Genomic DNA, 144179 nt, shown 5'->3' on the forward strand with positions numbered 1-144179 from the left:
AAAAAACTGAAATAAGGGGGCAGTCTGCAAAGGCTTAGATACAAGGTAATCACAGAGGTAAAAAATGTATTTCTATAACCATGTTTGTTATGCAAAACAGGGGAATGGTTAATAAAGGGATTATCTATCTTTTTAAACAATAACAATTCTGGAGTAGACTGTCTCTTTAATGTTACAGCACTGCATAATATGTTGACCCTTCGTAAAAAATAAAAATAATAATAAATATGAAGTAAAACAATAGTGATAATCTGGGGTTAATTTGTAGCATATCTATTTACAATTAAAAAAAAAAACTTGAAAGGGGTATTTCAAAAAAATATCTTTAAATACCTTAACCTTTTCCGGTCATATGTCGGAATGTATCCGACAAAGGGTTTTACCGCTTGCACATGGGCACAGAAAAATGCGGAGCCTACAATGATCACAGAGATCACATAAGAGCGCCCCCACTCACGCCACGCAGTCTGCCACACTGGTCCACCGTAACCCCACTGGCGCTAACTCCTCCCACACAAAAGCACACACACCGATCTCCAGGCCGCACAACAAAGATGCGATCTCCCCACAAACACCACACTCACTCCCAAGTGATCCCACACACACAGCACCTCACAGTGATGCAAACTCCCCCCACACCCACAGCATCCATAGCGATGCTATATATGTAAAGGGTGCTGTGTGTGCAGTGGGGGATCACATCTATAAAGGGTGATGTGTGTGCAGAAGGGAATCACATTTCTATATGATGCTGAGTACAAGGGGAGCTGCGTTAAATAATTAAATAAGACCTGCTGGCGCATTATGTCAAAATTAATAGGACCGGATAGGATTAAGGGGACATGAAATCCAAAATGTTTCTGTGATGATTCAGATAGAGTGTAAAATTTTAAAGACGCTTTCCAATGTATTTCTATTATCAAATTTACTTTGTTTTCTTGGTATCCTTTTTTAAAAAACAGGCAAATAGGCTTCGAACGTGCATGTGTCTGGAGCATAATATGGCAGCGGTTTTGCAAGATTGCTGCTATATAGTGCTTCAGACATGTGCACACTAACTACCTAGATATGATCTTCAACAAAGAATATAATAAGAACAATCTAATTTGATAATATAAGAAAAGTTCACAATTAAAAAGTATGGCCTATCTAAATAATGACAGCAAAAAAATTGGGGTTCATGCTTCTTAAAGACTTGAAATTCCTAATTATTTTGCAATTGTTAAACATCATGCACCTTCTGATCTTTTTAAAAATATATCAATTAATATCATAATATTTAGTAAAGATTCTACAAATTAAAAAAAAATCCACTCCTATTCCTTTTTTATTTCTCATGCACATTTGTATACAGTTTCAAAGTTTCATAATCAAAGAATGTTTTCTTTATTTGCTGTTAAAAATATTGGATGAAACTCTATTGTTGGTTTAAAACCTATTAAAATGTTTTTGGGGAATTTTTTTAAAAGAATTTTTAAAATTTTCAAAAAGTTTATATTTTTCATGTAAAATCCAGCCCATGCCAGTTAAAGTGGAGATGTCCTGATTTTGTATATTAAAATGGTTCTAACAAAAAAAAAGGCATTTTGATGTTACTTTACTTTTTTTTTAAATAAGAATCACAGTGTGGGGTTGACATTTACCAAGTACTCTCCCCCAGCTAAGTCTAACATTTTAAAATAAATTTTATTTTCTATAAATTGTCCTTCTTTCAGCTCTGAAGTTTATCCAAAAAAAAAAAAAAATTGTTTAGTTAGATATTGTATGTTGTTTCCTAAAATGTCAAATTAAAGAGGTAACATCTAAAAATATATACATATTTTAGGAGGAATATTAACTTTGAATTATTCATATACAACAATCTCAATTTAATCAGCAGCACTTTAAAAAAATTCTGATATTACACAAGAAGAGTTAATTTCCCTGAAGAGCTGTTGATATCAATTCTATCTGAAAATGACATACCCCAATTTTGTAATTAAGTCAATTAGATAAATAGCTGCCCCATATATATTCCTGTTAGCAGCACCTGTTCTGTTTATTAGCAAAATGTCTACTTGTTAAAGTAATGTTTAGGTTGTTCTAGTTTTAAGTTCCCTTGAAGGTTCTGGTTTTGCTAAATAGGATCAATCTGTTAGCCAGCACTGATTATGGATAGTAAACTTTTGTTTGGGTAAGATCTGAGATTTACAAAATATATGAACCATTTTATTAATAAAGCTAAATATTTGTCAAGTATAATATTAAAATAAATCTGATCCTGTATTTTGTATCTCAGGATTGTGTGGTTTGTAGGAGTTTGGGCATCTAATGTGCAGGCACAAATAAGCTCATCAACAGGTAATTGTTTTAAGGAAGAGGTGGAGGAAAAGTCACTGAAAAATATTGCACTTACATTTGTTTTGTTTTTTCTTTAAGATTTCCTAGAGGTCAGCTGTGAGAGGTCATTGTTAAACATCTATGTGTCTTCAGAGCATGTTGTTGATAAACATGTGACCTTTTCAGCTATTGGTGAGTATCTGCATTAGAGAATATTCACTGCAGGAGCTTGGAATTAAATTATCTTATAAAATAAGCAATTTTTAGTTCCCAAAGGGAGAAATTAAAGGGGCATGAAAGATGGATGTTTGTGTTTTGAGATTTTTTAATTTGTTTTCCTGAGGAAAAAGCTTATATTGGCTTAAATAGTGCTTTCAAATGATTTTAAGTATTCAGTCTTCTAAATACAGAACACAACTAATATAATAGTACTGGTGCCATGCTGTACTACAAAGTACAGTGCATATGAAGAGACCCATGTATAAGAATTTTAAGCTTTGATGTATTTAGGACATTTTTAATGGGATGTTGTACTGTAAAACTGGTTTCTGCTTATTATGTTTCCAATGACTTGTTATACCAGTTGGAGTGTATAGGGAATTGTTACTTGGGGGGTTGTATTTAAAATAGCTATTTTTGCTCTTTAAAACCATAACCCATTCAAATGAGCTAAACTTGCAGGTAGTATTTTAGGAGTTTGCAATGTGGGACATTTTATTTTGTTTGTTGCTATCCTTGCTGGGAGAACAGATCACTTTATATAAATAAACATAGAGGCTACCTTATCTCTGTCTTCGTTGACCATTGAAAAAAAAATACATATTTTAATAATACCTAACACTCCCTAAAACCCAATGGAAGGGTTTGCTTCATCATCTTAATAACTTTTCTGTACCCGCTACTGCAGTATTAAAAGTATAGGTGGCAGTTTCAACAGGCAAAAACAGCTATTTCAAATGCGACATAAAGGTAATTGATCAACGTAAACTGTAGTTATGTGAAAGGGTGATAGAGATTATATATTTCATGGTGGCCCTATATCTGCCATGATTAATGTGCCAGGTAAACTGTTCTGCACCCAAGTGTTCCGCCATAAACCTGCATATGTGATAGATGCAGAAATGTGGAAACATGATTATTACATTCTTCATATTATGTATGTTTTTTTTTTTTTGAAGATTTAGAACTATATGTTGCTTGCTTTTTCTGTAAGTTTTGTTCGTAGTGTGTATGTGTGTGGTTTTTTTGTTTTTGTTTTTTGTTTTCTCTCTAATATTTATAAAGATTTGCTGTGTTTGCATTCAGTAGAATTAGTTTGTCACATTAAGGGTTATGCCTTCCTGCCTGCATTTTTGTTTAACCTAATATTGGCATGTTGCAGATGAGGGTACTTAAGGCAAAAATATATCTGATGGGGTCCTTGCTATAAAAAGGCTGACACTCTTCTAGAAGAAAGCAATGGCTTAATAGTCTGAACCACAGAAGCGTTAATCACTCTTGTATGCTTTGTCTGGCAGGAATTAGTAAACTGCTCATTAAGTTTGAGAATCATGAGCTAAAATGACTGGTGATAGGTAGTTTGGGGGTAGCAACCTGATCAATGCCTAGAGCAGCACAGCACCTAAATATGCCTCTGGTTACAACACTGCAGCTAAGGGGAATAAAGGATGTGATATCACTTAAAGGGACAGTCAACACCAGCATTTTTTGTTTTTGTTTATAAAGAAAGATAATTCCTTTATTACCCATTCCCCAGTTTTACATAAACACTGTTATAGAAATATAACGTTTACCTCTGATTACCTTGTATCTATGCTTCAGCAAACTGCCCACTTATTTCAGTTCTTTTGACAGACTTTCATTTTTAGCAAATCAGTGCTCACTCCAGGTTAATTTCATGTGCATGAGCTCTATATTATCTATATGAAACACATGAACTAATGCCCACTAGTGGTCAAAATGCATTCAGACTAGAGGCAGTCTTCAAGGTGTAAGAAATTAGCATATGAACCTCCTAGGTTTAGCTTTCAAATAACAATACCAAGAGACCAAAGCAAAATTGGTGCTGAAAGTAAATGGGAAAGTTTTTTAAAATAACATTCCCTATTTAAATCATGAGGTTTTTTGGGACTTGACTGTCCCTTTAAATTTATATGCAAATTCAATGACCTTTTTATAATACCAGACTTAAATTTTTGAACATTAAAGGGACGGTAAACACCAGAATCTTTGTTGTTTTAAAAGATAGATAATCTCTTAACTATTCCCCCAGTTTTGCATAACCAACAGTTATGATACACATTTTACCTCTGTAATTAACTTGCATCTAAGGCTCTGCAATCTGCCCCCTTATTTGAGTTCTTTTGACGCTTGCATTTTAGCCAATCAGTGCTCACTACTCGGTATATTCACCTGCATGAGCTCAATGTTATCTATATGAAGCACATGAACTAACGCCCTCTAGTGGTAAAACTATCTAAATGCATTAAGATTAGAGGTGGCAGTAAAGGTTTAGCTTTCAACTAAGAATACTAAGAGCACAAAGCAAAATTGGTGATAAAAGTAAATTGGAAAGTTGTTTAAAATTACATGCCCTATTTGAATCATGACAGGGTTTTTTTTGGACTTGACTGTCCCTTTAAATATTACTTTGTATAAATAGCTTTAACTGTGAACCATTGTGCAGTATATCAAATTAATGCTTTTTAAATTAGGTAGCCAAATTTCTTCAGCTATGGCATGGTTTTATACACCTTTTTAACTAGCTTATCTACTTTGTTTTGGTCTCTTGGTATCCTTTGTTGAAAAGCATACCTAGATAGGCTCAAGCTCAGCAATGCACTACCAGGAACTAGCTGCTAACTAGTGGCTGCACATATGCTCATCAATGGCTCGCTCCAATGTGTTCAGCTAGCTCCCAGTAGCGCGTTGCTGTGCCTTCAACAAAGGATATCAAGAGTTGAGCAAAGTATATAAAAGTAGTAAATAGGGAAAATACTTAAATTACTACCTGAACCATGAATGAAATGTGTGTGTGTGTGTGTGTGTGTGTGTGGGGGGGGGGGGGGGTTAAATTTTAATCAGAATTTTCGTGTTTTTTTTTTTTTTTTGTCTTTTAGACCAATATGGGCAAGCCATTGAGATTACGACTGCTGTGGCAGCACAGTGCGGTTACACATTGTCACAGGACTTCTGGGGTAACATTAATTTTAGAGCTTCACTGCTTAGTTGCTACACTGAGATTTCAGTAAGTTACTTTTAATGCTACTTTGCTAGACCACAGTCTGTATCCATTCAAATTCATTGACTTTTATAACCATTGCACTTTTTAGGACAACTCTAATTTCACTGCAACCATAAGGATTGATATAGCACCTAGCACGGACAACAGTAAAGCCCTGAGTTATACCAGAACAGCCACTTGTCCTTATGTCTGGGATGCCAGAGAGATTGTCTGTGAAGCCAACTACATGGAGGTAAAGCGTTGATTCTTTTTGCACTTTACCTTTTTAAAGATGCATACATGCACAAAGAAAATATGTTTAAAGAGATATGAAACCAAATTGTTTTATTTTATAATTCAAATAGAGCATGCAATTTTAGGAAACTATCTAATTTACTCCTGTTTTTTTTATTCGTTCTCTTGGTGTCTTTACATGTTTAGGGAGCCAGCCCATTTTTGGTTTAGCACTCTGGGTAGAGCATGCTGATTGGCTACAGTGAGCGCTACCCAGGGTACTGAACAAAAAATGGGATGGCTCTCTAAGCTTACATTCCTGCCTTTTCAATAAGATACAAATAACCAAGAAAAGTTAATGGGAGGAAATTACAAAGTTGATTAAATGTGTATGCTCTTAACTGAATTGTAAAAGAGAACATTTGGGAATTAGAACCTTTTTTGCACTATTGCTTGCATCTAACTTTTTAACCCCTGAATGAGTTAAATAGATAAAATCAGGTCCACAGCAGCATTGCATTAATGAGAGATGACTGAACACATATGGTGAGCCAATGACAAGAGGGATATTTGTAACCACCATTCATAAACTAGCTCCAAGTAGTACATTGCTGCTACAGAGCCTACCTATGTATGCTTTTCAACATTAAACAAAGTAAATTTAATTGGAGTAAATGGGGAAAGTCTCAATATTGCATGCTATTTGAACCATGACCGTTTTTTAATTTTGACTTTTGCGTTTTTTGTTTTGTTTTTAAAGGGAAATTGTGTTTTTAAAAGCAATTAATAAAGACATCTTGTTAGTAAAATTTAAATTGTTTTGCTGCCCAGCGACAACCTGTGAAAAGCCTCTTTAGAATTGTTTTTCTGTAGCAAGTTAGAAAAGAGGTAAAGCTGTAACCCCGGCTGGCTTGGGACACTCTTTAGTATGCTGACCTATATAAAAGCTTTCGCCACTACAGAAGCTAGATACTATCCAAGGGAGGCCTGACCTCTAGGCCTAACGCCTTATTTCAAGTGCCAGTGAAGCTCATTATTACCCTGTTTGCTGGGGTTACCTCGGGCTGTACTGCCCTAGATGTTTGCTGCCCCTTTTTGGAACCCTGCTTCTCTGCCAAGTAGTTGGTGCCCCCTGATTTGTTCTTTACGGGTTTTACTGCCTGCTACATGAACAGGACTGCCTCAAACCCTTCAGCCTGCCACATGAACTGAACTGTCTGACAAGACTCAATATACCTTGTCACTAGCCCCTGAAGTCTGCAAGGTCTTATTGGGGATGTCCTTTCTCTCCCAGGTTAGCCTAATAAGGGCCTCCAGGATACATAACCCCAGGAAAAAGCTGCTGCGCCAGCTCAGGTGTCTCTGAACCTTGCTTTCAGAGTGTAGTGTTGTTGTTGTTGTTGTTTTAACCCATTCTCTTTTACAGGTACCTTCCTCTGTCTACACAATACTAGTGCTGCCTATAACTAATTAGCTCTACCTGTCCAGAATAGACCGCATATATATCCTCCACTATACACTTACACCACTAATCTGATCTAAGCCCCTTCTCATTTAACATTGCACCACGCTCTCTCCTTATCGCTAAACGGCCTTGAGCATCCCCACGCCTCACTCCTACACCTAGCTTCATTTTGCATTTTCTCTCACAGGTGCTACCATATAGAACTTACATAACACCAACCTTCTTAATATTACTTGTCCTAAGCAGACCCACTACACTCTCCCCACTTTTTCGCCTGTCTGAACAAACTAACCTAAGCTTCTCCTCAGAGGTCTGTATATTCTAAGGTCATAACTACTGAGGCTCCCTTAGGCTACTACTGAATTTGTCTTTACTGTATACTCAGCCCATTTAATTGATCTATTGTAACCGTGGGCCTTTAAGTGCAGCAACCAGTATAATTAATTTACCAAGAAGGTTTTGCTCGATCACTGCAGGTGGTGCACCATTTACCCTGCCTAGGGCAAGGACTCTGATTGTATATCTCGTGGGTGACCCCCGGCTGGCCCCCCTTTTCTGGCCCAGCTTGTCTGGGCTGGTCACTGGTCACTTCCCCTTCCCCTTTTTCCCTTCCGCAAGGTTGTATCCCCTGTTCCCGGGCCAGAAGGAGACTTACCTCCAAACTTAATCTTGGTTCTCATCTGCAGCTTGAGGTGAGTTTGCATTTGACCTGTCTGGGGGGGTCTCGCTGGCCCCCGCCCTCCGGTGGAGGCTTTCCTTTTTACAAACTGGGCCTGAGGACATTTAATCTCTAGCACGGTGGCCGCCATGTAGGGGTTGGGCAGGCCCTCTGGGCCCCTCTTTATGTGCTGCTTAATGTGATTCTTTGCTCATGTTCTTATTTTTGTAACAATCTCTGGTGCCTCCATCTCCTGACCTGTCCTGTGTCAGCATTTACTCCATTGACTTTCTCTTTGCCACTAGTTCAAAATGTCTCATACGGCCAGGCGAAACACAAAAACACCTGGATCAGTGAAGAAAACGTTGCTAGATCACTTCTCCCTGCCGCGTAAGAAGCTGGAAGATGACTCCAATGACGGCCTGAGTGGGTCAGAATCTCCCTGGGGGATGGCTCTCAGCATGAAGCTATGTAAAACCCCAGGTCCCAGCACTTCATTACTGAGGACACTCTTCAAAAGATGTTAGCTAGCCAGACCCGCTTCATCACAAAAGAAATTAAAAAAAGCCATGCTGAGCTCAAAAAAGATATTTAGGAAATTGGAGAACAGGTGGACTCCCTGGAAAGACGGCAGGATGATATCGCCACAGACCAATCAAACCTTTTGGCCTACTCTGAATCGCTGTCAGATCAGCTGAGTCAGCTAGAGTTTAAGCTGGCGGATGTCAAAGATCGGGCCCGCAGAAACATCAGATTTCGGGGTATACCAGAAGACATTGCATCAGCAGACCTGCAAGGCTTTCTTCAGGAGCTATTTGACAGTTTGTTGGGTCCCATGGAAGGTCTCACCAATACTATGGAAAGAGCGCACAGAGCACTACGCCCAAGGTCTGTCTCACAAGAGAAACCAAGAGACGTTATAGTCTGTTTTCACAGCTTTCTCTTCAAAGACAAGCTGATGCAGGCTGCCTTTCGCAAGCCTCGGTTACCAGAAAAATTTCAAGCCATTCAACTTCTTCCTGATTTGTCGGCCCACGCCTTGCAATTCAGAAGGCAATACCAGCCAGTCACACTGGCCCTCAGAAAAGCTGGCATATGTTATAGATGGGGTTACCTGTCCAAGCTGCTCATCTCAAGGGACAATCAAACCCATATAATCTACTCACTGGCCCAGGGCACCGCATTGCTGGCACAGTGGGTATCACCAAAGGTGATACAACGGAACTCGCTCCCAGTAGGGCAAAATTGAGAGCCACGGCCCCTGAATGGACCGCTAAGGACCAGCGCTCCAAGAGACAAATGCAGGACTCTCAGGGTCTTCAAGACCCCTCTTCCTGAAAGTGAGGCATCATTGGTCAGTAAAAACTTATCAGTCATCATGCCTTAACGTAGGGTCCGCCCCTAAAGGGTGGCCCCACAGCTAACGAGGTACTTCTGTGTTGGACCCTCTGTGGTCCCCGCTTGGACTATTGTTAATGTTATTAGCTTTTTTTAAGTTCATACTTGCACTATTAGAGTTTATACACGCTTCTAATATTTTATGAGGCTAACCCAGCACAGGTCATTTGCCTCTAATTGGGTAGGCGTGATACTACCTTCACTTTCTAGATGGTACATGCACTGTTTTATCACACTAAGTTTTTTTGGTACGCTTGTCTAGAATGGATGTTTTGCATTTTACTTAGACTTGTTGTTGCTGTCCACACATACTTGTCAATGTTCTCACAGGTTTAATATTTGTCTATACATTTACATGTTCTCCTTCCTCTGTGCATAGAGGGGCCGATGGCTTCGGCTCTCTCTCTGTATACTTTTCTCATAGCTCCCCCCCCCCCACATAGGTAGCCCACGCCAGGGTTCCAATTAGGTGAACTATTTTCACCTCATTTTCTAATACAACACCTTAGAGCTGATTTCTTGTCCTAATCCCTCTCCCTAACTTTTTTTCCCCCGTTTTCCATCCTCTTCCCCTTCCCTAGGCCTGACTTGTGAGATGGCGCACTGTTTAAAAGTACTCGCACACAATGTAAGGGGTCTTAATTCCCCTTTTAAAAGGAGTCTTTTGTCCCGTGAACTCTAATTCCACAATCCAGACGTAGTTTTCCTGCAGGAGACTCATTGGCAGACAGGCGCCCCCCAATATTTTCACTCTCGTTCCTACGAAGTCCTACCACACTCACCCTTCTCCAAGAAGGCTAGAGGCACGGCCATTTTACTCTAACAGGATCGCCTATGAGCAAATTCACGTAGTTACTGACCCCCAAGCCAGATATACAATTCTGATTTGCAGACTGGACCATGTTCTTCATACATTGGTCTCATCTCCCTAATTCCCGGCAGCCTGCATGTCTCCACACTATTCTACAGACACTAGATAAGATTAAGCAAGGGAGGGTCTTGATTGCTGGTGACATTAACATGACATGGGAGCCAGAACTTGACCGCAAGCAGCTAAACACTAGCAGTAAACATTCACAAAAGGCATATACATCTGCCCAATTCAGGACAGTAATGACACAATACGGGTCCTTTGACATTTGGAGAAGTCTACATCCTAATGACAGGGACTTTACCCACTACTCTCATCCCCACAAAACTTATTCTCGACTGGACTACATTTTCTGCCAGGCAGGATCCTAGGATTCAGTCTCCCGTTCTAGCATCCCACTCAGCTCCTGGTCAGACCATGATCTAGTAATGGCAGACCTATTCCCCTCGGATAAACTACCATCTAAATCCACTTGGTGCCTTCCTAGACACATACTGGCTGATATCCCATTCAGAGAAGAACTGAGACAGGACCTGGTTGAATTGCTGGTCTGTAACAACAACGGCCAGACCTCAGATGATATTCTCTGGGGCGCGATTAAGGCAACAGTCAGGGGCCTTATTATCCGCAAACGGAGTCATTTGAGAAAGCTAGCAGGCCTTACTCTTGTACAGGCACACAAGAAACTTAGATCCCTAGAATCCCTTAATCGCTCTTCCATCAGCTTAGACGTGGCAGCTCAAATTACTACAGTTAAGGAGCACATTCGTAACTTAGTTACGCCGTACACAAAACAACCTCAGCAAATTAAATCAACTATACTACTACAAAGGTAATAGACCTGATACCATGCTCGCAAACAGACTCGGGCATAAATATAGCACTTCCCGCATTTCCCAGATTAACTACAACGGCAAACCGCATAAGAAATCCTCTCAAATTGGTGAATGTTTTGCTGCCTTCTATTCCAATTTATATAATAAAAACTCAGACTCCTACCCCCACTACTAGTCAAGATATCAAACTTCTTATCTTCAGCCAACCTTCCCACGCTTACAACCGAGCAACAAGACTCACTTACAGCCCCTCTATCTTTGGTAGAGATTAAACAAACAATAAAAAAATCTAAAGCCCTTTAAGGCCCCCGGACCTGATGGTTTCTCTGCCCAATTTTACAAGGTGTTTGCTAATGAACTATCCCCCTATCTGCAGAGGTTTTTTGTCTTAGCGAGTAAAGAGGGCTCCATGAGAGAGGAATTCTTAAATGCTGCCATAATTACCTTACCTAAACCTGAAAAAGACCCTTCCTCCTGCGCAAGCTATAGGCCAATTTCTTTGATCGACATGAAAATATATTTTAAAATTCTTGCTAACCGTATCGGCAAGCTTCTCCCGCACCTTATAGGCCCTGACCAAGTAGGGTTCATTCATAAGCGTGAGGGGCCTGACAATACAAGGTGGCTTGTTAATATTGTTTGTGAGTCTACCAGAATAGAGGCCTTTCTCGGTTATCTCTCTGGATGCCGAGAAGGCTTTTGATAGTCCGCTGGTCTTACTTGTGGGAAACCCTCAGCTTTTAATTTTCCCCAACCAACCTGCAGAGCTATTCAGGTGTTATACTCTACCCTGTCGGCTATTGTTAGGGGCCTTGGCTTTCAGTCTGACCCCTTCAGTATTTCTAATGGCACCAGGCAGGGGTGTCCTCTTTCTCCGATGTCTGCCCTGGCGGTTGAGCCTTTGGCTGCCCATATTCGCGACGACTCATCCATTCCAGGGATAATGCTTTCAGGCACTTTGCAAAAAATAGCATTATTCGCGGATGACATCACAATATTCACTGCAGATCCAGGTAGAGCCATCCCTAGACTATTGGATGTCTTAAACCTTTGGCGACCTCATTTTATAAACTGAACGCTCAAAAGACGGAGATATACTGGTGGGGCTACTCTCACAATTATATTCACAGGTTAAAGGAACGCTATAACTTTAAATGGGCACAGGAGCAGGTCACTCATCTGGGTGTAAAGATATCTAATATTGCTTCAAAAATGATTAAGGATAATTATGTCCCCCTGCTGTCAGAATTGAGATCTTTAAAAAAACACTTGGGATCATAAGTCCATTTCATGTATGGGGCGTATTGCCTCTATTAAAATGTCTTTCCTTCCTAAGCTCACCTACTTATTCAGGTGCCTCCCAATTAGAGTCCCCATGCAGCTCTTACTACAGTTCCAGAGTGAGATATCGGTTTATTTGGCGGGGGAAGACTCCCTGAATAGCCCAAAAAATCCTGAAATTCCCTATCCATCTAGGTGGTCTAGCGTCTCCCTCTGTGGTAAAATATTACGAGGGTGCCATGCTAACCCACATCTCCCAATGGGGGGTGCTTCAGTCCTGTGACAAATGGCGTGAGATTGAACCTCCCTGCCCCACAATATCCTGCTTAAAGATGTAATTTGGACCCCTCCGCGTAGTCGTAGGAGTCTAGGTATCAATAACCTGGTCATTACAGAATGCCTTCAGGTATGGGACAGGATCCGGCACCGCCAGTTAATCGCCCCTCATCTACCACTTCGGTGGCTGGTCTCCTTACTGGGCTGGCAGATACCCATCCGACTATATGGGCCAGACTGGGGATTAAGCAGGTCTCTGACTTCTGGTCAGCTTTGCAGCCTGACGGTTTCATAGACCTGACTCTCTTGGGCACCCCCACAGTTATCCCTCCGCTTCTTCTTTTTGAGATTACCAGGATTAAGTCTCCTGAGAAGCTGGGGTTTCCTCCCCACTACCTCTCGACAGCCCACCCCGTGGGAGTCAATTTGGAAGACGGGTCGCAGACTTGTTAGGCCATTATTGATCCACTATGGATTACTGGACGGGTCTGTTCCACCTGAAATCGCCCCACATTTGCTGATTTGGGATGCTTTGTTGCACTCTCAAATCTCGGTAGATTCTTGGCAAAGGGCTATTCTTCTTACAAAGAAAACCCTTCATTGCATCACAATGTTTGAGACCTACTACAAGGTCCCATTGGTACCTGGTCCCCTCTCGGCTGTCAAAGATGTACCCAGGATTTCACCCCTCTGCTGGAGGAATTGTGGTTTACAGGGCTCTATGCTCCACATTTGGTGGGAATGCCCTAAGATTCATCTCCTATGGTTTCAAGGATTTCGTGTCCTCATGGATTTCGGAATTCGAGTTCCGCCTGGCCCGGCTACTGCACTGTTACATTTAGGCCTACATGACTTACCCAAGCACCAAAGCATTTTCAGTATATATTTACTAGCTTCTATTAAAACTAATTTGGCTAGGTTCTGGAAAAAAGACTCTCCCCCTTCGTGGAACGAGATAGTGAAAACCATGGCCTTCCTTTACACCATGGAAAAGACTATATACTATGACTTAAATAAACTGGACTTATTTGAACTTGCTTGGGCCGACTGGAAAGACAAGTTTGACACTTCCTGGCACCCACCTGTCATGACCTAAAGCCTTTTGCCTGTTACTCTCTGAACTGCCTACATCTCGCCCTGCTCCTCTCTCGATTTGTTTTTTTTTGTTTGTTTTTTCCCCCCCCCCCCCCCCCCTCCTCTCCCTCTGGTTCATGTTCTGGTTTCAGGACACGTGAGGTGTTGTATTGGTTACTTTATGGTCCCCCACTTGTATTCATTTTGATGTGAACTGTTGTTTCTACACTAGGGGAGACCATCCTGTATTTTGTTCTGCTTATTCTTGTTTTTTCTTATTGCTGTATTTACCTTGGGACCTCTGGTCCAATTCATAACTGCATATTTGTTTACTTTCGATGTATGCGATTGGGACCTGCGTGTCCCTCATTGTTTCAAAAGTTTGAAAATGAGTAAAAAATCTTTAAAAAAAAAAAGCTTTCTTTTGCTGTACAGCAGTGTTAATAGATTTTAATCACTAGCACCTTCTGATTGGCTTAAAGTGATTATTAAAGAGAAATCAAAGTGCATGTAATCTGTGCATTCATATAAATCAGTAGCTGACCTTCTCAACAGAGGACCATGGTGCAAAAAATGTATTTGGGGTCCCTAAAGGTAACTCAGTAGTAGGCAATAATATACATGCTGCTCTGTATAATATTTTGAGATGGACCTGAAACCTGCTCTAATAAAAGCCTCCCCTGCATTAGGATTGTACACATTCTGGTCACACCAATGTATAGACTGACTGCTATGGGGCCCTCCAGCATTTGGTCCCTGGTGCCACCGCACCTGCTTCAACAATGGTAGTTCTAACCCTGATACAAAATCACCACCTACACTGATCAAGTAATCGGTGTAGACTTTTGCATGGTCAAATGCATCTCTAGGGGCCAAAAAAAATTTCATTTAACTATAGGAACGGCAGGAAAAAAACATTAGTTTGACTACTCACAATTGATCACTTTACAGAGAATTAAATAGTTTTTGTTTTTTTTCCCCCTGACTTTGTTGATGAGATTTAAATTAAAAGAAAGGTCAAGATTGAAATGTTCATGAATGAGTTTGCATTGTAATAGAATAATTTTTGCAATATACTATAATTGGCAAAAATGCTTCTATCAAACTTTGGTTAATCAGCAGCAAATGAAAATATGCTGTGAGGGGCCCATGCACCAGTATTCGAGCTTGGCTGGTGGTGGTTTGTATTGTCTGTCAATGGTGGTGTCTTTTGGAAAGATACCTAGTTAGGTTTCTGGATCACTACATGGAAGGAAAATGGTGTTGCCGTTAGGTTTGGCTCCTCAGCCATGGTTTTCCTGGAGACTTATAAGTTATACATGCTGCAGGGTGTGCAGGTAGGAACATGAAATTTCACCCTAGACAGCACACAAATGTTGACACTGAACAGCACTATTCATGCTCCCCTCTGCACACCTTGCAGCATATATAACAAGTGTTCAGGAAAACGGGGCAACCCTAGTTGTGATCTAGCGCTCTTGCAAAATTGCTTCCATAAAGTACTTCATGCACACTCCTGAGTTTGTCCCTGCTTTTCAGCAACATAAAGAAGAAAATTAGAAAGTTATTAACATTTTATTTCATGATAGGACATGTAAAGGTATCCAGTCTGTCATTCACAGCAGAATTAAATTTACAATTCTCACCCTGACCTACAAAGCCCTTAACGCTGCTCCCCACTATCTATCCTCAGTAATCAACAAATATACTCCAGCCTGCCCACTAAGATCCTACAATGATCTGCTCCTTGCATCTTCAATATCCCTACCTTATGCTAGACTGCAGGACTTCTCTTGTGCGGCACCTACCTGCTGGACCACTCTCATGCTGTCAGACTTCCCCTAATCTGCCTTCTTTTAAATGCTCTCTCAGTAACCAATGAATTCAACTTGCCTAATAATTACCATGACCTTGCTCTGTATTAACATTCTCACCATTGCGGTCTTCACCTCCCTGTTTCTCACCCTCCTACCCTTCTAGATTGTAAATTCCCATGGAAATGGCCCCTCAATTCCCACTACTTGTTTGTCAAATGTTGTCTTGTCTCTTACAAGTTTTGTATCATTTTATTTAAACAATTTGTACCCATGTACAGCGCTACAGAATGTTGCTTTTTAATTAAATATAATGCAGTGTGGTTTTTGATTACTGGTGCACCTGCCGTCACAGCATAAGTGTGTTCTGCTAAAAAAAAAAAATTTTTGCTAATGGAAGTACAGTACATAACAAATGTTTAGATCAAATTGAACCTTATTCATGCACATTTCCTTTTGATCTTTCAATCACTTTGAATAGCAAATTAAAAAAAAATCAGATTCTTAATGCTTCCAATGACATTTCAAAATCTAATATATTTTTTTTTTTTTTTTTTTTTTTCTCCAGGTATCTGTACGGCGAAAAATCCCACAGATAGCGGAGAGTGGTTTCCCAGAAGAACCTGCTGACTGGGCTGCTGCCTTTCCAGATGTGAGATAATTTGTTCTGTCAGGCATTGAATGAATCAGGCTGTCCTTGGCTTAAGTTTATTTTGTAGTACATATTTACATAAAATTATTTTATTTGTAGGCAGTTTCTGGACTCATGTCAATCTGGCAAGTGGTTTTCCATCTTACATCCTCACGAAAAGCAATGTTGGTCAAAAACGCAAACGACATGGGCTATGGCATAAATACCACAGAAGCAAGAATTCTGCTGAGAGCTCCGTATAATGCCACTGAAATACAGTATCAAAATGCAAGTAGCTGAGGCCTCTGCAATATAAGGCATAGTTTTTATGTGGAATAAACACTTAAAGGGACATTAACTGTAAATACTATGATGTATTCAAATTAAAGACGTAGATGCATTTGAAATGTATTTAAATTGAAGAATTAAGTGTAAAAGTTTAGTTAAAGGGACAGTCTACACCGGAATTTGTTTAGATAATCCCTTTACTACCCATTCCCTATTGAATAACCAAGTTATTAATACACCTTTTACCTATGATAATTACCTTGTATCTAAGTCTCTGCAGACTGCCCCCTTATCCTAGTTCAGTCATGTGTGCCTTTTAGATAACTCCATGGGAGTGAGCACAATGTTATTTGAGTCAGCACTAATTTGCTAAAATGCCAGTCTAAAACATTTCAAGTAGACTGTCTTTTTAGTTTTAAAAGTTGCTTTTAGATTGCAAGATAATCTTCTGAGTGACTGAATTGCAAACCATTTTTGCACAAGGGCCTATAGAATTAATGAGGTCCAATGACACTGATTGGCAGTTAATATCATTAAAGGAATTGCATGTGAAGCCTCTTTGCATTGTGCCATTACACACATTGGGGCCGATTTATGAAAGTGCGAGCGGACATGTTATGATGTAGGGTATCATGTCCACTGCACATCGCTAAATGCCGACAGCATACACTGTTGTCATTTATCATTGCACAAGCAGTTCACCAGAAATGCTTGTGCAATGCCGCCCCCTGCAGATTTGCGGCCAATCGGCTGCTAGAAGGGGGTGTCAATCAGTCCAATCATATAGGATTGGGCGGATTGATGTCCACAGGCGGACAAGTTATGGAGCAGCAGTCTTTAGACCACTGCTTCATAACTGCTGTTTCCGGTGAGCTTGAAGGCTCGTGCGGAAACAGGGGCATTAAGCTCCATATGGAGCTTGATAATTTGACTCCTAAGTGTTATGCAAATACAAGTACACACACAAACTCACGTGTGTGATAAAGGGACAGTCTACCATAGAGTTGTTGTTGTTGTTTTTGTTTTAAAAGATAGATAATCCCTTATTATCCATTCCCTGGTTTTGCACAAGTTATATTATACTTTTTACCTCTGATTACCTTGTATCTAGGAACCTTCTTCCAGCCCCCTGATCACGTGACTTATCTATTGTCTTAAATGTAGCATTTTGTGCTAAATCTTAAAGGGACACTGAACCCAAATTTTTTCTTTTGGAATTCAGAAAGAGCATGCAATTTTAAGCAACTTTCTAATTTACTCCTATTTTTTTCTTCGTTCTCTTGCTATCATTATTTGAAATAGAAGGCATCTAAGCTTTTTGTTTGTTTCAGTACTCTGGACAGCACTTTTTTATTGGTGGATGAATTTATCCACCAATCAGCAAGGACAACCCAGGTTGTTCACAAAAAATGGGCCGGCATCTAAACTTACATTCTTGCATTTCAAATAAAGATACCAAGAGAATGAAGAAAAAATGATAATAGGAGTAAATTATAAAGTTGCTTAAACTTTCATGCTCAATCTGAATCATGAAAGAGAATTTTTGGGTACAGTGTCCCTTTAAAGGACCAGTCGACACAGATTTGCATAATCAACAAATGCAACATAAGACAATGCAATAGCACTTAGTCTGAACTTCAAATGAGTAGTAGATTTTTTTTTTTTTTTTTGCTGACAATTTTAAGTTGCCTTTTTCCACTCCCCCTGTACCATGTGACAGCGATCAGCCAATCACAAATGCATACACGTACCATGTGACAGCCATCAGCCATTCACAAATGCATACTTATTCTTGCACATGCTCAGTAGGAGCTGGTGACTCAAAGTTTAAATATAAAGACTCATCATGAGATGCAGGACACAGCAAGATGGTACAACTATTTTATTGTAGAGCATGGAAACGCACATCTGGTAGCTTTGATTTCACTAAGTAACTGCGACACAAACAGACCTAAGCCCCGCCCCAATCTGGTGACTTCACTTCCCACTCATCACATCTTCCCCCTTTTTCAAAGGACGAAGCATACATTTTTTTTTTTCTTCTCATTTGAATATAACTAATAAGGTATACAACAGTTTTGTATAGTATATAACAAGTTACAGAAAATATAAACATGAATTACATCCTGACTTCTACATCGGAGTAGACTACCCTAGTCCAGTGGCCATGGGATTATTCTGCCCATACTTCCAGTCACTGTTCTAACTAAAGTTAATTCCAATATCGGGCCGGAAGTTTCACCACTCTTCCGCTTGATGTAACTCTGCACCTCTTTTAAAACAGGGGATCCCACTGGCAGTGGTACTGAGGCATCCAGTTCCAAACTCTCAGGTACAGGCTGAAGATGTTTTTGGTTACAGTGTGTAACTGTCCCTCCATCAGTAAGGACTACATAAGACCTTGGTTCTGGAGAGCGTCCAATTACCGTAGCAGGCGTCTTCCATTTCTTCTCATCATCCAGTTTAATTCTGACACTTTGCCCCGCATTCAGCTCCTGCAAGGGCCTCACAGAATGTCTCCTGTCATAGAAGAATCGATAGCCCCTTTTTGCCTCTTCATCCCGAGGAATAGAGCTAGTTGGCTGGAAGACACCCACAGAGGGTAAGGTGGTGAGAATCTGGTGTCCTAGCATCAGCTGTGCCGGGCTAAACCCCATGGCTTGAATGGGAGTCGCCCTATAGGACAAGAGGGCCAGGTATGCTCAGATTGCTTCAAAATTAATTTTGTTGTTTGAACTGCCCTTTCAGCCATTCCATTAGCCTGCGGGTAATGTGGACTTGACGTGGAATGTATAAAATCATATTCTCTGCTGAAAGAACTGAACTGTGTTGAAGCGAACTGCATTCAGTTATCACTCACCAACTCCATTGGTATGCCCCACCAGGCGAACAAGCTCTTGAGTCGAGTGATAACGGCTTGACTTGTGATTTTATTCAAAGGTGCAATTTCCAAATACCTGGAATAGTAGTCGATCACGACTAGGAACTTTTTTCCTGTGCAGTTCACCAAATCAGCTATTTTCTGCCATGGGCCTGCAAGCAGCGGAGTAGAAATCAAGGGCTCCCTTCTCTGAGAAGGCCAGCATTCCCGGCAAAAGGCACATTTAGACACATGACTTGCAATGTCGGAACTGATCCCAGGCCACCATACTGCCGTAGCTGCCCTTTCTCTGCACTTTGTGATGCCTAAGTGGCCATCGTGAATCCTGTTTAACATCTCCTGCCTCATGCTGACAGGAATAACAATGTGGTCCTGGAACAGCACCAACCCATCCAGCTCCGTGAGCTGCGACCTCTCTGACTGGTAAGAACTTAGACATCCAGGCTGCCCGACTCTCGGGCCAACCTTCTTTTATGTACTTTATAACTTCTTGAAGGTCTGTATCTAAATATGTCTCTAAGTCCATTTCTTCAGGAAACTAGAACAAATAGAGGCCAGAACTGAATCTACATACACTTTCACATCTGATTCAGTTGACTCTTCAGCAGCAGCCAGCGGGAGCCTGGACAGTGTATCCGCCACAACCAGTTGTTTCCCCGGCACATGCACTGCCTGAACGTTGAACCTGAGCAGCCTCATTAGAAGTCTCTGGCATCTTAGGGGTGTTTTGTCAATATCATAGGAGTTGATTAGAGGGACTAGCAGTTTGTGATCAGTCTCCAGACTAAATTTCTCTAAACCCCCTAGGTAACACTGAAAGCGCTCACAGGCCTAAACTGCAGCCAGGCACTTTCTCAATTTGGGCGTATTTTGACTCAGCAGCCATCAGAGTGCAGGAACAGTAGGTGATGGGCTGTAGTTTGTTTTCATTCAGCTGCAGGAGGGCGACCCCTAATCCATAACTGCTCGCATCAGCATTAACCACAGTCTTTTGGAAGGGTCGTAGAACCCCAACACTGGGGCAGGGACTTGACCTGCATAAGATTCTTCTTGTGAAGGTCCCCAGATCCAGGCAACATCTTTCTTTAGCAACTCTGTGATAGGGTGTTGTATTGTGTATAAATCTGGAAGGAACCTGCCCACATAATTTACGAGGCCCAATATTTGTCTCAGCTCATGTACATCAGAAGGACTTTTCATCTGTTCAATAGCACAAATTTTCTCAGGGTCTGCCATCCCCATTGATGATATGCCCAAAGTAACATAACTCAGTTTTCCTAAAATGGCATTTCTTTGTTTACCTTCAGCCCGGACTCTCTGATAGTCTGCAGCACACAGCTCAATTGCTGATCATGTTCCTCCAATGTAGACCCATACACTAAGATGTCGTCCATGACGACTGCCGTGCCCACATGGTCTCTTAGGAGAGAACTAATTTCAGGAGCAGAGGATATCCCGAAGGGGAGTCTGCAAAAGCAAAACCGACCTACTGGTGTAATGAAGATAGTCAGTTTGTGGCACTTTGGAGCTAGAGGTATCTGCTAGACTCATCCAATGTAGTGAAGAACTTCACCCCAGCCAATTTTGGAGCTATGTCTTCAAGTGTCGGCAGCACATATCGCTCTCTTCACCACCTCATTCAGCCTTTTCAAGTCTACACATATGCGTACCTTCCTGTTTTTCTTCGCAACAGGCATAATGGGGGCACACCAGTCAGTTGCTTCAACAACCTCTTCAATAACCCGCAGAAGCTCCTTCTCCACTTGAGGCATGAGCGGGATCGGAATTCTATGGGGAGTGGTAATGCTGTATGGGACTGCGTCACCTTTAAGTGATATACGGACTGGGTTCCAATTCACCAAACATATCTTCTGAGATCTTTCACTCTGGCAACTAGGCCCAAACCACAGGCTGCTTTTCTGCTCAATAAGTTGTTAAAACACTGACCTCTAATCACATGCACCCACATGGTGAATTTCCTTTGCTTGTACACTCAGTTGGCAAGAAATTTCCCCACACAATCAATGCGGCCACCAGGACTATGGAATTTTGTTGTAACTTTCGCCAGCTGCGGCTGTCGGCAGTTTTATGAATGCTGCAAGAGACATTACAGTGATCTCTGCTCCTGTGTCAATTTTAAAAGCAACTTTGGCTCCCATTACAGTAAGAGTAACCCTCCAATCATGTTCTGAACCCGGCTGTTCAACAGACCCCACAAAGGACACTTCTTGACCCTCCTGGTCACTATCCACCTGCATCTCCTTAATATATTTAGTCTTACACACCACTTCAAAATGACCCATCCTGTTACATTTTCTACATCTTTTGTCTTTAGCAGGGCATATGACACTTTAATCATGGGCACGGTTGCACAGTGTGCATCGGGCATGCTGTGCCCATCCACTTCTGGGTCTATCTGCTGCCCTTGGTCTACCGCTCACACTGCCTTTCACTAGCAGCTCTCCTGAACTGCTGCACTTCATCCACAATACTGTCAGACCTCAGAACAGCACTTTCCTTTTTCACCAGTTCACTCTGGCGGGCCATCCTAATAGCCCCATCTAATGTTAAATCAGACTCTAACTGTAGCTTCAGTGAGACTTCAGCATCTGCAATTCCTATGACTATTCTGTCTAATTTGCTCTTCTTTAGCAACACCAAACTCACAGAATTCAGCCAGTTCATACAGGCTGTGCACAAATGACTCCACAGATTCTCCCACACGCTGAGCACGTTTGTGAAAACAAGCTCTCTCATGAATCATTTCTTTTGGGCACAAAGTGGGTACTGAGTTTATTCATAACTATTTCAAAGTCAAATTCTTCCCCTTCTTGGAAAGTAAAGGCATTGAACACTGGCTCCACATCTTTCCCTATAAGAGTATAAAAGAGAATTAACTTGTACTTCACCACTCTCCTTGTCCAGCTTGGAAGCAATCCTGAAGCTTTGAAACCGCTGACGCCATGTGAGCCAAGCTGCAGGCTGAGAGAAATCAAAAGGCTCAGGTGGGGTAAACTTTGACATCGTCATCGATCGGGAAACAGAAGCGCAGGCAAGAACTTCTGACACAATGTCATGAGATGCAGGACACAGCAAAGATGGTACAGCTCTATTTTATTGTAGAGCATGGAAATACACATCTGGTAGATTTGATTTCACTAAGTAACTGCGACACAAACTGACCTAAGCTCCGCCCCCAATCTGGTGACGTCACTTCCCACTCATCACAAGACTGTGTACACATTTTAATGGAAGTAAATTGGAAAGTTGATTTAAAATTAAAACTCCCATCTGAATAATGAAAGTTAACTTATACTAGACTTTCCCTTTAATTGTAGCCATGTACTCACAACCATCTCAATGCTTTATAACCCAGGTGCTATTCCTCCATAATCAATATCCACTTTTAGTCATGAGGACACTCGTAGCCTTCAAAAACTTCTCTTTATTCATATCCATATAAATTCCAAATAGCTTGTCAACCTTTCGGCTTTACATTCAAGCCTTTGTCAAGACATTTGTAACCTCTTAAAACTATACATTTGTATCAACCATATATCTTGGTGGGTTTTTTTTTTGTCCCTGTAAAGTGACATGAAACCTAAAAAAATATATATATATTTCATGATTTAGACAGAACATACAATTTTAAACAACTTTCCAGTTTACTTCTGTTAAATGTGCTTCATTCTCTTGGTACCATTTGTTGAAGGAGCAGCAATGCACTACTAGTTTCTAACTGAACAAATAGGTGAGCCAATAACTGTGTACATTGTGGTACATAAAACGGTGTATTCTGGTTATCCTTTATCATAAGTTTCCCTTACCCTGTCAAGGGTCTCAGATTTAATTTTAAGTCACATTAACATAACTTCACTAGTTCAGCAGCCTTTTCACACTGAATCACAATTAGTTTTTTACTCAAACCGGTTGCTATTTAAGCACAGCTCTTCCGTGCTATCAGTGATTTAGTATGCGTCACTAGTCACATTACCAATTACATTGCTTCATTCTCGGATATTGAAAGCTTTATCGTAATGATACACTGAACCAGTGACTACTAATGTATATCAGTGGACAAATGTTCTCTACCCTAATTTACAAATACTTATGACATTATTGTATCCATCTGAGTTGAGTGTCAAAGGGAATTCACTGAGCTTACTGTGTGTGTATATAGCTACTCTTAAAGGGACCTTCTATATGTATATTACTATTCTTAAAGGGATCATGGCAAACTAATCATTCTCATTACTTCATTGTGTGACACTGAATTTTTCCTCCATTATTTATGGAGGCTTTTTCATTTGGTTGGATTCTTCTGGTAAAAGGAAGTGACGACTTAAACAAGTCAATAGTGAGGTTGTTATCCAGGAAAAAGAAAAATTGCAGTCTCTCTGGGGATGACCATGAGGCTTAGTTATTGAAGCTGCAGACTCAGGTGGATCTTACCAACTTTAAAAATAAAAAACTACATGTTGTGGAAGTCATTATAGGGAAAATGTTTCCTGGCTTGACAGCAAAGCTTTTAAAAATAGACTAAGGATCATGGATAATGGTACGGATTTTTTTGGTGGTGTTTGTTGTTGTTGTTGTTGTTGTTGTTGTTGTTGTTTTATACCAGTGATACTGAGCCAATTAATAATGAAGTGGGGAGAACAGGGAACCACACAAATACAAACCAAACCACCAATGTCTTTTTAAAAAGGACATTCCAAGAAGATACAGAATCCACACAAGTAGGGATTGGTTCTGTAAGGAAAGGAACAAAACAGGAGAATGTAGTCATTAACATCCGGTCAAATACTGACAGATCATGAAATTAAACTGCTGAATAGGGGACTGAATTATAACACTACACTAATTTGGATAACATTGTTAGTAATTACATAATTTAAAGCTTTGACCACTTCAGACAACAAATGTAACTAGGATGATTAATTTGCTGTGGTCCCTTTAAGATATAGGTAAGGTGCTGTGGACATCCCATATCTTTTGGGGGGGTGGGGGTTGTGAGGTTCTGGCAGAGAACCTGTTTGCACTAGCACACCTGCTGCATTATTGCTTGGAAGCTTTCCTATTAACTAATGTCCATTTATGTTTTATACATATAGATGGTCCTTTTTTCAAGAGTAGCTATATATACACAGAGTAAGCTCAGTGAATTCCCTTTGACTCTTTCCAGAGTCAGCTGCATACAATGTGATCAGTATTTGGAAATTAGGGTAGAACATAACCAGTGACTAATAATATCAGTGGACATGTGTTTGACGGTATCATTATGATCACAAATGGCTTTTAATATCTGAGAATGGATCAATGTAATTTGTAGTGATGCATACTGCAGCTCTGATAGTATGGAAGAGCTATGCTTAAATAGCTGTGCTTGTAATTAAGTTTTCATGGAGCATATGTAACTATCGTCAATGTTGACATAAATGATGTAGTGCTTGAATACGAGAACTGAAACGGTTAGATTTGTTTACTAATGTATTGCAAAAAAGTTTACTAATCACAATTTAAATTCCTTTCATATGCAATTTTTTTTTATTTTTAACTTCTGATAACTAATCTTTTTAGGTTCAAGGAACAGAATTTTCAACAGTGAGAGCCACAATATTTTACAAGCAGCAATGGCTAATACTAATGGTTGATACTGCAGCTGCCTGTCCAGTTGGTAAGTATTGTGCCACATAGCCCTCAGCTACCAAGTTAAAGATTAATGCAGATGACAAATTCCCCAAGGTATAATTATTTGAGCATAAATTCTATTAACCTTGGAAGACATTGTTTAAAATATTTAAAACTGATATGCTTGTGACAGAGTAAAATCCCAATTAAATGTAATAAAATTGAAAAATGATTTATATAATTTGTCATGAATTTCAAACAAGGTCAGGGTTTGGGGGTCAATGTTTTCAAGAAAAGAAATTTAGTACTTTGCCAACATTTTGATCTCATATCATTGTGTTTCATGGAGCAGAAATATTTTAGAGCCATACATTTTAATGTAATTAAAGATTACTTTTTAAAGGGATTTTTAGGAAATTTAAACTGTGGCATATCTGCATTTAAGCACTGCATTGCAAAATAAATGTGTTTAAAATTATTTAACACTAATCAATTTTTTTTTAATAAAGAGATTTTAGAATAGAACTTCTTATAAAAGCTGGAGGAATTAATGTTCCTGGTCCCATTTGCTTTGGGCAGTTGGTGACAAGTGTATGAGCTTGTAGTCTGAGCTAGCCTATCACTGTTGGATGGGTCAGGTAAACTACACCAAACTTTTATAGGTGGAGGCACTCGGACGTCAGAATTCAGTAGGCCTCAGAGAAAGCTGCAATTTACATGCATTTAGCTTTGAGGTTAGTTATGAATGCCAAAAAATTACCTGAAACTAATCGGTGATGTCAAATCTTATCTCTTTATAGATGATGTGACTTTTACCAAAGACACGATCGTGTGGAATGTTCCCAAAAATGTACCCATACTGCTTACTGGTGCCAGTAGAATAAAGAGCCAAACAATTCAGTTTGGGGTCAACCTTGTCACTCTGTCAAACAGTGAAGTCCTTCGCCGCGGATACACAGTGATAGACAGTGACCAATCCACTAGAGTGTTGGTTCCTATGGGTGCTCTGGGTGGCTATTACAAGGTGAGTAGAGCAAAGCTGAACTTCTGAGGGACACCAGAATTCCAGGGTCATAAAGGAATTGACTGTGCAAAACATACTGTTTATAAGACTTCTGTAAATGATATTGGCTGAGTCTATTTATGAGATGCACAATACAAATCCACATCTGTATAAATGGAGTAAAGGTGAATCTAGACAATAAGATTAAAAGGAGAAAAAATGTCCACAAAACTAAATCGGTGGATCAGGGTGTACAGTTGGGGGGGCTCATCTATGACCTATTCATACCCTAAAGCAGAGCTTTCCAAACTTTTCATGTTGGTGACACACTTTTTAGACCTACATCATTTCGCGACACAGTAATTTAGTTGTACTAGCAAACAGGAGGTTAAACTAACTTGTTTTAAGAGATACGAACACATACATAAACTATATAATGAAATGTATTTACAAGTAACAGTATGTAAGTGCAAGAATTAAAAAAGTTTAATAACACCAATAGCTGCTTACTATTTTAATGGGGTGTATGAGGTTGATGGGATGAACACAATTTCTGAATATTTGGTGGAATATTAGATAAAGACACTCACATTTCATCATCAAGAACTTTTAAGCTTCCACTTCCTATCCATATATCAAGAGCAGGAGCAGCAATGCACTACTGGGAGCTAGCTGCAAAAAAAGTCCCACTGACTTCAGCTCAGCGTTTAAGCTGCCGCCCTCAAAGCTCGGTGAGTCCGAATGACTACTGACCGCGCTGCATACACACTACTGTTCCACTCACTGACTACACATGCAGTCAGGAGCCAATGTGCTGCCAATGGGAATAGGTTCAGTTCCCACTGAGCTGCGCCAATAGGTTAAGATGAACTGTGTCCCCCTAGGTATCAATCATGTGTCAACCATGTGATATGCGTAGCATGCAGGCAGAAAGTCAGAAACCAAAAAAAGATTAAAAAAAAAATTTGTGCTGAAGCAGGGACACACCTACACACTGCTGCCGACACACTAGTGTGTCCCGACACACAGTTTGGAAAGCACTGCCCTAAAGGGACTTAACATTTTAAAATGAAAATACTGTAATTTACTGCACGGAGTATTACTGTTTAACACCTTTGTAAAGAGGTTAACGGAGATTAAAACCCAACTTTCTTTCATGATTCATATAGAACATACAATTTTAAACAAATTTCCAATGTACTCATCAAATTTTTCATCTTTGTGTAAAACTTTGTTAAAAAGCACAAGTTCAGGGGTGTGCACGTGTCTGCAGCAGTTTTGCAACAATGTTATACATTAGCAAGAGCACTATTTCCTGTCATTTAGTTCTTCAGTCATGTGCACACTAGCTATCTAGATATCTCCAATAAAGAACAGAATAAAGCAAATTTAATAGAAGTGTTTTTTTTTTGTTTTTTTCTTTTAATTCTCAATCTGAATTATAAATGAAATTGTTTCATCTCACTTTAAAAACAGTTGGCCCCAAAGTTGTAATGGACTACTGGGATCTAACCTAACACAACTGATAAGCCGGTAACAAGATGTGGCTGGAGGCAGTTTTAGATCTTTTTAATAAAATCTATTTTGTGTTTTGAAGCAGAGATTAGTTCTGAGACTGAAAATATGAAATACAAGGAAATTAAAGAGTACTATATTTATAAAGATAGATAATCCCTTTATTACCCATTCCCGAGTTTTGCATAACAAACATGGTTATATTAATATACTACTTTACCTTTGATTACCTTGTACCTAAGCCTCTGCAGACTGCCTCATTATTTCAGTTCTTTTGATTCTTGCATTTTAGACAATCAGTCCTGACTCATAAATGACTCCATGGAAGTAAGCACAATGTTGTTAATATGGCACACATGACCTAGTGCTGCCTAGCTGTAAAAAAACTGTCAATTTACTGACATAAGATACAAGATAATGAACAGCGCTAAATAATGATCAACATACCCCTTGGATTAGGTAAAAAACTTTCCGTAAATAGAAGCAGGAACAGGACTCCCAGACGAGATGCTGCTGCACACCAACCTGTAGATTCCTCTCTCCCGGATAGACAGACGTAGCTATGAAGACAAAAAGGGACAGCGCAACTCGACTCAAGGTATAATTTATTAACATCCAAATGGACACACACATAGAAATGCACTTACAAGATGTAAGATAATAAAAAGCCCTCAAAAAATCAACAGTTCATAGACAAGCTCCGGACACTCCAGGTTCAAGAGTAGCGTCTTAGTAGCGGTCAATTACTTCCGGCGTCCGTTTGTAACTCCCGGGTAATCGGCACCTGTGAGCTGAATGCGCCAAAGGATCTCCGCCTGACGACACTCCCCTCCACCTACGGATGCCCTGCTGGATCAAAAAGACTCAACACTCTTGAAAAAGCCGGTGTGTGTAAACCGGCGAAACGCGTTGAGTCTTTTTGATCCAGCAGGGCATCCGTAGGTGGAGGGGAGTGTAGTCAGGCGGAGATCCTTTGGCGCATTCAGCTCACAGGTGCCGATTACCCGGGAGTTGCAAACGGACGCCGGAAGTAATTGACCGCTACTAAGACGCTACTCTTGAACATGGAGTGTCCGGAGCTTGTCTATTAACTTTTTTTGAGGGCTTTTTATTATCTTACATCTTGTAAGTGCATTTCTATGTGTGTGTCCATTTGGATGTTAATAAATTCTACCTTGAGTCGAGTTGCGCTGTCCCTTTTTGTCTTCATCATTACTGACATAAGAGGTGACCTTCAAGGGCTTAGAAATTGGCATATGAGCCTGTCTAGGTTTAGCTTTCAATGAAGAATAAAAAGAGAACAAAGCAATTTTAATGCTAAAAGTAAATTTGGAAAGCTGTTTAACATTGTATTCCCTATCTGAATCATGTTTTTGGTTTTTTATTTTGACTAGACTGTCCCTTTTAAACTAATCCAGTGAATGCTGCCTAAGCACCTTTATCTACAAAGGTTAAAAAGGTGCTACATACAATTTTGGCATCAACAGATAAAGCGGTAACTTTTCCTATAATTCATCGGCAAATTAAAGATTGGGGGGGGGGGTTACTTTTGGGTGAGCAATTAGTGTTTCCATGCTACCTGGAATGTTTTACTCTTGGCACCAGTTATATTCTCAACATAAGTTGACGAGTTAGAATACATTAGTTGAGTAAAAGATCTGCATGAAAAATACACAGCAATATTTTGCAAATCACAGCTTGAAACCCGGAGTTTCTCTCCATTTATGGTTCTTTAGGACTATTAAAGGGACATTAAACCCAAAAAAATTCTTTCATGATTCAGATAAAGGACACTATTTTTAAAGAGTTTCCAATTTACTTCTTTTTTTATTTTTTAGTCTCATGTTATTCTTTGTTGAAGAGACGACTAGGTAGGTAGTGTGCACATGCCTGAAGCACTACAAGACAGCAGGGGCACTAGATGGCAGCACCATTTCCTAATGTATAACATTGTTGCAAAACTGCTGCTATATAGTGCTGCAGACATGTGCACTCTTGAGCTTACATTTCTGCTTTTCCACAAAGGATAAACGAGAACTAAGAATTTGATAATAGAAGTAAATGATAAAGTTGTTTAAAATGTTGTGTTCTATCTAAATCATAAAAGAAAAAAATTGGGGTTTATGTCCCTTTAAGTGACACTACTCTTAGGCAATCACTTTAGTATGTAGCAGTCGGTTAAATTTGAATCATTATTGCATTTAATTTTTACATTGAAATTCTTCTATCAGATTTGCTTAGTTCTCTTAGTATGCTTTGTTGAAGAGTAAACCTTAGTAGGCTGATGGGCGCTCAGGAGTATGCATGTGACTTTAGCCATCTGGCAGCAGTGTTTTGCAACAATGTTTGTAGCAAAGTTATGCATAGTTGCAATTTCATGGTCTATCAATCCATTTAAACTTAAAGGGACAGTTTACTCAAATGTTCTGCCCTTTAATTTGTTCCCAATTATCCACTTTACCTGCTGGAGTGTATTAAATTGTTTACAAGTATTTCCTTTACCCTTATATTGGCATTTGAAATTGTTGATTTAGCATGTGGTATCCCCACCTATTAAAGTTTGTGGCCGCGCGTACCAGCTATAGATAAGCTTTGTAAACACAGCCAGCAGAAGAAATTACACTCCCAGTGGGATATAGCAGAGAAGGTAATACAATGTTGTTTTTCCATTGTTCTCTCAAAGTACTGGTGATTGTTTTAAGGACAGATATAAGATAAACAAGCAGGTATATGTACACAATGTGATAAAGTAATGAGATCTGATTATACCTACAAGCTCAACCCATTTTATTAGGTTGTGGCTTCAAAACACAAAATCAGATCTTTAATATTCACAAATAAGCCTTAAAAAGCTAATTTTCATACATTTTTTACTCTGCAGTTGGTAAAAAAAAGCAATTGTAAACACATTAAGGGAAAAACTATTTTACAGTATACTGTCTTTGTTAAACCTAATTGTATTCCGTTGCTTTAAGTGACGTACTGGGTAAAATGTTACTTTTGTAAAATGTTCTTGATTCCAGAGCCATGTAAGACGAGAAGAGATTGGAATCACCTACAGTATTGCCTTGTTTCTTGAAAACAAATGGGAAGACAGCAGATGGGGCATTACAAAACACACAATTATTAAAGAAATTACCTCACCCTTTATTCCTCAGCCTCCCACCATAACGAACGGTAAGATGCATATAATTAGCTTTAGGATCAGGTTGTTTTGTGTGTACTTACGTTTTTCATTCCTTTTTGTTAAGAAACTTATGTACCTTCACGAGTGTTTAATGTCACAATTGGTACTTTTCTCCCGGATGTCGTACTGGTGAACGTGACTGTTGGTCAGGTCACAAGGACAGTAGATGAGTGCAAGAAAGTGGGATACAATATATCTTCAATAATCAACACAAATGGAAGCATCACCTTTGTACTAAAAGTTCCATTTACTGATCCTGATGTTCAAATTAAGGTAATTGATACTGGTTTATTTTGTAGATTTAAAGAACATTAAACACTAAATGCTAGATAGAATAAAGCATTCAAAGAAAAGAGTCTAAAAAAATGAATCTACATGTTCTCAAAGTTAATTAGTAGTTTAAATATCGACAAAATAAGTGTAACGTTGTAGTGTCTAAAAAAGCAATGGGTGCTGCCATGTTGTAACTTAGTTTTCTTTCTCTGCTGAGGCCAATTATAGTTATAAATCAGTCACTAGAGTGCAACCTACACTGGAATGTTTAAAACACTTGATTGTAATATACTTTTGCTATTTATTTAGTCCCCCTTTCCTGTAGTTTAATTCAATTTTTTTTTTTAAATGATATACAATTTACCATTTTATATTACCATCTCTAAGTGTTAATGTCCCTTTAATTCTATAACCTCCTTTTCAGTTTGTGTCTGGCGAAAACCGTTCTTACACTCTAAACGTTACGTTTGGCTTCATTGTGGTTCCAAGTAAAGAGAGCTACAAATCTTCAGGTGTAATCATTTGCATAGTCCCAGACGCAGGTAAGTCAGCTGAAAGGCAATATTCAGGCATAACAGCAGCCCTCACAAACAGGGCTTTGGGTATACTAGTATGGTCTGCAAAGAGACTGCTGCTAAAGGAACTGCGCAATATACTTTTCAGCTGTAATAGCTGCACATGTCCGCTCTGTAACTAGCACTGCTGACTGGACCAGCAGTACTTCTGTGTGAACACTTTTTGCAGGGGTTAACTACATAGTAGTGCATGGTCAATTAGTCGATAAATTACATGAGCTAATTTGTTACAGCATGTAACTTATCAACTTTTATGGCCCTTTAAACACTTATGTATTACAACTGCCTAATGAAGTTCATTAACTCTTGTTTCTACCCCCACTATCTAGTGCCTCCTAGAATTATTGGTTCTTGTGATGCAATTTACTTAAACCTTATAATCGTCCGTGGCAATGTGGATGCAAACTGGCGCCCTTATATAAACAATCAGCCATTGACAACAGAATATGCAGCAAAAAATGGATATATCTTCAAGGAGAACAGCACAAACATCATGATTTCAGTACCTCGATTTTCCAGCTCTGTTATGCTTGATGTAAGGATTTAAGCTGTAGCTGTATCTTTAAATTTCCTTGTTGGCCACTGAAAATGTTGTTTGAATAAACCAAATAAACTATAGATTAAACTGATAATTTAAACAATAAACTAGAATAGATTTTTTTAAAAAAGCAAAATTGGGTATTGCAAATCAAGCAGTTAAGGAATACACCCATTGAAAAGCCTACTGGAATCCATGTTCCTGGTCTCTTATGCTGTGGCAAAATGAGGTGATTTTTTTTTTTTTTTGTACCTTTTTTTTTTTTAAATGTAATGTTTAAAGGGACACTGAACCCAATTTTTTTTTTCTTTCATGATTCAGAGAGCACGCAATTTTAAGCAACTTTCTAATTTACTCCTATTTTCAAATTTTCTTCATTCTCTTGGTATGTTTATTTGAAAAGCAAGAATTTAAGTTTAGATGCCGGCCCATTCTTGGTGAACAACCTGGGTTGTCCTTGCTGATTGGACAGCACCAATAAACAAGTGCTATTCATCTTTCTGAACCAAAATATTTCTGGCTCCTTAGCTTAGATGCCTTTTTCAAACAAAGATAGCAAGAGAGCGAAGAAAAAATAATAGGAATAAATTAGAAATTTGTTTAAAATTGCATGCTCTATCTGAATCATGAGAGAAGAATTTTGGGTTCAGTATCCCTTTAACTTAGGACTGAAATGCTTAATGTGACTTAGATGGAAATAATAAAAAAAAGCAGATCTAAGTCAGTTTTATATTCTCTCCTCCCCCACACACATGCTAAAGAACTTTAACTATCTAAATCTTTATTTTAGGATGTTGGTAGTGCTGGCATAAGTCTCAGACTTCCATTATCCCTGAAAGACAGTTCTACTGGACTTCCGATGAAAGATGTCTCTGTTTCTTGCAGTTATCCTGACAAACTTATTGGTAACTTACAGTAAGCAATTAATAAATCCTTATGTCACCCCATTCCTAAATATATATATATATATATAATTTATTTTTTTTCTCCAGAGTGTTTCCCAAATGGCACAATAACTGTTTTGGCTCTGAAAATAGCTGCAGTAACTAACATGGATGTATCAAAGCTGGTTTTAAGAGATAGATCCTGCAAACCAAATGAAGTAACAGATCAAGCGGCAAAATTTATATTTACAGCAAATCGGTGCGGTACGAGAAGAATGGTGAGTTACAACATTTAGGGTTAATAGTGTGTTTTTTCTTATTTATTTTTCTTTCTTGAAATTGTTTTGCAGTTTTACAACACCACTATGACCTATGACAATGAAGTCTTATACTTTGGTAGCGGAGGCACCAGCCCAACTTACAGGTGAGTGCTATGCATTGGTGTACTGCTTTTTAAATTACTGGTTGCAATAACTTGCGCTGGAAAAATCTTAGATTATGCAACACATTTAAGATGGGTAATCCTAAGATTATTGAATGTTAAAAATATAAATTCATAAATATACAATACAAATGTTTATTAAAATAGTAATTAGTCTCAATTCTATAAAGAATATGCGCAACAAAAGAAACTTTTCTTAAAACGGTTCAATTCATGCATGATGGATATAGTGAAAAATAACTCATTAATAGGGTTATGTCACTCTGTTTAGAAACCGTATATACGCGCTAGTTTTATTAACGATAATATGGTATTTTTATTCGTAATATGTCAAAGCTCTATACAAAGCTTAATTCGTAAACTTTTACAGTTATTTCCTTTTACCATTTAGAAGCAGCTCAGTGTTACCAACTCCCAGCAGAGCAATTGCAAGTTGATACTTAATTTGTACTTGAGATTTGTCCATGTGCAACTTTGCTTCCAAGTGACAAAAGAATATAGAGTGTAGGAGCGCTATAAGCTAAATAAGATAGTCTGGAGACCTCTTTACAATTTAACAAAAGTACATTTATTTAAAACATAAAAACATAATAAAAATATAGTATTCCAGAAATATAGATATGGGACGTCTCCCTGAATTTAAAATAAGCAATATTTGGTTATATAAAATACTCCTATAATGAGCTTTTTATGATCTTTCTAAGTGATTCCACCTTTCAAAATTTTTATTTTTCTTTATTCCACCTTAATAGTTTATTGCCGCAGTTTTAGTGGCTTTATTTTCTCGCGATGTTACTATTTTCGATCAAAAAGTAACAATGTCTATCTTCATAAATAAGTTGTTATAATGTAATTCACTTGTTTTTGTAATGTCTCTTGGTATTTTCTCTTATTGGTAAACTTGGCTGTAATAGGAATAGTTTAATAAATATATAAGGACGGGCTTACCGGGTCTTCTGACACATCTGTGTCTGAATTCAATGTATTTCTTACCGGTATGCGTTTTCTGCCTTTCCTCCTTGAATGGAGCAAGTATCGCTGCTATCGAAACCTAGACCACGCTCCTGCGTGTATGGGTCTTTTATTCTGCCGGCTTGAAGCAACTTTTACCCCTACAGTCTGGGTTCTGTGTTTTCCGGGCAGCCTCCTGAGACAGGTATTCGCGGTGCACGCCTCCAGCGTGTGTGTGAGAACTCTGACTTGGATTACAAACGGCCGTTTGTGTTAAACTCTCTTTCCCTCTACTTCTTTCAAGTCAGGGACTGACACACGATATCTGAGAGATAATCTGACTGGACATCTACTTAAACTACCCCACTTTGAAAGAAGTAGAGGGAAAGAGTTTAACACAAAGTGGGGTAGTTTAAGTAGATGTCCAGTCAGATTATCTCTCAGATATCGTGTGTCAGTCCCTGACTTGAAAGAAGTAGAGGGAAAGAGAGTTTAACACAAACGGCCGTTTGTAATCCAAGTCAGAGTTCTCACACACACGCTGGAGGCGTGCACCGCGAATACCTGTCTCAGGAGGCTGCCCGGAAAAGACAGAACCCAGACTGTAGGGGTAAAAGTTGCTTCAAGCCGGCAGAATAAAAGAGACCCATACACGCAGGAGCGTGGTCTAGGTTTCGATAGCAGGGATACTTGCTCCATTCAAGGAGGAAAGGCAGAAAACACATACCGGTAAGAAATACATTGAATTCATCAGACACAGATGTGTCAGAAGACCCGGTAAGCCCGTCCTTATACATTTATTAAACTATTCCTATTACAGCCAAGTTTACCAATAAGAGAAAATACCAAGAGACATTACAAAAACAAGTGAATTACATTATTACAACTTATTTATGAAGATAGACATTGTTACTTTTTGATCGAAAATAGTAACATCGAGAGAAAATAAAGCCACTAAAACTGCGGCAATAAACTATTAAGGTGGAATAAAGAAAAATAAATTTTGAAAGGTGGAATCACTTAGAAAGATCATAAGCTCATTATAGAAGTATTTTATATAACCAAATATTGCTTATTTTAAATTCAGGGAGACGTCCCATATGTGTATTTCTGGAATACTATATTTTTATTATGTTTTAAATAAATGTACTTTTGTTAAATTGTAAAGAGGTCTCCAGACTATCTTATTTAGCTTATAGCGCTGTTTTATCACTTTGAAATTTTACTCGGTAATCATAGGGAAGATTACCTGTGAAGGAGCTTTAAGATTAGATTCCAGGCGCAGTTTCTTGTATATCTATTTTCAACTTTGCTTCCAAGACGTTATAATCCCGTTCAGGAGATGCCTTCCCAGATGCACCCACTATCTGCAGAATTAGTGAATGTCAATTTTGATGCTAAAGTGCCCGGTTTCTAAAAATTCGATTAAAAACAGGGGCACTTTAATTCATCAATTTACATTTCACTCCTGTTAAGAAAAAAAAACGCCTTTTAAACATGACTGCCGCTCCAGCTTCCTCCACCCGTCGCAAAGCCTCTTCCAGGGTCTAAAATGAGGAATCCGGCTTCCTCCAATCACGGCGTTACATCAGACACTGATTCCCCCGGGGGGAAGCTGTGATTGGAGGATGACCTATCCATCATTTCTAACGTCAGAAATGGCTTGCAACGAACGGAGGAAGCTGGAGCTGCTGTCAAGATTAAAAGGTAAGAAAAAAAATTTGAATTTTTTTTTTTACACAACAGGAGTGAAATGTAAATTTTGATGAATTAAAGTGCCCCTGTTTATCAATTTTTTTTTTTTTTTTTTTAAAAACCGGGCACTTTAGCATCAAAATTGACATTGCCTTTAAACTCCAGTGTAGAGTGGTGTCCACAGGTGAATCGTAAAGAGTACTGCCGGTGTGCATACCTGTCTAAGACAAATGCGGGGTGATGTCCTCCCAGAAAATTGGTCCTATTCTGGGAGGACGTCATCCTGCATTTGTTGACGTGTCTTGGACGGGCACAGACACCGGCAGTCCTTTACGATTCACCTGTGGATTACCACTACACTGAAGGAGTAATTGCTCTCGCGGAAAGTTGCTAAAGCAGAGCTTCTTCTAAAAGGGAATAACTGTAAAAGTTTACGAATTAAGTGTTGATAGATATTGGATTAGGAATAAAATACCATATTACCTTTTAATAAAAAAAGCTCATATAAGAATAGTTTCTAAACAGTGACATAACCCTATTAAGGACTATATAAATGTATCACTTTTTTTGTAGATCATGCATGATCAGGGAAAGTACAGACCTTAGTGAAGAACACAAAGGTAAATTTCAAATTAAAAACATCAAACACTCTTTACCGAGAGGAAGTGGATGCATGGTGAAATAGCCATCTAGCAGGCAGTGAAGGAGTTTAAACGTGCATGAGACATAAGGCTATCCTAGATATAAGATAAGGCCAGGAACTAATGAAAGTATTAAGAAAATTGGGCAGACTAGATGGGCCGAATAGTTATCTGCCGACACATTCTATGTTTCTATAAGTCAGAGCAGCACTTTGCTGTCAAATGGGCCACACGTTGGACAAGCTTGATCTAGTTCCACAAGTACAAATTTATCTGATTAAACAAGTTTAAAAAACATTTATATAGACTGCTTGTGGTATACTGGTATGTTTTCAAAATTCTTAGTTTTTTTTTGGTTGTATTGAGTCTGCAACTCCTGACTAAAGCTACCCACCTTGATAATCGCATGATCATCATGGTTGGTTACTTGGTTAGGTAAGGTTTGTCAGAGTAGACAGTGGTCTACTCAGACACCAGCAACGTGCTGCCCCACAGATCAAGGAATCTTGACAAGTCACGACTAATGGGTGGTTGACACAGGCTGCACTGCAGGCAGCTTGCTTCTTCCCTCTTTCACTCACTTTCCCGCTACTGAGCGGCATCAAGGAGTCAGGACCAGCATTCATCTGTCCTTGTCCTCCCTGCCGCAAAACAGGTGGCAGACACTGCAAGGACCAGTCATGGACACCAGTGTCTGTGTACAGACACCTTGCCTATCCCTGTGTATGATTAAAACTTTTTATAAGTTTTAAGAAAAGGTTTTTTTTTTTTTTTTGTTGCACATAATCTTTACAGAATTGATTGAGAAATTACTATTAAACATTTGCATTGCATATTTTTAAAATCTTAATCTTGAATAGTTATATTTTAAGCCTCCTTTTGTAGTGGGGGGCGCACTCAATTTTAGTTTCTGTATTTATCCAATTAGTGTACTTCTTACCAGTCTATGTGTTAAAGTGATGTTTTTTGGGGATGGGAAAATTATACTTATTTTTGAAGCGCCAACATATTCCACAGCGCTGTCCATAGGTACAATGAGAGAAAACTTGTAAGACAGGATAAAATATACAAACACATACAGGAGAAATTGAGGGCCCTATTCCCTTGGGAACTTAAAATCTAGAAGGGTAGAAGGTTGAGAAACAGGAGGGGAGGACTGGAAGATTGAGAGAGGTTAATGCAGAGTTAGATGAGGGAAATGTTAGGTAAGTGAAATTAATTTGAGTTGGGTGGTAGGCTTCTCCAAACAAGTCTTCAGGGAGCATTTAAAGGAAGAAAGATTAGGGCAAAGCTTGACTGCACGAGGGAGTGTTCCAGAGGGTAGGTGCTGCATGGCAGAAGTCCTTCAGTCTAGCATGGGAAGAGGTGATAGTCGAAGATGCAAGGAGCAGGTAATTGTTGGATCTTAGTGGGTGGGATGGAGTATACTTTGTTAGAGAGGATAGTGGAGAGCAGCATTGGTGAGAGCTTTGTATGCAAGGGTGAGAATTTTGAATTTAATTCTGCTGTGAATGGGGAGCCAATGAAGGGACTCGCAGAGGTGCAGCAGATACAGAGCGACATAGGATGGATTGAAGAGGCAGGAAAGAGGAAGGCCAGTAAGTAGTCAAGTCAGGAAATAACAAGGGAGTGAATTTGCTTTGTGGTATTGGCTCTCAGAAAAAGGGCAAATCTCGTAAATATTGCGTAGGTGGTTGCTGCAGGATGTAGAAAGCGATTGTATGTGGGGGACGAAGGATAGATTTGAGTCAAGTGTAACTCTGAGGCAGCTGACTTGGTGCGATGGAGAAATGGTAATGCCGTTGACAGGAATGGAAAAGTCAGAAGTCAGCATAGAGCTTGAGGGGGGGGGTTTAAAAGGAGCTCAGTCTTGGACATGTTAATCTTTAGGTGGTGAGAGGTCATCCAGGAAGAATACCGGATAGGCAGTCACAGACACAGGGAGAGAGCACAGGGGTAGATCTGGGTGTCCTCAGCATAGAGGTGATATTTGAAGCCATAACTTAAGTTTACTAAGTGAAGTATAAATGGAGAAGAGTAGAGGACCCAGAACAGATCCTTGAGGTACTTGACAGGCATTGGAGAGGAGTTGCCGGCAAATGACACAAAGACCTGTGAGAAAGAAAGATAGGAGTGAATCCAAGAGCAGTGTCAGAGGCCAAAAGAGCTAAGGGTCTGTAGGAGGAGCGGGTGGTCAACTGTCAAAGGCAGCTGAGGTCAAGTAAGATGAGTATAGAGTAGTGACCAATACTTTTAGCAGAGAGATCATTAGTAACCTTGGTAAGGGCAGTCTCAGTTGAGTGGGGCGGAATCCAGATTGCAGGGGGTCAAGCAAGGAGTTGGACAGTAAGTGGGTTAGGTTATTGTAAACTAGTTTTTCAAGGAGTTTTGATGTTGGTGGAAGCAGTGACATGGGGTGGTAGCTTCCAGGAGAATTAGGGTCGAGGAAAGGGTTTTTTGAGTGTGGGAGTGCATGTTTGAAAGATGGGAATGAACCGGTAGAGAGGTTGAAGATGTGAGGGTGGAAGACAGGAAGGGTATAAGATGGAAAGGGTCGAGTGGGCAGGTAGTGAGGCATGAGGAAGATGGTAATGAAGAAACTTAATTCTCAGTGGCTGGATGGAAGATGCAGAGGCAGTAACTGGGCCTGTTGGTATATTGCAGGTTGGTGTTGGGATGTTGCTTCGGATAGTATGTGTTTTTTAAAAAAATAGTAGTATGCCAGGTCTTGAGCACTAAAGACAGACTGGGGGTGAGCAGGTGGGTAGAGGAGAGTTAAGGTGGAGAAGAGTTCTGTGTCTTTTTCCAGACCTGCTCAGCAGTACGGGAGCATTTTTGCAAATAGCATGTTTGCTGAGAGCGCCAGGGCTGTGACTGATGGCGTGATTTGTGCGTTTGGGGAGGGGCAACTGTCTAGTGCAGAGGAGAGTGTTGATACTTAAGCTAAGGAATAGCAAGCCTCTAAATGCTTAGGTTACAGATGAAGGCCGCAGTATAATTAGTAACCTACTACTGGAGAGGGCTGTAAGTTAACCTCACCATATTAATCTAGTCTGAATTTAATTCTGTAAATAAGATTTTCCTATAGGGAACAAACGGTTCTAGTACTTCATTAACTGGTATGTTTGAAATAAAATTCACTTGTAGACTTCAGCTAGACTGCATTCATATCTGAGTTGTGTGTTTTTTTTTTTTTTTTTAATTAAACTAGAAATCGCTTGACCTCACGGAACCTATGTTTATTTATTCATATGTATCCAATGCATTTCTTGATTTGTGTGTCTTAAACTATTTTTTTTTTTAAAAAAGAAGAAATCTCGAAGTTAAAACATTAGTGCTCTTTGTAGAATTGTTCATTCCCACTTAGAATGTGTTTTATTGACACTTTGCCAAGACTTATTGAAGCCCTTTACTTTTCACTAGGCTTCAGTTTACATGTGATTACTCCACAAATGGAACAGTGATTGTCCAGTATGGCTTTGATTTAAATCCTACACTTGCTGGTATGACGGAATATGGCTCACTTGCTTTGGTCATGAGTTTAAGTAAAGGTAAGACATTATCAAACTGTTTCTAGAGGATACATTTACTGTTATACAGCTCTCATATCTTTGAGTGAGCTACCTACAGTCTAGATGTGGGCTGATCATGGTCAGTGATAGGCAAAATAATTGGGGAGAAAAAAACTAAATACCATTTAAGATTCTCTGATCCTACTATTACTTTGTCAGTGCCATACGTATATTACACTGCACATAATCATTGGCCCTATAGCATTTTTGTCATCACATAAAACCCTGGAAATTAAGCCCTTTACCTTAACAGCTACTTAATTGTGGCTGCCGTTTTGTTTTCTCCCTGCTAGTTTTGTCTCCAAAAGAACTTGCGTTACAAAAAAAGCTCTTGCCATAGATTGCTTACTCATGGGCTGACAGAGTAATTGTAGCAAATCTATACATATATGGCATGTGTGTTACGGGTATATCCAGGTAATTCTAGTAGTACCTGGGTAAAACTGACATTACCCATCGGTTCTGGGTAAAACCCAATGTAATTGTCATACATCTGGCTTTACCCAGTAATTGTAGGATTACTAAAACTTTTAGATAAAGCTTCACAAATAAATATGGTGCACTGTAATTCTCCCCCCTCCCCATTACCTGGGTAAAGAGATGATCTTACATTGGGCTTTACCCAGAGCTACTGGGTAACGTCAGTTTTGTGTTTTCTATTGAAAGATAAATTGTGTTTACAAACGGACCACCTACCAGTTTCTTGGGCTCAAGATTACCGTACACATTTTTTTTTTTTTTTTTTTTATATATATATATATACATGGATAAGGAACCATTTCTTTGAAATGGTTCCAACTTAAAGCTGAACTTCTATGAAGTACAGACCTTATCACTTTTTTACACAGAGCATAAACGGCTATCTTGTGTACAAAAATAAATCTAAAGTTAAATTTTCAACTCTTATAACAAGTTATTTGAGAAATTAAGGGGAAATGATTTCTACAGTATGCTGTCCCTTTAAACTTGATTAGTCAAAATGGTCAGTTACTATGCTGTGTTCTCCCCAGGACCTTTTTTTATAGAGGGTGCACTACCTATCTTAACTGTTAGCCAATGTTATGCTTAATTTGTGCTAAAAAAATTGGACATTTGTATCATTAAATTTGTTAAAAGCAATTAATTTGACAATGATATAATAGAAAATATTACTGCCCCCACCTGGCTACTTCATAAAGCCAGCCAGCAAGATTTTCTATGGGGCACACTATGGCATTTTGTTCTAAGACATTTAATTTCTTAACTAGATAATTCATACAATATCTTCTATAAAGATATGGAATATCCAGTAGTGAAATTCTTGCGGGAACCTTTGTACTTTGAAGTGGCCCTCCTGCAAAGTATAGATCCTCGACTTGAGCTCTTTTTGGAGGACTGTTGGGCTACAACCTCCCCTGACAGGAACAGTTTTCCCCAGTGGGATATTGTGGATAACAGGTATAAACTAACCAGAATTAATTCACAAACTTGTCCCAGTTCAAATTTTTGATAGATTGAAAAACGAAATTTTTGTTATAGCTGTGAGTTTGCAGAGAGCGACAAGACTATCTTTCATCCAGTGACTGCAAATACTAGAGTGATGTTCCCAAGTCACCTTAAAAGATTTGAAGTGAAAATGTTTACCTTTGTACAAGACGACGCCTACTTGGGAGAGGTGAGCATAGTGTTGCCTAAATAGCTTCTTCCAAGAGAAGGAATCCTTTAGAGATGCCTCTGACAAATAAACTAAAACAAATTTAATGTAATAAAATTCATTTTTTATATCATTATTCAGAGAATACATTTTAAAATGTTTCAAATTTACTTCTATTAAATTTGTCATGTTCTCGTGTAGCATACACATGCCTGAAGCACAACATGAAGGGGAACAGTGCTGCCATCTAGTGCTCTGCTTGCTAATGTATAACATTGCAGCACTATATGGTAGCAGTTTTGCAACACATGCACACTCCTGAGCTTACCTTCCTGCTTTTCAACAAAGGATAACAAGAAAACAAAGAAAATTGGATAATAAAAGAAAATTGGAAAGTAGTTTTAGAATTGTATGTTCTATCTGAATTATGAAATAAAAATATAGGGGTCTGTGCCACTTTAAACTTATGATTCAGATAGTGTAATTTTTGAAGGCCGGGGGTCTTTATATTTAGTTTTGTTAAACATAATTTTTTCCCCTTGGTACCAGTTGAACATTAACTCTTCCCTAGGAGAGCATACCTTGAAAAGCTCCAAGTCTTTTGATAACCACCACTTAAAAAGGATATAAAACACAAGATTCAGATATTTCCTTAATTCTCTTGGTATCCTTTGTTGAAGGAGCAGCAGTGCACTACTGAGAGCTAGCTGAACACAGGTGAGACTAGATGCTAATTACCCCATCAGTAGCTAGCTCACAGTAGTGCATTGCTGCTCCTGAGCCTTCCTAGGTATGTTTATCAAAGGATACAAAGAGAACAAAGCAAATTAGTTAACTTAACTTGAAAGTTGTCTAAAAATGCATGCTCTGTCAGAATCGTGAGTTGGTTTCCTGTTCCTTTGAGTAAAAGAACAATGTTAAACTAGTAGGTAGCTTCTGTTTATTTAATGGTCATTTGATACATTAAATGAGCAAAAAAGTGTGTGTGTGGGGGGGTGTCTTGGAGGGGTTTTTTTTGCGGGGGGGGGGGTCCCCCAACAAAGCCAATCAGATTCATATACATTGAACTCTTGCACATGCTTAGTGGGAGCTGGTGCCGCAGAGTGAATATAAAAATGCTCTGCACAATTTGATATCGAAAGGAAATTTTCTCATTTACTATTAGCAGCCATTGTTTAGTTTGTAAAAATACCTGTAGAGGGTAATTGAATAAGCTGTGTTATTGCAAATAAATCAGGATGCAAGAGCTGCTGTCTTGTTGGGCTCATGACTGAGAAACTACACCACTTCAGTCTGCATAGAATAAAATACATCCACTAAAACCAGTTTCCTATCCAACAAAGAATTACAACCCAATTTTTCTAAGATCCAAATAGAGGACACATCCATTGTTTTTCCATTATCTATATTATGTATTTCTCCAAACAATTGGGGACAGAAGATGTACAACAGACTGCGCAAACAAGGCTGTATGAAACATAGGCTTGTTAGTGAGTATGTAATAGGGTTTCTACACAGCCTTGTTTAGGTGTTTTTTATCTATCCTGAATTGTCCTCTGTATAAGAAAGATAAAGGGAAACTTATGTTTAAACATGGTGGGGCCTTTATTTTATAGAAACATGACATCTACATTTGGCAGCTAACGAAACTGCCAAATGTATAAGGTGGCGGCCACTTGCAAAAATTTGTCTTTTCAGAGCCAGATTTATTTGGTGAAAGTGCAACACTAAGAGTTGTGCAAAACCAGATCTTGGTGTAAGATGAGATGAGTGAAGTCAGGCATAGGTCAAAGGGGAAAGCAACTAGGTACTGAGGCTGGGTGGAGCAGGCTCAAAGCGGTAGACTAACTGCAAAGCATCAAGAAAGAAAAAAAGCTGTTACTGAGAAACAGTTAAAAGTAAAACACTCTATTGCAAAAATAGGTTAAAAAGCACCATGGAAAAGGCCAATCTTACAAGTTTTTTTGTGCCGCAACAGGGCACTTGGTCATAGATAATACTCGCAGGTAATATTGCCTAAATTTAATGATTTCCTCCAATCATGTTACAACACTCGTTATTGGATACAATATTATCTCATGGGTAAATTAACACTTCATTGCCTTTTCATAGTGAAAAGTTAAATATAAGAGCTAAAAAAATAAAAACAAAAACCTGATGGCAACAAAATTGCGCCAAGTTAATGATCAATGGTTTAATAAGTTACAATATATCAGACAGATCTTAGTGTGTTGCACTTTCACAAGAAATCGACTCCAAAAAGCTGAACGCCGCAAACGGGAACAGCCACACGTTTAGCAGCTCAATAAACTGCTGAATGCAAATGTCTAATAGAAACTAAAACTTTACACTTCTATCTTCAATATACCTATTCTAATGGTAATCATTGGTTTGCGTACATGTTTAATATCATGTCTAAAATACCATTTAGTTAAATGTAAACTTAATTAAGTTAATGTATAATGAAACACATTTACAATATATTCGTTTTGACTCCTTTTGCATGTAATTCTCTCAATTGAGGAATTTCTATTTCTCAGAGCCTGAAATGCACCCTGCTGACTTCTCAAGACTAACCCTTATACATATCTGTCCCTAGTGGCTTTAGCAGATAACTGTAAAACCATTTGTTTTTATACTGACTACAGCTAACCTTGTTCTCCAGACTAAAATCCTGATTGGCTCCTTTAAATAAGGCAAATGGTGAGTGGACTTTTGCTATTGAGAATTTCAACAATTGCAGGTTTCTATATCGGGGTTTTCAAACCAGGCCAGATTTTCAGGATTACCTATGGTGAGCAGGTAAAATTACAATGTTTTCTAATTGGCTGATTTCATCTGTGATCAAGTAAAGATATCCTAAAAATCAGGCCTGTTGGAGAGACCAGAGGACAGGTTTGAAAACCCATAATAAAGTATTAACCGCTATATAAAGCTTGTATGCATAATCTATGAAGATGTGGTTTAATGGTCTGTTTAATACTTTTTGTATAGATGTATTTTCATTGCAATGTGGTGATTTGCAATAGCGAGCAACAATCTTCAGATCCACTGTGTACAAAATCTTGTATCCCTGCGAAGCAGAGAATAGGTGAGTAGGTTTTGCAGATAGTCTTTATTTTTCTGCAAGCTAAAACATGAGGGGGTTATTGGATATGGATATAGACTGTATGGACTGTTTAGAAGTTGCTGAGTGTAAGGATACTTGGAGTAATTTTGCCTACCTGACTTAGAGGTAGGTTAAAATAGGCCCTGGAATATTCTCTAGACTATTGGGTTAGTGGCTGAACTATCTTAGATAGATCTTTATCTGAAGTTGGCAATGCATGCAGGTTCTCTCCTTTATGGGCCTGGCCATAATTTTTAAAGCTTACATGTCGGTTGATAACATTTCCTCCTCTCTCCACTAGGGCGCAGTGTTCATCCAAGTAATAAGTATGGATATGTCTCTTCAGGCATGATATTACCTGAAGACCCACGGATCGCCGCACAATGTAAGCAAGTTGTAACAAAGGAAAAACGCAGCCTAAATGTTTCACTCCTTTAGCATAATGTACCTTAGATGTTCATGAAGGTCTAGTTCTGGTGAACATGCTAGAGCATAGGTGGATAAAACCTAGACTTGTTTATGGCTCTTAAAGTGATTGTACATATGGGTGTTTTTAAAACTCTAGGATGTATCTGTGCAATAAATAGGGACCTTAATTCATGTTTAACTGAATGTACAATCAAACTTACTTTATTTTTTTGCTCCTTATACTAAAATAACCCCCTCTGGCCGCTCCCACAGCAAAACTATTATATATTTTTGACATTTCCACCATTAAACCAATAGCTGCCATATGACTAAGTATCCCACTCGAGTGTCTTCTTACAGCATCCCAGCATTGCATGGCAAAGGGTTGAATGATTTAACTACCCTTGACACAGCCTGCAATGGATGTAGAATGCTGCCATGCCTAGGGTTGCCACCTCAGCCATGTTTTCCTGGACTCTTATGAGTTACACATGCTGCAGGGTGTGCAGGGAGGAACATGTATTGTGTTTCTGGACAGCACTATTCATATTACTCCCTGTATACCCTGCAGCATGTGTAGCCTATAAGTGTTCTGTATTTTAAGGGACGGGTGACAACCCTAGCCATGCCGCAAGGACCTTACCTGCACATGGTTGTGTGCTATAAAACAAAAGGTTTGTGATGCAGCCAGAACTTCAGGGCTCGCTATTGTGTTCAGCCCCAGTGAGATTAGCATACATCTAATTTGAAGTCCCACTGCTGCCCATGCTTATAGTTTGGCCCTGGTGAAGGGAGAAACACAGAATAGTGTGCCCTGAAACTTTGGCAGCACCAACTAAACATGAACTGTAAAAGGACAGTACACATGTGTTAACCAGTTCTTCCACAATAAAGTACAGGAAACATGAGCAAAATAAGTCCATTAGGATATATATATATATATATATATATATATATATATATATATATATATATATATATATATATATATATATATATATATTATATATATATATATATATATATATATATATATATATATATATATATATATATATATATAATATATATATAAATCCAGTCTAAACTTAGAAGCTCCCAATATAGCACTGCTAATGAGGTTAGGCTGGTAGCACCCACTGAAATGGGCTGAGAAAGCAGGAGGAGCAGATGTTGTCCCCCTTCAAATGAAGACATTCTACAAACTGAAGCCAGCGGGAGTCTGTAGACATCAGTATGCATCTAAAACTTTGGGCTTGGTTAGGAGTCTGTTTCTACATATGTATACTTTTGCTGATTCACTCTCAGATAACTTATATAAATGGATAATTTACAAAAGTATGCAAATAAAAATCTATTGTAAAATATCACTTAACCATTTAATAGCTGATCGCAAACTTTTTAAATCACACAATTCGTATTTTTATTTTTTATAGCAGATCAGTCTTTATTTAATGGACAAATGTTTATTTAAACTCTTGTTGTTTATTGGCCTGAGTTTAGCAAATCCAGTGAAGTCCATTGAGCTAATTTTGAAAAGCATTTTTGTTCTATTAGTCCCATGCTGTGGCCAATTAGGGGCAGATGTAAATTAGATCCTTTTCCTGCTTAGATCAGTAGAGTAGCTAATGGTCTCATTAATAAACCCATCAAGAATAAAGCAAGCGTTAGGTTGTTACATGTATAAAATATTGAGTGAGAGGTTCATTAAAAGCTATTGGCTTTCAAGCAATCTTCTAAACAGTATATGGTCCATGCAAATAATGGATAGAACGTATGTGGTCTAACACCTGGGCAGAGTGAAAAAACTGACACAAATAGGGCAAGGTATTGAATGTACATTACATTTTTATTTATTGTAAACTAAAACGCAATATAAAAGTTTGTTCAGTGTTATCTTTTTATTCCATTTTTTTTTCTTCTTTCAGATTGATCTTCACATTTACCAGATTATTTTATTACAATATCTATCTTTCATAATAAAATAAGGAGACCTACTATGTCTGACTGCTTATTTCAGAGTGAGATCCTGTTATCTTAGCAGCAACATTACTTTGAACATTTATCCAACAAATTAGGTTCAGCCCATGTAAAAACCTGTATCTTTTATGGCTGCTAATTAATGGTTTAACTATTAAGCTTCTCAACTATCCTATATTCAGGGTATCACAAACTAGACCCCAAGGGTTCGATTTATCAAAGGCTTTGCAAGCGTTTCGACCCACTACGGCTGCAGGCTCTTAAAAGAGAACCTGCACGCAGTATTTAGGGAAGCAGTGGTCTGACCGCTACTTGTTAATCTTTCGCCACCTCTAAATTCAATCTCCGTGGTCTAGTCCGGGGAGGTTCACAGCTCTTAGTTGCTTTGTTCTCTTGGTGGTATTAGTGGAAAGCTAAACCTAGGAAGTTCATGTACTAATTTCTAAGCTCTTGAAGGCCGCCTCTTCTCTTAGGGCATTTTGAGTTTTTCACCACTAGAGGGTGTTAGTCCATGTGTCATATAGACAACACTGTGCTCACGCACATGGAATTCCTATGAGCAGCACTGATTGGCTAAAATGCAAGTCTGTCAAAAGAACTGAAATAAGTGGGCCATTTGCAGAGGCTTAGATACAAGGTAATCAGAGGTAAAAAAAAGTGTATTTAACTGTTGGTTATGCAAAACTAGGGAATGGGTAATAGACATGTGCATTTCGTGTTCGGACTAATTGACAATTCGAATGCAACCAAATTTCGGAATTGGCACCATAACTAATATCCACGAAAAATACTGAAAATGAATAAATCGGTTTACAAATTTTTGTATTCATTATTCATATTCGGATTTTAATTGTTCTAATCTAAACGGCAGTTCTCAGACATTGCCGACATGACACTAACTAAATAAAGCTATTAACCCTTAAACTGCCGTTCACCCACATCACCAACTAAAAGCTATTAACCCCTAAACGGCAGTGCCCTGACATTGCAACTATTAACCCCTAAACCCAACACCCCGAAACTTTAACATAGTTAATCATTGTAACTTTAATTTAGGTCTCTTCTAATCAACTACCTACTAAAAATAAATAGAAACTTACCTGTGAAATAAAAATAAAACTAAGCTTAAACTAAAAAAAAACTTCTTCTTTCCGGTTTCAGAAAGAGCATGTGATATTAAAACTCGGTTAGTTTGCTTGCTTCTCTTGTTATCCTTTGCTGAAAGGTTTATCTAGGTAAGCTCAGGAGCAGAAAAGAACCTAGGTTCTAGCTGATTGGGGTGTGTGTGATTGGCTCACCTATGTGTTCAGTTACAAACCAGTAGTGCATTGCTGCTCCTTCAACAAAGGATATCAAGAGAATGAAGCAAATTAGATAACGGAAGTAGACTGGAAAGATGATTTAGGTAGAACATACAATTTTAAATTAAGAGTTTTTTTTGGTTTCATATCCCTTTATGTGAAGCACCAGTATGAATATTGGCAGACCAAGGTATAGAGAACATATACAGATAAACTAGATTCTAACAATCCTGTTTAGAAGGACAAAAATAAAGAATATGGCCTGCTTTTTCTTCAGTCATAAAATCCAAGAACAATAATAAAATATAATTAAAACACTCCCAACATGTCGGTTTTTAATTGAATCAAATTCAGGCATGTACTATTTTTCTGTTGCTGGATGTCATACAATTATGTGAAATTCATCTCAGAATTGCATTATGAGAGAAATCTAATCTGGTTCTAATTTTTTTTTTTTTTTTATTCGAAGTTCATTGTATTAACAAATTCACAATACTGCTGTTCTAATATGTAGTAATACAGAACATTGGCCACTAGATGGTAGTACATACTATTTACCACAAACACGTAAAGGACCAGTAAATACGGTAGACTTGTATAATAAACAAATTCATAATAAAAAGACAATGCAATATCACTTCTCAGTCTGTACTTCAAATGAGTAGTATTTTTTTTTTCCTGACAAATTTCAGTTATGTTTAACACTCCCTCTGTATCATATGATGACCATCAGCCAATCACAAATGCATATACGGATGTTCTGCGAGGTTCTTGCACATGCTCAGTAGGAGCTGGTGACTGAAAAAGTAAATATAGACTGCACATTTTTGTTAATGAAAGTAAATTGGAAAGTAATTTTTTTATTAATGACATGTTCTGATTCATGAAAGTTTAATTTTGATTTGCGTGTCCCTTTAAAGGCATGAAATTAGATTTTTTTTTTTTATATATATATATAATCTCACCACAGAGGAAATAAATACTGAAACAATTAAAATACTGTTCCTTTTCAATGCCGCCCTCAGTATGTGGAGCATTCAGTGGAAGGCAGTGCATCTACGCTATGTACAAACTAAGGCATCAGAGCCCTGTGTATATAATTCAACCTAGTGGTTGAAAAGGGGTTTATCATGGCTCTTTGCGCACATCTGAAGAAGCGTGAGTTAAAAGTAAGTGTTTGCTCGAGCAATTTAATGCGTGGTAGGATAGTGAAACTTCAGAGCGCTGGTTAATTGTTACGCGAGACAAAAAGTTGTGTAAAAACAGTTAAAGTATAGTTGCACTCAAACGTTTTAATAAAAAAAATGTTTGCATTCCTTAGAGCAGATATCTTTAAGCCCTTGAAACCAGAGGGCTTTAACATCTATACATACACACAGATGTGTGAATGTATATAAAATCACATATTGGGTAATTATTTTTGCATCCCACTTCGTGGTATTTGGGGCGGCGGCGGCATCACCTTGTAAACCTCAGTTCTCAAGGTTCACTTGGGGCAGATGCCAGAGGATAGGTGGGGCAAAAATAAAGTGTGGATGGGGAATTACAGTATATTGGGCATTACCCACAGCAGCTTGGGTAATTCTAGCATTACCCAGATTTCTGACGTTACCCGTAACGTATACATATCTAGACATAGAAGTGCATTGGAGCCCTTTGCAGTCAAGTAGCTTAAAACCTGAAAATCATTAACATTAAATAGTTAAACCTTTATTAAATATGAATATTGCATCAATATTTCACATCCCAATGTTTACATAGGGGAATATGTTCTAAGTATTTATAAATATCTATTTGTGTACAGGGCCGCCATCAGGGGGTGACTCCTGTCAGGGGCCCAATGGGCCAGGGGGGCCCCATGAGGCAAGAACTAAAAAAATTAATTAAATTTTGGCAGCCACCAGTGGGTACTACAGCAGAGTGCTAATTGAACATGGGAAATGTTATTACAAGAAGTAAAGTATTAGCATTCGAGAGGATTTCTGAGTGTGCACTAAACCACTATGCACAGTGTGAGACAGACTTGGCACTTTGTTTAGGGGATGCAAGGTGCATAAATGTTTCCTCCTGTGAGTGTTTCTGTGGGTGTCTGTGTTTATGTCTTTGTGCTTTGGTTTGTGTCTCTGAGTGTGTATGTATTTTTTTCTGTGAGGGTAGGTGTGTATGTCTTTGTGCATTTTCTGTGGATGTCTGTGAGGGTAGGTGTGTATGTCTTTGAGCTTTTTCTATGGGTGTCTCTGTGAGGGTGTGTATTTTGTTTTTGTGCATTTTCTCTGGATGCCTCTGTGAGGGTGGGTATGTATGTCTGTGTTCTCTGTGGGTGTCTCTGTAAGGGTGTGTGTATGTCTTTGTGTGTTTTCTGTGGATGTCTCAGTGAGGGTGTGTATGTATGTCTTTTATGTGGTTGTCTCTGTGTGTATCTCTGTGTTTTATGTGGGTGTCTCTGTCTGTGTTTCCTTGGGTGTATGTGCGAGTTTGAGTTTATTTATTTGTTTGTGTGTGTCAATTGTCTGTTCCTTTTTAGGACATTTTGACCTTACTACTGAATCACATCTTTCTGCAGACTTTGAGACTAATGAGACCTTGCTGGAAGTCACCAATCCACAATTTTAACCTTTAAATTATTGTTTAGGCAGTTCAGGGCCCTTCCTTTCAGCCACTGCATGCTGTTGGCATCTTCCTTTACAAAAAGATAATCCGAACTCCATATTTTGTTTTCTAAATCTTCATTTTTTTATTTTTTTTTTACAAAACTGTAGTTTACCTCATTACTTGTCAGGTCAATGTAAACAAGTGCTGAGTTTCTGTTTGGGTGTCTGCGTCTGAATGTGTTTCTTTGCGTGTCTGCTAGAGTGTCTATATGTGAATCCTTATGTGTGTGTTTCAGTGTATGAGTGTGTCTGTATGTTACTATCTTTACAACATTTTCAAATTTAAATAGACACTTAAGAATAAAGTGCATATATAAGTTTGTCACTTGGTCAAAAATTGCACATGTCAAAGGAGGTGGGGGGGCCCTGATCAATGGTTAAGTTAGGGGCCCCAAAATTTCTAGTGGCGGCCCTGTTTGTGTATATCCAACTATATAATCATAAAAAAATATTTTGGTAAAATATAACTATACATATGTGTTTATGAATAAAACTAACATATTCTATGTGAAGAACATTTAACATTTAAATGTGGAGTATACATGTTTCATGTTGGGTTAGCTAACTTGCACGCAAACCCAATTGCATTCCCCCCCCCCCCCCCCCGTATGGATGTTAGGTTTTCTTTTGCGCTCCATTGAAGACACTGGGGGAAATATGTTAACTCTGTTGTGATATTCAAAGTTTGTCTTTTTGCATGTCGGGTTAGCATGAGAATGTAAAAAATTGTTTACTTTCAACTTGTAATATGCAAGCAGGTTCATATGCTAATTTCTAAGCCCTTGAAGGCCACCTCTTCTCTCAGGGCATTTTGACAGTTTCTAACTACTAGAGGGAGTTAGTTCATGTGTGCCATATAGTCAACACTATGCTCACGCAATTGGAGTTCCTAGGAGCTACCACTGATTGGCTAAAATGCAAGTCTGTCAAAAGAAGTGAAATAAGGGGGCAGTTTGCAGAGGCTTAGATACAAAATAAATCACAGAGGTAAAAAGTGTATTTATATATAACTGTGTTGGTTATACAAAACTAGGAATGGGTTAATAAAGGAATTATCTATCTTTTAAAACAATAACAATTCTGGTGTAGACTATCCCTTTAATAGATAAGATTTCATGTGATTGGGGGCTGTCAGAAGAGGCTTAGATACAAGGACATTACAGAGGTATAAAGTATATTAAAATAACTGTCATGAGATGCAGGACACAGCAATGATGGTACAACTCTATTTTATTACAGAGCATGGAAACATACATAGTCAGGTTGATTTCACTAACTCACTGCTACACAGACTACTGGACCTAAGCCCTGCCCCCAAACTAGTGACATCATGTCCTGCTCTCATCACATCTTCCCCCTTTTCAAAGGGGGATGCATACATTTAAAAATAACAGGGTATACAAAGAGCATACAACAACATTTTTGAACAGTATATAGCAAATTGGTTACAGAAAAATATACAACATTAATTACAGCCTGACTTGGACATCGGGGTAGACTACCCTAGTCCACAGTGACCATGGGATTATTCTGCCCATACTTCCGGTCACTGTTCTAGCTAAAGTCAGTTCCGATATCGGGCCGGAAGTTTCACCACTCTTCCGCTTGATGTAACTTTGCATGAACTATCCTCTGATACAGAAGAAAGTGAATAAGAGTCCGCTGGAGGCAAAGACATATCCCCACTGTGATCTTGCGGAGGGGAAGCCACCCCTTTAGAACAGGGGATCCCACCGGCGGTGGTACTGAGGCATCCAGTTCCAAACTCTCAGGTACAGGCTGAAGATGTTTTCGGTTACGGCATGTAACCGTCCCTCCATCAGTAAGGACTACATAAGACCTTGGTTCTGGAGAGCGTCCAATTACCGTAGCAGGCATCTTCCATTTCTTCTCATCATCCAGTTTAATTCTGACACTTTGCCCCGCATTTAGTTCCTGTAAGGGCCTGACAGAATGTCTCCTGTCGTAGAAGAAATGATAGCCCTTTTTGGCCTCTTCATCCCTCCTAAGGACTTCGGCTTGAAGACACCCACTGAGGGTAAAGTCGTGCGAATCTGGCGTCCTAGTATCAGCTGTGCCGGGCTAAACCCGGTGGCTTGAATGGGCATTGCCCTATAGGACAAGAGGGCTAGGTACGGCTCAGATTGCTTTAAAATTAACTTTGTAGTTTGAACTGCCCTTTCAGCCATTCCGTTAGCCTGCGGGTAATGTGGACTTGACGTGGAATGTACAAAGTCATATTCCCTGCTGAAAGCACTGAACTCTGTAGAAGCGAACTGCATGCCATTATCACTCACCAGCTCCATTGGAATGCCCCACCGGGCGATCAAGCTCTTCAGACGAATGATAACGGCTTGACTTGTGATATCATTCAAAGGTGCAATTTCCAAATACCTGGAATAGTAGTCGATCACAACAAGGAACTTTTTCATGTGCAGTTCACACAAATCAGCAGCTATTTTCTGCCATGGCCCTGCAGGCAGCAGAGTAGAAATCAAGGTCTCCCTTCTCTAAGTAGGCTGGCGTTCCCGGCAAAAGGCACATTGAGACATGTGATTTGCAATGTCAGAGCTGATCCCAGGCCACCACACAGCTGTAGCTGCCCTTTCTCTGCACTTAGTAATGCCTAAGTGGCCATTGTGAATCCTGTTTAACATCTCCTTCCTCATGCTGACAGGAATAACGATGCAGTCTTGGAACAGCACCAACCCCTCCAGCTCCGTGAGCTGCGACCTCTCTGGCTGGTAAGAACTTAAAGACATCCAGGCTGCCCGGCTCTCGGGCCAGCCTTCTTTTATGTACTTAATAACCTCTTGCAGATCTGTGTCCAAATATGTCTCTTTCTTTATTTCTTCCAGTTTCCTTGAAGAAATGGACTTTGAGGCCAGAACTGAATCAACATACACTTTCACATCGGATTCGGTTGAGGATTCTTCAGCAGCAGCCAGCGGAAGCCTGGATAGTGTATCTGCCATAACCAGTTGTTTCCCCGGCACGTGCCCTGCCTGAACATTGAACCTGAGTAGTCTCATTAAAAGTCTTTAGCATCTTAAGGGTGTTTTGTCGATATCATAACAGTTGATTAGAGGGACTAGCGGTTTATGGTCAGTCTCCAGACTAAATTTCTCTAAACCCACTAAATAATGCCCAAACTGCAGCCAGGCACTCTTTCACAATTTGAACGTATTTTGACTCCGCAGCCGTCAGTGTGCGGGAACAGTAGGCAATGGGCTGTAGTTTATTTTCATTTAACTGCAGGAGAGCAGCCCCCAACCCTTAACTGCTTGCATCAGCACTAACCACAGTCTTTTTGGGAAGGGTTGTAGAACCCCAGCACTGGGGCAGACCCCAGCAGGGACTTGGCCTGCAATAAAAGATTTTTCTTGTGAAGGTCCCCAGACCCAGGCAACATCTTTCTTTAGCAACTCTGTGATAGGGTGTAGAACTGTGGATAAATCTGGAAGAAACTTGCCCACATAATTTACAAGGCCCAATATTTGTCTCAGCTCATGTACATCAGAAGGACTTTTCATCTATTCAATAGCACAAATTTTCTCGGGGTCTGGTTTGATGCCATCCCCATTGATGATATGCCCAAAGTAACATAATTCAGTTTTCCTAAAATGGCATTTTTCTTTATTTAACTTCAGCCCAGACTCTTTGATAGCCTGCAGCACACAACTTAAACGCTGATCATGCTCATCTAATGTTAAATCAGGCTCTAACTGCAGCTTCAGTGAGACTTCAGCATCTGCAATTCCAAAACTATTCTGTCTCTGATTTGCTCTTCTTTAGCAACACCAAACTCACAGAATTCAGCTAGTTCATACAGGCTGCGCACAAATGACTCCACAGATTCTCCCATACGCTGATTATGTTTGTGAAAACAAGCTCTCTCATGAATCACATTTCTTTTGGGCACTGAGTTTATCCATAACTATATCAAAATTAAATTCTTCCCCTTCTTGGAAAGTAAAAGCATTGAACACTGGCTCCACATCTTTCCACATAGAGTATAAAAGAGGATTAACTTGTACTTCACCACTCTCCTTGTCCAGCTTGGAAGCAATCTTGAAGCGCTGAAACCGCTGACGCCATGTGGGCCAAGCTGCAGGCTGAGAGAAGTCAAAAGGCTCAGGTCCACTGGGCCAGGCCAGGCCAAAAGAGGTGGTAAAGGATAGAAGTTTAGAGGCAGCAGGCATGTTAGGATTATTAACTGGTATGTTTAAGTCCCCTAAGATGAGAGAAGGGACATTACAAGAGAGAAAATGTGGAAGCCAGGCTTCAAAGTGGTCCAGAAATTGTGATGCTGGGTAGGGATGGGCGAATGTTTCTAAAAATTCGAAATTTAAAACTAATTTTGATACATTCGTTCATTCAAATCGAATTTTGAATGTTTATATAACATTCTAACATTCTATTTTCAAATTTTCGTTTTCGAATTTTTCAATAAAATTTGAAAATATTCATTCGTATAATAGAATGTTTAGCTATGTATTCATTCAATTTCGAAATAGTATTTCTAGTCTACAACTGTGTTTAATAAATGTAATATTCGAATTTGAATGCTACATTCGAATTTGAATGTCACATTTGAATTTTGAAATAGTAGTTCTAGTCTAATACTGTGTTTTAAAATGTGATATTCGACTTCGAATGTGATATTCGATTCGAATGTGACATTTGAATTCGAAATAGTATTTCTAGTCTAATACAGTGTTTATAAATTAATATTCGAATTTGAATGTGACATTCGAAATAGTGTTTTCTAGTCTACAATTGTTTTTATAAATGTAATATTTAATTCGAAACGTGACATTGAATGTAACATTCGAATTCGAATGTGGACATTCGAAAACTGTAAACAACATTCGAAAGATCGAATTTTTAAGTATATTTGTTCTTATCAACCATTCTATTATGTAAATCGAATTTCTACAATAGCATTCGTTCTAACATTCGAATTCGGATAATAAACACATTCGCCCATCCCTAATGCGTGGGCCAGGTGGGCCAATAGATAACTGCAACATGAAGAGCTACAGGGGAGAAGAGGCGGATAGCATGAACTTCAAGAGATGAGAAAGAAAGAGGGGGTGAAGGAATGCTGTGAAAGGTACTGTGTGGAAACAGGAGATTTCCTACTCCCCCTTCTTGTTTGTCTCCTGGTCCTAGGAGGTGTGACTGAAGTGCAGGCTGCCATAGGACAGAAAGGCTACAGCAGTTGTGTTAAAGGAGGAAAGACAAGTTTTCAGTGCGGCCTAACAGGTTAAGTGAACGTGAAATAAATAGGTTGTGAATAGATGTAAGCTTATTGCATACAGAGTGTGCATTCCAAAGGGCACAAGAGAATTGGGGTGTTCTAACAGAGGTGCAGTTAATGAGGTATAGAGGGTTAAGTGGGCAAGGTGTATGAGGTGTCATTTGGGGTAGTGAATTGAGGGGAAGCAGAGGGTGGACCTGGGTTAGTGAGATATCCCCAGCTGCAAGAAGATGAAATATATGGTCAGTGAAAGGAGATGAGAATGTGTCTTTTGCGAGTGTTTAAGTTTAGAATCAGGGAAGCATGGCTGGCTGAGGGATGTGAGATAAAAATACAGTTCATGTGTGTTTGTAGGGGGGGGGGGGGAGGTAGAAGAGAAGGAGAAATATGAATTGTCGGAGTGCTTTTTGTGAAAGGAAGAACTGTGACTTTAAGATCAAGATCACAAAGAAGAATTCCGTCTCCGAAAATAGCTGAATGCCGCCACTGTCGGCATTCCTTTCCTCGCAAAAGAAGACGAATGTGCAGGTCTAGTTTTAATCCTCTGTGATAGGGGATGGATTAAGAGGGGAGTGGAGACAGCTGTTCATATGATTTGTGGGATAATAACATTTTTAAACATCTTTCCAATTTACTTAGTTTTCTTGGTATTCTTTTGCTGGAAAGCATACCTAGGTAGGCTAGTAGCAGTGCTTGGTGCTGCACCTATGTTTCCTGTCATTGGCTCACCAGACGTGTTTAGCTAGTTTTCCAGTAGGGCATTGCTGCTCTTGGCATACTATTCAACAAAAGATCCCAAGAACACAAAGCAAATTTGATAAAAAAAAACAAATTGAAAAGTTGTTTAAAACTACATGATCAATGAATCATGAGAGTTTCATTTTGACATTACTGCCCCCTTAAAAAGACAGAAATCTGTTGAAATTTGCATATGAAAGAGCACATTTAAACATTTTAAAGGGACATGAAACCCCCAAAAAATATTTCATGATTCAGATAGAGCACACCCTTTATCAGAGGGACAGTCTAGTCCAAAATAAACTTTCATGATTCAGATAGGGCATGTAATTTTAAACAATTTTCCAATTTACTTTTATCACCAATTTTGCTTTGTTCTCTTGGTATTCTTAGTTGAAAGCTTAACCTAGGAGGTTCATATGCTAATTTCTTAGACCTTGAAGGCCACCTCTTTTCAGAATGCATTTTAACAGTTTTTCACCACTAGAGGGTGTTAGTTCATGTGCTTCATATCGATAACACTGTGCTCGTGCACGTGAAGTTATCTGGGAGCAGGCACTGATTGGCTAAACTGCAAGTCTGTCAAAAGAACTGAAACAAAGGGGCAGTTTGCAGAGGCTTAGATACAAGATAATCACAGAGGTTAAAAGTATATTAATATAACTGTGTTGGTTATGCAAAACTGGGAAATGGGTAGTAAAGGGATTATCTATCTTTTAAAACAATAAAAATCCTGGTGTAGACTGTCCCTTTAAGTTTCCAATGTACTTTTATTATCAAATTTGCTTCTTTCTCATGTTCTTTGTTTTAACGATATCTAGATATGTAGCATGCACATGTCTAGACCACTACACAGGAGGAAAAACTGCTACCATATAGTGCTTCAGACACCTGCATGCTCCTAAGCTTACCTTTGTGCTTTTCAACAAAGAATATCAAGAAAAACAAAGAAAATTTGATATAGAAGTAAGTTTGGAAAGTTGTTTAAAATTATATGCTCAATCTGAATTATGAAAGGAGAAAAATTTTGGGGGCTTTATGTTTCTTTAACTTAAAGTTTTTCATTATGATTTGAAGCTAACAGACAGTTTTGTATTTGTACAGCATTTATTGGTGAACATGACTGTGACATACTTTACAAAAACAAATCGTGTTAAAAAAACTAAAGAAATACAGTGTGTAACTTGTAGGGAAAATGAATTTTGTGTTATTTATTGACAGATTTTTTTCTGCAAGCAGTATTTTTTGTGAAGCAGTATGCAATGCAAATAAGTTGTGTTAATTGTATTTACAGAAGCAGTATACTGTAAAACTGATTTATCCTAAAATGTGTTTCTAGTGGCTTGTTATACCAGCTACAGAGTATAATAAAATATAAATAGTGGTTTATTAAAACCACAACCCATGCAAATGGGCAAATGGGTTGAGCTTGCAGGGAGAGCAGACCTACATATCTTATCTTTCTCTGTATACAAAACCACCTCCTTATGTTATCTCCTTTTTAAACACAAAGCCCTATGCTTAGAGAGAGCATTTGAAAAAGGAGCATTTTACTATTCCCCCCCCCCCGCCCCCCCAACTAAGGGTATAATTTCTTATTCTGTCTTTTGTTTACATATCTTTTCTGTACTCATCACTGCAGTATTAAAAGTTTTTGATAGGTGGTGATTTCAACAGTCATATAAGCTATTCAAATTCAAAATTAAGGTAAATAAATATATTGTAAAATATTTAGGAATATCCTTTATAAAGGACAGGAAAAAATGTTATTTTAAATGACAAAATAAATTTAATGAAGCTGTTTGTAAACAACTTAACACCCTCCAATAGGTGAGATCTTTGTGAAAACATATTACAAATAATATCTTAAAACACACTGTTCCTTTAATGTTAATAGTTCATAGTCAGCAGCGTTGTTTTAGGATGAGACCAGCATAAACTGATCAAAAGGAGAAAAAGGACATTATGTGCAATGCAAGAACATAATAACCGCCATAAAGAAATTATAAATTGTTTCCATCCCTGAAGATCACATATCTACTAAAATAGATTCATCCGTTGTGGGTTTTGTGGCTTTATTTTTGTCCTTGAAACTAGAAAATTATATCAATACATAGCATAAAATATCTTTTTTATTGTGGCTTGAGCCATCTCCTAAATCTACACTAGTTATTAATATACAGTATTTATTTGCAGCAGTCAAACACTGAGACTCTGTAGGTTAATCTATATGTTGTGGTGTTTTAAAATCATATTCTTAAACTCTATAACGTTCTATTATAGATATGAAAGTACAGTAATTAAAGTAAAACCTGTTTCAATTCAAATTTAAACTAAGATTTGCTATTGAAACTAACAAGAAGTGCATGTTTTTGTAGAGCAGCCCATGAAAAATCAATTGCTGATTGGTTGATTGACTAGACATGGACAAAACAAATAGTGAACGGATGAATTGTTAATAACAAAACAAAAATGTTTTTGCAATTTTTCAACAAAGAATATCTAGTGCTACAGCTGCAAGCAAGCAGCAGCTCAAAATACTCCAGTCTACTCCAGAATTTTTATTGTTTGTTTATTACCTATTCCCCCGTTTTGCATAACCAACATGGTTGTATTAATATACTTTTCACCTCTGTGATTACATAGAAACATAGATATTGACGGCAGATAAGAGCCATAGGCCCAGCAAGTCTGCCCGACCTTACCTAACAGTATAAACTTATCTAGTTCGTAGGATAGCCCTATGCTTGTCCCATGCATTTTTAAAGTCCCCCACAGTGTTTGTTGCTACTACCTCTTGAGGAAGTTTATTCCATAAATCAATCACTCTTTCTGTAAAGAAGTGCTTCCTCAAATTACTCCTGAATCTACTACCCTTTAGCTTGAGCTCATGACCCCTTATTCTTGAATTTTCCATTTTATGTAAAATACCCACAGCCTCAGTTTTACTTAACCCTTTAATGTACTTGAAAGTTGCTATCATATCACCTCTTTCCCTTCTCTCCTCTAAGCTATACATATTTAGGTCATTGAGCCTGTCCTGGTAAGTTTTATTTTTTAGACCATGTACCATTTTGGTAGCCCTCCTTTGCACAGATTCAAGTTTGTTAATATCCTTCTGAAGATATGGCCTCCAGAACTGCACACAATACTCAAGATGAGGCCTAACTAATGATCTATAAAGTGGCATAAGAACCTTACTATTTACCTTGCATTACTTACTAACCTTACTATTACCTTGTACCTAAGCCTCTGCAGATTGCTCCCTTATTTCAGTTCTTTTGACTTGCATTTTGGCCAATCAGTGCCCTCTCATAATTAACTCCACAGGAGTGAAAACAATGTTATTTACATGGCACATGTGAACTAACACCCTCTAGCAGTAAAAAAACTGTCAACTGCATTAAGATAAGAGGGGACCTTCATGGGCTTAGAAATAAGCATATGAGCCTACATAACTTTAGCTTTCAACTAAGAATGCCAAGAGAACAAAGCAAATTTGATGATAAAAGGGAATTCGAAAGTCATTTAAAATTGTGTGCCCTATCTGAATCATGAAAGTTTAATTCTGACTAGACTATCCCTTTAAAGTGATTCACAGTTCCAAAGGTAAAAATTGTCTTTATATCAATCTCTGAGGGACCTCTTTATACTGACAACGCATCTTATAGAATCTCGGAGAGCTTTAGAGAACTTGGTCCTAAGTATTTTAGTATTGTTTCTTTATTATGCATTTGTTGATTATGCAATTCTACCTTATTTAATAAGGTGCATGGATCTACTTACACTAGTCTACCAAAATTACTCAATGCTCTTTGCAGACAGGGACTTTTTTAACATCCGTTAAACAAGCAATTCTTTGTCATCTCCTAAAAAAGCCTTCTCTGGATCCAGACTGCATTGAGAATTACAGTCATTGAGAAAGTTGTTTTAACTCTACTAGAAGCATAGCTATCAACAAACAACATTTATGACACAGTTGGGTTTCAAGACAAGAATGTAATGCACTGGCATTGGTTTAATTATCTAATTATGGCAAAAGACAGGTATGGGTGCTCAATACTTTGTCACCTCTCTGCTGCATTTGACACAGAGTACCATGGTGTAGGATGGATGTGTTTGCTGGTAAGTGTCATCCAGAGTATGAAAAGGTAAAATGGTGTAAGCTATCGTTATGCACAAGCCTCATTCTATCATTTAAATAAAATAGCCAGTATCAAGCACCTGATTGTTGCTGAGCATCTTTCCACAATCATCCATGCTTTGGTGGCATTGTGTTTGGACTATTGGAATGCACTGTATTATGGTCTCTCAGAAAAAAAATTACTCAATTTCCTTCAGTTGGTACTGGCAAGTCAGAATTCTGCCATGTGTCACCCATCCTCCACTCCCTGCACTGGTTGCCAATAACGTGTTGAATTCAAGTCAGGATAGGCCTGCTATCTTACAAAGCTTTGCACAATCAGGGACCAAGCTATCTAAAAGAATAAATGGTGCCCTATGTCCCAACTCGCACTCTACAATCAGCTTGTGCCTTGAAGTTAAATCTACACAGAATTTACTAACAAAGCGATGTTTAAGCTTTTATCCATGCCGCTCCATCTTTATTGAACACTCTCCCCAGAGCAGTGAACGAAGCCCCTTCCTTGGACATTTTTAAACAAAGACTCAAGACCTACTTGTTCACACAAGTCTTTAAAAACTAAAATCTCTAACTTCAAACCCTCTTATGTAAATGTACCATGTGTAAAGAGCTAATTAGGAGAAAAGCGCTATATAAGTTATTATTATTACAGGTGGCCCTCGGTTTACAACGGTTCAATTTGCGCCGTTTCAGAATTACAACCTTTTTTCAGTCATGTGACTGCTATTGAAAAGCATTGAGAAGCAGTGCATTGATTAAAATAGCCAGTAGGTGGAGCTGTCTGCTTGTGTTGCAGCAAAGATATGCAAGCCAAGCAAGCTGAAATCAATCAGTTTAACCAGACCTGAGCTATCGAGCAGAACTGTTTGCAGAAAAATGCAAGTAAAGTCTGTATTGTGCGATTATTTTATTAGATTTATAATGTTGTTTAACATTTAAAGTCTTCATTTCAACGCTTTAAAAATAATGTATTAGGTGTTACTTATGACAATTTTGAGAGGGGCCTGGAACCTAACTCCCTTACTTCCCATTGACTTACATTATAAACTGGGTTTCAATTTACAACGGTTTCAATTTACAACCATTCCTTATGGAACCTAACCCCGGCGTAAACTGAGGGCTACCTGTATTAATAATAAAGGGTCTGCTTTGTTTCAATATTTTCAACAAATTCAAATAATAGTAAAAATGTGTTAATATTGCCATTTATCCACAAATATATACCCAGGCCTAATAAAGACAGTTCTTGTAGGTACAGGAACATTTATTACTTTTAAGTAATCGCCTCATATCTGTCAGTTGCTAGTCAATCTCCATTATACTCAAGGGAGAGGCATCAATCTCTCGCCAAATAGAACAACTTTCACTGTGAAATTTTACAGGACAAATACATTAATAAAAAGTCTAACCGTCTGTCATCACTGTCCTTTTTTTGCTTACTGCCCCTTGGTTGATGTAAGAACTGGCGTGGGTTAAGATTGATAAAATATTCATATTTGAGTTATCATAGCTATCCTTAATATCCCTCCATGTTTCCTTTTTGGACACTATGTAATAGACAGGCAAGACTACGGTTTTACAACCTTTCATTTTCTTTAAGGGTTTGTGTAATATGGAGTTTCCTTTTGTGAAATTGAGGAGTAACATTTTGTTATGCCAACAGTCGCCTTTTTTTATTATAGTAAGAGAATAATACCCTTTTTCCTCTATCTTCTAGGAATTTTGTGCATTTGCCATGACTGCTGATCTCTATTTTATTTTACCCATGTTTTCTGCAATATTATATATTGTCTTATAAGTTAAAGGGACAGTCAAGTCCAAAAAAAAACTTTCATGATTTAAATAGGGCATGCAATTTTAAACAACTTCCCAATTTACTTTTATCACCAATTTTGCTTTGTTCTCTTGGTATTGTTAGTTGAAAGCTAAACATAGGAGGTTCATATGCTAATTTCTTAGACCTTGAAGACTGCCTCTAATCTGAATACATTTTGACCACTAGAGGGCATTGGTTCACATGTTTCATATAGATAACATTGAGCTCATGCATGTAAAGTGGCCTAAGAGTGAGCACTGATTGGCTAAACTGCATGTCTGTCAAAAGAACTGAAATAAGGGGGCAGTCAGCAGAGGCTTAGATACAAGATAATTACAGAGGTAAAACATGCATTATTATAACTGTGTTGGATATGCAAAACTGGGGAATGGGTAATAAAGGGATTATCTTTCTTTTTAAACAACAAAAATTCTGGTGTTGACTGTCCCTTTAAGTCTTATTAGTGTATTTGCAGTAGACCAATAAGCCCCGCAATAATGAGCTATTGCCCCACAAGCATGACTAGCAGATTAATATAGTTTTATCCGTATAGTGCAGATATTTATAAACTTTTCTCATGCCCCTTTCCAATATCGCACCCACTTTCACTATATGTACAGTTTTGCTCCCTTGTCAGCCGCCGGGATGAGCATTTTTTTGCCCCCAAAAGCATTGCAGCATAAGCCCTTTTAACTGTAAGGGGGGTCTATTATGGCAACATTTGAGCTCTAATAAATATCATTGTTCAATTACGGACCCAGTTTATTATACGCAATCCATTTATCAGGACATTGCTGTCTTTAATCTGATAAGTATGGGGTAGTGTTTTTTTTTTTTTTTAAATGTAATATCTTTTATTGGGCGTTTAACTCCCCTTTTCCATCTTTATGACGTGGAAGATGGTGTCTGCTTTCTTCACTGTAACCTATAGCTCTTAAGTTTTATCTAGTTGTCCTAATCATTTTGTTAGCCCACATTAAAATGACAGATAACCAATTCTATACAGCTAAGTCCCTACCTTTCAATGGCTGTTTCGAGAACCTAATTTAAAAAGAAAAAAAATGATATTTCCTGTATAGGATCCATGAGTGTTCCCCTTTAAAATATGTTTTTCATGATTCTGATATAACTTACAACTTTAAACAACTTTCCAGTTTACTTCTATGATCTATTTTACTTTGTTCTGTTGTTATCCTTTGTTGAAAAGCATACCTAGGTTGGTTCAGGGGGTGGGAGCTAGATGCTGATTGGTGACTGCACAGATATGAATCTTGTCATTGGCTTACTGATGTGTTCCGTTATCTTCCAGTGGTGCATTGCTGCACCTTCAATAAAGGATACCAAAAAAATGAAGCAGAATTGATAATAGAAGTAAATTCGAAACTTGTTTAAAATAGTATGTTCTTTCTGAATCATGAAAGAAAAAATTGGGTTTCATGTCCCTTTAATTATGGCTATGGGAGATTTATTTATTTAATTTGGACATTGTGTTGATAAAGGCATTTTCTGTGTTGTCACATTCCATATAGTATTTGAAGCGTCTCACATCTGTCTATATTTCCTGTGTATGCATTGCTGGCATGTAACAGCACCTGTCCTATAAATAAAATGGTCACAATGTTGTTTCAACACCTCAGTGCCCTTGAAGTTGAGCATTTTATGACATCATGTTTCATCTGTGTGTTTGGGATGTTATTTTTAGACCCTGTTAGCAGAACCTGAAAGGAAATGAGGTTGTGTCTATTTATTACACAGCTATTACCTAATCTGAGGACACCATCCATTTATCTGACTCCCTTCATAGAGGAGATCCTCAAATTTATTAATCATTTTCTAATCAATGTAAATATATTTGGTAACTTAAATGTAGTCATATCCCTGTCTATTTACCTATATCTACAACAAGCCTAGTAAATAGTTGAATATCAGAATATCTCTGATCCAATACCTATTTATTACACAGAAGGACCATTATGTGTGGAACATATATTGTGTGGCTGATGGTTTCTCTTAAGTGCTATGAAATTGTAAGCATTATACCTTCAGTTTATTACATTATAATGCATAAAAATGAATGTCCTACATTTTTGCTGAATATAATTTGTATGTTACTGATTCTATCTTACTATGAGCCAGATTACAAGTGGAGCGGTATTTTGAACTCCTGCTCACACACTAACTCCGCTAGAAGTAGTTGAAAGTAAAACTTTACATTACTGGTTAATGCTACCGAGAGCTCGTGGTAGTAATTGTGTGTCAGAAAATTATCCAGAGATCCGATCTCTGGGTTAATTTTCCAGAAGTGCCCCAAATGCCCTCAAAAAAACTACTGCACTAGGACTACAAAAAAGGAGTTTTTGTTTATAGGTTTAAAGTTGGCGGCTGTGGGGTGTTAAGAAAAAAACTGGCTCTGAAAAGTGCCTTTACATTTGGTCTATGGGAACTGTGTGTCCCCTGTAAATATATATGTATATGCTTATATACATATATATTTATATTTAGCGTTCCATTTGTAATCTGGTCCTTAGTAAATTATGCAAGAAATTCACTAATAATAAATATAATAAATATATTCAAAAATAACATAAAAAATACTCTTCTTGGTGTAACATTTAGGGCCTTATGAGCTCTTCGTTTTGGTGAAATTACCTAAGAAATCTTGTCAATACTGTGAGGTCCCTCAAAGAGTTTTAGAAAGGCAAATTTTAGCTTGAAAACTGTTTTCCTAGTTGTGAAGAGTTCTGGATGTGAAGGACATAAACATATGTTGCAATATAATGCTCAAAAAAAGCCCTGAAAGATTTTGCGTGATTTCTCCCCATACTGGCGGATTTTTTGATCATCAGGCCCCTTAGACCTTTAATATGTTTCCAGTGATCCATTTATCTCTGGAGTGTATTAGATTCTTTACAAAAAAATTACAATTTCAAAAAACTTTCCAATTTACTTATATTATCAAATTTGCTTCATTCTCTTGTTATCCTTTGCTGAATGAACAGAATTGCACTGCTGGCAGCTAGCTGAACACATCTAGTTAGCCAATCACAAGAGACAAATGTGTGCAGTCACCAATCAACAGCTATAGTGTAGGATATATGTTTGTTTCTTTTTTCAGCAAAGGATACCAAGAAGAATTTCAGAATTTTCAGAATTTTGAAAATAGAAAGTGAATTTAAAAGTGCCATTTGTTTTAAAGTTGTATTGTTTTATCTGTCCAGGGAGATAGACTTTGAAAAAGCCTCTTGAGAATGAATTTATCCTGGTCTCCTATACTGAAGCCAATTACAGTGCTCCCAACCATTCTGTGTATTGAGGCATTGTCAATGGTTTGTGAGCTATGTCTTATTGTTCATGCCATATCTTCCCCTTTACTTTAAATGTCTACCACAACTCTACCCAAACCTGTCTGCCCAATTCTGCTGATGGTATGTCCAAACCTTCCCTTAGAACACCAGTCAGTAGTGGTCCAGTCCACCCATGGAACTCCTGCAACTCTGCCAAAAACTCTCCCTCGACTCACCCTCACAGGGAAGGCATCTGATAAATGTTTGGAGAGTTATGCAGTTAAGAACAGATAAATAAACTTATATACTGATCAAGCAATTGCTGTGTAAAATATAGCAGGCTTAGGCTTCTAACGTCTGGAGTATGCATTCTTTTTAAATGACCTCATTTTCTTGGGTCAGTGCCTGTATTTGGTCTCCTGTGCCTCATGTACCATTCCTGGCAGTCTGTCCCACATTGTGAAATTCTGCCCTCTGCTGGTTGCTTGGCATGTCTGTGCATGTGCCTTTGATTGCATATTGTTGCATATGAACCTCCTGCACATTATGGGGCCGATTTATCAAGGCCCGAATGCAGCTGTTTCCACTCAAGCCTCCAGGCTCACTGGAAACAGGAGTTAAGAAGCAGCGGTCTTAAGGCCGCTGCTCCTTAACTCGTTCACCACCTCTGAGGCGGCAGACAGCAATCAGCCCGATTGGATATGATCAGGTTGATTGACAGCCCCTGCTAGCAGCCGATTGGCTGCAAATGTGCAGGGGGCGGCATCATTGTTTCTCAACCGCGGTCCTTGAGTACCCACAACAAATCAGGCTTTCATTATAGCCGAAAAAGTACACAGGTAAAATAATCAGCTGATGGGTGACAGCAGGATAATAACTGATAAGCTGATTACTTCACCTGTGCACTGGTTCAGCTATAATGAAAACCTGGCCTGTTGGGGGTACTTTTGAGAAACACTGTGGCTCCGATGACTGGGGTCAAGAGCATCTCCAAAATGGCAAGTCTTATGGGGTGTTCCTAGTATGCAGTGGTTAGTACCTACCAAAAGAAGTGCAAGGAAGGACAACCGGTGAACCAGCATCAGAGTTAACTGATGCATATGGAGAGCAAAGGCTAGCACGTCTGGTCCGATCACACCAGAAGACCTACTGTAGCTAAAGTGCTGAAAATAATTATTGCTGGCCATGATAGAAAGCTGTCAGAACATACAGTGCATGGAAGTTTGATCAGTCTGCATGTACGCAGCCACATATTCAGCAGAGCACCCATGATGGTCCCTGTCCACTGCTGAAGAGCACCTTCAATGGGGACGTGAGAGGTCAGAACTGGACCATGGAGCAAATGAAAGAAGGTTGCCTGGCCTGATGAATCACGTTTTCCTTTAGATCAGGTGGATGGTCGGGTGCGTGTGCATTGTTTACCTGGAGAAGAGATGGCAGCAGGATACACTATGAGAATATATATACAGGTGTGGAAAAAATATCACTATGGTTTACTAGTCAGGTGTAAAAGCTACTAGCCCAGAGGTAACAAATGTTACAAGTCCACTCAATGCTAAAGTTAGAAGTTGTCTACTCCAATTTCTAAGTCGTCCAGGACTAGTGGACCACTGGAAATTTGAAGCCCTGTGTGTGTATATATATATATATATGTGTGTGTGTGTGTGCAATTAACACAATTTTTGTTTGTTCCCCTACCTTTTACTTAAATCGCACTAAGAGTTAAGAGCTAAATTCCAATAGCGGTGGAGTGAAACACGCTTACTTTCAACTCTTATACGTGCGCAAAAAGCTGATATCGCTTGGATGCAACAGTTAGTGCGCCACTCGTAATCTTGCCCATTGTCTATCTTAACCACCTCTAATAGAAGTTTATTCCATGAATCAACCACCCTTTCTGTGGAGAAGTGCTGCTGTACTCATAATGTATGTTATAACTGTTTTTCAATAGCCAACCTCCATCCACATCTTGCCTTATTAACAAAAGCCAAGTCAGGCTTGAGTCTTCAGACAACAAGGGTAGCCACGGCCATTATGTTAGTATGAAGTACATTGTCTTTCTGTTGTTTGTTAAAGCCAGAATATGTAGCATGGTTAGCCTTGATAAGTCTGTCGTGTGCTTTTCCAGCTTCTGTTTATTCTGTGCTGCCGTAAAGGAATTTTTAAAAACTTGTGAAAAAAGTGGCCTGAAAAGTTCATTTGTTGAGTATTTTTGGAATTAAGGGCCCCAATTAATAAAGTCCGGATGGCTCAGGTTCGCTTCTGCAAACCATATTCCTGCCCAGGATCACAGAATTCATGTGCTTGTGCAATGCACCCCTGCTCATAGCAAGGCCCAATCGCGCACAAGTAGGGGCTGACAATCACCCCACTACTTCCTATCGGCTGCAGGCTTGTTAATGCATAAGCGGCTTGATAAATGGAGCCCTAATGTTAAAAAAAAAAAAATAACTTTCCCCTATCTCTTTATATATAAAAAATATATATATTAGAAAATCGGCTAAAAAACATTAGACTATATTTTTTTAAACTTTGAATTGCTTTTATAGTATATGCTTTTTTTTGGTGCAGAAAGAGCACTAATTGATTAAATATAAATGCTTAAAGTCCCTTATTTTGATAAGTTTGGAACGTGCTCAGTGAACATATGATCAGTAGAGATTTAGCTGCAGAGGTTTGTTTAGAATGTACTGTAACCTGATAGGCAGTAACAAACCTGTATCTGTTTACATCACATGTAAATCTAAGCATATCATTCCTATAAATCTTGAATTTCATCTGTAAACTTGCAGGTTTGTTTCAAAATATAAATGTACTATTTTTATAGTAAAGGAAAATGACACAATTGCTAGATGAAATTAATGCAAGGTACATTTCTCTGAACACAGTGTAATCTGATTTGTATATACTTAAAGGGACATTTGAAGTAAAAATTAAACTTTCATGATTCAGCATGCAATTTTAAACAACTTTCCAATTTACTTTTATCATCAAATTTACATTGTTCAATTGGTATTCTTTGTTGAAAGCTTTACCTAGGTAGGCTCAGATGCTTAGGTCGTCTGTTATCTCAGTGCATTTTGACAGGTTTTCACAGTTAGACACTGCTAGTTCATGTGTCATATAGGCAACATTGTGCTCACTCCTGTAGAATTATTTATGAGTCAGCACTGATTGGCTAAAATGCAAGTTTGTCAAAAGAACTGAAATAAGGGGGCAGTCTGCAGAGGCTTCGATACAAGGTAATCACAGAGGTAAAAAGTGTATTATTATAACTGTGTTGGTTATGCAAAACCGGGGAAAGGGTTCTAAAGGGATTATCTATATTTTTAAAAAGTAAAAAAATTGGTGTAGACTGTCCCTTTAAGCAAACAAATGTTTTCTTGTATATACCTGGTCCTTCCTGTAACATTCGTTCTTCCCTGTGAGAATCTGCATTCTAGTAAACTTCATTACTTTCTATAGATGTAATCTCACAACTTGAATGGAATTCCTGGTTCAATCCCTTTTTTTTTCCATGAGGTCTGCCCATGTGAAGATCGCCATGATGATGAATTTTAAATCATCAGGTCCTAAGACTGAAGTCAGAGCAACATCCCATAGAGAATACCATATATATATATATATATATATATATATATATATAAACAGTTGGTTTATTAGTGAATAAGGTAATTTAGCACAGACAAGCATTGGTAAAAAACGCGTAGTGAACAAAAATCACATATAAATATCAAACATGCGCTATGGCTAGCACTGACTCAGATACATACAGCTAAATTAAAGGGATATGAAACCCAAATATTTTCTTTTCTGATTCATGCAGAACATACGATTTTAAATTAAAATGTACTTCTATTATCAAATTTGCTTAGATCTTATCATATTCTTTGTTGAAGAGATACCTAGGAAGGTATCTGGAGCACTACATGGTAGAAAACAGTGCTGCCATCTTGCATATCAATAACATTCTTGCAAAACTGATGCCATGTAGTGGTCCAGACACATGCACGCTCCTGAGCTTAAGTCCTTGCTTTTCAACAAAAGATAACAAAAGAAGGAAGAAAATGTGATAATAGAAGTAAATTAGAAAGTTGTTTAAATTTGCCCGCTGTATTTGAATCCTAAAATACATTTTTTGAATTTCATGTCTCTTTAAAAGCATCAAATAAAGAGTTAGTTACTGCATTTGGCAAAATGGTGATAGGCTCAAGTGCCACATCAAGGTCTCTTCTTCCTTGGGTCCCTAACATACAACATACATGCTATTGTCCAACAACACACACAGACATTCTTATATCTGCTTATAGGATAACATGTTAATAATATACAAATCTCAAACAAGTGAGGCTGTGAAAACAAGTATAATACAGATGTATAATATCTGGACTTCCGGTGGGCGGACTTCAAGAGCGGACGCAAAGTCTCACAGCTCCGCTTCTTGACAAGCTAAAAGGGCAAAATAACCCCTTTTTTCTAGGTCCGAGCTGACTAGACCTTGGTGGAATAACATCTACTCCCTCCCGGACACAAGAGCTGGGGGTATTTCCTCCCGAGGAGAGCAGAGCGGCTCAAAATAAAGGCCGCAAGGGGTAAACTTGATGCAGACACCCCGAGCATAGCCACGGCACAGGAGAGAAGGCGGACATTGGAGTATTGGAGGTCGGAAGGTTACAAAGAACCCGGTAAGAGACCCGGTGGATAAATCCCACTATCCGGGAGGGCAGACCACGTGGCGCTTCACTTATAACACCACAGTACACTGCCTGTCTAAGTAAATGCAGCATTTAAAGCTGCAGGGGAAACTGTGAAATATTAACTTCTGAGGACTGATCCCCAATATACATAGGGATCGTTTGAGGCTCTTAACAAATAACTGCAAGGGCCTGCTCTATAAGTAACAGTGACACACACAGAGGAGTAACTCATTACAAACGATCCTGGCCCTCTGATAAAAGTTCCCCTGCTTGCATAGGGACCTAACCTCATTTATCTTTTCCTACACTTTGGTGAAGACACAAGGATGGAGGAGTGAGAAATGCTATAATCCCCCCAAATAATCCCCCACAATCTCTTCTCAGTCTGGTTTTCTTTGAGACTTATTCATACACCAGTCCCACCTCAGCAAAAAGACCTCATATACACTTGCATGAGGAGATATTATCTACCTTACCAAAAAAAAAACAGTTACCATGTCTAAACAGAGGCAACAAGAGAGGAGACTCAAACATCAGGCAGAGGTGCTGGGGTCACAGTCCGAACCTGCAGAGGCACCTGAAAACTCATCTCAAGACACACACCCCATCGTCTCGCAACTCTCTGCCTTATTTCTCCCGAAAATTGAACAACTGCAAACGGGGCTGGACTCTCTTACCTCTGAATTTAAAACTTTCTCAGCAAGGCTAAATAGGGTAGAACAGAGAGTGGCTGACACTAAATCGCAGCAAAGGGAATCTTCCTCAGGCATACTATCTCTGCAAAAGCAAAATAAGGCGCTCCAGGAGAAAATAGAAGACCTAGAAAATAGGTCGCGGAGGAACAATGTCAGAGTAGTAGTTGTCCCAGAGTCAGTCCCGGGATCAGAGCTAGTGGACTTTGTGGAAAGGATTCTACCAGAACTGCTGCAGTTCCCGCAGTCTCAAATCCCCTGTGTAGTGGAGAGGGCCCATAGAATAGGACCTCAACAGCGAAGGGATCAATCGCCAAGGGCCTCTCCACGCCAAATTATGATTAAATACCTTTGCTTTAAGGACAAAACTGCTCTGCTAAAAGCCTATAGGCAAAACCAGGGTCTCTCCTATGAAGGGAAGAAAATCCTTTTGTTCCAAGACACTCTGCGGATGTCGCAAAGAAGAGGCGCAAAATTTCTCCTTACTGCAAAGATCTTCTTGAGAAGGGAGAAATGGTCTCCTTGCTGTATCCAGCCCGTCTGAAGCTGCAGACAAGAAAGGGGCCGAAGTTATTTGATTCACCGACGCAACTACAGATCTTCCTACAATCAGAAGCAAGACATCAGGTTGCACAGAGAGAGGAGAAGCCCAGGGCAAACGATGAAGAATCTTGAAATTCAAGGCCCATAGAGGAAGATGTTATACATCCAGGAATTTTTGTTGGGACTGGTTTACCTATTTACCTATTTACTCAGACTGAGAACACGATCTACATATCTTAAGTTCTGCTTGAGTTGCAGTGCAGGACATATATCCTTTTGAAAAGTGGGGGGTGGGTTCTTTTATTGAAAGGTTCTTTGAAGTATTACTAAAGTTTTGTTTTATTTTCTAGTTTTGCATTTGAATGCATATCACAGTTGTGTTTTCTTTCGTACAAGTTGTCACATAATTTGTTTGTTTGTCCAAGGAGTCACAGTATACTCTAAAAAACACCACTTTATGTTGATGCAAATTAATATTCTCTTCTTTTGGTTTCTTTGCTCCAATTTTCCTGAGTCCCACTGAGTCATTTAGCATGAGAGTGAAAGGGTTCTGTTGGTCTTCCCTGGGGTGCCAGGGTGGTAAGTACAGAAAAACATAATTATGTAAGAACTTACCTGATAAATTCATTTCTTTCATATTGGCAAGAGTCCATGAGCTAGTGACGTATGGGATATACATTCCTACCAGGGAGGGGCAAAGTTTCCCAAACCTCAAAATGCTATAAATACACCCCTCACCACACCCACAAATCAGTTTAACGAATAGCCAAGAAGTGGTGTGATAAGAAAAAAGTGCGAAAGCATAAAAAATAAGGAATTGGAATAATTGTGCTTTATACAAAAAAATCATAACCACCACAAAAAAGGGTGGGCCTCATGGACTCTTGCTAATATGAAAGAAATGAATTTATCAGGTAAGTTCTTACATAAATTATGTTTTCTTTCATGTAATTAGCAAGAGTCCATGAGCTAGTGACGTATGGGATAATGACTACCCAAGATGTGGATCTTTCCACGCAAGAGTCACTAGAGAGGGAGGGATAAAATAAAGACAGCCAATTCCTGCTGAAAATAATCCACACCCAAAAAATAAAGTTTAAATGAAAACATAAGCAGAAGATTCAAACTGAAACAGCTGCCTGAAGTACTTTTCTACCAAAAACTGCTTCAGAAGAAGAAAACACATCAAAATGGTAGAATTTAGTAAAAGTATGCAAAGAAGACCAAGTTGCTGCTTTGCAAATCTGATCAACCGAAGCTTCATTCCTAAACGCCCAGGAAGTAGAAACTGACCTAGTAGAATGAGCTGTAATCCTCTGAGGCGGAGTTTTACCCGACTCAACATAGGCATGATGAATTAAAGATTTCAACCAAGATGCCAAAGAAATGGCAGAAGCTTTCTGGCCTTTTCTAGAACCGGAAAAGATAACAAATAGACTAGAAGTCTTTCGGAAAGTCTTAGTAGCTTCAACATAATATTTCAAAGCTCTAACAACATCCAAAGAATGCAATGATTTCTCCTTAGAATTCTTAGGATTAGGGCATAATGAAGGAACTACAATTTCTCTACTAATGTTGTTGGAATTCACAACCTTAGTTAAAAATTCAAAAGAAGTTCGCAACACTGCCTTATCCTGATGAAAAATCAGAAAAGGAGACTCACAAGAAAGAGTAGACAATTCAGAGACTCTTCTGGCAGAAGAGATGGCCAAAAGGAACAAAGCTTTCCAAGAAAGTAATTTAATGTCCAATGAATGCATAGGTTCAAACGGAGGAGCTTGAAGAGCCCCCAGAACCAAATTCAAACTCCAAGGAGGAGAAATTGACTTAATGACAGGTTTTATACGAACCAAGGCTTGTACAAAACAATGAATATCAGGAAGATTAGCAATCTTTCTGTGAAAAAGAACAGGAAGAGCAGAGATTTGACCTTTCAAGGAACTTGCGGACAAACCTTTATCTAAACCATCCTGAAGAAACTGTAAAATTCTCGGAATTCTAAAAGAATGCCAGGAAAAATGATGAGAAAGACACCAAGAAATATAAGTCTTCCAGACTCTATAATATATCTCTCTAGATACAGATTTACGAGCCTGTAACATAGTATTAATCACAGAGTCAGAGAAACCTCTTTGACCAAGAATCAAGCGTTCAATCTCCATACCTTTAAATTTAAGGATTTGAGATCCTGATGGAAAAAAGGACCTTGCGACAGAAGGTCTGGTCTTAACGGAAGAGTCCACGGTTGGCAAGAGGCCATCCGGACAAGATCCGCATACCAAAACCTGTGAGGCCATGCTGGAGCTACCAGCAGAACAAACGAGCATTCCTTCAGAATCTTGGAGATTACTCTTGGAAGAAGAACTAGAGGCGGAAAGATATAGGCAGGATGATACTTCCAAGGAAGTGATAATGCATCCACTGCCTCCGCCTGAGGATCCCGGGATCTGGAAAGATACCTGGGAAGTTTCTTGTTTAGATGAGAAGCCATCAGATCTATTTCTGGAAGTTCCCACATTTGAACAATCTGAAGAAATACCTCTGGGTGAAGAGACCATTCGCCCGGATGCAACGTTTGGCGACTGAGATAATCCGCTTCCCAATTGTCTATTCCTGGAATATGAACCGCAGAGATTAGACAGGAGCTGGATTCCGCCCAAACCAGAATTTGAGATACTTCTTTCATAGCCAGAGGACTGTGAGTCCCTCCTTGATGATTGATGTATGCCACAGTTGTGACATTGTCTGTCTGAAAACAAATGGACGATTCTCTCTTCAGAAGAGGCCAAGACTGAAGAGCTCTGAAAATTGCACAGAATTCCAAAATATGATCGGGTAATCTCACCTCCTGAGATTCCCAAACCCTTGTGCTGTCAGAGACCCCCCACACAGCTCCCCAACCTGTAAGACACGCATCTGTTTGAAATCACAGTCCCAGGTCGGAAGAAACAAAAGAAGCCCCCTTGAACTAAACGATGGTGATCTGTCCACCACGTCAGAGAGTGTCGTACGAATCGGTTTTTAAAGATATTAATTGAGATATCTTTGTGTAATCCCTGCACCATTGGATCAGCATACAGAGGCTGAAGAGGGTCGCATGTGAAAACGAGCAAAGGGGATCGTCGTCCGATGCAGCAGTCATAAGACCTAGAATTTCCATGCATAAGGCTACCGAAGGGAATGATTGTGACTGAAGGTTTTCGACAAGCTGAAATCAATTTTAGACGTCTCTTGTCTGTCAGAAAGACAGAGTCATGGACACTGAATCTATCTGGAAAACCCAAAAAGGTTACCTTGTTTGAGGAATCAATGAACTTTTTAGTGAATTGATCCTCCAACCATGATTTTGAAGAAACAACAAAAGTCGATTCGTTATGAAAATCTGCTAAATGTGAAGACTGAGCAAGTACCAAGATATCGTCCAAATAAGGGAAATACCCACAATACCCTGTTCTCTCTGATTACAGATAGAATGGCACCGAGAACCTTTGTAAAAATTCTTGGAGCTTGTTGCTAGGCCAAACGGTCAGAGCCTCAAACTGGTAATGCTTGTCAAGGAAAGAGAATCTCAGGAAACTGATAGTGAGCTGGATGAATCGGAATTGCAGATATGCATCCTGTAAATCTATGTAGACATATAATGCCCTTGCTGAACAAAAGGCAGGATAGTCCTTACAGTTACCATTTTGAATGTTGGTATCCTTACATAACGATTCAATATTTTTAGATCCAGAACTGGTCTGAAGGAATTCTCCTTCTTTGGTACAATGAAGAGATTCGAATAAAAACTTCCAGCCCCTGTTCCAGAACTGAACTGGCATAATTACTCCAGCGCAACTCTAGATCTGAAAACACATTTCAGAAATGCTTGAGCTTTCGCTGGGTTTACTGGATACGGGAAAGAAAGAATCTCTTTGCAGGAGGTCTTATATTGAAACCAATTCTGTAGCGCTTCTGAAATAATATTTCTGAATCCAAAGATTGTGAACAGAATTGATCCAAATTTCTTTGAAAAAAACGTAATCTGCCCCCCTACCAGCTGAGCTGGAATGAGGGCCGCACCTTCATGTGGACTTAGAAGCTGGCTTTGCTTTTCTAGAAGGCTTGGATTTATTCCAGACTGGAGATGGTTTCCAAACTGAAACTGCTCCTGAGGATGAAGGATCAGGCTTTGTTCTTTGATGAAACCGAAGAGGAACGAAAACGATTATTAGCCCCTGTTTTTTACCCTTAGATTTTTTATCCTGTGGTAAAAAAGTTCCTTTCCCACCAGTAACAGTTGAGATAATAGAATCCGACTGAGAACCAAATAATTTATTACCCTGGAAAGAAAGGGAAAGTAGAGTCGATTTAGAAGACATATCAGCATTCCAAGTTTTAAGCCATAAAGCTCTTCTAGCTAAAATAAGCTAGAGACATAAACCTGACTTTCAACTCTGATAATATCAAAAATGGCCATCGACAGATAGAAATTATTAGCATGTTGAAGAAGAATAATAATGTTAGTGAGAATCATGATCTGTTACTTGTTGCGCTAAAGTTTCAACCAAAGAAGTTGAAGCTTGCAGCAACATCCGCCAAAGATATAGCAAGTCTAAGAAGATTACCTGAACACAAATAAGCTTTTCTTAGAGAAGGATTCAATTTTTCCTATCTAAAGATCCTTAAAGGAAGTACCATCGTGCCGTAGGAATAGTAGTACGTTAGCAAGGGTAGAGATAAGGCCCCATCAACTTTAGGGATTTTGTCCCAAAACTCTAATCTGTCAGACGGCACAGGATAGTAATTCTTAAAACGTTTAGAAGGAGTAAATGAATTACCCAAATTATTCCATTCCCTGGAAATTACTTCAGAAATAGCACCAGGAACAGGAAAAACTTCTGGAATAACTAAAGAGATTTAAAGACTCTTGTCTAAACATTTAGATTTAGTATCCAAGAGGACGAGAATCCTCAATTTCTAATGCAATTAGGACTTCTTTTAAGTAAAGAACGAATAAATTCCATGTTTAAATAAATATGAAGATTTATCTGCAGTCAACCTCTGAAACAGAATCCTCTGAACCAGAAGAATCATTAGAATCAGAATGATGGATGGTTTCAATTAAGAAATTCATTCTGGATAAAGAGAAGTTTTAAAAGACTTTTATGTTTACTAGAAGGAGGAATAACAGACATAGCCTTCTTAATAGATTCAGAAACAAAATCTCTTATGTTATCAGGAACACTCTGAACATTAGATGTTGATGGTAACTGCAACAGGTAATGGTATTTTACGTAAAGGAAATATTTTCTGCATTAACAAGTTTGTCATTACATTTAATACAAACAACAGCTGGGAGGAACAGCTACGCAAAAGTTTACAGCAGATACACTTAGCTTTGGTAGTTCCAGCACCAGGCAGCGGTTTTTCCTGAAGTATCTTCTGACTCAGATTCACATGAGACATCTTGCAAAATGTAAGAGAAAAAACAACATATAAAGCAAAAATTGATCAAATTCCTTAGTATGACAGTTTCAGGAATGGAAAAAAAAGCCAAAGAACAAGCTTTCTAGCAACCAGAAGGCAATGAAAAACATAATTTATGTAAGAACTTACCTGATAAATTCATTTCTTTCATATTAGCAAGAGTCCATGAGCTAGTGACGTAATGGGATATACATTCCTACCAGGAGGGGCAAAGTTTCCCAAACCTTAAAATGCCTATAAATACACCACCTCACCCACACCCACAATTCAGTTTAACGAATAGCCAAGAAGTGGGGTGATAAGAAAAAAGTGCGAAAGGCATATAAAATAAGGAATTGGAATAATTGTGCTTTATACAAAAAAATCAAAACCACCACAAAAAAGGGCGGGCCTCATGGACTCTTGCTAATATGAAAGAAATGAATTTATCAGGTAAGTTCTTACATAAATTATGTTTTTCTTTCATGTAATTAGCAAGAGTCCATGAGCTAGTGACGTATGGGATAATGATTACCCAAGATTTGGATCTTTCCACACAAAGTCACTTAGAGAGGGGAGGGATAAAATAAAGACAGCCTATTCCTGCTGAAAATAATCCACACCCAGAATAAAATTTTTATGAAAAAAACATAAGCAGAAGATTCAAACTGAAACCACTGCCTGAAGTACGTTTCTACAAAAACTGCTTCAGAGAAAGAAAACACATCAAAATGGTAGAATTTATGTAAAAGTATGCAAAGAGGGACCAAGTTGCTGTTTTGCAAATCTGATCAACCGAAGCTTCATTCTTAAACGCCCAGAAGTAGAAACTAACCTAGTAGAATGACTGTAATCCTTTGAGGCGGAGTGTTACCCGACTCAACATAGGTATGATGAAATAAAGATTTCAACCAGATGCCAAAGAAATGGCAGAAGCTTTCTGGTCTTTTCTAGAACCGGAAAAGATGACAAATAGACTAGAAGTCTTTCGGAAAGACTTATAGCTTCAACATAATATTACAAAGCTCTAACAGCATCCAAAGAATGCAATGATTTCTCCTTAGAATTCATAGGATTAGGACATAATGAAGGAACCACAATTTCTCTACTAATGTTGTTAGAATTCACAACCTTAGGTAAAAAATTCAAAAGAAGTTTCGCAGCACCGCCTTATCCTGATGCAAAATCAGAAAAGGAGATTCACAAAAAAGAGTAGATAAATTCAGAGACTCTTCTGGCAGAAGAGATGGCCAAAAGAAACAAAAACTTTCCAAAAAAGTAATATAAAGACCAAAGAATGCATGGGTTCAAAAGGAGGAGCTTGAAGAGCCCCCAGAACCAAATTCAAACTCCAAGGAGGAGAAATTGACTTAATGGACAGGTTTTATACGAACCAAAGCTTGTACAAAACAATGAATATCAGGAAGATATAGCAATCCTTCTGTGAAAAAGAACAGAAAGAGCAGAGATTTGTCTTTCAAGAAACTTGCGGACAAACCTTTATCTAAACCATCCTGAAGAAATATAAGTCTTCCAGACTCTATAATATATCTCTCTAGATACAGATTTACGAGCCTGTCACATAGTATCAATCACAGAGTCAGAGAAACCTCTTTGACCAAGAATCAAGCGTTCAAACACCACACCTTAAAATTAAGGTTTTGAGATCCTGATGGAAAAAAGAACCTTGAGACAGGAAAGACTGGGTCTTAACGGAAGAGTCCACAGCTGGCAAGAGGCCATCCGGACAAGATCCGCTTACCAAAACCTGTGAGGCCATGCTGGAGCTACCAGCAGGACAAACGAGCATTCCTTTAGAATATTGGAGAATACCCTTGGAAGAAGAACTAGAGGCGGAAAGATATAGGCAGGATGACACTTGTAAGGAAGAGATAATGCATCCACTGCCTCCGCCCGAGGATCCCTGGATCCAGACAGATACCAGGGAAGTTTCTTGTTTAGATGAGAAGCCATCAGATCTATTTCTGGGAGTTCCCACATTTGAACAATCTGAGGAAATACCTCTGGGTGAAGACCATTCGTCCAGGTGCAACGTTTGGCGACTGAGATAATCCGCTTTCCAATTGTCCATACCTGGGATATGAACCGCAGAGATTAGACAGGAGCTGGATTCCGCCCAAACCAAAATTTGAGATACTTCTTTCATAGCCAGAGGACTGTGAGTCCCTCCTTGATGATTGATGTATGCCACAGTTGTGACATTGTCTATCTGAAAACAAATGAACAACTCTCTCTTCAGAAGAGGCCAAGACTGAAGAGCTCTGAAATTGCACGGAGTTCCAAAATATTAATCGGAAATCTCACCTCCTGAGATTCCCAAACCCCTTGTGCAGTCAGATACCCCCACACAGCTCCCCAACCTGTAAGACTTGCATCTGTTGAGATTATAGTCCAGGTCGGAAGAACAAAGAAGCCCCCTGAACTAAACGATGGTGATCTGTCCACCATGTCAGAGAGTGTTGTATAATCGGTTTAAAGATATTAATTGAGATATCTTTGAGTAATCCCTGCACCATTGGTTCAGCATACAGAGCTGAAGAGGTCGCATGTGAAAACGAGCAAAGGAGATCGCATCTGATGCGGCAGTCCTAAGACCTAAAATTTCGCATGCATAAGGGCTAACCAAAGGGAATGATTGTGACTGAAGGTTTGACAAGCTGAATATCAATGTTAAACTTCTCTTGTCTGACAAGGACAGAGTCATAGACACTGAATCTATTCTAGAAACCTAAAAAGGTTACCCTTGTCTGAGGAATCAATGAACTGATTGGTAAATTTGATCCTCCAACCATGAACTTGAGAAAACAACACAAGTCGATTCGTATGAGATTCTCGAAAATGAGAAGACTGAGCAAGTACCCAGATATCGTCCAATAAGGAAATACCAAAACCCTGTTCTCTGATTACAGAAAGAAGGGCACCGAGAACCTTTGAAAAAAATTCTTGGAACTGAGGCTAGGGCCAAACGGTAGAGCCACAAAACTGGTAATGCTTGTCTAAAAAGAGAATCTCAGACACTAAAAGTGATCTGGATGAATCGGAATATGCAGATACACATCCTGTAAATCTATTGTAGATCATATATTGCCCTTGCTAAACAAAAGGGCAGGACAGTCCTACAGAAACTGAATTGTTGGTATCCTTACATAATGATTCAATATTGATAGATCCGGAACTGGTCTGAAGGAATTGACCTTCTTTGGTACAATGAAGAGTTAAAATAAAACACCCAGCCCCCTGTTCCAGAACTGGAACTGGCATAATTACCTCCAGCCAACTCTAGATCTGAAACTGACCATTTCAGAAATGCTTGAGCCTTTGGCTGTGTTAACTGGGGACAATCGGGAAAGAAAAAAAATCTTCTTAGCAGGAGGCCTTACTGAAGCCAATTTCTGTACCTTTCTGAAACAATGTTCTGAAACCAGAAATTGAGAACGGAAATAGATCAAAGTTTTATTTGAGAGAAAACGTAATCTGCCCATACCAGCTGAGCTGAATAAGGTCCGCACCTTCATGGGTACTTAGGAGCTGGCTATAGGTTTTCTATAAGGGCTTGGATATATTCCAAACTGGAAATAGTTTCCAAAACTGATACCCGCTCCTGAGGATGAAGGATCAGGCTTTTGTTCCTTATTGTGAGGAAGAGGAACGAAAAATGATTATTAGACCTAAATTTACCTTAGATTTTGTTATCCTTTGGTAAAAAAGGTTCCCTTTCCTTCCAGAAACAGTTGAAATAATAATTTATTACCCTGGAAAGAAAAGGAAAGCAAAGTTGACTTAGAAGACATATCAGCATTCCAAGTTTAGATCCATAAAGCTTTTCTAGCTAAAAATAGCTAGAGACATATACCTGACATCAACTCTAATGAATATCAGAAAGATGGTATCACCAATAAAATTATTAGCATTTTTATAGAATAATAATAAGTGCTATAAAAATTATGATCTGTACTTGTTGCGCTAAAGCTTCGTAACCAAAAAGTTGAAGCTGCAGCAACGATCCGCTAAAAAATATAGCAGGTCTAAGAAGATTACTGAACATAAGTAAGCTTTTCTTAGAAAGGATTCAATTTTCCTATCTAAAGGATCCTTAAATGAATTTACTATCTGCCGTAGGAATAGTAGCACATTTAGCAGGAGTAGAGACAGCCCCATAACCTTAGGGATTTTGTCCCAAAAAAACTCTAATCTGTCAGATGGCACAGGATATAATTGCTTAAACGTTTAGAAGGAGTAAAAGAATTACCCAAATTATTCCATTCCCTGGAAATTACTTCAGAAATAGCATCAGGGAGATTAAACACTTCCTGGAATAACTACAGGAGATTTAAAAACCTTATTTAAACATTTAGATTAGTATCAAGAGGGACCAGAATCCTCTATTTCTAATGCAATTAATACTTCTTTAAATAAAGAACGAATAAATTCCATCTTGAACAAATACAAAGATTTTATCAGCATCAACCTCTGAGACAGAAACCTCTGAACCAGAAGAACCATTATCAGTATCAGAATGATGATGTTCATTTAAAAATTCATCTGAAAAAAGAGAAGTTTTTAAAAGACTTTTATGTAGAACAAGAAGGAGAAATAACAGACATAGCCTTCTTAATGGATTAAAAAAATAAAATCTCTTAGTTTTATCAGGAACACTCTGAAAATTAGATGTTGATGGAACAGCAACAGGTAATGTAACAGTACTATAAAGGAAATTTTATCTGCATTAATAAGTTTGTCATGACATGCAAGTACAAACAACAGCTGGGAGAAACAGATACCAAAAATTATAGCAGATACACTTAGCTTGGTAGCTCCAGCACTAGACAGCGATTTTCCTGTAGTTATCTTCTGACTCGGGATGCAACGTGAGACATCTTGCAATATGTAAGAGAAAAAACAACATATAATAAGCAAAATTGATCAATTCCTTAAATGACAGTTTCAGGAATGGGAAAAAAAAATGCGCAAAGAACAAGCTTCTAGCAACCAGAATCAATGAAAAAATAAGACTTAAATAATGTGGAGACAAAAGCGACGCCCTTATTTTTTAGGCGCCAATAAGACGCCCACATTATTTGGCGCCTAAATGCTTTTGGCGCCAAAAATGACGCCACATCCGGAACGCCGACCATTTTTGGCGCAGAAATAAGTCGTCAAAAAAATGACGCAACTTCCGGCGACACGTATGACGCCGGAAACGAGAAAGAATTTTTGCGCCAAAAAAGTCCGCCGCAAGAATGACGCAATAAAGATGAAGCATTTTCAGCCCCCGCGAGCCGCTAACAGGCCCACAGGAAAAAAGAAGACTCAAATTGAAAAAATGATTAATTCAAATGCATTATCCCAAAATATGAAACTGACTTCTGAAAATAAGGAATGTTGAACATTCTGGAGTCAAGGCAAATAAATGTTTGAATACAAATATTTAGAACTTTATAAACAAAGTGCCCAACCATAGCTTAGAGTGTCACAGAAAATAAGATTTACTTAACCCCAGGACACTCATCTACATGTTTGTAGAAAGCCAAACCAGTACTGAAACGAGAATCAGCAGAGGTAATGGTATATATAAGAGTATATCGTCGATCTGAAGAAGGGAGGTAAGAGATGAATCTCTACGAGCCGATAACAGAGAACCTATGAAGAGTAGACCCCGTAGAAGGAGATCACTGCATTCAAATAGGCAATACTCTCCTCACATCCCTCTGACATTCACGTGCACGCTGAGAGGAAAACCGGGCTCCAACTTGGCCTGCGGAGCGCATATCAACGTAGAATCTAGCACAAACTTGACTTCACCCACCTCCATCGGAGGCAAAGTTTGTAAAACTGAATTGTGGGTGTGGTGAGGAGTGTATTTATAGGCATTTTAAGGTTTAGGAAACTTTGCCCCTCCTGGTAGGAATGTATATCCCATACGTCACTAGCTCATGGACTCTTGCTAATTACATGAAAGAAAATGAGACTTAAATAATGTGGAGACAAAGAGGGAGAGGGAGGGATAAAATAAAGACAGCTAATTCCTGCTGAAAATAATCCACACCCAGAATAAAATTTTTAATGAAAAAACATAAGCAGAAGATTCAAACTGAAACCACTGCCTGAAGTACGTTTCTACCAAAAACTGCTTCAGAAGAAGAAAACACATCAAAATGGTAGAATTTAGTAAAAGTATGCAAAGAGGACCAAGTTGCTGTTTTGCAAATCTGATCAACCGAAGCTTCATTCTTAAACGCCCAGGAAGTAGAAACTAACCTAGTAGAATGAGCTGTAATCCTTTGAGGCGGAGTGTTACCCGACTCAACATAGGTATGATGAAATAAAGATTTCAACCAAGATGCCAAAGAAATGGCAGAAGCTTTCTGGTCTTTTCTAGAACCGGAAAAGATGACAAATAGACTAGAAGTCTTTCGGAAAGACTTAATAGCTTCAACATAATATTACAAAGCTCTAACAGCATCCAAAGAATGCAATGATTTCTCCTTAGAATTCATAGGATAGGACATAATGAAGGAACCACAATTTCTCTACTAATGTTGTTAGAATTCACAACCTTAGGTAAAAAATTCAAAAGAAGTTCGCAGCACCGGCCTTATCCTGATGCAAAATCAGAAAAGGAGATTCACCAAAAAAAGAGTAGATAATTCAGAGACTCTTCTGGCAGAAGAGATGGCCAAAAGAAACAAAAACTTTTCCAAAAAAGTAATATAATGACCAAAGAATGCATGGGTTCAAAAGGAGAGCTTGAAGAGCCCCCAGAACCAAATTCAAACTCCAAGGAGGAGAAATTGACTTAATGACAGGTTTTATACGAACCAAAGCTTGTACAAAACAATGAATATCAGGAAGATTAGCAATCCTTCTGTGAAAAAAGAACAGAAAGAGCAGAGATTTGTCTTTCAAGAAACTTGCGGACAAACCTTTATCTAAACCATCCTGAAGAAATATAAGTCTTCCAGACTCTATAATATATCTCTCTAGATACAGATTTACGAGCCTGGTCACATAGTATCAATCACAGAGTCAGAGAAACCTCTTGACCAAGAATCAAGCGTTCAAACTCCCACCTTAAAATTAAGGTTTTGAGATCCTGATGGAAAAAAAGAACCTTGAGACAGAAAGACTGGTCTTAACGGGAAGAGTCCACAGCTGGCAAGAGGCCATCCGGACAAGATCCGCTTACCAAAACCTGTGAGGCCATGCTGGAGCTACCAGCAGGACAAACGAGCATTCCCTTAGAATATTGGAGAATACCCTTGGAAGAAGAACTAGAGGCGGAAAGATATAGGCAGGATGACACTTGTAAGGAAGAGATAATGCATCCACTGCCTCCGCCCGAGGATCCCTGGATCCGGACAGATACCAGGGAAGTTTCTTGTTTAGATGAGAAGCCATCAGATCTATTTCTGGGAGTTCCCACATTTGAACAATCTGAGGAAATACCTCTGGGTGAAGACCATTCGCCCAGGTGCAACGTTTGGCGTCTGAGATAATCCGCTTTCCAATTGTCCATACCTGGGATATGAACCGCAGAGATTAGACAGGAGCTGGATTCCGCCCAAACCAAAATTTGAGATACTTCTTTCATAGCCAGAGGACTGTGAGTCCCTCCTTGATGATTGATGTATGCCACAGTTGTGACATTGTCTATCTGAAACAAATGAACAACTCTCTCTTCAGAAGAGGCCAAGACTGAAGAGCTCTGAAATTGCACGGAGTTCCAAAATATTGATCGGAAATCTCACCTCCTGAGATTCCCAAACCCCTTGTGCAGTCAGATACCCCCACAACAGCTCCCCAACCTGTAAGACTTGCATCTGTTGAGATTATAGTCCAGGGTCGGAAGAACAAAGAAGCCCCCTGAACTAAACGATGGTGATCTGTCCACCATGTCAGAGAGTGTTGTATAATCGGTTTAAAGATATTAATTGAGATATCTTTGAGTAATCCCTGCACCATTGGTTCAGCATACAGAGCTGAAGAGGTCGCATGTGAAAACGAGCAAAGGAGATCGCATCTGATGCGGTAGTCCTAAGACCTAAAATTTCCATGCATAAGGCTACCAAAGGGAATGATTGTGACTGAAGGTTTTGACAAGCTGAAATCAAATGTTAAACTTCTCTTGTCTGACAAGGACAGAGTCATAGACACTGAATCTATTCTAGAAACCTAAAAAGGTTACCCTTGTCTGAGGAATCAATGAACTGATTGGTAAATTGATCCTCCAACCATGAACTTGAAGAAACAACACAAAGGCGATTCGTATTGAGATTCTTCGAAAATGAGAAGACTGAGCAAGTACCCAGATATCGTCCAATAAGGAAATACCAAAACCCTGTTCTCTGATTACAGAAAGAAGGGCACCGAGAACCTTTGAAAAAAATTCTTGGAACTGAGGCTAGGCCAAACGGTAGAGCCACAAAACTGGTAATGCTTGTCTAAAAAAGAGAATCTCAGACACTAAAAGTGATCTGGATGAATCGGAATATGCAGATACACATCCTGTAAATCTATTGTAGACATATAATGCCCTTGCTAAACAAAAGGCAGGACAGTCCTACAGAAACTGAATGTTGGTATCCTTACATAATGATTCAATATTGATAGATCCGGAACTGGTCTGAAGGAATTGACCTTCTTTGGTACAATGAAGAGATAAAATAAAACCCCAGCCCCTGTTCCAGAACTGGAACTGGCATAATTACTCCAGCCAACTCTAGATCTGAAACACATTTCAGAAATGCTGAGCCTTTGCTGTGTTAACTGGGACACGGGAAAGAAAAAAATCTCTTAGCAGGAGGCCTTAACTGAAGCCAATTCTGTACCTTTCTGAAACAATGTTCTGAAACCAGAAATTGAGAACGGAATAGATCAAAATTTATTTGAAGAAAACGTAATCTGCCCCATACCAGCTGAGCTGGAATAAGGTCCGCACCTTCATGGGTACTTAGGAGCTGGCTATAGGTTTTCTATAAGGCTTGGATATATTCCAAACTGGAAATAGTTTCCAAACTGATACCGCTCCTGAGGATGAAGGATCAGGCTTTTGTTCCTTATTGTGAGGAAAGGAACGAAAATGATTATTAGACCTAAATTTACCTTAGATTTTTCTATCCTTTGGTAAAAAAGTTCCCTTCCTTCCAGAAACAGTTGAAATAATAATTTATTACCCTGGAAAGAAAAGGAAAGCAAAGTTGACTTAGAAGACATATCAGCATTCCAAGTTTAATCCATAAAGCTTTTCTAGCTAAAAATAGCTAGAGACATATACCTGACATCAACTCTAATGATATCAAAAAATGGTATCACCAATAAAATTATTAGCATGTTATAGAATAATAATAATGCTATAAAATTATGATCTGTTACTTGTTGCGCTAAAGCTTCTAACCAAAAAGTTGAAGCTGCAGCAACATCCGCTAAAAATATAGCAGGTCTAAGAAGATTACCTGAACATAAGTAAGCTTTTCTAGAAAGGATTCAATTTTCCTATCTAAAGGATCCTTAAATGAATTACTATCTGCCGTAGGAATAGTAGCACATTTAGCAGGAGTAGAGACAGCCCCATAACCTTAGGGATTTTGTCCCAAAAAAAACTCTAATCTGTCAGATGGCACAGGATATAATTGCTTAAAACGTTAGAAGGAGTAAAAGAATTACCCAAATTATTCCATTCCCTGGAAATTACTTCAGAAATAGCATCAGGGAGATTAAACACTTCTGGAATAACTACAGGAGATTTAAAACCTTATTTAAACATTTAGATTTAGTATCAAGAGGACCAGAATCCTCTATTTCTAATGCAATTAATACTTCTTTAAATAAAGAACGAATAAATTCCATCTTGAACAAATACAAAGATTTATCAGCATCAACCTCTGAGACAGAAACCTCTGAACCAGAAGAACCATTATCAGTATCAGAATGATGATGTTCATTTAAAAATTCATCTGAAAAAAGAGAAGTTTTTAAAAGACTTTTATGTAAACTAGAAGGAGAAATAACAGACATAGCCTTCTTAATGGATTTAAAAAATAAAATCTCTTATGTTTATCAGGAACACTCTGAAAATTAGATGTTGATGGAACAGCAACAGGTAATGTAACAGTACTAAAGGAAATTTTATCTGCATTAATAAGTTTGTCATGACATGCAATACAAACAACAGCTGGAGAAACAGATACCAAAAATTATAGCAGATACACTTAGCTTGGTAGCTCCAGCACTAGACAGCGATTTTCCTGTAGTATCTTCTGACTCAGATGCAACGTGAGACATCTTGCAATATGTAAGAGAAAAAACAACATATAAAGCAAATTGATCAAATTCCTTAAATGACAGTTTCAGGAATGGGAAAAAAAATGCCAAAGAACAAGCTTCTAGCAACCAGAAGCAATGAAAAAATAAGACTTAAATAATGTGGAGACAAAATCGTCGCCCTTATTTTTAGCGCCAAATAAGACGCCCACATTATTTGGCGCCTAAATGCTTTTGGCGCCAAAAATGACGCCACATCCGGAACGCCGACATTTTTTTTGGCGCAAAATAACGTCAAAAAAATGACGCAACTTCCGGCGACACGTATGACGCCGGAAACGGAAAAGAATTTTTTGCGCCAAAAAAGTCAGCGCCAAGAATGACGCAATAAAATGAAGCATTTTCAGCCCCCGCGAGCCTAACAGCCCACAGGAAAAAAAGAGTCAAATTGAAAAAATGATTAATTCAAATGCATTATCCCAAATATGAAACTGACTGTCCTGAAAAATAAGGAATGTTGTAACATTCTGAGTCAAGGCAAATAAATGTTTGAATACATATATTTAGAACTTTATAAACAAAGTGCCCAACCATAGCTTAGAGTGTCACAGAAAATAAGATTTACTTACCCCAGGACACTCATCTACAGTTTGTAGAAAGCCAAACCAGTACTGAAACGAGAATCACTGAGGTAATGGTATATATAAGAGTATATCGTCGATCTGAAAAGGGAGGGTAAGAGATGAATCTCTACGACCGATAACAGAGAACCTATGAAATAGACCCCGTAGAAGGAGATCACTGCATTCAAATAGGCAATACTCTCCTCACATCCCTCTGACATTCACTGCACGCTGAGAGGAAAACCGGGCTCCAACTTGCTGCGGAGCGCATATCAACGTAGAATCTAGCACAAACTTACTTCACCACCATCCATCGGAGGCAAAGTTTGTAAAACTGAATTGTGGGTGTGGTGAGGAGTGTATTTATAGGCATTTTAAGGTTTAGGAAACTTTGCCCCTCCTGGTAGGAATGTATATCCCATACGTCACTAGCTCATGGACTCTTGCTAATTACATGAAAGAAAATGAGACTTAAATAATGTGGAGACAAAAGCGACGCCCATATTTTATTTTTTTTAGCGCCAAATAAGACGCCCACATTATTTGGCGCCTAAATGCTTTTGGCACCAAAAATGACGCCACATCCGGAACGCCGACATTTTTGGCGCAAAAGAACGTCAAAAATGACGCCAACTTCCGGCGACACGTATGACGCCGGAAACAGAAAAGATTTTTTGCGCCAAAAAAGTCTGCGCCAAGAATGACACAATAAAATGAAGCATTTTCAGCCCCCGCGAGCCTAACAGACCCACAGGGAAAAAGTCAAAATTTTTAAGGTAAGAAAAAATGATTGATTCAAATGGCATTATCCCAAATATGAATCTGACTGTCTGAAAATAAGGAATGTTGAACATCCTGAGTCAAGGCAAATAAATGTTTGAATACTTATATTTAGAACTTTATAAAAAAAGCACCCACCATAGCTTAGAGTGTCACAGAAAATAAGACTTACTTACCCCAGGACACTCGTCTACATGTTGTAGAAAGCCAAACCAGTACTGAAACGAAAATCAGCAGAGGTATGGTATATATATATAAGAGTATATCGTCGATCTGAAAAGGGAGGTAAGAGATGAATCTCTACGACCGATAACAGAGAACCTATGAAATAGACCCCGTAGAAGGAGATCATTGCATTCAAATAGGCAATACTCTCCTCACATCCCTCTGACATTCACTTGCACGCTGAGAGGAAAACCGGCTCCAACCTGTTGCGGAGCGCATATCAACGTAGAATCTAGCACAAACTTACTTCACCACCTCCATAGGAGGCAAAGTTTGTAAAACTGATTTGTGGGTGTGGTGAGGGGTGTATTTATAGGCATTTTGAGGTTTGGGAAACTTTGCCCCTCCTGGTAGGAATGTATATCCCATACGTCACTAGCTCATGGACTCTTGCTAATTACATGAAAGAAATTTATTTTTCCGTTTTTTGTTAACTATCAGTCCAGTACACATACTATCCCACTCCTCCAGGGGCTCATTCCAGATTCACAGAATAACTCAAAGCCTGAGTCACCGCCAGGGTTAAATCTCAATATGAGTATCCGTGTTATTTCATGGAATGTGGGGGGCATAACGTCCCCCATTAAACAAAAAGCTATTCTGAAATACCTCAATTTCAAAAGGGCGGATAGCCCACTGAACACCTAAAACTTAAACAGGGATGGGTGGGGGTGGTATTTACCCAATACGAGGCAAGTAGGGCGAGGGGGGTAGCTTTCCTCTTTCAGAAAAACCTTAAATATCAAATCACACATACAGTGTTAGACCCAGAGGGGAGGTACGTCCTACTTAAAATTAAAGTGGAGGGAACCCCGCTGATTGTGGGAGGAGTATACGGTCCACATACGCATAAGGATGAATTTTGGAGCTCCCTATGAGTTGCTTCTTTGTATGGCAGATGCTCCTCTTATTGTAGGAGGAGACTTTAACATAGCTCCAAAGGTCCCGGCGGACAGATATAAAAACCCTATGCTAGCTCATAAACACACAGGCTCGTATAGAAACTCGAAAAGAGATTACCTGGTGTTGTCAAAGTTTGCTGGGGCCCTTTCCTTAGTAGACATCTAGAGACAAATGAACCCAAAGGTTAGGGATTTTACCTGCACTACACCTGCTAAAGACACGCACTCCCGAATAGACCTATTTCTGGTATCGGCTGTTTTGCACTCTAGAATTGAGGATACTAGAATAGAAGCCTCTCTCCTATCAGATCACGCCCCAATTGTGTTAAAATTAAAGGTGGGCCAGGGAGGGATTCCCCCAGGCACATGGACATTCCCAAAATACCTATATCAAGATACAAACTTTAAGAACTACCTGCTTGGGGAGTGGCTGACATTTAACATCACAAATCAACAACATATGGGGGACCCCATTCTTTATTGGGAAACATGCAAGGCAGTCGTCAGAGGCGCTATAATGTCTTATGTGGTGGGAGCTAGGAGGAAAAAGAAGCTTAGAGAGGACTTGCTCCTTAAACAACTCCTTAATGCAAGGAACAAATATCTTAGATACCCCTCAAACTCAAACAAAGACAGATACAAAGAAATCAAATCTCAGAGAATTACAACCCTAACACAGAACGCAGCAAGAGACTTGAATACAAATCATGCAAAATTTTACAGACACGGCAATAAGATGGGGCAACTTTTAGCCAGAATCACTAAACTAACAAAACCGATGACTCCTATCTTAGCCATTAAGCAGGGACAGAGAATTCTCACAGCTAAAGAAGAAATTCAGGAAGCCTTTAGGGACTACTACACTAAACTTTACAAAGGACAGGTAGTTCTTGACTCAGAGCGAGAGAACTTTTGGGCCTCTTTGGAGCTCCCAACATTGACTCATCAACAGCTAGGCACACTTAACGCCCCCAATGACGCTCAGGAAATATCCAAAACTATTGGGAAGGCCCCGCTGGAAAAAACACTGGGTCCAGATGGCTTGCCGTCTGAATTCTATAAGATCCTCACAGACGAAGTTATAGTGATATTAACTAATCTCTTTAATGGTATTTTGAAAGGTGAGGTCAATCTATTGTCTAGATTTACGGAAGCAAATGTCTGCCTGATCCCGAAACCGGACAGGGACCCCCTTAGCACAGCATCATATCGTCCCATTTCATTGATGAATGTGGACTACAAATTATTCACCAAAATTATGGCAAACAGGCTGGCGGCCACTCTTCCCAATATCATCCATCCTGACCAAACGGGGTTTGTGAAGGGTAGGTCTGCAGTTACTAACCTTCGTACTCTACAGTTTGTCTTGACACAATATTGGAATAATAAAAAATTAAGTAGGGAACAGAGTCCGTCTACTAGTAGACGCAGAAAAAGCTTTCGATTTCGTGCTCTGGGACCATCTCTTTTTCACACTTACCAAGTTTGACATAACAGGTAACTTTGCAAGAGGATTGAGAGCCATCTATGCTTCCCCGGCAGCGTCAATAATAGTAAACAAAATTCCCTCGCAACCATTTACCTTGGAAAGGGGAACGAGACAGGGGTGTCCCCTGTCTCCCCTCTTGTTCGATATAGCGCTTGAGCCCCTGGCCATTAAGATTAGGAGTGAAACTGAAGGATTAAAGATAGGTCAGGAAACTAGACACTTATCTCTTTTTGTGGATGACATGTTGCTGTACATATCTCACCCAGCAGAGAATGTTAATAAAGTAATGTCTATCCTAGCAGATTTTGGGAAAATATCGGGATATAGGGTCAATACGGATAAAACGGAATTGGTTTAGCTGACTCCACACAAGGCTCAATGTGTCACACAATTTGATTTCAAGGTAGTGCAAAAAACCTTCAAATACCTAGGCATAAAACTTTTGGTCGACCCACACTTGTGGTATGAGGCTAATTATTCCCCTTTGAAGAAAGAGGCGCAGGATCTAGTGAAACACTGGGCCAAGATTCTGCTTTCGGTGTCAGGCAGAATAGGACTCATAAAGATGATTCTTTTCCCCAAAATACTGTATCTCTTACAAATGATACCTTACGTCTTGTCCAGTAGTGACTTAAAATCTTGGAATTCTTTAATCTTTAGTTTTATATGGGCCAATAAACAGCACAGAATTAAGAGACAAAAGATATATAACTCAATTGAAGCGGGAGGGTTAGCGGTTCTGAATCTCGAACATTATGCCTGGGCAGCCCAAGCAAAATATGTATTGGACTGACTCACGGGTAGGCAGAGCTTTACGATTTCTGGTCTGGAGAAACAAGCTATAGCACCATGGTCCCTTCACGCCCTACCTCATTTAAAAGTAGTACAAGCAGATAAACTCTTGGCCAAGTATCCCCTCATGCAACAGCCACTCTATGCCTGGAGGATAATTTGCGAAAAGCTTAATATTAAAAACGAATTAACGAAGTTCCTGCCAGTACAGGGAAATACCAACTTTGTCCAGGGTCTTACCTCAAAAAGCTTTAGGGAGTGGAGTGACAAGGGTATTGATTCTGTCTCGAAACTTCTGGAGCCTGATGGGAAAACGATATATACATTTATAAACCTACAATTGCTATATAATATTCCGCGGTCACATCACTTTGCTTATTTGCAAATAAAACACTACATAGCCTCATTTCTTTTGACGGGTGACATGCCGGGGATAGACAGTCCTATTTACTCACTGACCTCCTCTTTCCAACAAGGCAATACTTCCATATCACCAATCTATAGAGTGTTGGGACGGGAAGACAACAATACTCAGTTAAAGAGAATTAGTGAAAGGTGGTCAGACACCTTGAGCACAGAAGTCCCTGTCCCATTAGTACAGAAGAGTATACAGATAGTTAGGAAAGCCTCTCTGGCGTCTGACACCAGGGAGGCACACGTTAAACTCCTCAATCAGGCTTTCATTACACCTAAGCTGTATAAAGTTTGGGACCCAAATTCTGAAGGTAATTGTCCAAAATGTGCAGCGTCATAGCGGACCTTTTGCATATGATCTGGTCCTGCCCAAAATTGTACAGATTCTGGGGTATGATGGCCTATTGGGTGAGCAGGGTGTTTGACACTTCCTTATCCCTTTCGCCTTAGGATATAGTCTTCTTGGATTTTGATGGACAACCCAGGGATGTCAGGGTAACACTACATATTATAGTCTTACAGGCTAGGAAACTTATCCTAAAATACTGGTTGAAAGGTGAGTCACCCAGTCTTGCCTATCTCAAGGGAGAGATTCATCAGCAGATGATCTATGAACAGGCCGATGCCCTGGGAGATCTACAAAACAGGACCAAACACTTTATGAAAAAATGGGGAAAATATATTAAAACATTAACTACGACACAACAAATCCAGACATTATTCCCACTCAGAAACACGAATTACATCCTAGAGGCACAACTAAGGGGGGAATGGAACCTTAACTTTGATAGGGGGTAGTAACATCTTGTCATCAGACCAGGGTTATGTTTAGCTGGCCCACTGGCGCCCTGGGGAGGCCTTCAGAACCGGATGGGTGGTGGTATTTCATCAGAGATGTCAGCAGGACTCTTGTCATCATTTGATGACTGTTGTGGTCCCCATCCCTTCCCCGGCTGGAGAAGGGAGGGGAGAGACTAGAATGGAATGAGCGGTGGATTTTAGGTAATAAAACAGGAAAATGTCGGCATACAGGACCATTTGGAAAAGTGAGATATTGTAAATGTATTAAACAATAATACATATCCTTCTATGTTTATCTATAGCAGACAGGGGTTATTGGTTTTATTGTCAGCATAACTTGATTCCCAGAACTATTTGGGATATTATTTAAGTCTTCCTCTGTAAAAGCATGTTAAATCTTGTTGAAAAGTTTCTTTTCACTGTATACCTTCAAATAAATAAAATATTTAAAATAAAATATGTATAATATCTAAGCAATGCACACAGCCAATGGCTTTATCTTAACATGAATGCAATTCCTCAGTGTAGGTTGTGCGTTATAGGGAATGGGGTAGAGAATTAAAACTTTGTCTATGTACAGTGCCAAATTAGGGCTACTGGCTTATTCATTTATATGGACATAGAAGTCCTTAAAGGAACATGAAACCCACATTTTTTTCTTTTATAATTTAGAAAGAACATGCAATTTTAAAAACTTTCCAATTTAATTCTTTTATCTAATTTGCTTCATTATCTTGTTATCCTTTGTTGAAAAGCATATCTAGATAGGCTTAGTAGCTGCTGATTGGTGCTTGCACATAGATTCCATTGTGTGATTTGCTCACCCATGGGCATTGCTATTTCTTCAACAAAAAATATCTAAAGAATAAAGCATATTAGATAATAGAAGTAAATTACAATGTTGTCTCTATCTAAATCAGAGCTTTCCAAACTTTTCATGTTGGTGACACACTTTTTAGACCTACATCATTTTGCGACACAGTAATTCAGTTGTACTAGCAAACAGTGGGTTAAACTAACTTGTTTTAAAAGATAGGGCCACATACATAAATTATATAATAACAAAATGTATTTACAAGTAACAGTATGTAAGTATGTGCAAGAATTAAAAATTGTTTTTAATAATACCAATAGCTACTTACTATTTTAATGGGATGTATGAGGTTGATGGGATGAACACAGTTTCTGAATATTTTGTGGAATATTAGATAAAGACACTTGCATTTCATCATCAAGCAGATGTCCCACTCACTGACTACAAATGCAGTCACGACCCCATTGAGGAGACTACATAGGCAGTCAGGAGCCAATGTACCATCAAAGCCGCCAATGGGATTAGTTTTAGTTCCCTCTGAGCTGCGCCAATAGATTAAGATGATCTGTGACCCACTAGGTATCAATTATGTGTCAACCATGTGATATAGCAGGCAGGCGGAAAGTTGGAAAGCAAAAAAAAAAGTAAAATTAAAAAAAATGTGTTCTGAAGCAGGGACACACCTACACATTGCCGCCAACACACTAATGTGTCACGACACACAGTTTGGAAAGCACTGCTCTATTATCTTCAGTTACATGTACTATGAACCGTTGTTCTGTTAGCATTTTTATTCATCACTATCATTGCTTTGTCAGAAGCGTAAGGGATATTTCTTTAGCTGGAGAGGGGAGAACTACTCTTTATTTTGATTATTACATCTGCACATAAAGCAATATATTATTAAAGTACTAATTTATATTTCATGTGATATCTTAAAAAACTGGGATCTTTTGTGTCATTAAAGAGTTTTGTTTTATGTTTGCTTTTTTATTGAAAGATTACTTTACAGTAGACTCAGACAAACAAATTGATCTCAATCAAAAGATCGAACAGTTAAGAAAAAAAAATGGAAAGCCCAGACGAGAGTTGTGGTGCACAGATCACTTACTTCTTCTATAGGCGATAAAACAGCAACATCAATCAGATATAATACAGTATTTGAGTACTAGAGTTGATTATTAACCAACAAAAATCTATACAAGAAATCTTCACCTAGATTACGAGTTTTGCGTTTAGGAGGGGTGCGGTGCTAACGAGCAGTTTATGCTCACCGCTCACTTGCAGATAACACTGCTATTACGGGTTTTTACAAACCCGGCGTTTACAGCAAGAAAGTGAACGAAGAGCAAAATTTTGCTCTATATATCACCTCAATATCAGCGCTGCTTACGTTAGCGGTGAGCTGGTAAAACGTGCTTGTGCACGATTTCCCCATAGGAATCAATGGGGGAGAGCCGGCTGAAAAAAAACCTAACCCCTGCAAAAAAGCAGCGTTCAGCTTCTAACACAGCCCCATTGATTCCTATGGGGAAATACATTTTATGTCTACACCTAACACCCTAACATGAAACCCGAGTCTAAGCACCCCTAATCTTACACTTATTAACCCCTAATCTGCTGCCCCCGACATCACCGACACCTACATTATATTATTAACCCCTAATCTGCCGCTCCGGACACCGTTGCCACCTACATTATAGTTATGAACCTCTAATCTGCTGCCCCAACATCGCCGAACCCTACATTATATTTATTAATCCCTAATCCTCCGCCCCCAATGTCGCCGCAACCTAACTACATTTATTAACCCCTAATCTGCCGCCCACAACGTCATCACCACTATAATAAACATATTAACCCCTAAACCTAAGTCTAACCCTAACCCCCCTAACTTAAATATAATTTTAAAAAATCTAAATAAAATTACTACAATTTACTAAATTATTCCTATTTAAAACTAAATACTTACCTGTAAAATAAACCCTAAGCTAGCTACAATATAACTAATAGTTACATTGTAGCTATCTTAGGGTTTATTTTTATTTTACAGGCAACTTTGTATTTATTTTAACTAGGTACAAAAGTTATTAAATAGTTATTAACTATTTAATAACTACCTAGTTAAAATAAAGACAAATTGACCTGTAAAATAAAACCTAACCTAAGTTACAATTACACCTAACACTACACTATAATTAAATTAATTACCTAAACTAAATACAATTAATTACAATTAAATAAAATTATCTAAAGTACGGGAAAAAAAACACTAAATTACAGAAAATAATAAAATAATTACAAGATTTTTAAACTAATTACACCTAATCTAATCCCCCTAACAAAATAAAAAAGCCCCCCAAAATAAAAAAGCCCTACCCTACACTAAATTACAAATAGCCCTTAAAGGGGCCTTTTGCGGGGCATTGCCCCAAAGTAATCAGCTCTTTTACCTGTAAAGAAAAAGTATAATTCCCCCCAACATTAAAACCCACCACCCACACAACCAACCCTACTCTAAAACTCACCCAATCCCCCCTTAAAAAACCTAACACTAACCCCCTGAAGATCACCCTCCCGTGAGACATCTTCACCCAACCAGGCAGAAGTGGTCCTCCAGACGGGCAGAAGTCTTCATCCAAGCCGGGCAGAAGAGGTCCTCCAGACGGGCAGAAGTCTTCATCAAGACGGCATCTTCTATCTTCATCCATCCGGCGTGGAACGGGTCCATCTTCAAGACATCCTGCGCGGAGCATCCTCTTCTTTCTTCGTCCGACCACTGAATGAAGGTTCCTTTACATGACGTCATCCAAGATGGCCTCCCTTCAATTCCGATTGGCTGATAGAATTCTATCAGCCAATTGGATTTAAGGTAGAAAAAATCCTATTGGCTGATACAATCAGCCAATAGGATTGAAGTTCCATACTATTGGCTGATCCAATCAGCCAATAGGATTGAGCTGGCATTCTATTGGCTGTTCCAATCAGCCAATAGAATGCAAGCTCAATCCTATTGGCTGATTGCATCAGCCAATAGGATTTTTTCTACCTTAATTCCGATTGGCTGATAGAATTCTTTTTTTTTTTCAAAAATAGTTTTATTTTGCAGATAGAAAATTATACACTGTGTATGTACTTTTGTTAGAATTACAAGTCAATATGGCTTTACAGCTGCGTAGATTGCACGTACACAATGCTGTTAACAAATAAACATACAGTAAAAAAGGAAAGAACAATAAATCATATAATAACACATGAAACAAACACACTGTGCCTCCCGGTATCTCTCATGTATTCCCCCTCTAATACTTCTATACCAGCTTCCACTTCCCATACCAATATCTCATGTCATATGTTTTGGCGTTTTATGTCTTACGGATATTATGATGTGTGGGAGTCAAACTTATTCCTCAAGTATTCTTCCCAGAGAATCTTAATCTGTATGTACTTGTCTAACCTTCGCTGTTTAAGGTAATGGTATTCCTCTAGCAGTATGGAGCGGTTGCACTCTTGCACCCACAGCGCAGTGGTCAGAATTACGGAGCTTTTCCAATTCTTGGCTATCAGTATCTTAATACTATTACTTGCTATATTAAATAATTTAGTTTGCTCTGGAGTGAATTTTTTGGGGACGATGTGGAACAGCCACAAGAGTGGGTCTACTGGTAAAGCTTTATCTAATAACCTTGATGTTTCCTTTGAGATTTCTTCCCACACTGGGATTATTTTAGGGCAAAGCCACCAGATATGTGCCATATGACTCATTTGGTTATGACACCTCCAGCACAAGTTGGAGGCATCCCTAAATATTTTCTGGCAACGTGATGGAGTAAGATACCATCTGTGCAGAAGTTTCATGTTTAACTCAATAAGATTACTAGATGTGGCAGATTTCTTAATGGCTATGAATATCTTAGAAGCGTCAATGTGTGATATCTGGATTCCTAATTCTTCCCCCCATCTGTTGATGAAGTGAGGGGTGTGACCTGGTGCATTTTGTTTCAGTAGTGCATATATCACTGATAGTGTGTGTTTTGTAGGAGATTCTTTATGGCACAAGGACTCGAGTATTGTCAGTGGCCTCAGCATATTCCTTTTATGCGGATGCCCTGATAGGTAGTTATAACACTGCATATAAAAATACCAATCTCTAAAACAATTAAAACCTTTTTCAATTAGGGCCGTTCTAGAGAGCAACTGAGTTTCAGTCCCTAGGTGACATATCATCAACTCCCTGTCCGGTTGTGTATCATTTTTTATCTTTGCCAATAGGCCAGGGGCAAATTCCCTATTAGAGATGAAAGAGGTGAGAGGAGAGTAGGCAGATGAGATGTTAGGGTACTCTACAAGTGTCCTTTCCCATATCAACATGGTCTCCTGTACTGTGTGTGCGAGATGAACCTGAGGCGATCTAGTAATTGACGGCGTCCAGCACCGTGTGCCCAAGTGTAATGAGCCAGCTATGTCATGTTCGAGGCGAAGAGCCAGCTATGTCATGTTCGAGGCGAACCCAGATTTTAAAGTTGAAGTTAGTGTACCAGTCCACTATTCTCTGTAAGTATGTGGCCTTCCAGTATGCGACTAAGTCAGGTACACCTAGCCCCCCGTTATCTAATGTCTGATACATGTCCTTCCTATTGATCCTTGCGTGGCGTTTGTTCCATATGAATTCAAAGATTTTAGTTTGCAAGGATGTAAGAAAAGAAAGTGCGTGGGAGGGCTATGGGTAGTGTCTGTATGATATATAGTATTTTTGGCAGGATACTCATCTTGAAAGCGTTGATCCTACCTATCCAGGATAGGGGTTTCCTACGCCAGGAGGACAGGGTGGATATAATGGTCGATTGAAGAGGTAAGAAATTTGTCTCGAATATTTGAGTAATCTTTGGGGTCAGAAATATCCCTAAATATTTCAATTTGCTATTTTGCCATCTAAATGTACATACTCGTTTAATAAGTGGTAGGTCCCCTTCTGGGATGTTAATATTTAGGAGTTCTGATTTACTCTGATTGATAAGAAAGTTTGAGATCTTTCCAAATTCATCTAGCTGCCTTAATAAGCTTGGGATAGATTGTATGGGGTTCGTTAAAAAAAAGAGCACGTCATCTGCATACAGGAGTAGCTTATGTTGATGTTCCTTAACCTTTACTCCTTCAATGTCTACTGTGGGGCTGACAGAGATCCATTTACCCGGACTCTAGCTGTTGGGCGATAGTACATTGCAAATACCCTATCTACAAATGTCTCGCCAAGGCCCATTCTCATAGAACCACCCGGAGGAACTGCCAGCTGACCCGGTCGAACGCCTTTTCAGCATCAGTGGATATTACCACTGTAGGTATACCACAATGGTTCACATAGTCGATTAAATGAATGGCCCGTACAGTGTTGTCTTTAGCTTCTCTTGTGGGAACAAAGCCCACTTGGTCAGCGTGAATTAAATTTAAAGTAAGGCGCCAGCAGTTTGGCATATATCTTCACATCGGTGTTCAGTAGTGAAATCGGCCTATAGTTCTCGACTCTCGAGTGGTCCTTACCTTCCTTTGGGATCAGTGTTATATGTGCGGTCAGAGAGCTACTAAGAAAGGGGTCTTTACTGGAGATGGAGTTAAAAAGGGTCAGCAAATGCGGGGCAAGTATCTTACTGTACTTTTTATAGTAGAAGTTAGTGAAGCCATCAGGGCCAGGGGCTTTACTAGTCGGTAGGTCTTTTATGGCCGAGAGGAGTTCTTTCAAAGTAAAAGGGGAATTAAGAGATTCTTTTTGTTCCTGGGTGACCTGTGGTATGTCTAAGTCCTTGAGGAAGGATTCTATGAGGGCAATGTTAGATGTGTCAGTAGAAGGTGCATCAGGCAGGTTGTAGAGGGACTCATAGTATGCGCGAAATGCCTCTGATATGTCAGAAGTGGAGTAAGCCATGTCTTTCCCTGATCTACTGATAGACAAAATATATGAGCGGTGAGTTCGCCGTCTCAGTTTGCGAGCCAACAATCTACTACATCTATTATCGCTGTCGTAGTAAGTTTGTTGTAGTTTGAGTGCGAGTAATTTACAATCTTTGTCTAAGAGGGTATTAACTATTTCCCTCTGCGTCTGTAGGTCCTTTTTCAGTGTTGTGTCCGTCGATGTTTTTTTAAGTTTCTCCTCAGTCATAGTGATAGTATTCAGTGCGTTCTGTAGTGCAATGCGCTGTTGTTTATGGTTATGGGATTGCATGCTGATAAGATCCCCCCTAAGTGTGCTTTTATGTGCCTCCCAGACAAGTCTAAAATCAGTTATGGATGCTACGTTTAGTTGAAAATATTCCCATAGGCGATTCTCTAACTTTTCTTGGTATTGTGGGTGGTCTAATAAGTTATTGTCTAGTTTCCAAACAAATGTGGAGTGTGGTGCTAAAGGACATTCAATAGAGCACCATAGAGTGATCTGTCCATCCTGTGGGGGTTATTGCCGACCTAACTGCCAAGGACAGGCAGGATACATCTAAAAGAATGTAGTCGATGCGGGAGAAACGGAAGTGTGGGAAGGAAAAGAAAGTGTATTGGCGGTCTACCGGATGTTGTATCCTCCAGGTGTCATGTACTGCTAGGTCTCTGATATGTTGTTTGATTCTATAAAGAACCCTATTTGGTGTTGAGGAGAGCCCAGTTGATGTATCTAATGCTGTGTTGAGGGAGACATTAAGGTCCCCACCTAGTATCAACAGTCCCCTTTTAATCTCTAGTATGGCATCCGAAAGGCGTTTGAAAAAGATGTCTTGTTGGGTGTTAGGAGCATATACACAGGCCATTGTGACTATTGTGTTATAAAGTTTGCCAACCAAGATCAAATACCTGCCCTCTCGATCTCGTGCTAAGCTAAATAAAGTAAAAGGTATGCCCTGTTTGATTAAGATTCCCACCCCGTTAGTTTTGCTGTGATTCGATGCGAAGTATGCCTCTCCAAATTTGTATCTAAATGTTTTGGGCTCTTTCTTGTGGAGGAAGTGGGTTTCCTGTAGCATTATTATATCCCCTTTGTTGTCTTTAAAATCCTTAATAGCTATACTCCTCTTGTTTGGGGAATTAAGACCCTTGGCATTGACTGTTAGGATGTGCAACTGCGTGTTATTGGGAGCCATCATATATCAATGTAATTACGAGCTGTCGATTGGCATTGAGGCTAGTGTCTATCAAGTGAGAGCTATATGTAGCTATGAGAGTGAGAAACGACACAGAATATATCAGTACGTAGGTATTAGAAGGTGTAAGTGTGATTATGCAAGCACAGTGTGTTAAACAATAACCAACATCAAAGATAACAACAACAAAAACTAAAATTAACGAGTAACCATTAATACATGTAAAAACATCACCGGAGAGACTTAAGAACAGTCCCCCCGACAGAACAGTTATCATAATAGGGTAGGGGTCAGCCGGGTACTTGGACCCAGGCAGATGTGGAATTATTTAACATCCGTTATAAGGATTGTATAGAAGGGTAATAATAAGAAGGGTTTTAAATTTTTGGCACAATGGTAATAGCACGGTTGATACAGACTGGGTCTGTACATAATATATAACAACAGTATACAGTCATTAGATGTGTCCGGGTGGTTGGTTTAGGCAAGTGATTGCCTACAAATGTCTTTGTGGCAAGACCACACGTTAGGATTTCTTCTAGACAATGTGCTCGCCTCATGCTAGAGGCAGCTGCTGGCACCTACAATTTATGTACAATAAACAATGAAAATGGCTTGACAAATAACTTTTGTACCAATCTCACCCAACCATGGAACCTGGAAGACAATTAAGTCCTTCAATAAACATCATGAATTCAGTCTGTCTTTCCTCTTCTTATGGACAACTTTGTGCCATTGTGTCCCTGCTGATGAGTGTGGTATTGAAACTGTTTTGTCAGGTGGCTTCTCTGATGGGTGAGGCGGTTGGAGTGACAGGCCCAAGCCCTTAGAGAAGGACTCCAGGTCTTGAAGCCCTCTGTAGGTGTGAGTCTGGCCTTCATTAGTCACCACCAAGCTAAAAGGAAACCCCCAGCGGTACTTGATATTCTTCTCTTGTAGTGCAGCGGTGATAAATCGGACATCTCTTCTACGTTGTAGGGTGCTTGGGCATAAATCTGGGTATATTTGTAGGGTGTGATCTAAATACATTATTTTCCTCAGTTGTCTCGACTTGGTCCAGATTTCCTCCCTGTCAGTGAATCTCAGGAATTTAAGGATAACATCTCTGGGGGGCGCACCAGTTGGTGGGGGTGGGCGTAATGCCCGATGTACTCTTTCCAATTCCATTTCGGGTATATCTGGGTCCCCCATCAAATGTTGAAAGAGGTTCTGCATATATTCTTTAAGTTCGTAGCTTTTTATTGACTCTGGTATACCCCGCACTCTTAAATTAGACCGCCGACTGCGGTTTTCGAGATCCTCAATTTTTTCTTGCATTGTCTCTATTTGTGAGGTTTGAACATTTGCATGCATATCTAGGGCCCCCACCATTTCAGAGATGGTAGTTTGCATGTCTTCTACTTCCTCTACTCTGCTCCCCAGTGCGTTTATGTCTGTTCTCATGGAAGTAAGCTCCTTGGTTATTAATGCCTTTAGGGAGGCAAAGTCCTCTTTTGATGGCATATTGGCAATATCTTGTTTTAACTGTGTAATGTAAGAAGTAGCTATCTGCATTTCTGAGGTACTTGATAAATCAGTGGAGGTCTCAGTAGTGGTTGCAGTCTGATGAGCAGGGTTAGCTGCTGTATCCGACAATTGAAAAAATGTGCTCACAGAAACTGGTACGTTGGTCTGGCTTTTCGTGAGCTTCTCCCCTTTAGGCAAGCATTTAGTCACCATGCTTTGCGATTAAGTAGGTAATAAAAATGTCCAGCTATCTTGTGTGCCCTTTCCCAGGATTATTGGTGTTAGGCGGAGACAGTAATGTTTTGAGCTGTCAGTGATGCCTATTTAAAGGTTTACAATCAGGTGTGGTGTGCATCTAAAAAAAATTAAAATTTACTGAGAGCAGGTTGTGTGCTCTGCACCGTGTTATGGTGATGCTATTCAGGGTCTCATATCTCCGGATCAGTGCTTTATGCCCCTTTCTCCTATCACATAAATGCCCATTCAGTTGTGCGTGTGGTCAGGGGAGCCTTTAAGTTTGTGGCGGGTGTTTTGTTTCTCCATCTGATGGTGCTAATATTTATTACAAATGACCCTGTGTCCCACTGTGCAGCTGTTATATGTTGTGGGTCGTATATTTCAGCTTACCCCCATACATGAGCCGAGTCCAAGAGGAGCCCTGTTATCTGTGTCCGCATGGCTCGCATACGGCCCTTTCCAAGATGGCGGCGGTCTTCTTGTTGCAGCTAGAGAGCGATCCGTTATCAGCCTAATCACGGCTCAAATCGCCTTCAGTCCATGGCGGTTAGTATCCCCACATATTTAGTCACCTGTGTACCACTGTAAAAGGTCATTCCCGCAAGTATAAAGTCCTGGGTCCTTTTTCCCAGCACAGAGCTGATTCACATTGCGGCCATTTGCCTGCGTGGCCGAGCTCCGCCCCTGGCTGATAGAATTCTATCAGCCAATTGGAATTGAAGGAACGCCATCTTGGATGACGTCATTTAAAGGAACCTTCATTGAGTCGTTGGACGAAGAAAGAAGAGGATGCTCTGCGTTGGATGTCTTGAAGATGGACCCGCTCTGTGCCTGATGGATGAAGATAGAAGATGCCGTCTGGATGAAGACCTGCTCGTCTGGAGGACCTCTTCTGCCCGGCTTGGATGAAGACTTCTGCCCGTCTGGAGGACCACTTCTGCCCAGTTGGGTGAAGACGTCTCATGGTAGGGTGATCTTCAGGGGGTTAGTGTTAGTTTTTTTTAAAGGGGTATTGGGTGGGTTTTAGAGTAGGGTTGGTTGTGTGGGTTTTAATGTTGGGGGGTTATTTGTACCTTTTTTTTTACAGGTAAAAGAGTTGATTACTTTGGGGCAATGCCCCGCAAAAGGCCCTTTTAAGGGCTATTTGTAATTTAGTGTAGGGTAGGGCTTTTTTTGTTTTGGGGGGCTTTTTATTTTGTTAGGGGGATTAGATTAGGTGTAATTATTTTAAAAATCTTGTTATTATTTTATTATTTTCTGTAATTTAGTGGGGGGGTTTCGTACTTTAGATATTTTTTTAAAATTGTAATTAATTGTATTTAGTTTAGGTAATTAATTTAATTATAGTGTAGTGTTAGGTGTACTTGTAACTTAGGTTAGGTTTAATTTTACAGGTAAATTTGTCTTTATTTAACTAGGTAGTTATTAAATAGTTAATAAATATTTAATAACTATTGTACCTAGTTAACCCCTTAATGACCACAGCACTTTTCCATTTTCTGTCCGTTTGGGACCAAGGCTATTTGCACATTTCTGCGGTGTTTGTGTTTAGCTGTAATTTTCCTCTTACTCATTTACTGTACCCACACATATTATATACAGTTTTTCTCGCCATTAAATGGACTTTCTAAAGATACCATTATTTTCATCATATCTTATAATTTACTATAAAAAAAATTATAAAATATGAGGAAAAAATTGACAAAAACACACTTTTTCTAACTTTGACCCCCAAAATCTGTTACACATCTACAACCACCAAAAAACACACATGCTAAATAGTTTCTAAATTTTGTCCTGAGTTTAGAAATACCCAATGTTTACATCTTCTTTGCTTTTTTTGTAAGTTATAGGGCCATAAATATAAGTAGCACTTTGCTATTTACAAACCATTATTTTTCAAAATTAGCGCTAGTTACATTAGAACACTGATATCTTTCAGGAATTTCTGAATATCCATTGACATGTATATATTTTTTTTAGTAGACATCCCAAAGTATTGATCTAGGCCCATTTTGGTATATTTCATGCCATCATTTCGCCGCCAAATGCGATTAAATACAAAATATCGTTAACTTTTTCACTAATATTTTCACAAACTTTTGGTTTCTCACTGAAATTATTTACAAACAGCTTGTGCAATTATGGCTTAAATGGTTGTAAATTCTTCTCTGGGATCCCCTTTGTTCAGAAATAGCATACATATATGGCTTTGGTGTTGCTTTTTAGCAATTAGAAGGCTGCTAAATGCCACTGCGTAATACACGTGTATTATGCCCAGCAGTGAAGAGGTTAATTAGGGAGCATGTAGGGAGCTTTTAGAGGTAATTTTAGCTTTAGTGTAGTGTAGTAGACAACCCCAAGTATTGATCTAGGCCAATTTTGGTATATTTCATGCCACCATTTCCCCGCCAAATGCGATCAAATTAAAAAAAAACGATAAAATTTTCACAATTTTAGGTTTCTCACTGAAATAATTTACAAACAGCTTGTGCAATTATGGCACAAATGGTTGTAAATGCTTCTCTGGGATCCCCTTTGTTCAGAAATAGCAGACATATATGGCTTTGGCGTTGCTTTTTGGTAATTAGAAGGCCGCCAAATGCCGCTGCGCATCACACATGTATTATGGCTAGCAGTGATGGGGTTAATTATGTAGCTTGTAGGGAGCTTGCAGGTAGCTTTAGTGTAGAGCTCAGCCTCCCACCTGAAACATCAGACCCCCTGATCCCTCCCAAACAGCTCTCTTCCCTCCTCCACCCCACAATTGTCCCCGCCATCTTAAGTACTGGCAGAAACTCTGCCAGTACTAAAATAAAAGCTATATTTGGGCTTTTTTGGGGGGTTTTTTTTAGCATATTTACATATGCTGCTGTGTAGGATCCCCCCTTAGCCCCCAATCTCACTGATCCCCCACCAAACAGCTCTCTAACCCTCCCCCTCTGCCTTAATGGGCGCCATCTTGGGTACTGGCAGCTGTCTGCCAGTACCCAGTTTAGTAAAAAAAAGTATTTTTTTTTTTTTTATTGCCCTTTTCTGTAGTGTAGCTCCCCCCCCCAAGACCAACCCCACACCCCTTCCAGATCCCTTAGATGATTATTTAATTTTTTTAAAAAATGTTTTTTTTTTACTTTTATTAACTTTGTTTTTCTGCAGTGTAGCGGTTCCCTCCCGCTCCCGCTCCCGCCCCGCGCACGCGCCCGCCTGCCGCCCCCCGTGCGTGCTCCCATCTGTCCCGCCCCCGATCCCGCCCCCCTCCACTCCACTCGGCACATCAATGGCCGCCCACCCGCCTCCCGGACTTGCTCCCACCCACCGACGATACCGGCCACCGATGTCCGGTGCAGAGAGGGCCACAGAGTGGTTCTCTCTGCATCGGATGGCCAAGGGGGGTTATTGCAGGATGCCTCGATATCAAGGCATCACTGCAATAACCGGAAAGCAGCTGGAAGTGAGCAGGATCGCTTCCAGCTGCTTTCCAGACCAAGGACGTACGCCACACATCCTCGGTCATTAACTGTATTTTTTTTGAGGACGTATGGCGTACGTCCTTGGTCGTTAAGGGGTTAAAATAAATACAAAGTTGCCTGTAAAATAAAAATAAAACCTAAGCTAGATACAATGTAACTATTAGTTATATTGTAGCTAGCTTAGGGTTTATTTTATAGGTAAGTATTTAGTGTTAAATAGGAATAATTTAGTCAATTGTAGTAATTTTATTTATATTTATTGTAATTATATTTAAGTTAGGGGGGTTAGGGTTAGACTTAGGTTTAGGGGTTAATACATTTAATATAGTGGCAGCGACGTTGGGGGCGGCAGATTAGGGGTTAATAATATTTAACAAGTGTTTGCGATGTGGGAGTGCAGCGGTTTAGGGGTTAATATGTTTATTATAGTGGCGGCGATGTCCGGTTCATCAGATTAGGGGTTAAAACATTTATTTTAGTATTTGCAATGTGGGGGGGGGGGGCCTCGGTTTAGGGGTTAATAGATAGTTTATGGGTGTTAGTGTACTTTTTAGCACTTTAGTTAAGAGTTTTAAGCTACGGCGTTGTAGTATAAAACTCTTAACTACTGACTTTAAAATGCGGTACCAGTGTTGATAGGAGAGGGTCTACCGCTCACTTTCTGGCAGACTCGTAATACCGGTGCTATGCAAGTCCCATTGAAAAAAGAGAATATGCAATTGACATAAGGGGATTTGCGGTATTTCCGAGTCTGGCCAAAAAAGTGAGCGGTACACCTGTACCTGCAAGACTCGTAATACCATTGGGCGTTTTAACCCTAACGCAAGACTCGTAATCTAGGTGCTTGTTTTTCTTATTTAAGAAAAAGAAGAAAGAAAATTAAAGAGAAGAAAACACCACATACTCTGATTTCCTTTCCTCCTCCTCTCCCAATTCACCCACCAAAAGAGCTCCTTATAGCGTAGCATTGAAGAGTTTTAGACTGTAACATAAAATGTGTAGTTTTATAGTAGTTATATAATAGTATATTGCACCCCCCAAAAAAAACAAAAGTTACTAAAAATGTGGGCTTTGGGGATTTCTTGTAGGTGGGCAAACAATGTGGCCCCAGCTCAGACAAAGGGTACCCTGCAATTATTCTTAAATCTGACCCTAATGCCCCTGGATGTTTTTAGGAAACATTATTTTGTGTTTAATATCCATACATTTGTGTCCATTCAGGCTTTTAAAACAGTCTAAGCCCCTAGATTATTAGGAAGATAACCATCACAATTCTATAGCATCACCAATGACATATAATACTTAGAGACATTGTACACTAGATTTTTCTTTGCATAAATGTTTTGCAGATGATCCTTTTATATAACCCATCTGGGAGTGTTTTTGTAACAATGTATAGTTTTGCTTATTTTTTTAATAACATTGTGCTGATTTTCAGACTCCTAACCAAGCCCCAAAGTATCAGATGTAGACTGAAGTCTACAAACTCCTGCTTTCTCCTGTTTGTGTGTTTTTTTCATATAAGGGGAGGGTGGAGTTTGCTTTTCCTGCTTTCCCAACCCCTTTTACTGGGTGTCCCAGCCTAACATTATCAACAGTGCTAAACTGTGAACATCTAAGTATGTTTTTAAAAGGTTTTATACTTGTATTTAGATCAGTATATGTGCATTTTCTTCTTTATAATAGTGCCTATTACATGCAGTTATATAAAAATTGGTGTACACTGTCCCTTTAAAGGGACACTAAAGCCAAAATTATACTATCATGATTCTGATTGATTCAGATACAACATGCAATTTTAATCCACATTCCAAATGACTTCTATTATCAATTTATTTTCAGTCTTTTCTATGCACACTTTCCGAGGCAACAGCTCCTACATATATTAGTCTGTAATTGGCTGATGGTCACATGATATAGTAGGATGAAAAATGGAAGCAATCTTTGAAACTTTTCTTAACAAAATCTGCTGACAAGTTGACATTCAAAGTGTTATTGAATTGTCTTATTATTGTACATTTGTAGATAATTCAAACCTACTGTATTTATTAGTCAATTAAAGGTACATGATACTCTAATTCCCTGTTTTATCTGAGGGCCTGTTGATCACAAACTCTCTTTCATGGAGAAAAATCATGCAAGATCTTTGGGGGCTTTTTTTGAGCATTATATTGCAACATGTGTCTCCCCTTTACATCTAGAACCCTGTATAGTCAGATAAACATCTCTGAAGCTAAGGTAAGATTTGCCTTTCTAAAATTCTTTGAGGAATCTCACAGTACTGACTTCTTAGATAATCCCACCGTCAGCCAGTGGGCAGTAGACTCCCAGGACTCGGTTGCACATAATCATGCATTTCCTTTTAGTTTCACCTTAAATACAAGCTTTTAATTAAATATAAAATATATTATTAAATGTTTAACAGCTGCCCTATCATATGAATGAAACAATAATATGTTTCTTTAAATATTCTAAAAGTTTATTTTTTGCCTGGTTTTCAAAATTACAAAAATAATTTTATAATTTTATATTTTATATTAATTTTATATTATTATTATTATAATAATTATTTATTTATTTGTATAGTGCCACCAAATAAGTAAAGATCTTCACAACCTGTATTACTTCACAATTTCACATACACAATATATATATATTGTGATGGATTCCCTGCTACCCCGACTGGGTAGCTCTGCCAAGGGATCCTCCCAATACCAGGAACCTGCCGCTATGTAGCGGAAAAAGTGATTTTAGCAGAACTTACCCAAATAACTAGACAAGCTAGTATTTGGGTGAAAACACGAAGTAACCTTTATTGGAAAACAAACAACATTTCTACAGAAACTAATCTTGATAAGAACTTTTTCAGTCCTCCAAATCTCCCGCCCCTCCAGACAGGCTGGCGCCTCCACAGAGTAGAATGTCCCTCAGTGCCCAGTGGTATAGTGATGGTCTGTTCGGGGTGATTCCAGGGGAGCGGCAGCACTTCCAGGGTGTCGTTGGAAAGCCCTTGGTCCCCAGCTACTACAGTCTAAAAAGCACCTTGATCCATGGGGGTCGGGTTAGGGGCGAACAAACTTACCGGGAAGGCCACTGGGAAATGGGTTTTTGAAGGAGGGTCCGGAACCCCCGGTTCCAAAGGGAGCTTGCTTCCAGCAATTGGCTCATATCCTGCCCCCTCTAAGGGGTACCAATCCCCAGAAAATCAGAGCTCTGGGGCAAGGGGCCACTGGAGCGGCCAGAGGTAAAGTTCCTTGGGAGCGTGAGGGGAGGCGGCTGACCGGTAGTTCCAGGGGTCCGGCTGGCCAAGTAGGGATGTGTCGGTCAGGGACCAGCTCTTCCAGGATGAGGTTCAAACACAAAAATACCACAAAGGAAAGTTCTGTGAAATTGTGAATGCTCCCAATCACTCAAATCCAGGGAGAAGCAAAAGGGAGGGGGTATGTGTTAGGGGGGTAGAGGTTTAACCCCTGCAGCCCAGTATCCAGGATATATATATATATATATATATATATATATATATATATATATATATAGTAAGCAATTTCCAGTTCAGCCCACCAGTAGCCAACTCGCCTGGGTGCAATGATATACCATGAAATAGAAAGCAAAAGAATGCACTCTCAGGACTTTTCCACAAAAAAACAATTTAATGGAACGTTTTCGGGGTTCACAACCCCTTCATCAGCATGCAAATCAAACAAAATTCAACTCATTTATAGTGTTACATATCAATTACATCATATCAACCTGAGTGTCTCACCAAAGGAAAAGTGCGCCAATTTTTCGAGTTTGGAACGCATATTGCGTTCCACAGTGCTATCCGAAACCGGAAGTTGTATTACCTCACTTCCGGTTTACGGATTCAATAGACAAAACGTGAAATCAATAATAAAGTAGTATACTCTACAATTTCAAACGTATTAATGTGACATACTAATTTGGGGGGCTTATTATAGCAAAAGTGTGCCACATTATAATAAGTGCCAAGAAAATTGTGATAGATATACATTGTCAAACGTTGCTACATCCGGTCGGCATAGAAACAGTAACTATGGTAATCATAAACAATTCTGATTGCCAAAAGGTGCCATAATTTACAATAGTGTGCCAGCTGAATGAAACAACAATTTTCATAGTGCCAAAAGTAGCGTGTACTAAATTATATACAATCATATTGTATATTTAAAATAAACTAATTTAAAAATTAAATAGTTAAAAAATAAAAATTGAACCATATGACAGTACAATTGATTGGCATGGCAAGTTACAAATATAATGTTGCAAATGTGAATGCTATGACTTACAATGTATCGCCGGTATATTATAGCAAAGTGGCGTTAGACATGTATAATGCTACACTGAATTCGCAAGCAAATGAATATCAAATTAGAGCAGTATATAGAAGAATGAATAAAATGATATTATAGGGCTGTGCTATTGGGCTGCTTTTTCGTTAGGGCACAATTTTCAATTAAATTAAATTTTGGCCATTAGAGGGTTATGGCTTACAACGGCCAAGGTGTGAATATCTGTGCCAACAATCAAGTGAGGGGGGTGACCTTATTTCAGAATTCTAGCCTCAAATATAATTGCAAAACAGGGATATATGAGAGAAGGTAATAAAGGTAAGGATCATGGACATATATAGCTCATATAGATACTATCCACCTCTGGAATTTATCCAAGTGGATGTGACTTTTTAGTGTCCGTTTTTAAGACTGGTGGTGCATGTTAAAGCAATGGGTAATAGCTCACGGCGGACCAGGCTTCCACAGAGAAGGTGGAGACAGATGTCCCCCCTAAACTATGCCGTTAGGCACACAACACATGCCCCTACACCTAGGGGAAAATGAAATGTGTGCCAAAACGGAGCCACAATGTCCACCTGGCATACCCCAAGTATGTGGCACCCCAGTTGTTGATCACATAATGCTCTTAAAGTCCGGCATGGTGTTCAGGCCACCTGGTTGTATTGTGCCTAATCTGAACATCCACTGGGCCTCTCGTCTCAGAAGTTGCTTATTCCGGTCGCCACCCCGATCCAGTGGGGGTATGTGGTCGATTAGAATATAGCGGATGGAAGATACTGAGTGTCCCTTGTTAGCGCAGTGTCGCGCTACTGGCTGTTCAGAATCGCCGTTTTTAAGTGCTGTCCTTATGGCGTGGCGATGATTGGCCATACGCTCACGGAGTGTGCCAGAGGTCTTCCCTATGTAGAAACAGGAACATGGACAAAACAATAAATATATAACGTGAGTGGTGGTATACGTTATGGAGTGCCGGATAGAGAATGTTCGATTGGTGTGTGGGTGATGGAAAACTTTGGTACCCACTAGGCCATTACACGTTGTGCAGCCCAAGCAGCGATAGGAGCCCCTTATATTCCTTTTCATCCCAGTTGAATAACACTGTTTGGGGTCCGTTTTCACCAGAAGGTCTTTGAGATTAGTTCCCCTCTTAAACCCAACCATAGGTCGTAGGTTATGGGTAAATGTGAGTTTTGGGTCAGAAGACATAATTGGCCAGTGCTGTCGGAGAATTTGGCCAATATTTTTTGTCACTGGAGTAAAAGTGGTGGACATAATGAGCTTGTTACTAGCGTCCCTTTTGGGTTTGGGTATGATTAATTCTGTCTGTGTTAGCCTTGAAACAGATTCCATAGCATCATGGATTATCGGGATCTTGTAGCCCCTGTTCTGGAACTTTTCACCCACTCCTTTCAATTGGGAGACCCCCGTTACAGAATTCGAATTGTTGCGCATTGTTCTTATGCATTGTGATTTTACAATGCCCTTTAATAGGGCTGGGGGATGGCAACTATCTGCCCTTAATATAGAGTTGCGGTCGGTGGGTTTATGATACAATGTGGTTCCTAAATTATTACAATCCTTGAAAACTGTCAAGTCCAAGAAATGAATGGATGAAGTGTCAGCTGCCATCTTAAACTTGACGTTGTTAGTCGTGTTATTAAACACATCAAACCATTTATGGAGTTCCTCCAGGCCCCCTCGCCACACCCCAGGTTGATATGATGTAATTGATATGTAACACTATAAATGAGTTGAATTTTGTTTGATTTGCATGCTGATGAAGGGGTTGTGAACCCCGAAAACGTTCCATTAAATTGTTTTTTTGTGGAAAAGTCCTGAGAGTGCATTCTTTTGCTTTATATATATATATTATAGTATATAGTATATATACACACACAGAGAAGTGCACTCTCAGAAATAAACAACAACCTCAATAACGTGTTAGTTTGTTCTATGGCGATTTACCACCTGAGTGCAGCTTCTTTTTAGCCCATTAATGATTTTCATAGAAAAGACTAAAACATTAGCCAAAGTGGTGCTTTGTTATCCTGACTTTATTAATACTGTATATATAAATAATAATGTGTAACAAAATTATGACATAAAGTGACAATAAACTATACCTTTGGGAATATGCCTCTAATCAATTATTAAGAATAAAAATATGTAAAGAAAACATTTATTAATATATATATATAAATATAAAAAATGTATTTTCATTATGTTTAGTGTGCTCACCCTGTCTATTATGAAGGCTTCTACTTCATTTTATAAAATCTGTATCTCTAGTGTAATTACATACGGCTAGATTTAGAGTTTGGTGTTAGCCGTCAAAAGCAGCGTTAAGGGGTCAGGCAGGAAAGGGTCTAACGCTCACTTTCAAGCCGCAACTTTTCCATACCGCAGATCCCCTTACACCAATTGCGTATCCTATCTTTTCAATGGGATCTTCCTAACGCTGGTATTTAGAGTCTTGGCTGAAGTGAGGGGTACACCCTCTACCGACAAGACTCCTAACGCCAAAAAAAGTCAGTAGTTAAGAGCTTTATGGGCTAACGCCGGTTTATAAAGCTCTTAACTACTGTGCTCTAAAGTACACTAACACCCATAAACTACCTATGTACCCCTAAACCGAGGTCCCCCCACATCGCCGCCACTATAATAAATATTTTTAACCCCTAATCTGCCGACCGCACACCGCAGTCACCTACATTATCCCTATGAAGCCCTAATCTGCTGCCCTAACACCGCTGACACCTACATAATATTTATTAACCCCTAATCTGCCCCCCAATGTCGCTGCCACCTAACTACACTTATTAACCCCTAATCTGCTGACCGGACCTCGTAGCCACTATAATAAATGTATTAACCCCTAAACCGCCGCACTCCCGCCTTGCAAACCCTATAATAAACAGTATTAACCCATAATCTGCCCCCCTCCCCAACGTCGCCACCACCAAACTTCAAGTATTAGCCCCTAATCCACCGACCGGACCTCGCCGCTACTCAAATAAATGTATTAACCCCTAAAGCTAAATCTAACCCTAACACCCCCCTAAGTTAAATATAATTTTAATCTAACAAAATAAATTAAATCTTATTAACTAAAGTATTCCTATTTAAAACTAAATACTTACCTGTAAAATAAACCCTAATATAGCTACAATATAACGAATAATTATATTGTAGCTATTTTAGGATTTATATTTATTTTATTTTACAGGCAACTTTGTATTTATTTTAACTAGGTACAATAGCTATTAAATAGTTATTTACTATTTAATAGCTACCTAGTTAAAATAATTACAAAATTACCTGTAAAATAAATCCTAACCTAAATTACAATTAAACCTAACACTACACTATCAATAAATTAATTAAATAAATTAACTACAATTACATACAATTAAATAAACTAAACTAAATTACAAAAAAAAAAACACTAAATTACAAAAAATTTTAAAAATTACAATAATTTTAAACTAATAACACCTACTCTAAGCCCCCTAATAAAATAAAAAAGCCCCCCAAAATAATAAAGGTCCTTACCCTATTCTAAATTAAAAAGTAACCAGCTCTTTAAAATACAACCCCCCCCAACATTAAAACCCACCACCCACATATCCCTACTCTAACCCAAACCCCCCTTAAATAAACCTAACACTACCCCCCTGAAGATCTCCCTACCTTGAGTCATGTTCACCCAGCCGGGCCGAAGTCTTCATCCGATGGGGCAGAAGAGGACATCCAGACCGGCAGAAGTCTTGATCCTATCCGGGCAGAAGAGGACATCCGGACCGACAGACATCTTCATCCAAGCGGCATCTTCTATCTCCATCCATCCGACGAGGAGCAGCTCCATCTTCAAGACCTCCGGTGCGGAACATCCTCCTTCCCTGACGACTACCCGACGAATGAAGGTTCCTTTAAGTGACGTAATCCAAGATGGCGTCCCTCGAATTCCGATTGGCTGATAGGATTCTAAAAATCTGATTGTAGATTGAATCAATTAATCAGATTCAAGTTCAATCCGATTGTGTCAGATTCTACAGTGTAGCTTATGCTGTCTCTTTAAGCAATTGTCCTTACTCCCTATATAACCTCCCACTTCTCTTACCTCATTGCTGGATTAATGTTTTCACACCCCTGCATGAGAAAGCTTCTCAGCCAATCTGCTATCTGACATAGGGGAATCATTCTTCTGCTACACAGAGCAACCACTTCCTGTGCTGCAGCTCTCTCCCTCTCACACAGAACCACCTGTGTGCAGGACTGACATCATCAGCTACTGCCACAGCTCTCACCTCTCACTCTCAAGCTTGTTACTTGCAATTCAGCATTCTCACACACGCTGAACTCTTCTGTTCCTGGGAAACCTGTAGCAGCACTGGACTCTAACTCACTAAGGTCTAAGGCAGGTTGTATAACTTATTATCTTATGCTAAGTCAATGTAGCTTCATGCTTAGTAACCTGTGAATTGTTACTGAAATCTCTCTCTCATTTATACCTGATTGTATTTGTATGGTTACCTTCTGCTTAAAGCTATAACCTCCAAGTCTGCAGTGACTCTGGAGAAATAGTTTATAGGCAAACATTAAGACAGATAGTTTAATATTGCCAATTGCATATTGTAATTAAGCTATCTGTAACATCTATCACTTTGCTTAAGTTAACCTATTCAAGTAAGCTGCATAAATTCTACAGAACTGCTTTCAGGAAATCCTCACAAAAACAAGTACACTCACACTTTTTGTTCAGGGTTATAACAGATTGGCTGATTCAATCAGCCAATCAGATTTTTCCTACCTTAATTCCGATTGGCTGATAGAATCCTATCAGCCAATCAGAATTCGAGGGACGCCATCTTGGATGACGTCACTTAAAGGAACCTTCATTCGTCGGGTAGTCGTCGGGGAAGGAGGATGTTCCGCGCCGGAGGTCTTGAAGATGGAGCCGCTCCTCGTCGGATGGGTGAAGATAGAAGATGCCGCTTGGATGAAGATGTCTGCCGGTCCGGATGTCCTCTTCTGCCCGGATAGGATGAAGATGGTGGGTTTTAATGTTGGTGGGTTGTATTTTTTTTTTTACAGGCAAAAGAGCTGATGACTTTGGGGCATGCCCCGCAAAAAGCCCTTTTAAGGGCTGGTAAAAGAGCTGGTTACTTTTTAATTTAGAATAGGGTAGGGGGCTTAGAGTAAGTGTAATTAGTTTAAAATTATTGTAATATTTTTTTATTTTTTGTAATTTAGTGTTTATTTTTTTTGTAATTTACTTTAGTTTTTTTAATTGTATGTAATTGTAGTTAATTTATTTAATTAATTTATTGATAGTGTAGTGTTAGGTTTAATTGTAACTTAGGTTAGGATTTATTTTACAGGTAATTTTGTAATTATTTTAACTAGGTAGCTATTAAATAGTAAATAACTATTTAATAGCTATTGTACCTAGTTAAAATAAATACAAAGTTGCCTGTAAAATAAATATAAATCCTAAAATAGCTACAATATAATTATTCGCTATATTGTAGCTATATTAGTGTTTATTTTACAGGTAAGTATTTAGCTTTAAATAGGAATACTTTATTTAATAAGAGTTAATTTATTTCATTAGATTAAAATTAGATTTAATTTAGGGGGGTGTTAAGGTTAGGGTTAGATTTAGCTTTAGGAGTTAATACATTTATTATAGTGGCGGCGAGGTCCGGTCGGCAGATTAGGGGTTAATAAGTGTAGGTAAGGTAGCGGCAACGTTGGGGGGGCAGATTAGGGGTTAATAAATATAATATAGGGGTCGGCGGTGTTAGGGGCAGCAGATTAGGGGTTCATATGTATAATGTAGGTTGCGGCGGTGTCCGGAGCGGAAGATTAGGGGTTAATAATAATATGCAGGGGTCAGCGATAGCGGGGGCGGCAGATTAGGGGTTAATAAGTGTAAGATTAGGGGTGTTTAGACTTGGGGTTCATGTTAGGGTGTTAGGTGCAGACTTAGAAAGTGTTTCCCCATAGTAAACAATGGGGCTGCGTTAGGAGCGGAACGCTGCTTTTTTGCAAGTGTTAGGTTTTTTTCAGCCCAAACTGACCCATTGTTTCCTATGGGGGAATCGTGCATGAGTACGTTTTGCCAGCTTACCGCTACCATAAGCAACGCTGGTATTGAGGGTTGAAGTGGAGCTAAGTTAGGCTCAACGCGGAAGATTAGGGGTTAATAATAATATGCAGGGGTCAGCGATAGCGGGGGCGGCAGATTAGGGGTTAATAAGTGTAAGATTAGGGGTGTTTAGACTTGGGGTTCATGTTAGGGTGTTAGGTGCAGACTTAGAAAGTGTTTCCCCATAGTAAACAATGGGGCTGCGTTAGGAGCGGAACGCTGCTTTTTTGCAAGTGTTAGGTTTTTTTCAGCCCAAACTGACCCATTGTTTCCTATGGGGGAATTGTGCACGAGCACGTTTTGCCAGCTTACCGCTACCGTAAGCAGCGCTGGTATTGAGGGTTGAAGTGGAGCTAAGTTAGGCTCAACGCACCCTTTTTTGAGCCTAACGCAGCCCCTCAGACAACTCTAAATACCAGCGTTGTTGGAAGGGTGCGTTGGCAAAAAAAGCAGCATTAGCTACGCGGCTTTTTACCGACAAAACTCTAAATCTAGCCGATAGTTTGCAGCTAAATTGATTATACAGGTATACCTCGCTCATACATTGGGTTAGGGACCGGAGCCCCCTGTAAAGTCAAAACTGCCTTAAAGTGAAACACTTGCCAGTGTGTTTAAAAACTTGAAAACATGTTTGAACTAACGTATACTAAGTGTGCAATAGCGTCAAGTGTATCTTAACACTAGCACAGTACAGCACAGTATTCAATTAAAACTGTACAGTAACTGTAAAATAGAGACAATTACTGTAATAAAATTTGCCAAACTACAACACTGAAACACAGAGTGCACCGCAATGCTGTAAACAGAATGAACTGAGCATAACAGTTGCACCAGTTGCCTTTCTCGCAACCTCACAATGAGTTCAGTACTGTTTCAAAATTCTTGGAGGTTGAACTTCAGCTCCATATTAGCGTTGTATTAGTGAAGCTATGTAAAGTAAAGTGCTGTAAAGCAAGGTATACCTGTACTGAATGTTTTCTATCCATTTTGGATGATGATTACTCTTATAATTCTTGTAATTGTTGGTATCAAGAGTTTTAAAGTATGTTTTGGAATAAATCAACTCATTTCCATCCAAAGATAGATTATCATCCAAAAACTTAATATTATCCCTAATGATACAATGAGAAAATGAAATACTATATTTATTATTACAGGTAGCCCTCAGTTTACACCGGGGGTTAGGTTCCAGGCGGAATGGTTGTAAATCGAAACCATTGCAAATTGAAACCCAGTTTATAATGTAAGTCAATGGGAAGTGAGGGAGTTAGGTTCCAGGCCCCTCTCAAAATTGTCATAAGTAACACCTAATACATTATTTTTAAAGCTTTGAAATGAAGACTTTAAATCCTAAACAGCATTATAAACCTAATAATATAGATTGTATCATCATCAAATTAAGTTTAATGAACAAAAACAATTGCTAACAGCACCTAATAAAATAATCACACAACAGACTGCATTATCATCAAACTAAGTTTAATGAACAAAAACGTTTTTTTACTTGCATTTTCAGCAATCAGTTCTCTGTATTGTTAGCATGTTAGATAATATTGGGTCTGCACCTATTCTATGCATTTCAATCTACAGTGATTAATAAGCAGTTAGGCACCCTCACCTCAAGCAGCTGGACAGGAAGATAATAGGGAAGTGGTTGCTAAATCTTATTGCTCGATAGCTAATGTCTGCTCTGTGTACACAGATCAATTTCAGTCTGTTAAGTTGCATAACTTTGCTGCAAAATAAGCGGACAGCTCCACCTACTGGCTATTTTAATTAGTGCACTGCTTTCCAAAGATTTTCAATAGCAGTCACATGACTGAAAAAAAAGATTGTTATTCTGAAACGGCGCAAATAGAACCGGCGTAAACTGAGGGCCACCTGTATTTAGATATTTTAAAAAACATTCAGCTTGCTCTACAGAGTCTTTCCAAATAAACAGTAGATTATCTATAAAACAGCCTTAGAAGACTAGATTTGCCCAAATTTTTCTCAAAGGGAATAACTGGGATACTACTTATCCAATATTTTTATCAGAATTAAATTATATAACTTTATATTAAATAAAAGTGCCAAGTTGTTGTTATATAGGCACCTTACAACTCAATTGCATTTATTAATCACCCCTTTAAATTGTAGATTTCCAGCCCCAGCTAATACAGTCCACTGGGAAATCTTCTGGTATCCTGGTAGGCCAATCCAGCCTTGCTTAAAGGACCAGTCAACACATTAGATTTGCATAATCAACAAATGCAACATAACAAGACAATGCAATAGCACTTAGTCTGAACTTCAAATGAGTAGTAGATTTTTTTATAACAAATTTCAAAGTTATGTATATTTCTACTCCCCTTGTACCATGTGATAGCAATCAGCCAATCACAAATGCATATATGTATAGTTTGTGAATTCTTGCACATGCTCAGTAGAATCTGGTGACTCAAAAAATGTAAATATAAAAGACTGTGCACATTCTTTTTAATGGAAGTAAATTTTTAAAGTTGTTTAAAATTACATGCTGTATCTGAATCATGAAAATTTAATTTAACCTGAGTGTCCCTTTAATGTATAATAATATTGGTATCCCATAAAAGATTGGATAAAACGTTTTATTCAAATGGATTTAAGTTTATCCTTAGTCCTATTCACATGTGACAAGTTGTTCGATTATTATTATATTATATTGAATAATATCTATATGTGAGTATTTTGTCATTTGTTGATTGAATTGTTATAGAAGAAATAAATCAGTATGAATAGCATCATATGATCAAGAAGATTCTCAGGCTCAAATACAATTAATTCATGGTTTTCTTTTTCTCCCATATTATCCATTAAAATGAGCAAAACCGCCATATTTTTACATTTGTTTTCACAAATTACTTCTGTATAGCCATTTTTCAAATAAATGTATTCACATCCACAAATACATCAAAGATATAAATTATGTATATTTGTAGGGTAAAAGTGTATCCCTTTGCCCAAAACACCACATTTGTTAATACATATTCTGAAAGATTCAAATTTACTTTTTTCAATTAGTCATATTTTTTTATTTTTTTTCTATTTTTTTATTTTGCTGTTTTTTGGCACATCTCCTGCAATGTTGGGCGCAAGCACATTTGTTCCCGGTTGTCATGATTGGAGGAGTATCCTCTCTCGGTTTCCCAAGAATTATCAGGGCTCTTATGGGTACCTATCTCAACATGAGAAGATGGCTGGGGTCTACCATACATCTTATCATAACTAAAAGCGACACTAAACTCAATTTTTTTTCTTTCATGATTCAGATAGAGCATGCAATTTTAAACAACTTTCTAATTTACTTCTATCATTAAATTTTCTTCGTTCTCTTTGGAGACGGTCCATTTTACGTTCAGAACCTGGGTTGCACTTGCTGATTGGATGGCTAAATATAGTCACCAATCAGCAAGCCCTATTCAGGATACTGAACCAAAAATAGGCCGGCTCCAAAGCTTTCATTCCTGCTTTTTCAAACAAAGATACCAAGAGAACGAAGAAAAATTGTTAGTAGGAGTTAATTAGAAAGTTGCTTAAAATTGCATGCGCTATCCGAATCATGAAAGAAAATATTTGGGTTTACTATCCCTTTAACCTCCAAATTTTCATTCCCTGATTAAAACTAGTAAAGTTAGCTTTACCAGAAATATCCCTATACTTATTGCTTTTTCTGTGCATTCTTTTTTTATTTCATTTTTGTTATTATTATTATATTTCTGTTTTTATTAATTTTTATAGCTAACTTTCATCCAAGGATATTCACATAAAATATCTCACATATGCACACAATAAAAAATGAGACAAAACAAAATAAAAAGTTCCTTAAGTGGTATGCAAAAAAAGTCAGTTCGCAAAGAAGCTTCAGTGGATTTAGTTTGCAGAAAGCTGGTCGGTCAGAAGCATATGAAGCCCAGATAGGAGCACAGCCGTTTGCTGTAAGTATAAAACAAAACAGGCTACTTTTACAAGAAGGACAAAGTTCGGCAAAAAAAAGGGTATTCTTTACTTACACCGGCATCAAGCTGCTGATCCTATTTTGTCAAACGTTCTTTTATGTCTTGCATATCTTGAATCGATATTGTTAGCGCTTGTAGCTTATCCCACCATTTCTTCTCGTCTTACAAGCGAACTAAGGAAGCCAAAGTGGTACAAAAGAGCAACGCGTTTCAGCTTTGCACAGCCTTTGTCAAGCTCTAAAAACATAGCTTGTCAGTGTTCTATATATACTGTAATCTTAAAGGAGTATGACCCTTTACTAAATTTTACACAGGATCTAAACTGGCAAACTATAGAGTACTGACTAGACATTTTCAATTATTAGAATCTCCAGAACATATTATATCTAATACGGAAATAACAATCATTATAAAAACTGAACACTAGAAATGTAAAACTTTGGTAATTACAGTATGTACAAACAGAAGCGATAAATTGCAAATGCCTTTAACATGAAAATAATTTTAACAAGAATGCATATGATAAAATTCATAATAATAGTGTGAAAACACATTCATTATATATTATAATAGCTAATCTTAAATTCGTATGATAAATTCTAAAATACCAAATATGGATACGGTTAAAAGTGTGATGAGTCTTTGAAAGTTCTATTTCCTTCACTTTTGAAGACATAGTGTTGCTTTTTCTGGAACCAAGAGGGGATTCAAGTTTACATATCCTAAACACTATTATATTAACAGTGAGGTATAATATTTTAAAAAAATGGATAGCGAAGAGCTCTCCCAATTTGTCTCAGATCTTAAGAGATATTCAAGCCCAGATCATTTTTGAATCCTTTCATTTACAACTAGTATCTGAAAGGAAAATCAAAGAATTTTTGGAAGGCTGGGCTCCGGTTATCAAGACATATTCAATTGGTATACAGAGACAGATTTTAAGGCCTTTTGTGGCCTCGGTAAGTTTTGCAGAAATGGTCTTACTGGGTGTGTTTCCTGATACCTGGATTAGAAATAATAACATGGTTGAGTAGCCACGGTCGGGAGTTGTTAGACTAGAATTGGTCGGTGCCTATAGCATTCTGGAGGAGAAGGGGGAAGAAGTTTATTTATAAGTTTTTCCTTTCCCCCTTTTTTTTTTTGTTGTTTTTTTTGTTTTGTTGTTTCTGTTTTTAATTTTTTCTTTTCTTTGTATATAGTGAAGTATGAAAAAAAGTAGCCACTTTTTTTTTTTGCTTTTTCTGCTGGATATTGATATAATTTCAAGGATTGTCTAAGTTTGTCACAGCATAAGCTGTACTATTGAAACTTTTCTGGTCCTGCGTGACTCTGATCCTGTAGAACATACGCTATTTTCTTTTGGTTGTTGTGTTTGCTCTTTTATTATCCTTGCTGTCATGTGGCTATAACTAATAAAGATATTAAAAAAAAAAAAAAGTGTGATGAGAGTGGGAGATGTCGCAGTTACCAAGTTAGATGTGTTGTACAAGCTGTATACTTTCATGCTCTGCAATAAAATAGCATTGTTCCTTCTATGCTGTGTCCTGCATCTGATGACATGGTGTCAGAAGTACTTGCCTGCGCTTCTGTTTCCTGATTAATGAAGATGTCAAAGTTTACCCCACCTGAGCCTTTTGATTTCTATCAGCCTGCAGTTTGGCCCACGTGGCGTCAGCGGTTTCAACGCTTCAGGATTGCTTCCAAGCTGGACAAGGAGAGTGGTGAAGTACAAGCTAATTCTCTTTTATACTATATGGGGAAATATGTGGAACCAGTGTTCAATGCCTATACTTTCCAAGAAAATGGAAGAATTTAACTTTAAAATAGTTATGAACAAACTCAGTGCTCACTTTGTGCCCAAAAGAAATGTGATTCATGAGACGGCCTGTTTTCACAAACGTGCTCAGCGTGTAGGAGAATCTGTGGAGTCATTTGTGCACAGCCTGTATGAACTAGCTGAATTTTGTGAGTTTGGTGTTGCTAAAGAAGAGCAAATAAGAGACGGAATAGTCATAGCAATTGCAGATGCTGAGGTCTCATTGAAACTACAGTAGGAGGCTGAATTAACATTAGATGGGGCTATTAGGATGGCTCGCCAGAGTAAACTGGTGAAAAAGCAAAGTGCTGATCTGAGGTCTGAGAGAATTGTGGATGAAGAGGGGCAGTTCAGGAAAGCTGCAGGTGAAAGGCACAGTGTGAGCGGTAGACCAAGGGCAACAGATAGGCCCAGAAGCAGATGGGCACAGCCCGCTCGCTGCATGCGGTGTAACTGTACCCATGATCAGAATGTTGTATGCCCTGCTAAAGATAAAAGATGTAGAAAGTGTAACCGAATGGGTCATTTTGAAGTGGCGTGTAAAACTGAATACATTAAGGAGATGCAGGTGGATAGTGACCAGGAGGGTTTATAAGTATCCTTTGTTGGGTCTGTTGTTGAACGGTCTGGTTCAGACGAAGATTGGTGAATTACCCTTACTGTAATGGGAGCCAAGGTTGCCTTCAAGATTGACATGGGAGCAGACATCGCTGTTATGTCCCTTGCAGCATTTATAAAACTGCCTCGACAGTCTCAGCTGGCGAAAGTTACAACCATAGTCCTGGTGGCCACATCGATTGTGCGGGGAAATTTCTTGCTGGCTGTGAGTACAAGCAAAGGAAATTCACCATGTGAGTACATGTAATTAGAGGTCAGTGTATTAACAACCTATTGAGCAGGAAAGCAGCCTGTTGTTTGGGCCTTGTCGCCAGAGTGAATGAGATTTCGGAAGACATGTTTGGTGAATTGGGCCAACTGAATTGCAACCCAGTCCGTATATCACTTAAAAGTGATGCAGTCCCATACAGCATTACCACTCCTTGTAGAATTCCCTTCCCGCTCATGCCTCTAGTGGAGAAGGAACTTCTGCGTATGAAGAATATGGGTGTTATTGAAGAGGTTTTTGGAGCAACTGACTGGTGTACACCCATTGTGCCTGTTGCAAAGAAAAACGGGAAGGTACGCATCTGCGTAGACTTGAAAAGGCTGAATGAGGAGGTGAAGAGAGAGAGATATGTGCTGCCGATACTTGAAGACATAGCTTCGAAACTGGCTGGGGCAAAATTCTTCTCTACACTGGATGCTTCCAGTGGCTTCTGGCAGATACCTCTAGATCCACAGTGCCGCAAACTGACTGCCTTCATTACACCGGTAGGTCGGTTTTGCTTCTGCAGACTCCCCTTCAGAATATCCTCTGCTCCTGAAATCTTTCAAAGAGAGATGAGTTCCCTCCTAAGGGACCACAAGGACACGGCAGTCGTCATGGACAACATTTTAGTGCATGGGTCAACATTGGAAGAACATGACCAGTGATTGAGTTGTGTGCTGCAGAGTGTCTGGGCAGAAATTAAATAAAGAGAAATGCCATTTTAGAAAATCTGAGTTAAGTTACTTTGGGCCTATCATTAATGGAGATGGCATCAAGCTGGACCCTGATAAAATCCTTGCTATTGAACAGATGAAAAGTCCTTCTGATGTACACGAGCTGAGACAAATATTGGGCCTTGTGAATTATGTGGCAGGTTCCTTCCAGATTTATCCACAGTACTACACCCTATAACAGAGTTGTTGAAGAAAGATGCTGCCTGGGTCTGGGGTCCTTTACAGGAAGAAGCTTTTGTACAGGTCAAGTCCTTGCTGGGGTCTGCCCCAGTGTTAGGCTTCTATGACCCTTCTAAAAAAGACTGTGGTTAGTGCTGATGCGAGCAGTTATGGGCTAGGGGCCGCCCTCCTGCAGCTGAATGAGAACAAACTACATCGCCTACTGTTCCCGTACACTGATGGCTTCTGAGTCAAAATACGCCCAAATTGAAAAAGAGTGCCTGGCTGCAGTTTGGGCCTGTGAGCACTTCCAGCGTTACTTAGTGGGTCTAGAGAAATTTAGTCTGGAGACTGACCATAAACCGCTAGTCCCTCTAATCAACTCCTATGATATTTACAAAACACCCCTAAGATGCCAGAGACTTCTAATGAGGCTGCTCAGGTTCAATGTTCAGGCAGTGCATGTGTCGGGGAAACAACTAGTAGTGGCAGATACACTTTCCAGGCTCCCGCTTGATGCTGCTGAAGAATCTTTAATGGAATCAGATGTGAAAGTGTATGTGGATTCAGTTCTGGCATCCAAATCCATTTTGTCAGGGAAGCTAGAGCAAATAAGAAAGGAGACACGTTTAGATACAGACCTTCAAGAAGTCAATAAGTACATAAAAGAAGGTTGGCCAGAGAGCTGGGCAGCCTGGATATCTTTAAGTTCTTACCAGTCTGAGAGGTCGCAGCTCACATAGCTGGATGGGTTGGTGCTTTTCCAGGACCACATTGTTATTCCTGTTAGCATGTGGCAGGAAAGGTTAAGCAGGATTCATGATGGCCACTTGGGCATTACAAAGTGCAGAGAAAGGGCAACTATTGCAGTATGGTGGCCTGGGATCAGTTCCAATATTGCAAGCCACGTGTCAAACTGTGACTTTTCCCGGGAACGCCGGCCTACTCAGAGAAGGGAGCCCTTGATTTCTATTCCGCTGCCTGCAGGCCCATGGCAGAAAATAGCTGCTGATTTGTGTGAACTGCACGGGAAAAAGTACCTAGCCGTGATTGACTACTTTTCCAGATATTTGGAGATTGCACCCTTGAATGAGATCACCAGTCAAGCTGTTATCACTCGTCTCAAGAGCTTGTTCGCCCGGTGGAGCATACCAATGGAGTTAATGAGTGATAACAGAATGCAGTTTGCTTCTATGGAATTTAGTTCTTTCAGCAGTGAATATGATCTGTCCATTCTACGTTAAGTCCACATAACCCACAGGGAATGGAATGGCTGAAAGGTTCAAACAACAAAGTTCATTTTGAAGCAATCTGAGCCGTAACTAGCTCTCTTAGCCTATAGGGCAACTCCCATCCAAGCCACGGGTTTTAGCCCGGCACAGCTGATGCTATGATGTCAGATTCACACCACTTTACCCTCTGTGGGTGTCTTCCAGCCGACCAGCTCTGTTTCTCGGGATGAGGTCCTTAAGAGGGATGAAGAGGCTAAAAGGGGTTATCGATTCTTCTACGACAGAAAACACTCTGTGAGGCCCTTGCAGGAGCTGAATGTGAGGCAAAGTGTCAGAGTTAAACTGGATAATAAGAAGAAATGGAAGACGCCTGCTGTGGTAATTGAACGTTCTCCAGAACCAAGTTCTTATGTAGTCCTTACTGTCACATGTCAAAATAGAAGACATCTTCAGCCAGTACCTGAGAGTTTGAGACTGGATGTCTCAGAGCCACTGCCGGTGGGATCCCCTGTTTTAAGGTGCCTTCCCCTTAGCAAGATCACAGCAGGGATACTTATTTGCTTCCAGCAGACTCTCAATCACCTTCTTCTGTATCAGAGGACAGTTCATGTAAAATGACGTCAAGTGGAAGACTGGTGAAACTTCCAGCCCGATACCGGGATTAGCACTAGTTAGAACAGTGACCAGAAGAATGGGTGGAATAATCCCATGGTCACTGTGGACTAGGGTAGTCTACCCTGATGTTCAAGTCAGGATTGTATTTCTTGTTGTTCATATATATTTTCTATTTAACTTGTTATTTGTTATACACTAAACAAAACTATTTTTGTATGCTTCTTGTATACCTTGTTATTTGTATTCTTTGTCCTTTGAAAAAGGGGAAGATGTGATGACTGTGGGAGGTGACGTCACCGGACGGGGGCATGGCTTACAGCCATGATTGTCTATGTCGTAGTCACAGAGTTAGATGTGTTGTACAAGCTGTATACTTCTATGCTCTGTAATAAAATAGTGTTGTACCTTTTATGCTGTGTCCTGCATCTCATGAAAATAAGTATTTTATATCTTAATCTATTTAGCAAATATATTTAAAATTACCCTGAAATAACTCATAATTAAACTAACTGAAACATATGAATAATAGTGTTTGAAACTGGATTTTAAGAAAAGGAGTATGGAACAAGAAAGAAATCAAATACAAAAATAAAAATGAAAAATGAATCCACAAGGTAACAAACTAAATCTAAAACTTGATTTAGGCCAAATTACCCTTACACTTATCGATTCCAATAAAACTAACATATTTCAGATTTGCTCCATTGCATTGTAAAAAATGTCTTGGAATGGGTAAATCTTTATACCTATCTTTCATGTTGTTCAATGGACAAGATGTGTTCTCTTATCCTGTCACGTAGGGGTCTTTCCGACTCACTGATATAGTGGGCACCACATTTGCACTCTATCATGTAAATTAAACTTTTGTCAGTGCATCTGATCGTGCGTTGTATTTTATAAGTTGCCCCGTGCTATTGGATTTTATCTCTTTCTTCTTACTCGCATGCTGACAGGATTTACACATAGAACATGGGAAAAAACTTTTATATGCTTCCCCCATAGGTCTCTATCACCACTTGCTTTTCCATTTTTTAATTCAGAAGGTGCTAACCTAGTTTTTAAATTTCTATCATTTTTTAGAGACTCTGTGTGCGATTTGGTAAGGATGCTCCTAATTTATCATCCCTTTTTAATTACATTCTGGATCTACTCAGAAAATATACTGTGGCATTTAAAAAGCTCTTCTAAAGAGATATATGTATGTAGGAAAATAATATTGTTTGTATTTGTTAGGGTCAACATCACAGGATATAGAATGGCTGAAAATCACAAATACTTGAATTAAAGGGACAGTACACTGTAAAATTGTTTTTCCATAAATGTATTTTAAATGACATGTTATACCAACTGCAGAGTATAAAATATTTGAGAAATTGCATTTTCGGGTTTATTTGTGTAGCTGAAGTAGCTGGTTTTGTGCTTTGAAACCACAGCCTATTACAATGGGTTGAGCTTCAGGTAATATCAGATCTCATTATGTTATAACTTTTATGTACACAGACTTGCTTCCTTATCTTATATTTGTCTGAAACACCAACTCAATACATAGAGAGAACAATGGAAAATTATCATTTTATTACTTAACTATCATGCCCCCCACTGAGGGTGTAATCTCTCCTGCTGGCTGTGTTTACTTAGGCTTGTCAATAGCGTATACGCCAGTATCAAAACTTTCAGTATAGGTTGGGAAACCACAAGCTAAATCAGCTATTTCAAATGCTGAAATATGAGTAAAGGAGCTACTTGCAACCAATTTAATACACTCTAGCAGGTATAAAGGATCATTGGGAATAATTTAAAGGGGAGAAAGTTTTTGGGTGAACTGTCCCTTTAACTTCTGAATAGAAGAGTTGGTAGCATAGATCCAGCTCTGCATATTAAAGTTGTGAAGATTTTACAATTTAATATAAATGTAAATGCATAAAGAAAGAGATAAACAACAGCTCACTTGCTTGTTCTATGGCGAGTTATCACCTAAGAGCAGACTCTTTTAGCCCAATTATGCTTTTCATAGAGGAGAATTTCCTTGAAGTATATCAGTGTGATCCCTCATAGTAAGGTCAGTCGAACCCCGAAATACCAAGCAATCCTCCCCTGAACAAGGAACATGACAACACCAGATGATCGTTTCGGCCTGCATTGAGCCTCGTCAGTAAGGTGCAGCCGTATTCTTCTAAACACAAGGAGAGTAAGGAGTGTGTGTTTATTTCAACCCCATAGCACAACACAATGTTATCTAATGATGACCACCAGATAATTACCAGATTTTTTTTTAAAGTTAGTACGTTTGGTTGTGGACAAAAGAAAATCCACTAAAGGATGCAAATCAGCACTCTCTGCCAGACCAATGAGGTGTAAAAAAAAAGAGTTTAAATTAAAATATAACTTTTATTAAATACTAAATATGGGATAAAATATTTGAAATTGATAAAAATTTGTGTATCATATTATGCTGTTCTTGTGAGTGAATCCCAATATTATGCCTTCGAATAATTAATGTTAGGGTATATTCTACACAAGAGCAAGGACTGTATGGATACTCTCATATATTATGGCACTGGAATACATTGTAGCACTATTACTATAGCACAACTGGAATTGCTCCTATTTCTTATAGTGCCTTTGTTTATGTATTTATTTATTGCATTTTATTACAGAGTTGTAGTGTGCTAGATTGTTAAAATATGTATTGTAATCTAACATAGTTAATGGACTTCTATATGGTGCTGCATAAGATGATAGCACATAAATACATAAAGTCAATAAACTACAAAACAAGCCATGTAACCTTTCACAAGTCTAGCCACATCTCAATGTCAACCCCTTGTAAATAAGCAACAACAACAAAAACATGCAATCTGTACTCTGTTGTTTTGTTAGAAATGTAGTATAACACATACACTTTGTATGATAAAACAAAATGTGAGACTGAAAATCTCACGTACCTAGAACCTTAGTTAATTTTTGGTAAATACAAGTGAAATTATTTTTCCTTTTTACATAGTTGCCTCAATAAATTATCCTTATCATAGCCTTATGATTATTCCATGTAGTTATAAATTCCTTTAATATTTGACTCCATAAATCTTCCTTTTGGATGCTTTGCTGTAACTCCACTGGCAAATCTGATAACACTGAATTATTATTATTATTATTATAATTATTTCTGAATCCACTCTACTCCACCTTTAAAAGATGACTTGATTTTTTGTCATGTCTTTATCTAAAGAAAACATTTTTTAAAACGGAATATAATGGTTTTTAACATATTAGCGATTTACACTATTTATTACAAACTACACAATGGATATAAAACTAAATCACACAAATATGTGTGCATTTTAAATAATATAGAAATCTTTTCTTAGTATAATGACTTAAAGGGGCATGAGAAACATTTATTTCATGATTTAAAGGGACAGTCAACACTAGAATTCTTGTTCTTTAAAAAGAAAGATAATCCCTTTATTACCCATTCCCCAGTTTTGCATAACCAACACTGTTATAGAAATACACGTTTTACTTCTGTAATTACCTTGTATCTAAGCCTCTGCAAACTGCCCCCTTATTTCAGTTCTTTTGACAGACTTTCATTTTAGTCAATCAGTGCTCACTCCAGGGTAACTTCACGTGCATGAGCTCAATTTCATCTATATGAAACACATGAACTAATACCCTCTAGTGGTCAAAATGCATTCAGATTAGAGACAGTATTCAAGGTCTAAGAAATTAGCATATAAACCTCCTAGGTTTAGCTTTCAACTAAGAACACCAAAAGAACAAAGCAAAATTGGTGATAAAAGTAAATTGGAAAGTTGTTTAAAATTACATTCCCTATTTAAATCATGAAAGTTTTTTTTTTACTTAACTGTCCCTTTAAGTAGAACATACAATTTTAAACAACTTTCCAATTTACTTCTATTATCAAATTTGCTTCATTCTATTGGTATCATTTGTTGAAGGAGCAACAATGCACTACTGGTTTGTAACTGAACACATGGGTGAGCCAATGACAATCAGTATTTATATATGCAGCCACCAATCAGCAGCTACAACCTAGGTTCTTTGCTGCTCCTGAGCTTACCTGGATAAGCATTTCAGCAAAGATAACAAGAGAAGGAAGCAAATTAAATAATAGAAGTAAATTGCAAAGTTGTTTAAAAGCACATGCTCTTTCATTGGATTGGCATTAACTACACTAAAGTTTATTTTAATATTTTTTTAACTTTTGTATTTTTAAAGGGACAGTCTAGTCCAAAATAAACTTTCATTATTCAGCTAGAGAATGTCATTTTAAAGGGACAATCAACCCAAAATGGGTTCTAACTCATACATATAGACTTTCAAACGATTATTATTTTCCAATGTAGCCCAATTTTCCACAATATTTTGTTAGCATGTAAAAAGACTTACTATTTTCGGCTGTGCTGTTAAAAAATGTCCACCTGCCCTCCCCATTTTGTCACCAGTCTGTGCTTTCATGAACGTTTCTATTCTACACGCTCCTGGCGTTTGCGCATGCGTAATGCACCGATTTTCGTCAAGGGGGTACTTTTGAATCCGGAACTGAAAGTAACCGCTCAATACACAACTTATACCCCCTTGACGAAAATCGGCGCATGCTAACGAAATATTGTGGAAAATTGGGCTACATTGGAAAATAATAATCGTTTGAAAGTCTAGATGTATGAGTTAGAACCCATTTTGGGTTGACTGTACCTTTAAACAATTTTCCAATTTACTTTTATCACCAATTTTGATTTGTTCTCTTGGTATTCATAGTTGAAAGTTAAACCTAGGAGGTTCATATGCTAATTTCTAAGCCCTTGTATGCTGCCTCTTCTCTCAGGGCATTTTGACAGTTTTTCACCACTAGAGGGTATTAGTTCATGTGTGTCATATAAATAACACTGTGCTCACGCACATGGAGTTCCAGGGAGCCAGCTCTGATTGGCTAAAATGGATGTCTGTCAAAAGAACTGAAATAAGGGGGCAGTTTGCAGAGGCTTACATACAAGGTAATTACAGAGGTAAAAAGTGTATTTATATAACTGTGTTGGTTATGCAAAACTAGGGAATGGGTAATAAAGGGATTATCTATCTTTTTAAACAATAAAAATTCTGGTGTAGACTGTCCCTTTAAACAATTTAAACTAGAATACTCCTTAAAGCCTACTCTGCAGATATAGACTAGATAGACCTCTGGTTGCAGGTTTGATCCCCGACGAGGTCCACACAAAATTTCATCCTTTTGAGGTTGATAAAATGAGCAGCGCCTTGAGACCCTTACAGGTGATTAGCCGCGCTTTACAAGTACCCAATACATACAATATATACAAACTTATCTTCTATAAGAATCTATATTTCTATCAGTTCTGTTGATACTATAGCCACTGTCCTCTGTTTTCTTGCTTCTATTTTAGTACAAGTTAGTACACAGCCAGTCTTTGTTAATTATGATGTGCCTTTTTATATGTATATGAGCTTAAATAAACAAAATAATACTTATTATCATGTTTTCACAAAAATATATCACAATTGACAGTAGGTTCCTAAGCCTTCTGGAATCCCTCAGGAGAAGACAAGAGTTCGAAGGATACTACCAAAGAGGAAAAAATAAGGAGGTGTGATTCTTCTCTCATTTTGATCAATTTACCACCAATTATAACATCAATAAAACAAGAAAATTAAATAAAGAAAATATATATCATTTTTATAAGTTTAGAGTATAGGGCAAATTAGTTTATTTGTATTTGTATCATCAACCTATTTTTTCTGTTGTTTTTTTTATGTAAAATACAATGTCAAATATTGTATGTTTTTGTTCTTATAATTTAATATTACATGTGCAAAGAGTTTTATGGATTTGACATCATAATCAAAATATATCTGTGCAAGATACATATTGAGAGTGATGAGATTTTTTTCAGTGTATGTTGCTAAAACTGTTTGTAATTTTTGTATCAACTATAAATTTAGTGATAATGGTGAATTTTTGTTGAAAGTTAGAAAAAAACATTCTTAAAACAATATATTCAGTGGCATCACTAGGGGGGTGCGGGCCGCACCTGGGTGACACCCTCCAGGGGGTGACACCAAAAAAAAAAATATATATTTTTTTAAATTTTATTGAAATTCAAAGAAATACAATGTTGAGATGCATAGATTATTTTATTAGAGGCTGGCATTTGTGAACATTAGTGGGATTGGGGAAGTTGTAGACACACAATTTTTTTGCCCCTTGAGCCAGTGCTGCAATTTCAACAAATAGTTTTCCCGGCTGCTTTTGCTCCTCCCCTGCCCAATTTCACTATGAATGTTGTGGGTGTGCCGTGGGGCTTGCAAAGTTGTGCTGTTAGCCTAAACCTGCCTGCCTATCTGTGCTCACTGCTCAGTGACATGCGGCCCAGGGCTGTGCACTGACAGACTTGGAACAGAGTCAGAGAGCAGAATTCACATAGTTTGCGCACCTAAACCTTTTCTTCAGTGATTTATTTTAGAGTGTTCTGTTTATATTTCATTTGATGCTCTGCTGAGCCAGGGAGCAGCTCTAGGCATGAGCTTCATAATTAATGCAGTGCAGTTTACATATTTTGTATGTGTGTGTCTGGGTTTTTGTGTGTGTGTGTGTGTCTCTCAGTGTTTTTGTGTGTGTGCATGTGTGTCTCAGTGTTTATGTGTGTGTGTCTCAGTGTTTGTGTGTGTGTGTTTTTGTGTGTGTGTCTGAGTGTGTTTCCGAGTGTTTGTGTGTGCATCTGAGTATGTTTTTAAGTGTGTCTGAGTGTTTGTATGTGTGTTTGCCTGTGTTTTTGTGTGTGTCTGCTTTCTGGGGGGGGTGACACCATGACTTACCGCACCGGGTGACACCAAGCCTAGTGACACCACTGAATATATTCTCTATTTAACTCGTCAAGAAACGTTTAATTTGTATTTATCCAGTACATTTTTACCATTAAATTAAAAGCGTTTATAATATTTATTTTTACTTTTTACTGATACTATTTTTACTTTGCATGTTTTAGTGCTATACCACTATCATTTTTGTTTTGTTTTGTTATATTAGGCTTTTCAAATAACAAATTATAAAATCTTTATTTGTGCTATAAAAAACTCTGACTACTAATTATAGAAAATACATTTTAGTGTAAGATAAACTGGAAGCAAGTCATTCCAGTCATACAGTGTCAATTTAAAAATGAGTTTGTATTACGCTGGGTACGTAAAACACCAAGGCCTAGATGAGAAGAGTAGAAATATTTATTTATCGCTCATGAGTGCTAACTGCGCTGGTATTACAAGCTCCACGTAAAAAGTTCGCAAGCAAAAGACTCTGCAGCACTAACTTCATGACTTTGGATATTGTGATCGCTCTAACTCCCTCTCCCCTTAGGTGAAAGCACATGCTACAATCCAAATTATTCTCTCCAGAATAATTCGGTAATCCGTGTTTAATTTAAAATAAGTAGAAAACAAATAAAAAATTAAAACATTAAACAGAGAAGCCAACTATAAGTTTTTTCTTTTTTTTTATACATAGCCATAGTTTATTTGTAGGTAGAATTACACTGTCTATTAGAACTACTTTCCTATAACTGACTCATGAGACGCATTGCATCCCTTTGATGATAAGACCTTTATCAGGAAGTGTTTTTGCCACTTTAACTTCCTCCACTAACACCTTTTGTGGGAAAAAAACAAACTTATGTTTAGGAGACAACATTCCTTTTCATAAATAAATGTCTAAGGTCTGAAACCTGTTAAAGGTGATGGGCTGTTCTCTTTCTTCTTTCTGGAAGTGATAACAAAATAACAAAATCTACTAGTTTAATGGACAGTAGTAAAGATTCTCTCACTTCATTATAACTCAATGAAATGTAGTGAAATATTGTCAAGTTTTTCATTTCCTTCAGTGACTTTGAAATTCAGTCACACTGGGTTTGCTGTTTTATACTGGTTTAAAGGTGTGGGTTTTTTTAAAACTATTCTTTCATAAGTTTTAGAAAACGTTATTGAACATTTTCTGCATTTGGCAAAAATAAATACAAATAAAGTACACAACTATATATTTAAAAAAAAAAAAAAAAGCTTTATTGGTTGAACGTGCTTATCCATACATAGTGATACATTTCAAAAGTACAATCTTACAATTAACACATGTAAAACCGGATCCTCATAATCTATATAGATGCTAAATGCTCCGTAAGACAAGTTTTGTTTGTTCAGCATTCCTGAAAGAATAATAAATCTTCATAACATAACAAATTGTTATAATACTCTAGCATTGAATATCTTGGTAAGTCAATTGTGTCCGCAATTAATAATATTCATGACAGCATACGCCTGTACCTTGACTCATAGAACAGGAGTAGGTGAAAGACACAACCAACCCACCTATCTGCAGGTTATAAGGATGAATTAAGAAGATAATAAGAATGTAGATAAGAAAAGAAGAAAGATAATAGGGGGGGTCAAAGATAAAAAAAATCAAAAACACAACTATATTTTTAATAGTCATTTTGAAGTCATAAAGAGAGGGAATTCATTAATAAAAATGCATCAAACTCATAAAAATACAAATATTTTAGGAGCATTTGCTCTCTGGCTATGTTTTTTTTCCTAAACATTGCTTTTGTATATTTTTCTTTTATTAATTATTGTATATGAATGATATCATCAATGATAAGTGTAATGTAATCAACACAATCTGGTTTTTGGGGTCTTTTTTTGCTATTAATTATAAATGATATAATTTAAAGGACATTTTTATTCTATCAAGCTTCTTTCTTTGTTCATAAGCAGAAACATTAAAAATATTGGAGATTTTATAAGAGCTGGAAGATGCATTATAAAAAAGAGAGGGAAAAAAGGAAGAGAAAATACTATCTTTGAGAAGTAACAACAGATTATCATCCCTTTTCTTGTTTTATTTCCGTTGATGTGTTTTGAGTCTATTCTTCATTTAGTAAAATAACTGTGCATTTTATTTGTCATAAGCAATTTATTGGTGGATTTACAATTTCAATAGCATACTACTGCTTCTCATAACATTCAAATTACTGAACCCATAAACATAAAACACAGTCCATAAAGTCATCGTGTTAGCAGCAAGAATAAACCATTTTTGTCGGATATAACCTATACCTGATTTTTTTTTATCAATTTTATGTAGTTATTAAACTGCTGTAAGAAACAATTTTGTTTGAAATTGACTTTGGGGACAAATTGCTATTACTGAACTAGAAATTAAATTTTGTTCTACTTGAAACTACTATAAATAATATTTTGTAGATGCAATATATAACTTTCCTATTAGTTATAAGATAAATATATATTTTCTGTCCACACTTCTGAAACAATTAGATTTGACCTTGGGCAACATAGCCTATTATTTAAATGTTATAAAATACTTTGGGCAAGTAACACCTGAGATCTCGTATAATTGAGCCTTTGTAACTTTTGTGTGCAATATTTATTTTAATAATTTTATGAGATAGTGTGATTATGAGTGTAACTATAATTTGTAATGTGTTTTTGATGTGTTTTGTGCAACTTTTTAGTTTTCCAAAACAGTTAACCCGAGCTCTAAAGATGCGGTAATCATTCTAGCGTAAATCATGATTGCTCTCAAGCAATCACATTTTTTATTTTCAACTTGTAGTACCAGTGGTAAGCCAGTTGAACACAGACCCCCGTGATAAACCCCTTAGCGCTCGGGTGCAAACGTTAGCGCTCCACTCGTAATCTTGCCCTATGCTAGTAAAATATCCTCCAGTTGACTTGATGTGTGTGAACTTATTATGTTGCTTGAAATCTTGTTTATGCTGTAAATATTCAGGGTTATCTTTGTAACCATTTATAATGTTATAATATTCACACTTTTGTGAAGAAAGGGATTATTAATAAAATGTGATAATGTCTATAGTAAACATTCATGGTTCAGAAGGAGAAAGCAATTTTAAGAAACTTTTTTTTTATTTAGTTAGGTTATCAAATTTATTTTGTTCTCCTGATATACTTTGTTTAAAAAAGAAAAGCACTCACAGGTAGACTCCCGGGCACCAGTACACTACTGGAAGCTAGCTGGTGAGTGCCTCTTAGCATCGACTCACTAGATGTGATCAGCTAAGCCACAGCACTACATTGTGCAGTCAGGTGAGTGTAGCATTGTGTTTAAAACCTTTGCTGGGATTAAAGGGACAGTCTAGTCAAAATTAAACTTTCATGGGGGGCGGAGCCAACTCTCCAGGAGAGCAGACGTGCCTAAGCTGAGCTCCTGCTATAACTAGATAAAACTCTAATTTAATTGCAGTCTCTTTTCAATTAAATAGACAAGGCTGCCTTATATATCGCCTGCAGTTAGTAGAGGCTTGGGAAGAAGTGAAAAATCGATGGCTGAACCTGTGGCCTATACACCACGCAACTAAGAGCAGAAGCGCATGGACCCTCAGAATACAAACAGCGCTGCACTTATAAAATTTCTATAACACTGTCCTTTGTTATCATGCGCTATGGGCGAAAACTGTGGAGAAATGGAGGCTGCACTACTTCTGGCTCTAAACGGATTGAGTGACAAGCTGGATTACCACTTTATCCAGATTTCAGAATGTCTCACTGTAACGCGAGGCGCCAACAGTCTCCAAGATGGCGCTCTCCTTTCTCCTGTATTGACACCTGAACCCGCAGTACTAACTAAGGCTGAGGCGGGCTGGCCTGTACTACTGGAAGCTCTGTCACAGGATGACTCAGAAGACTCCGCTTCCACTGGAGCGGATGTGCAACCGGGAGAGACTGTGACTCACGCTCAGATATTTCAGCGGAGAGAGGCGACTGAGGTACCGGCACCATGGGGGCCTCAGTCTATGGAGGTGAGCGCACTTGGGCCCAAGCCGCAGCAAGCAAATGCCATCTGCCCGGTCTGCTTCCTTACTACCTACACTTTGATCCCTGACACCCGGGACTTCTGCATGGGGATTGAGACGCAGCGCTCTCTCTTGGCTACCATCAGTGGAGACATACTTGAATATGTTTTTACTTCGCTCCTCACACTGGGAGGTATTAGCACAAAGGGTCCTATAGTCACGGTCACTAGCCCTCCTCATGGACATGATGGTAGTGCCTTTTGGATAGCAGCTTTGGCCTCAAAAACTGTGCAAAAAGCTGGTATAGGATAAACTCCCTGCTCTTAGGCATTATGCTGAAGCTATGTCCTTCATAACACCACATAGACTGAACTCATACCAGCTAGAATTGCTACCACTACAGTATCTAACACTGTTTATATTTTCTCAGCTATCATATTTCTTATTATGTTTGCTTTACTATATAATAATTGCTCAAGTTACAGATTGAAGCTACTTTAACACATCTTCATACAGTTTAAAACTGAGTATATATTTTGGAAATACCTAATATGATGTTGTTAGTGTCCAGTGTCATAATATGTTTTATCTGGGTAATATTCAGATAGCGCTTGATATTCTCTGTCTTTATTTTTGCAGCTAACGTTTAGGACTTATATATCTGCTCATTTATCTTTAGATAATAATAGCACTCATTTAAGCCCATTAACATGTTCTGTAATGATTCTCTCTGCTTTATAATTTATGCAGCTAACGCTTAAGACTTATATATCTGCTCATCTATTCTATACAGTCCTTTTGAATATAGACTTCATTGTGACTTATGGCTTATATAGTTTTGTGGCGCATATCATATACCAGACTATTTTGATCTTCATATTTGCAGTGTTGTACTGGTGTATGTGTACAGCACAGAATTCTTTCTATTTTTAGATGTAGCAACAGTACGTCTCCCGAACTTCTTTAATAATGGAGTAGTTTGAAATACATATATAACTTGGCCAATAAGGACTTGGATTCTAATGTCTAGTCTTACTGTGCTCCCTCAGAAGCTAGTACCCTAGGCCTGCTCTTAATATTTTATATGACTTAGCTTGAATCATTTTGGCTCTAATATTACTGGGTCAACACTATAGCAATTACATTTGAACTCACTTGTACGCAAGCATATACAGCACCTATTTGTTGTTATATTATAGTAGTTTCCTATGTGATAGGTGTCTCTTGAACCTGGCTTAAGTTGATCACTCTGAACCTATAGTTGGCGCTAGCTAAAGACCCCACATAAGGACTAATGGTTCTTTGCCATTGCTACACAACTTTGAAATCTTGACCAGTGTTTTGTTATACTGTGCTACTATGCTGTTATCTGCTTGTATTTATAGTTTTAACAGGTATATTTTGTATGCTTCACTAACGCTACTATAATATCCGCTCATCTCATTGTCCTCACAGGGTAATATGGTAGTGTAAAGATGTCTTTATTTAGTTAGTTAAACTACAACTGCCATATAATTGTCTATTTGAATGTAATACTAACATAAGACAGGAAGTTAGGTATTAATACCATGTTAGCTTATCTTATACCTGTCCACAGAAGTGTATTATTGCTTGTTTATTATTAACTATGCTTACTGTATATTTTGTATAACGCAGGAATATCTACAATATTTAAGCATTCTACATTGGACACATTAGGGGATTTCCCATCTCTTACTATTGCTCTCTTGTACATTAATTTGTCCCTTAAGGACAACGATATATACCTCTTGTATGTTACTTTTGTGTCTGACCTGTTGCGTGATGCAGAGACTACTTTCTATTATATTTGACCCTGCTCCCTTTACAACTCTTAAAGGGACACTGAACCCAAATTTTTTCTTTTGTAATTCCGAAAGAGCATGCAATTTTAAGCAACTTTCTAATTTACTCCTATTATCAATTTTTCCTCATTCTCTTGCTATCATTATTTGAAAAAGAAGGCATCTAAGCTTTTTTTTGGTTTCAGTACTCTGGACAGCACTTTTTTATTGGTGGATGAATTTATCCACCAATCAGGAAGGACAACCCAGGTTGTTCACCAAAAATGGGCTGGCATCTAAACTTACATTCTTGCATTTCAAATAAAGATACCAAGAGAATGAAGAAAATTTGATAATAGGAGTAAATTAGAAAGTTGCTTAAAATGTCATGCTCAATCTGAATCAAGAAAGAAAAATTTTGAGTACAGTGTCCCTTTAAGGTAGCAGGTTAAATGGAGGGACTCTGTGCATTATGTAGACAAGTATTTACACACCTACTTAACACCTCTATATTATATTTTTATAAAGCTTCCCACTAGATACCTGTTACAACTGTCATTAGAGATAGCGTCACTTTTTCGCATATCAGAGCTATACGGGGAATACTTTGATATATAGCCCTACGATTTGCCCTATCGCCCACGCCAGAAACACTAGGTCCGTTGGAGAGCAGACCCTTAGCTGAACTCATTACTTTTCAGTTTGAGGGACTACTTTTGATATATTGTGGTATCTCAATACATGGTCTAACGGATACTGCTGGGCCGTGTTAACTGGGAAGACACGGCTCGGCATGTCAGATAAATTAGGGATTTTAGTTGAGGTATATATGCAGTAGCTGACAGCGTACACGGTATTAGAGATGTATAGCTATGTGGGTGTCCTCTTTATCTTTAGTTTTTCATATACCTAGTTATCCCCCCTGTCTATATCCTACTCGGGAAACTACCCTTACTCTCGCATGCCCTAGCTTAAATTTGTTCACGTTATACATAGAGGAATGGTCTATGTCGTAGTCTATCTTAAAGCTCTGAGGTCTTAATACATTTTGCAAATTTGTCATATTAATTGGCTCCGCCCCCCCCCCACCCCTCCTACTCTACTTAAAGTGGCTCTGGCCCACTGACTTCCCCCTCCCTCAAGCCAGACTACTACCCATGTATACTTATAAGTACCCTACTTGTATAATTGAATTCATAAGGTTTTTCAATTCAGAGATGTCTAACTTTCCATAATCCTAAACTATTCTACGCAATATCTACCTTGTCATTAGGATTCCTGAACACGTGTGCTTACTTTATATCTTGCCTTGTTATATATGGTAGTGGCTGGTTTGTGAAGAAAAAAAAAAAGAGGTTATTCCTACCCCTGCACAGGTTAGTTTGATAGTTTTCACTACCTTTTTGTTATTATTTAACATGAATACTTGATTTGCACCGTTCTCATCTTATGTACTAAGTATTAATACTGCTTTATATTTTGTATTTACCCTGTGTGGGTGGAACATTGTTTGTTACCTATGACTTTAACCTCAATAAAAAAATATTTTTCAAAAAAAAAAAAAAAAAATTAAACTTTCATGATTCAAATAGGGCTTGCAATTTTTAAACAACTTTCCAATTTACTTTTATCATTAAACTAGGAAATAAATCTGTCCAGAGGGCAGTCAAACAAGCTAATGTTACAACAAAATAAAAAAAATTAAAATTACAGAAAAAAGTCAACAAAGCTATCCAAAATAAAAAAATTAAATCTAAACTAATACCCCTATAAAAATAAAAAATCCTCCCCCCAAAATAAAAACACCCCCTAATCTAATACTAAACTAACACTAGCCCTTAAAAGGGCCCTTTGTAGGGCATTGTCCTAAGTTAAACAGCTCTTTTACTTAACAAAATTACCAATTACCCCCTAAAAGTAAAACCCCCCACATAACCAGCCCCCCCAAATAAAAACAATGAAGTCTAAAAAAACCTAAGCTACCCATTGACCCTAAAGGGGCATTTGTATGGGCATTGCCCTTAAGAGGGCATTCAGCTCTTTTACAGCCCTTAAAAGTGCAATCAGCTCTTTTACAGCCCATTAAATCCCTAATCTTAAAAAAATTAAAAAAAATCCCCCCAAAAAATCCTAAAACTAAGTCCCTAATACGTATTCTTCTTTAGCGGCGGTAATCCTCAGCGGCTTTGAGGCTCCTCTTTATTTGATCTCCGGCGTAAACTAAAAATTGAATGGAAGGTACCGCAATCAATTTGGGGTACCTTGCATTCCTATTGGCTGAAATTTTTTTTTTTTTTTTTTTTTTTTAAATATTTTTTATTGAGATTCATTTTAAGGCATACAATGTTAAAATGTCAAAGCCAAATGAACAGAGAGACAATGTCAAAACATTCAATCAATAATCAAACATGAACAGAAAAGAAAGGAAAAGAGACATTTGTATGGTCTAAATATATGAGTTGTGCCTATTCCGCTATACCCTCAGAATGAGCCATGAGGCCTCTCTTGGACCTCTCAATGTTATAAGGAATATGTAAAGCTAAAGAGGGTTATTAGAAACTTTAAGAGACCACTCTTGGGTCTCAATCTATGAATCTTATTTTGTCTTTTTTAAGCATGTTAAGTTGCGCATATGTAAATAACTTCAAATATATTATAACCAACATTGAGTCTAAATATTATATCAAGGAAGTAGTATAACAAGGTAACATCTTTGGAATCACATATGTGAGACACAAAGGGGAACAATATCTAGGAGGCCACGTCCAATTAGAACGAATAATACCTTAGAGGTAACTTTGAAGCATGCTTGTTCTCAGGCCATTTAGGGCCTGATGTTCAACTAGTATAGGGGAAATCAATTCCTTATGAAAATATCTACAAGGGGTGTTAGATGTCATCACATTGACATGGTTAGTTAAAAAAGGTTTAAAGCAAGGTGAAGAACTCAATAGTATGTAAATACCACATTAACCTGCAAGATAATGTAATAACAGTCAGTTATACAAAAAACTACTAGAGATTAACGACAAGGGTGATCTCTATTTGCGCTATCAGAGAAAAGTCGCGCTTCATGGTACATTAGCTCTCTAAAGTTCCTATATACACTCCTCTGATTGTGTCTAGTAGGAGAGATGATTATAGACACAGCCCCTCATGGTCTGGAAAGAGAGTAACACAAACCTGTGAACCTACCATCTATAGCCACCTGGGTATAAAAGTTCAATAGTGCTATACATTGGGCTGCGCCGTTTCGGCCGCCAACAGCACAGCCTCAAAACTCTATCCCAATTGGCCATCTAAGTAGTGGAGGGAAAGGAGATAGGGACCTAACCCCAATATCGGATCTTCTAAATATGTATATATAGATACTTAGGTGGATTGACTTCAAAATTAAGGTGAACACAAGCCATAGTGAGGAGTATTATAAGCTCCTGCTACATTTAAGAATAGGTGACCATGTCTAGTAAGTACTAAGTAACTAAAATAAAAATGTCACCCTGTAAATTAAATTTGCTATATGCAGTGAAATCCTATAGAAGGAATATGCAATCTATTGTAGAATACAGAAGTAGTACGCAATCCAAAAATGTGAACATACTAGATATCTTACAAAGCTGTCAGTGGACACAGAACAAAATTATTGGTTTATATTAGTGAGCCACGACTGAAACTACCATATATATTGCCATGACAGAATTATCTACAACTTTTTAATCCAAACATGTATATAATACACATCAGTTATATTGTTTGAGCCAGAAAGAATAATCTCTAAATAAGGGTTAATATTAAGAACATTATTACCCAAACCCTTTAAACTTGTAGCAATAAGTGACAATAACTTTTATTCCCACAGAGGCTGATAGTGCCAGAGGACATATTTCTCGATGTCATGCAGCAGTCCAATTTGACATCTAAAGTCAATTAATACAGCCTTGGATATACTGGGCACTATAGAGCTGTAAGATGCAGGGGCGTATTTAGGTTTTGTGCTGCCCTAGGCACTCAAAATTCTGCTGCCCCCCCACCACCCCACCCCACCCCACCCCAGGTTTAAGGCCTTTTTTTAGACATAATATTTTTGGGGCATGGTGTAAAAACTTAAAAAAAATTTTTTTTTTAAGTAGATGTTCATCATGGCTTGCATTCACTCTGGTCACACACACATATATATATATATATATATATATATATATATATATATATATATATATATATATAGACATTATTTTGCAAGTCAGATGGTTAAAGTGTTTATATCAGAGAAAAATATCCTTCACTGTATGATAGTTTGTCAGTAGGTAGTTGTTTAACCTTAAACATCTTCTTTGG

The 144179-nt window shown here is 38.5% G+C and overlaps 1 protein-coding gene across 1 annotated transcript; it reads left to right on the top strand.

Moving 5' to 3' along the window:
- The first annotated feature begins 2150 nt into the window (after positions 1–2150).
- On the top strand, positions 2151–45601 carry LOC128657011 (uncharacterized). Its single transcript, XM_053711234.1, has 22 exons — positions 2151–2173; positions 2279–2340; positions 2419–2511; positions 5439–5566; positions 5652–5795; positions 16018–16101; positions 16201–16368; positions 24830–24926; positions 25681–25904; positions 30422–30575; positions 30650–30858; positions 31283–31400; positions 31763–31968; positions 32762–32876; positions 32964–33133; positions 33206–33279; positions 40008–40135; positions 41404–41593; positions 41675–41810; positions 44784–44880; positions 45200–45256; positions 45513–45601. The coding sequence occupies exons 1-22, from the start codon at positions 2151–2153 to the stop codon at positions 45599–45601; spliced, it is 2766 nt and encodes a 921-aa protein (XP_053567209.1).
- The last annotated feature ends 98578 nt before the right edge of the window (positions 45602–144179 follow it).

The sequence above is a fragment of the Bombina bombina genome, chromosome 4, assembly GCF_027579735.1.
Source record: "Bombina bombina isolate aBomBom1 chromosome 4, aBomBom1.pri, whole genome shotgun sequence".
Classification (NCBI taxonomy): domain Eukaryota; kingdom Metazoa; phylum Chordata; class Amphibia; order Anura; family Bombinatoridae; genus Bombina; species Bombina bombina.

Coding starts and splice junctions, on each gene's coding strand:
- LOC128657011 (XM_053711234.1), top strand. CDS start 2,151: ATGGATAGTAAACTTTTGTTTGG. Junction 16,102..16,200: donor GGGCTGCTGCCTTTCCAGAT/GTGAGATAATTT, acceptor TTTTATTTGTAG/GCAGTTTCTGGACTCATGTC. Junction 30,576..30,649: donor GCCTCCCACCATAACGAACG/GTAAGATGCATA, acceptor CTTTTTGTTAAG/AAACTTATGTACCTTCACGA.